Genomic DNA, 144179 nt, shown 5'->3' on the forward strand with positions numbered 1-144179 from the left:
ATACCGGTATTAAAAATTTCAATACCGTGATCACGTGATCACGGTATTGTCGGTCATGCTAATATTGCAATATTCCAGATAGCTCCTTTATGCGTCTTCGAAGTGCTTTTGCAAGATTTTGACTTAAGTCATTGCTTGCAAGCTTGACCATCTAACTTCGTGAACATAAATTTTAGCGCAATATCCGCTTTTAGTAAATTGGCATCCCGTTTTCAAATTTTTAATACAGTTACTTTGACTACAGAAAAGCTGTTGTAAATATTTTTTAATATTGTCAAATCGAATTCGTCTAATTTGAAATCGGGGTTTAATTTTAGATCGAATAAAACTTTTAAAACACAATCCTTTAGTTTAAAAAGCGTCCAATCATAGCCCCGACACTATGACTAAAAATGAGATTGACTTCATCATGACGAACAAGAAGCACATAGTCAGAGACGTCTCCTTGATCAATAGGTTTAATACCGGTAGCGATCACCGACTTGTCCGAGGCTCTCTGAATATCAACTTCAAGGCCGAACGTTTTCGTCTGATGAAGGCTAGGCTCCGACCAACACTGCTCCAAACCATTTCAGGATCTGAAACTTTCCAGTCAAATTTGCCGCCGTGGAAACCACAACAGACGTTGGAAACGACACCAAAACCACGAATATGTGGTTCAGATCCTCAGGGAGGAAGGGTCGATATTCTGTAACAAGCAGCGTAAGGGCAAGAAATCAAAGCTTTCGGAAGAGACATTAGGGCTTATTAAGAAACGACGTGAAAACCCGCCTGTCACTTCGTCAGCTAAGCGGGCTCTAAACCAAGAGATCAACAAGCACGACCTACGGTGCTCCAATACTCTTGACATTGAAAGAGCAATTGAGCTGAATCGGGGGTCAAAGGTGTTCGTACAATCTCTTGGAAGAAGCCACTTGACGAAGCTGACCACAACAAGTGGAGAAGTCATTTCTTCGGTGCCGGCAGTCCTTTCGGAAGTGGAAAATTTCTATGGCCGATTATACGCATCGCATGCATCTCGACCTGATCCCGGAAATGAGGATTCTAGAGCTACTGGGGGAGCTCCAGAAGCTTTTTAACGCCGTCCTGTTTGAAGGGAGAACTCTAGAGGCGTGGAGTAGGAGTGTTGTCGTCCTGTTCTTCAAAAGGGAGACAAAACCCTGCTGAAGAACTATCGACTCATTTCCTCTAAGCCACGTATATAAGCTGTTCTCAAGAGTGATCACGAACCGACTTGCGCGAATACTCGACGAATTCCAACCACCGGAGCAGGCTGGGTTTCGAAGCGGATACGGCACCATATACCACATCCACACAGTGCGGCAGATTATACAGAAGACCGAAGAGTATAATCAGCCCCTGTGTCTAGCATTTGTGGACTATGAGAAGGCCTTTGACTCGATTGATATATGGTCTGTTCTGTCTGGAGTCCCTGCAGCGTTGCCAAGTAGATTGGCGGAAAAAGGCTCGGAGGATGATGATGACATCTTACGAGTACGTAGTTATTTATCTTATTTAATACAACTTCCTGCTACTTATTACAACAAACCACAATAATTAAAATTATAAAAAGATTGTAATACCGTAATCACGGTATTGGCTCGTCAATACCGGTATTGAAAAAAGACCAAAATATATCCGTGATCACGGTATTACGGGATCCCGTAATACCGGTATTGAAAGCCCTATGTGGAACCCAGTAATTAATAGGGTCTGTGATGAAAACGGACTTGGGGACAACAGAGATGTGAGCTGTACTTCCGGGTTTGGACATTGCTGTGCTTTACTTGACTATTAATTGACCAAGCCGATTGATAAGCTTGTCACCAAATTCTCAAAATTCCTAGAATCAGTAGGCAGGTACACAATACCTTTCCTCCAAGATCCTGATCCTTCGATATACATTCTTGGTTAAAGACTACTTTAAATAAAACATCATGTACAGCAGAAAACACCGTTTATTTTATAATTATGAGAGAATTTCAGATTGATAACCTACATACAGAATATAATATGACTATAAAACCAATCTAACTTGAATTTTACATTGTGTCCAGAATCTGACTGTTAATATTCGTAATACAAGATTTGTTAGTTGTAACATGTAACAACGAGTTTAGGTATTCAGTGTTCCTTTACAAGAAGATTACGAGACAATTTTGTCATATGGAATACAACTTTAATATAAATTCTGAAATACTTATATAGGTACAAGAAACATCCGTAAAACGGTACTAAACTATTTTAACATTTTTGTCTAAACTAAATTATGAAAAATAACATGATTTAAAATAAATAATAAACTCTAATACAATATTATAATAATGTTTCACATCATTCAACGCCAAGCAACATCAAAGAGTCAGAAAGAATAAAGCACAATTGTGGAAATTTGATAATTACGAACATTTAACTACAAATTGAAGTCTAGCGACTCTACTGATAAACAATATAACTTGTAGAATATAAGTTTGAGTGAGTGCCCCCCGTGTCGGAGGCGTGGCGTGACCGCGTCGTGTTCGTGAGGGCGCCTCTCTCTACCGGCAGCAGCAAATCATACTGGCGCTACGACAATAGCTGTTCCCTCGTGCAAGTGAACACTCTTACTGCTGCTCGCATCATTAAGCCGATCATGATTGTCATGTCTCATCAACATTGACTATGTAATGTCAGTGAAAATATGTACTTATCAATTAGTTTAGCCGAACCGATATTAAGTTACTAACTCGTTATCTACTTTGCTTGGCTAGGACTTGCCGGTAGACATTTGCTTCTCAAGGCACCCTATAATTTATTTGAATACCTACTGAATTTTCAGGAAGAATATTCACATGACACAGACGATATACAATTCTGTTATTAAACAAGTAACATTAGTAACTATTAAGGAAAAACGTTGAAGACTTGAGGCGATAGAAATTGTTTTTCAAAGTTGCATTCGTCATTGGGATCTTAAAATTACATTTCAAAATGTTCGTTGTTTCACAAATTCTTATCGTGCATTACTTTGACTCGTGAAGTGATTTATGTTAATATGGGTTTCCTATGAATTACATTCAAGATTGATCTATTGCTTAAATGTTGTTAATTTTCATTAACTCTGATAATAGTTACATAATTATACATTCAAGATCGAAGGATACAAGATTAATCAAACATCATTCATTTAAAACAACATAAAAAGTTTGAATAAGCTTAATAAACAGCACTGCAATCATTTTGGATTACGTTTAACACTTACTAGCTATCGTCTGTTATGTAATAAAACGCTATGAGAATTGACACATAAGTATATAAACTATACTAATTGTGTACGTACTTATACAAAATTAGCAATCCAATCAACAATATGCATACTATTGATTATGAAAATATCTATGCTTTACGATAATATTGAGTTTGTCAGATCGTACACGCGGACGCGGCGCGACGTGCGGCCGGCCCGTACTTGAACACGAGAACATCACTTATATGTACACTAGTAACAGAAGATACAATTGCAATATTACGATTGATATTATTAGAATAATAGAGATTATTAAAAGCTGACTAGAAGTTCGGTTATACCTACTCTAACGATTTATTTTATACAAATTAGGATAGGACGCGACGTGGTGGGAACGCCTCGCGCTCCGCGTCCCTTGTGCGAACTGTTCCCGGTGCGGACTGCGGCGCACTTGTCTACCATTAACGTTAGATTGGTGTCAGGTACGCGGCCTCGCTTCGAGACCTTAATATTATACTTATACTAGAGATACGATGAGATTAGATGCAACTAGCTGGTGTCAGCGCGATGTCGGGAAGACAAGCGACACAATTGACTGGCTAGTGGAGAAACGCGGCTGACCTCCGTGACTTTATTATGAAGCTACTCAGAGAAAAGGTATCACCTAATTTCTCTACTGTTACGAAGGCAACTAGATGAAATCCTACTCTTAAGGATAAAAATCTAATTATGCTATAAATGTTAAAATTAACATTGCTTCATGTTCTTAAATATTGAACTGCAGACAGGACAGCAGGCGCGCGCGAGCCTGCGCACTGGGCACTGGGGACCGAGCTCTGAGCTCCGGCACTGGGCACTGGGCACTGGGCAGAGCCCCGGGCACTGGGCACTGGGCAGGGCACACTCACACTCGCACACTGGGTGGGTTACTTAGTGCCGTTATCCACTCGCGCGCCTCTCCTCGACACGTCATAACAATATGCCATAATATTTTACGACTACATAATAATCCTTCGCGATAATCGTTTAATAATAACTTTATTTTCTTATAGGAAAATGCTAATACATGTTGGTGCTTAAATTTTCGAGTGACACTCTACAATTTATTATTACAAACCGAAAATACTGCTCAATAACTATTCTTATATTGCTGAAGACTGTACTTCAAATTTATTAAAAAAGTTACCCTAGCTAAAACGGCTACATTATGTTTAACTGTACAACGAAGAGCTTAAAGGTATCAAATTAAAATTATAATTCACTCAACTATAAATCTGATCGAAAAGCGCCAAAAATTTCAATGAGTCGTTTATACTATGTAATTATTTGAAAAGTTCAAAGTACTCTTACTGTTTATTAAAAGTTACATTCACAATAACAATTCATTATTATTATAAAGTTAACTAAACAACAACTGCATCTACTATCACACATTCGAAAGTTTTAAACAATTTTACAATTGTAATCGAACTTTATTATTGCTACGGCGACGGCGCCGGCGCGATATGCAGCGAGCGCGAGACGCGGCGCGAGCTAGTCTATGTGAGGTAGAACTAACGAACCGCCGCACTGCCGGGGCGCGGACACCATTCCTCTAACCTATCAACCAGGTTCAACTATTCACGATTAAACAGAAATCATTTACTGACACTTAACGTTTACATGAGAGAGGGTATCTGTCAAATCTTTGTATCACTTTACTTATACATACAAACTATATTCACACTATGTCGTCTAAACGACCATATTGTGAATATTATTTAAAAAATGCCCAATTTTCACTGGCTAAATATACTTTAAAATATAGATAGTAAGGATATTATAGTGGAAACCGAGATTATTAAGATTCTAAATACTGTTATGCGTGTAGATACTAGTTTATAATGTACGTATAACTAACATATGTATATTCATTGATTATTATTGCGCACTAAATAATTATTTAGTTTATTTCATAAATAAATATTTTGGTTTTTGTGTGATCGCTATAAAACCGATTTTAGAGCCAGCGGTAATGGAGTGGTTACGGCCAATAAATTGTAACTAACGACGATTATATCAAACATTTGTTCCTATGACGTATCTCAGATGATAAGTAATTGAATATAGTTTGAATCTTACAGACGAACTTCTAACAACAAATAAGAGGTGTTTATACGTGTTGATGATTCGCTCTGTTGCTGAATGTTGATTGTTGCCAGGCGGGATGCAGGCACCGATATATGCGCGACGATTTTTCTTTGCATGACGGTCCTGACAATTCAAAATGGTACGCTTAATTCAACATAAAGATTACACTACAAAATACAAATAAGTAAATTAAAATTACATAGATCTAAAAACAGCACGTAATAGGCCGGGAGCAACTATGAAAATATTGAAGACTTTTTTGTCAGCTCCTGGCTCCTCGCTGTAACTCCTGGTCTATCACGCCCTGTTTTTTACACTAAATACCTAAATTCTTGCTACATAAAGATTTTTACATAAAAATATGCGTGATTTTCTGTGTAAATGTAAGTAATGTATATAATGATATTTAATTTTGACCGAAAATATGTTACAAGATGGTAATTTTCCTGATTCGATATGAAGTATGTAACTGTTAAAGAATAATTTGTGGGCGAAATTTTGAACAATCGTCGCTTTGGAATAATGGCTATAAAAATTATGAATAAGATTTTTAAGTTAATATATATTTTTTTTATTTGGAAGGAATTAGGAAGAAGGAGGTGAAGATGTAACCAGTCCTTTAATAAATTGTCGCGATGTGTAGCGACAGTTGCCTCAATTTTGAAACGGACTGACATTAAGAAATACATATTTAATCATCCAATAAAATGTATGGGTTATGACACTGGAATGTTTTGCAATTATAATGATACTAAAATAAAATAAAATGAAGTGAATGAACCTATTGACAGAATAGAAAGAGAAACCTAAGTAGGAGTAAAAACATCGAAACGATACAAGGTGCAAAAATATAAAGAAGTGCTTGGATTATAAAATAGAATACAAATAGATAGAGTATTTACTTTTTTAAGTTAACAAATTAAGCGGTCAGGCAACTGAGAAAGGCAGGATATATTTTCTTTTTTATTTATATAAATATTTTTGGTCATGCATAAATTGGAAAAGTAGCGGTGTCATATTTTTATAAGTAGTGTAGTATTTTGTATCCTAATTGCAGTATTTTCTAAGGCGTCGTTATATCCTGGACTAGTAGCAAATACTTAACTTACAGCAATATCAATGCTCAATGTTCCGAGTAGCAAAATATAAATAATTAATATTCTATAGTATATGAGTACAATGGTTATCCTATAGCCAAATATTTATTATGCAACTGACTCATGCAAATTTAAAACCCCAATTCCATTAGATATACTTTGGTTTTGTTTCGAATATGAGATCGTTCTGATCGGCGTCTAAGTAATAAAGCATGGCTTTATCGAATGATAAATCTACTCAAGTCTCGTTCTAACTAGGGATGCGGTCTATAAAACCCATTGAAAGTTACGCATCAAACCTGCCCCCGTTCACCCGTTTAGAAGAATGTGTTATACACGTAGCCAGTCGCAATGAGGCCGAGCACGAGCAGACACAGCATTATCATTATCTTCTTCTGCACAGTGGACAAACACAACACACATTAGTGGGAGGCGGCGACGGCGAGCGGCCGCGGCAGCCGGCGCTGCCCCGCCCACTCGCCCGCTCGCGACTGTTACCTTTGAGCATTTGGCGATCGAAGTAAGTGTGGCCGCTCAAACCAAATAGCTGGACACGTAGCCCACGATGACGATGCCCAGTATGAGCAGGCACACTAGGATCATGATCTTCTTCTGTAGCGGCGAATGTCGAGTGTGGTGAGCATGCAACAGTACGCTTTACACGTGTCGACAGCGGCCGGCCGGGCCAGCCGACACAACGCTTAACATATCATTATTACCATGGCACGACAATATATACTGGAAATCATGTACTCATAGGCTTCTCCGATACAATACGGTGGGTGCGTCATTTGCCTTGCACATACACACAAATAAGGTGTAAAAATAAAATAAAAATATCGAAATAATAAATATAAATGTAATTTTTGAAATTATAAACATATTTACAACGTGAGTAGTTTTACGATTAAAGAATTAATAAACAACTTTGTAACACGCCTTTTCTGGGTTGGCGAAAAATTCTAGTACTAAAGATATTTTATAAGAAACAAAATATAACTTCTATTAAGGTCTCAACATAATTAAGTAATTAATCATCAATAATTATGAAAATGGCATTAAATTATATTTCACAGTCTTTTGATTAAATAAATAAGTGCGCAAGCTAAGTCGAAGTGAAGTATATCGGTGAACTTGAGCTAACGTTACATACTCAACTATACCAACATTACAATGTCATCACAGTAATCGTATTGTGCTAATCAGTATAACACACATAAGTGCTATCAAGTATTTAAGTATGCTATTTGATAATTTGTGAAAATATCATCGAAATGCTAGTATTAAATGCAATAAATGTACAAGTAAAATGATAATCAGGTGCCATATTCATTGTTTTAATTAACAGGACTTTCAAACCAAACCGAACATTTAAAAATCAAATAATAATTAACTAAAGGAAAATAATATTTGATTGTAACAATCCAATGAGAGCATTCTGCATCACAAACTGATCACAACAATGAACAGATCAACTAAATAAACAATTCAAAAGTATTAGAAACATATCGAGGAATATTCACAAACTGTTATTTAATAAGGCAGTGAAGCCTGCGAAAAATACTAGGATGTAAAAGTAAAGGAACTTATTCTAAGTAAAATACTGGTCACTATTTATCTTTCATATATATCGTTTATGGACTCAATAGACGTTGTTCTTGTACCATTATAAATTGTCAAAATCTTTGCGCATACAATTTTAATAACTGAGATATAAATATTAATTTGAAGATTATATTTGACTGCTAGCAAAGAGCTTCTAGTTATAATAAAGAGCAAGCAATATTATATTTCATCAACGGCATTAAATAAACTTTAATAAAGTAGTTAACAAACCGCGTAAAGCTATTAAATATATTATTTAGAAATATAAAAGGGCAGAATAATGGTCCAGTGAAACTTCCTGCCCTGTATAATGATTGTGATGTTTTGACTAAGTTTAAGAGATGAGTTGTATAATTATATACAGCCATTAACATTAAATATGTGTATATGATATAAGACAGCCTGGTAATACCAGTAAAGCTAGTATTAATATTAAATAACTTATAATTCTAAAGCACAATCTATCTTATTGCACTTTACACATATTGTCTTCGAACTTCTACCGTTACGGTAAAACAATTATTATTTAATCTGTTTGGTTATATTATTTTACAATGTTGCTTATTCTCAATAAAGGCTGTATTACAAAACATAATACATTTTAAGAAGCTTGCTATAGATGGCGCTGCATATGATTGGCCCAATAGATTTCCGTTTTTAGTTTGTTGCAAGTTAAAATTACAAACTTCTGGTTTTTGAGCATCATACAAATCCTGTTATGTCTACCAGATGCATAACAGGCAACTCCTTACATTTATAAGACAGCACGTGCCATCAGATTTTTAGAAGAACCAGTATTTTAAACTACTACTTACAACAATAATAATATCATAATACAGCCTTTTTGAAAAACTCAAAACACAATGCACTTGCTACATCCATGCATGTCCGTTGTGACATTTACAATAACAATGTTTGCTGTAATTAAATAATCAAGCAACAACATTCAGATATATCGGGTAAATGTAGCTACCGTCTACATTTAGTTCAACGGTATACAGACGAATATCAGTGTTGGATGTTTGTGGTCACAAACCAACTGAATTCATTCACATAGTCCTTAGGTGGCCGACGGTTGTGACGTCACTGGCCGGTTGTCTTCGCACGAAGGTTTAACTCAGCACAATCGCGAGCACTATTGCTAATATAATCAGCGTTACAGTCAGGCATATTATGATGAAGATTTTTTTCTGTAATGATAAAGGAAAAACAAAAAGAAAATAAATCGCTGCTATGAATATAATTGAGTATGATCGACAATATGCCAGTTATTTCTATAGTAAAATTTGATACATAAACAATATTAATTGATTGAAATAATAAAAGCTTGTCGATCATACTTTCTGATGAATATTGTTCCGATACAAGGTATTGTTTTAAATCATGCTAATATTTGATTAAAACTACATAGGTGACGATAATCACTAATGTGTAATAACTTTATGTCATTATTAAGCAAGCTATAATATTTTTGAATTGCTCGATGATTTTCAGACTATATTCTATATTTTTATAAAGCCCACAAATGCGGCCCATACCTCAACTAGGTAATCAGAAAAAACAAAAAGTATTTAACATTAGTAAAAGTATGGGCCGAATTGCTACCGACACCAGCACCTAAAGCATAATGAAAACTATACACAATGATCACCAACACCTAAAAGGCCGAATACAAGGCTTCTAAATTTAAAAACCATGGAGTTTTTTTTTAATGTTGCCAGTATGCGACTTTTTCACAACACCAGCCAGACCATAACCACAAAATACATAGGTACAGAAGTCAATCTACATATAAAGCGCGTTCGAGTCACGCAGACATAGGTGTCTATGTGTGCGTGTTCACAGACGCGCTGTCTCAAAACAACTCAAAACAGTGCGAGCGGGGCTGCCGTTTTCTTGAGATACGCGCGTCACACACAAGGTAGATAAATGTGCACGCGTTTTGATACCTACCTGACTGTAATTTGACTGTAATATTTTTAATTTTAATAACAAAAGAAAAAGTAATAATGGAGTAACAAAAAAAGTCGTATTATATGTAATTGTTCAGTGGACGGTTGTTTTAATACAACAATAAACAGTGAACTGTCGTTTTTTAGCCTGCCGTATTACCTATAGTATGGACCTACTTATTTTCTCATATTTCGATGGTTCTTTTAATAAACGCAGTAGGTAGGTACAGTTAGGTGGGTAGGTAAGCGCCCTGGCGGCCTCTGGCCCAATGCCGTAATAAGTTTTGCTAGTGTCGGCCCAGGCGAACCGCCCAACCTACCCTCAAAGATTATTACTAAGTAGTAGGAGTTGATAATTCATGGCGAGAGTATGTTGTAAGGTAGACGAAATAAAACTCGCAAATCAAGGTTTCTGTAGGTAGAAGCAAGCTTAGATCAGGGACTGTACCAACCCATTACATACAAAAATATTTTTTTCGCAAGTAAAGAGTAATAAGTAAGTACCTATAAGTATATGTATGAATAACAAAATTATAAATTGCGGTTTCTGAAAAAGTTCGGTATCTCGTTCAAACGAATTTCCGTTGAAAGTGTTTATTAACCTCATGTATGCCACATTAAATATTTTATTATTATTGGTTTATATTTCATTTTTCCTGTTTTATTCTCAACAATAAATCAAATAATTAGATACGAGTACCACTACCACGTTAGTTTTATGCGCATAAAAAGTTGACGACCCTAGCGCGACCGCCGAGTTTAGGCATGAAAAGTGAAGTACATACATGAGATTGACTTCTGTACCTATGTATTTTGTGCCATAACAGTAAGCTGCGAGCTAGATTTATGCAATGCAAGCCTCCTTCGTTCCATTATATAACGTTTCATGCGGCCTAAATGCATGTTAATGGAATGCATGTTTTTACACAACAAAACGTACACGACATTTTATGATTTCATGTCAACAGGTTGTAAAACACTTTCTAGGCAGTGTAATGATAGATTTGCCTTCATTTTTTTGCTTTTTATGATTTAATGTGAAAAAGGCAGGCAGAGTGCAGTTTTTTGAACGAAGAAAACTATTAAACAAAACATACTGAAAATTTTCAGCACATTTTGTCAATACAATTATTTATTTTGAAATTAGTCACAATTAAAGCTTTATGTTTGTATTTAAAATCTAAATATGTAGTTCTATATTTAACTGTGCAGTGACTTTTGCAAATATTTCTCAGTGCTGTTATGACTGACATGCTTGTTCAGATATACAAATATGTACAATACATTTTCCACAAGAAGCATAGGAAAAAATAACTGCAAGAAATGTTTGACAGTTTTGTAAGTGTGTCAAAAGTTCAGTTTAACAATTGCTGAAGATTTCAAGTTTTGCAATTTTGGATTTTTGGTTCCTGTTCATTTGCCCCTTTGTCTGAATCATATAATTTCCTCCCTATAATCGAGTTGACTTGATTGCAATATATTCCATGCTCAAGACATGCTCTTAATATTTTATTGAAGATCATCATCATCGTCATCTCTCATCATCATGCAGCGTGCTTTTACAAAAGATGCAACTTTGATAGCATCCTGTTTCGTGCGTTATCTATGCTAATTTTGACTGAAGATGGAAATGAAAATAAATGATAAAAGAAGATACTGTGGTTGATAGTCGATCCAACGTTAATGTGTCGAAGAATGTTTATTTGAGAAGGTCCTCTGTTAAGTTGCGCCTCGGCCCAGGGATAGATCGTAGTTAAGTAAGAGGCGGCGGTATAATGTGATGCGTTACCTTCCGCGCCTTGGCGGCGTACTCGCCGGCCTTCCTGAGCTCGACGCGGCCGTAGTCGACGTAGTCGGTGGCTTGCGTCACATGGTACTCGATGCGATCTATCAGCTCGCCCTGCAGCGCTAAGGGGACGGCGCGGGAGGGGAGGGACGCGACACGAGCCGCTTACACCGACAGACGATTGGTTCATACGATTTTATAAGTCCCCAAAGACAATATCGTGTTACAGCACCCGATCGAATCGGAACTGCAGTGAAACGTTAATAGATAGTCAGAGAGTATTATTATTATTAATTATATATTAAACCCGTTTAGTAGCCACAGTAAAAAAACCTATGGAGGAAGTTAAAATTAAATGTTTTAAACTATAAGCGAAACAGACACATGTGTTACAATGTATATGAAATTCAGTGTTAACCTAGTTATAAGACGACATGTTATACAGTAAGTTTATGAAAATAATTATTTTACGATACACCAAACATTTGTTACATAATAACGTGTTTAAGATATTAGTAATGTAGTAATGCATGTTTACAGTTATTATATAACAATGACCACCATATACAAAAGGCAAATTACGCACACACCAATGAGTTAGATATAAGTGATACACAGAGTCAAGTACAAGGTTAGATTAGAAGCCCATTTCAACCGTATTTTAGTTGAGCCGTATGATCACAACAGTCAAAGCATAAGTGTAAGACACATGAATGGAAGGAATGAAAACAAACAACACAAGTGTGAACCAATCACCGTATCATCATAAACAAAATGCAGGGTTCAACGAATCAAATCATCCACAATGAAACAAAACGGGGTAACGTAGGATAAGGGATGAAGGTGGGACGGACGGACAAGGAAAAACAAAACAAAACAAAATTAGTTGAGAATGAATCGTCATTGAAATGATCACTCACCCGTCGAGCTTTGCTCTGATATTTTAGGGCCTTCTTAGTGTCTTGTGTGGCAGTTTGGACATAGTCCACAGCGTGTTCTACATGATACTCAATGCGGTCGATCATCTCTCCCTGTATCCATACGAACAAGTTTAGTTTTCTACTGGAAATACTACGGTTCTACTCGCTACGTGTTCGTCATTTGTTCAGTGTTGCGTGAGTTGCAACAATCACGTTAGATTAGTATTTCTGAAGATGTCTCAAGCACCTGTATATTTTAGTACTACAACCGCATTTAAATCCCTCGAAGGATTCAACAGTCTGATGACCCTCACAAAATATACCGCGGCTCTATCAACTGGAACCATAGAGTTGAGCAAAATGAGTAATGATAGGTGTTATCATGTGACCTGGCTCTCGACGAGCATCGCCATGTCCATGAACATGTCGTGCAGTTCACGGATGAAGGTTTGAAGTTCTGAAGATGTCTCAAGGAACCTGTGTGTAGTCTTGTCATACTAAAACCGCATTTAAATCCTTCGAAGGATTCAACAGTCTGATGCCATTCACCGAATACATCGCGGCAAAAAGTTTGTGCTACAATGAGTAAGGATAGGTGTTATCATGTGACCTGGCTCTCGACGAGCATCGCCATGTCCATGAACATGTCATGCAGCTCGCGGATGGAGGTCTCCAACTTGATGATGTCGGCGTGCCGCGCCTCGATGTCGGCCAGCGTCTGCTTCGCCTGCTGGGTCTCCATTATTATCTGGAACATTCCGGATAGTATGCTTTAAATAAGGTTCGATTTTTTTTTTCAAGTTTCTATGTCGGGGAGCGCATATGTCATGCGTTAAGATGGATAGAGAATGATGTGGACAAAGACAAATAACCTGATGTAATGAATTCGTTCTGACAATGAGAGTTAAAAAAGTATCAAATTAATTTAGCATAGAAAGTATGCATAATCAGTAGTGCAGCTTATGAAAGTGTATAATGATGTTAGTCATATTTCATAATCTAACTCTCAAACAGGAAAATTCTAACAAAACCATTACTATAAATAGGGCTATTTATATAATTATCAGCCGCATAGCTGAACACACGAGTATCCACCGTTTTTCAGTTAACATTACATTATACTGCAATGCACGCTATCGATTGTATAATTACGTTCGGAGGACACCACTTATCACTATGCAGTTACGGTTAAATGTTAGCAAAATATAGCTGAAATGCATAATAAAATATCATTTGAACATGAAAAAAAACCCTAAGGTTTAACTTCCATGAACCCGATAGACAGTTCAAAGAAATACGAAGCGATTTATAGAGTAGTGCTTAGTTAGTTTTATTTATTAATTTATCGATTGTGAAATATAAATAGAATCTCATAAACATGGTCGTACGTTAAAGTGACGTGACAATACTGCCAGTAACGCCCCTTAATACCGAGGATGACTATTGCCGTAAGTTATTGAACTGCTATACAATATCCGGAACAGAAGTACTAGACTGAAATGTATTACTATTGTATTCAGAAACGATGATCTTGCAAATAGCAAGTTAAATAAATTGTTACTGTTCAAATACATTGTATATTCTTGTTTCAAGAATACATTTTGCTTCTATATTGTTGGCTGGAATAGGTACGTATAACTTTGCTCATTCTAAGTTTGTTATGGAACATGGTGACGACCATTTGTGCTGAACAATGTCGCTTAATGGCTCACTCAGCCTATGGAGATATACACCTGCATGGTACTTATGATTTTCTGAACTCAATATCGTTGTTCAAGTGTGGCGCAGGCTTGGCAGCGTGTCGCGTATCTCCCGCAGCCAATTTGTCAAGTTTTGATTTAGTGCTGCAACTTGGCACCAGTTACAATGGTAATCCGTAAGGGGTTAGTAGCGCTCAAAGTTTCGAACATGGCGCGAGAGTTATAGCGCTTTTTTACTACAAAATATGGGCTAACCGATATTGGTTTGCTTGAAACTGGAACACCGAAGTTGGAGATTTTTTGAAGCAGACAAGTATGCCAGTCTTGTGAGACAGAGAAAAAAAGCCTAGGCATGTGTGTAGAGAAATGAGGTGAGAAAACAAGATCATCCCTAAAATTGAAGCGACATTAGTCGTACCGTACCCATTAAGAAAAGACCATAATAAAGTGTGGTACTGACCCCCTGTGTGAATACTGCGGAGTTGCCTTGCTCGAGCATCTCCTCGAGCTCGTCATCGGTGGTGGCGCGGCCGGTGATCTCGAGCTGGCGCTGTATCCTGCTCTTGCAGCGGTCCCGGTAGTCCGTCTGCGTGCGGTTGTACTCCGTCATCACCTCGACGAACTTGCGCGACAGCGTCGAGTGCTGCGTCTTTCTTATCCTCAAATCCGCTGACGATTTATTCGAGTGCTCCTCCTGCTCGATGTTCTGCTCTATATCTGTAGATTTGTTCAACTACTATGTACAGCTGATCTCAGATACTGCAGCGACTTAAATGCAAGACAAAGAAAAGCACTAACGCTTAGCTACAAAGTTCACTTACGTTTTAACTTTCCTCTGACTTTGTTGGCAGTTTTCTTAACGTCAGCCATGAGATCTTCCAGTTCATGCTTTGTTTCTGTAACATTAAATAGGATTCATTCAGTAAATGTTAACAAAAGATGTTCTAAATGTCAGTTATCACGAAAATAAATCATCTCTCTCAGAAATCGTATAATAATAATTTGGTGTGTGAATGAGAACGTGCCGCGTGGGCGCTCTAATTGTCTGACCAGTAATCGAATTCGCCATAACGATCGATAGTTTTATAAAGCAGAAACTGGTTTTGCACGGCTAGAAAAATATTTAATACAATCTATCTGTGTAGTGTGCAATATGTGGGTATGATTTCCAGTTACACATAACTATCTATTGCTTTCACATTCACATATGATTTCATGTATCTAGGTTTTTACCGAAGATGAGGTGTTCAAAGTCGTCTATTTATAAGGCATGTGGATTAAGAAATCAATTAAATAATTAGTACGAGAACAATTCGTGTTCCCTTTTATTTCAGTAACGATTAGGAATTAAGTCTACCGTTTTATTTAATTGGATCTAAGGAATCCCAAGAGTCAACCGAACACAAAGGTGTACTAAAAATAAACAATCAATAAAGACCGCGACCCGAAAATCTTGTACGAGCAGTTATTTGGATATCAATCACAGTCAATGTTCCTACGTGATATTTCTACGTGAGCACGTTTCTTCAAGAGGTTAATCGACTTAATACCCGACGATCCCGTCTAATAGCTGCTTAGAGGGGAGCAATACAATTAGCAGTTTAGTTCATGGGATAAGTAAACGGTCGGTACTGTATTGGAAACATAATAAAGACAAGAGATAACGACAGAGGATTGTCATCTTCCAATGGCTGCGAAAATTATCTTGCTGTTTTATTAGTTTAGGACGTGCTTCTTTTATCTATCATAATGACATACATTTTTCTTGATGAATGCCATTTGTAAAACTATTTTGAAATGTCATTCGCTCTTTCCAAATAGCTTATGCTAAACCATATCTCAAACATATATCATGTTCGTTTCATACGAAGTCTCTCAGTATCGGGAACCGGAACGATTTCCTCAGGCATCACCATAACGACTTTTCCTGTGTATCACGTCCCGGAAATTGCACTTCCTCGAACGAGTGGGGGATCTGAATATTTACCCAAACTGTAGCTAATGGATAACTGGAAAAATTGTAGTAAAAAGGCGCTGATAATTGGGCACGCTTTCATATGCTGCGGCAAATCCCTGGTGCACTGGATTTGGCTTAATTCGCAGCCTATTTGCATAATCTATTTAGCGTTCGCGTTCGAAAACGCGCAAATACATTGTACGTAGCTGTGTAAACTGAATATTCAGTTAGCTTTTAGTTGAATCCCGAATTTCGAGGGGATAGCTGAATAAACATATGGCGCAATATACAAATTGTCGCGTGGAAGGCACTTCCCGACAATGTTGTTTTAGAGCGGAGTCCCTCGTGGGGTATTATCACCTGCCGGTGCCTAGTATTATGTTCAGATAGTTAACGCCTCAGCTCGCATCTCTTTCAAGCTCAAAATCCGGGTCATTTTTGCAGCATTTAGCCGCTTCTTTGTGAATTTTTGAGTTCATGGGTTATATTCTAGTTGAATAACTTTGGCTTATAAAAATTATGTGAACTTAGTGATAGAAGAACAAGCGCATTATATTTTACTTTTTATTTTTGTGGGAAGATCCTACTGCCTCAAATAACTGATATTGAAATGTGCAACTAGTCACTTTGAGTAAAATGCGAATATGCTACTACGACAATATCAGTGAAGTTGAAAAATCCATCAGCAAAATATTCACTATTTTGCATTAGGTACACCTAAGTATTGATTTTCAAAAAGGTAGCCAAAGTTCTAGAAAATATGAAATAATAAGGGCATACACCTTACAGTTTTAAAATTATAAAATGGTGTGTTTTTGTAATATCCTAGCTATTAAAGTTAAAACTACACTTACGCTGCTAGCTAGATAGCGAAACAATTTCATGCAGGGCGCAAAAAATATCTCTTAAATTCTTTTTCATTGAAGAAAGAATTCCATTGAAATAATTTACCTGGCCCGTTCCGTGTAGACAACGCAAAAAATGTTCCTAAAAGAAAATCCAATTTTTCCTATCGTCGATTCTTTCAAGTTGATCCTTCTATTCAGTAGCTTTTGGGAAATATTAAATAGGTTCTCTTACCTAGACGTCGGCAAGTTTATAGAAAGTAATAATTCAACCTATTTTCGGTAGCCAGTCTAGGTCCTTATTTCGCATATTTAATGAATAGGTTACTTCGTCTAGGTAACACGAAACTGAATTTGCTTTCTGTATAGGTTTAACTTAGTGGAATCTTAAGTGGATGGAATACTTAATTGTTTCAGTACTGTACGGGAAGGTTGTTTAGTGTAAACACAATATAATTACTGTTTTACATACCTACGTATTATAAACCGCTTTTTATTCTGAGTGTGTAATTACTTTGGCTAGATTACTTTTTGTAACTAACGACACTGCGACAAGGTTTTAAGCGTATGTCGTAATTAAAAGTGTCGGGAAATGTAAAGGTTCGTTAACGCGATAAAGCACGGAGGGTGACGTCCATGTATCACCTGCAGTTAAGCGTGTCTCGTTCACAGATCGATTTCATTCACTGAGCACACAACTCATTCATAGCCACACCATCAATCATGACTTATTTGGTTCTTACACACGCCGACAAGTTCATTTTCCCCCAACTTTCATATAAAATGTTCGCAATATTTTAGCAAGTTTATACGAATATTTATGGCGACATTAGCATATTAACTTTGTTATGAATTTGATATTGTAGAAATATTTTAATATTTCCAAATGTATGCAGATAACAGGGCATACAACTCACAGAGGTTGCCGCCCGCGCAATGCGCGCATGATGCGAAATAAATGGAGCAACATACGTTCCCACGGGTATCTCGGGAATATTAAAACAAGGCGTTCTTTGAGATTTTCCTTCCACTCCATGTTGCCTTGATTTGTTTAAACGTAGCATTAGATATAAAACAAACACATTAAATAGAAAAAGCCAATCGTATTAAACGCTCACTGATTAACGCATGAATAAGTTTGGAGTGAAAAGGTCTCGTTATAAAGTTTCAAAGGTTACAAATTGGATCGTTTTATAACAATAAACATATAAACTGTTATCGTGTGCTTGTTCGATATTAACGACAACACCGGTGGCTTATTCGGGACTATTTAGGTCGGGTCAATGGCTAATCGTGGCTATTCGTGACGATCCTGGTGAGGGTCCCTTGTTGTCAGGTCGACTTCCATAAAGCTGATATTATAACACTTTAACACCCTTAAATATTATAGCCACATACTTTTATGAAATCAGGATATATACTCCTAAAGGGTAAGAGTTTCGATTTTCCAAGATCTTCGTGTATTTTTTACAATCCAGTAAACCTCTCACGCTCCAGCGAAAGGCACGGAGGAATTCTAAGTAATTAAAACAAAATATGAAGAGGGTAAAGCGAGTAAGGTATTTGAAGTCGAGCCAACGTCACCTGAATAAATTCGAAGTAATCTTTCAACAAAATCAACAGAGCTATCGCCAGTAATTCACTGGACTACCATAAATAGAAGGAAAACATTTTAGTTTCAGAATTATAACTATTTCCAACGGTATTCGTTAGTATGAAAAATGAAATACATAACATTACAAAGTTATATTATACTACAAACACGTTTGATTAAAGTAATTACAATACATTGAAACGATAGCATTGATCGTTTAACAGGAAACAGGATAACAAAATGTTAAAATGTGTGCTAAAGTTTTTGACGTTAGTGCTTTTATTGAATGACGTCAACAATAACTGAAAGAGAAATGTCACGATTCTAGAATAATAGCAGCTTCAGTTAATCTGAAGTACCCCCATGAACGCAGACAGGCAGACCGCCCCCTCGTCTACGTAAATGCCACCAACTTCGCCCTTTCAATTAGTGTGTGGGTATTCTGCGAGCTAACTTGATTCCTGCCCACGCATAGCTACAGACACCAATACCGATAACCATGGCGTAGTTTATGGAGAAACATATTTATTTTTAGATGATAAACTTTCAGATACGTGGGTTTTTCGCATATTCTATAAATAAAATGAGATTGATTTAATAAGCGGGTGTATTTGCGGAGGCTGATAGCACTAACCGAGTACTAAATGAATGCTAAGATGATCGCTGTATTGTTTATAGTCATAATGTGACATAAAATACAGCCTAACGACATAAACGCATGTATTTACGCTCTTCTGAATACGATCACAATGGCTCGCCTGGCAGCCCGTCATGACTTAATGAGAGTTAATAAGACCCTTAAGAGCTGTCATTACGACCACTCATTACTTCATTCATTCCAGCTGGGTAATCTCTCAGCTTGGATAAGTACAACAGCGAATGCATTACAACCTACCTCAAGTTTTGTTACTGGGCAAAAATATATGACAGCAATTTCCCCCGAGGTAGTTTATACTTACATTTTTATATACGTACATTTTGAGCATTGGAGAAACTAAACAGTCAAAGAAGTTTTTCATTTTTTGGTGAAACTTACTTTCATCTGATTGCGGTGCTGATAGGATGGCACTGTGCTTCTTCTTCACTTCCTCGACGTTCGCCTGAATCTTGTCTATCATCTCTCGTATCTCTTCAACCTGAGGAGGCAATAAAAACATGTTTACTATCTGCGCAAATCCTAGCAAGCGAAAAATTGCCCACGCCTATGAAGGTTGTTTTTGCTTCAAGCAAGCATATTGGCGTGGGAATGCGTAGATGTTTTTGAAGTACCTTAACAGTGGGAGTAGATCATTTAAATCATATTCTTAGAACCTAGCGTAGGTTGTTTTTTATAAAAGTGTAAACAGAAAGATTTGTTTATTTGTACTTCTCAAGAGTGTTTATGACAAGATATCATATCAGGCTGATAACTTATCAACACAATGATATAAAGCTTTCTTTACCGCAGCGCTGATTGTTGGAATACGTGAGAAATAAAACCTCATTTCGAATTATGTAAATTGATATTTTGTTTCTACTTTGATAAAACCGCACGTGTTTATCAAGACATGAGTCAAAATCTTTATCCACATACCTTCAGTGGTATTTGTGATAGAGGCAAGCATCTCTGTTTGAAGAACATTATAATTCATGAGCTGTGACCAACCTTATCGTTCAAAATTTATGGCGTAAGGCAGAAAAAGAATGAAAAATTATAAGAAAAATGCGCTCACGAAATTTCATTTGAGTATAATAATTTTCCAAGCTTTTACAAAGCATTTTGTCTCAGGTCATTAATTCTTTAACGTCGCCTGACTAGCCATCTTTCAGCGCGAAGTTAATTACCTACTCATCAGGTTGGGGCGATGGGGCTATTTTTTCTGTAGCAGTGCAGTTCGCCGTTTATCTCTGTATCAGACTTGAACGTCTAGAAGTCTAGCCGTGGCGGCGCGACGTTGGTTTGTTGGCAACGAGCCAGCTGATACACCCTGACCTAAGCTACTGGGGCTAGTATTCGCGCAAGATAGGTATGTTATATTATCACAAAACTTACAGCAAGAACTTTTAACAGTTATGATAAAAACGGGTTCTATGCTATAATATAAATTCTATTCCTGTATATACTACCCATTTACGATGAAGGCTGCAAGCGCAAACATCTGATTCAAAAATATGCTCACTTGACAAGTTTTATGTAGACATGGTGTAAGTCAAACGACCTTGTCCCTCAAAAAGCTTCTGTATATATTTTTTTGTTTGAGGAAAATGCCACTTTAATTAAGGAAATCATTTTTGTTGGCGAACATTAAATATACAAACCCTGCTTAATTAGCTGACTGACATTTCTTCGCGCCTCTTTCCCCTGTCATTAATTAAGAGTAAGCGGAGGGCAATGAAAAATAAAAACAAACAATGCTATTTTCATTTTACTATTTGAGACAATGGGCGACAAAAACGCTCGGAGAAAAATACTGGGTTAAAAGTTGAAAACAATTAACACCGGCTTAAAGCTTGTTTAAGCCATTTGGTTAAGATAGCTAGTCCAGGCCATGTTCAGAGTTAAATTTGCCTTAGGGAGATTACTGGCTATGGTCCAACCACAGAACAAATGCTCTCGCTAGTTAAACTAAGTGCACGGAAGAGAAATGTTAGAGAAATTTATTTGCTACAAGTGCAGTAAAAACGATAATTTGAAGTGAATAGGGCGATTCATCGTGAAAACATTTTATCAGGATTCAATCGGTAAACACAATAAGCAGTATTGAATCACCGGAAAGTCTGATAAGTTATTCAAAAGAATAAATTATTAACCGAGAACTGAACCAAGAGTAAATTGTTAAACGTGATATCATCATCAGGCTCGTATTTGCCTTGCGAAATTCAGGCAAGTTAATTTTTTTATCGTTCATGTTTTTGTTGTGCTGAATTTGCTATTTTCCTTCCCTTCGCCCATATTAAAAAAATAACGCAGCAACACGCTTTCGGATGGAAAATTCTTATCAGTTTTTATTCGAAATAATGTATTTTATGCTAATAACATTTTGTAACGGGGCCATATTCAAAAAAATTGTATATTAAAACGTCCAACAGAGTTATTCTTTTTTAAAGAATAGCTACTAGCTAATTACTCTTAAAACAGAATAAACATTTATTTCAGCATTATGAAAAACAAAAATAACGCCCCATAATCCTCAATGAATGATTAATTTTAAAAGAAAACTACAACGTAGAACATTTGTTTTCATATAAGCAATGCGTGTCCACATTCTTAGCGCGACATTTAGAAAACATTTTATTATTCAATATTAGTATTTTAACTGACAAATAATTGATTTCTTAGCAGAGCATTGTGGAACCTGAAGGAATTTGCTAAAATTATCATGAAATATAACACGCAGAATTCAGGAATAATTAATTAAAGCAAGTCTTGATTTCACTTCATTTCTGTTATTCCTGTCTGTTACATTAGTAATTTTTAATATTTTTGTAGTAGTTATCAAAATTATTTTACCTAAAACATTAGCAACTGAACTGTCAAAAGAATCGACGAATCAAAAATGTTCGGTAATTTTGTTAAGCGCAACAAGCACGAAATATTGTGGTGCAGTGATTATTCGACAATTAAAAGTTACTTATTACTGTGAGACTTAAAGTATCGGTAAGTACTTTTACTGTTTTATAACTCAGCTTAGAATAAATGTATATTGACACTATCACTGTACTATACAAGTTTCGTATAAAGTAAGAATTAGCATTGAAAAAGAGATTTTTTTTAGATTAGACACAAGCAATTTATTCATATCGGTTATCATATCGATTACTTTTTTCTGTGACGTAACAGATATGAACGGTTAAGGTTTGTTCACAGTGTACGTACCGAGATAAAAACGTATTTAATCAAACCTACCACTTTTATTTAAATTTTATAATTTTATAAAGGTATCTTTACGAAAAGTCGACATGAACAGAGTAAATAAAAATCAATCCACTAATAAAATATAAAACTTGAAAATGTTTTCTATCGATATACATTTTTACAATCGATATTTGCAGGTAACATCATGTTTTATAATGGGATAAGTTTGGGATAGTTACCTACCTACGAATGGCTTTAGTTCGGGTATAAGAATTGCTGTGGGGTTTGTTTTAGAATATTTAATATTTATGTATTAAGGTTTTCTTTTCTTCACAGGCAATATGCCACTAACACCAGGTGGACGACAGCGAAATTATAGAGAACAATTCGAATACTACTATCTACTTATTTTCTTTTAAAAGTGCGTCGTTATATACTGACCCTAATAATTCGTCTCTGTTACTTTTCCGTTATAACAATATAGCTTTCCTATCTGTTTCATATCTGTTTTTTACAATTTTTTTGAAAACGACCCAACGACGTATCGGTTGCCGAATCGGGCACATTGATAACTCAAAGTACGGTTCAGGGTCGGGAATGCGGTTGTGGCGATAGGAGGACGTCCGTGCCTGGGTCGAGCCACACTTCACATCATGACTCACCAATTAATCAGATTAGCCTGATAACCGATATCGTCCGACCAGCCGATAATACACTTGACGTCTACGATACCATTGTGTTGTTTAATAAACGTTACTCGTATTCTAACGACACCCGTCTAGACTACAAGCTACAACCATTAAATCTGTTGTCACTGTAAATCGAGAACAAATCTCACACAGTTTTTATTAGAACGACGGTCTGAGTAAGGCATTACATGAAAATTCTATTATAAAGACAAGCTCAAAAGAAAGGCTAGCTTGAACAGTTAAAACAAACAGGAGCACAAATATGCAAATAAGGATTTTAAAGACATGATCTATGTCATTAGTTTAATCCGTTTCGTTATTCTGGCTCCACTTTCTACTTTCGATTCGATTCGTAGAGTAAAAAGGTCGCCGCCCGCCGCCACCAAAGTAAAAACGTGATCCATTAATTCTGCGAGAGTCGCAACTGCTAGAAATAGGTACCTATACGTAAACTGAAATGGAGTTGCAAATGGGGCCAACTACGTAGGCTTCAGCTAGCTTCAGTACTAATATGAGGTATATAAGTCATTAGGCTGCTTCTCTACGTATGTTATGTATCAAAACTACGAACTGTTTCGGGTGAAAATTACACAAACCTAAGTAGCTACACAGGATTACCAGAACGATTTAGGAAATACGGCTTAAATGGAGGCAATATCAATTTGGGTTTACTTAACGTGACTGCAATACCATGACAATACCAAATTCAAAGTTACGCTTCACAGTACATTACCCTCCTTTCTCAACACAATCAATGAATTTTATCGAAGCTATTCCTGAGGAAACGCAATGGAACGTGAACGGAAACTCGATGCTTTGTGTTCTTACATAAAATCTTTGTTTGATGTATTGGCTAAAATCAAGAAGGAACGAAGTTTCTTGTCATGATCAGGCAGCACTTCGTAATCAATAGATGTCCTCAAACTTTTTACATAAACAACTTAAGAGCGCTTTACAAGATAAAGATAATTTGTTATGACAAAGATAGCGAAAATTTTAGAGATAACAAACAACAAGTGCATAATGAATCAGTCAATTCGATTAAAAGTGGGCTGTGCATAGTGATAAATACGTCATAGATGAATAACCGTGGACGTCGGCAATAAGAAATGTATGTGAATGTGGTAATGACGTAATTACCCTAAGTGCACGAGCCCGGTCGTCCACCACGAGCGACATGTTGGCACATCTCTCATCCACACATAATAACATGTAAATGAATCGCACGATTATGATGAATACCAAGCACAGCCTGAATATTTATGCCACAGTTGTGTGTTGTGTTGTGAATTAAATGGGAACGCGTGAAGAATTCACGTCACGAATGAAAACTGGCGACGACTCGTATTTTTATTGTGTTCTGTATCAGGGAGAAAAGTTAAGGACGGGAAGGAAAATTAGATATCTCCCTGGGGCTGCGGACTGCTTCATTGAGGACGACGCCCCGGTTTAGAATAAAGCATTAGCATTTTATTTTTCCTCTAGGTGCTAGAATATTTTCAATTGATTATATTTTCTTTCGCTGGAAGTATTTGCTTTATAAAATGAGTACATGCACCTATAAAATACATAATTAACCCAACAGCACTTAAAATATTATTCTACGTTTAATGTCTTAAACAAAACGTACAGGAATTCCACAACATGTCTGTTCCCACAATTTAAAGTAGGTATACTTGCGATAATATCGATTGCAGTAATGGTTCACCCTTTGTTAAGCTTAAATGTGGGAGTTTGCGGAAAATTACCTGACTGCTTAAGTGCTTAGCGATTACCAATTAGCTGCAGGCACGATCTATTACGACTATCAAGCCCTAGTATTTTAGTGGCCGTAATTAGTACTGTAGAAGCCTGCAGATCACACATTTTATTTTTTATTAAGTCCGCGTGTATTTCTTACATAATATGTTAGTAGACACTGACTCATAAGTTTGAGAAATGACCTTCCATTGTTAACTGACATAAGCATTTTTCTGTTAGCTGATAATTTATGCAGTCAGTCGGTACGAATCGAATGTATGAATTCTGTTGCTACTGCCGATTTATGGAAATAAACTTGAAAACATGCCTCTTCTAGAAAACAGAGAAAGAGGATAATAACTTTAGAAAAAATAACTTTAGAAGTACTACATAGAAATACTTAATTTTCATAGCACAATGTATGAGCGAGTGCTTTTGTTAACGTTATGATTAAATTATGTCTGCGTTAGTGGAAACAACGAACCGCTTAACAACGTGTGTAAAAGTTACGAGAGCCAATAAAATTATAATATGTATGACCATAAACTGACTTTTTTATATTATTTTCATTGTGTTAATAAAGTTATGTATTAATAACACATAATAATTTATTTACTTACTAAAATATTTAAAAAAGGATCAGTTTCATATAAATCGGAAATGGGAATAAATCGATCTTGGCCATTTAAGCTGAGGGTGACTGGGGTTTTCCGGGAAGTCGCTTCATGACAGTTATGAAATGAATGGGGTGCAAATTAAGTTCAATTCTATTCCGTTTATCGCCATTTGACGGACATTGACCTCTCCCACAGGGAGTTAATGTCCATAGCCACACGCTGGGCAAACGGGCTCACCAACAATACACGACCCTGTATAATATTCGCATTAATACAAAATATAAACCCTACAGACATAATAAACTATGGATATTTTATTTTTGAAGGCAAATTGTGCTCCGAAGCGGGTCATATTTGCGGGTACCGGATTAGCGAGGATTATGTAAGCGACGTCGGAACATTCACAGTTCATCAACGGAGGTACACGAATTAAAACCCGACCAACCCTTACAAAATACTTCAAAGAAAAAGTTTTTTCTGCGTAGCAACGTAATAACAAGACAAAAGCTCTGGTTCTTAAAGTAACCAAGTTTTACGAGTATGAGTGTGCTGTAACTAGGTACTAACTTTATTGTAACTTTCCCAAGTTTCGCCACTTGTATATTCTGGGAGATAACTACAACAAGATTGTTATTATGTAAGTAAGAAGTACCTAAAATGTACATTTTACATGGTATAATTCAATGTGCGTAGTTGCTACGCAGATTTGTAGCGCTACGGCTACGACTGCTACGCTACGCCAAGTGGTAAATTACACAATGAAAATTAATAAATAAGGGTGTCATTTCCAATCTCTTCGTTATTGTTATTAGGTTGTTATTTCTATGACAACGTCGCGGGGTTTTCTATTGATTGTAAGGATGTCTGTAGCGTCACCTAGCCTTGTGCTCAATGTCTATAATGTGTCCTTATTGGCGCCACTTGGTAACAGCTTTACGTGCCTCCCTAAGGCCCAATAAGATCAATCCTCAATCGTACGATAGACGGTGTAACTTACAAATATTGTTTTGTCACTTGAAAGCTTTCTAACTTGCAATATAAGTAGCTATAAATACTGAACTCGAATAGCTTTTACAGTTTTACCGCTTTCATGTTAAAGTATAAAATATGTATAGAAAGTAGGTCACGCATTATAACTAAATTATTAATCAGAGTGTTATGACCACGATTCCATTTACTCGAGAGCAGCTCTGCAAGCTAATTGAAGCTTTAAGTGTACATAAATGTAATTTATTTATATTGTTTTCGATAAAGAGTACCTACATTCCTTGTTTGTATGTTAAAAATCTTTAATGAAAAAAAAACTTATTAAGTTTTGCTACCATACATAGATTGGTGATAAATACATAGTCAGTGTAAAATTATATGCATAAAAATAATTAATTCAATAAAAGTGAACTTTTACGCTATACAAAGAATGTCGCGTTGCGATGGCTCCATAATACTACCTAAAAAGAGAAATAAAAAAGGTAGCCGTAATGCCGGATTTCATTCCAAAAGATTAATCACAAAAATGCTGACACTAGGCCAATGCACCATTTGGCTCGTCGTGGAATTGTGTCATTTATACTATGACATAACAACAGTCTCGCTACGTGTAAGAACGGAACTAAATTGATAAGGGCATTATATCTCCGGAGAGCTTGTCGGAATCAGCTTATTGGGGGGAATTACATTATTTGACAAAGGTCCTGCTTATTATGTTGATATTTGACATCGGCGGAAAGTAATATTTCACTTTATAGTGATCCAGATTCCATTGCGAAAGGATGGCACTATTTGTTCCGTATAAACAAAACTCATATCCATTTCATATCAATTCCATATAGCCCTATAGGGTTACGAAAGGAACTCAAATAATGCATGTTTACTGTAATTGTGTATCACTATAACCCTGGTCTCCTACTGTTCTTTTATCCAGTTTAATTTTAGTCGATTTCAAGTTAAATGTCCGACAGATTTAAAACTGGGTAAGGAAATAATTTTATATTTAGTCGGGTGAAATAGCGATCGAAGTATGAGAGTGAAGCAAATGAAATACGCAGAAAAGTTTGGAATTTTATAGTTTGAGGTCAAACGCAGGTCACAGTAAAGTTATATCCAGGTTGGTGTCGTTATTTAAAGGAATTGTACGATGGAACTTGCCAAATAAAGCAGTCAGATCTACTCGAGGGTTCGCTTATTCTACGGTATTCATCTGAACCATTCATTATTATGTGTCACCCAGCATAGTTTTTATGGAAATAATTCCATGAATCATCTTGGTGTAATTGCAATATGGTAATGATTCATATAAGTACTTGTTTAGATTTTTTTCGATTACTCATTTCATGATTACAGAGATTATAATCTCTGTTATATCCTCATTTATATTTATATCTCTACCAGAGTTTCAAGTACTGAACGTTCAAATGAATACCCACTCGCTGAATATTCTGAGAAGAACCCTTATCGAATGAAAAAGACAGTGGGTAGCAACTGAAATACACTTTCGGGGAAATATTTCATCCTAGCTACCATCGATCGATAAAAACTGGATTTGAAATTCACCGTGCGATAGCTCCAATTAAACAGTCGACTGGGCATTAGGCAACCGTGTAAGTACGCCTTTTGCATGTACCCCAGTATTTTAGTACTAGGCAACAACAAACAGTAAACAAAAACGCCAAGTAAATTAACAAAAGCTTTAATTTGCAGACTATTTAAACGTTGAAATTGGTTCAAGTAATGAGCGTTGCGAATTGATAATGCAAATAGGTTTAGAACATAGTACGGAACATAAATCCGATAATGTCGTTGTAGGGTACCATAAACCCGGTTTATGGACGTTTTACAGTGCACGTACATGCCATAGGCCATGCTACGGACACGCGAATGCGTTTATCTCACACGCCCATGGATTTGATTTCATACTGATTCCACTACCACTACTACAAGTTCATTATTTTTTGTTTAATAATTTGTCTGCATAAGAATTAAGTATTGTTTTCAGTTTCCATATTAACCAGTCAGATGACTTACTTAATAGCTATTATACATTTTCATTCATTTCAGATAGCATGATAATTAACGTTTCTTGATTCTAGATCAAGGCGCGATAAGAACGGAATGAAGGATACTTGAGTAATTAAGTATATTGTCTCACTGACATCACCTACACAAAGACTACAGTCAAAGTGCGAAATTCGGAGCATCTAAAAGCATGGGACATTATGATGTCCGGAATACCTTTGAGGGTGGACGTGGACTTAATTACATACCTATGTCGACACGCAATAACGTTACACACACTAGTAAAACAAACAGAACAGCGCTTATGTGCACGACGCGAAAACAATAGGGCAGAACACGCTCAAACTTTTGTACAACTATGCTGATTGGAAAACTCGAGCAGACAGAATAGCCGCGTGTCAGTGGAGCTTGCAAAATGGAATTGCTATTTTTTCTGTGAAAGCATCACAGGTTTGATGTAATGTTACGATCTTTCGCTATTCATGTGAAAAATTCTTTTCATAGAAGAATATTTAATCCAGTTCGCTAAAACCAAATCCAGCTATAAATATGCGAGCGCAGAAAGATACAAGACCTTCTTTCGAGAATTTAAAAGATATGGAATTCCCTTTGCCGTCAAAGGGAAAAATTCTGCAACATTGACGTTATAATTTCCAAGTCTAAAGAAAGGGAACATAGCAGCAGATGCTGTGGGAGTGCGTCATACTATCACGAGTTCATTCCGCGTTAATTACCTGAGCTAAGGAAGCGACAAGACTGATGCAGCCGTATCTTTGTCATAATGAAGTCACGTATGATTCATATTTTGTTAACTTTAAAGACATAATATTGCTAACAACATACATAACGACGAGTATCTTGTTCATAGTCGTGACATGGCCGATATTGAATACTAAAAATTATAATATCACTAGTTTTCTAAGACTTGCGTCGATGACATCATGGTGTCATTGACCAACTCGAAACAAGTTTTATGTTGTTCTTTATCAGATTATGTATTTAAAGGAACCATAATACTAAACGTACATAAACTTCAAGGACTATACATAATTGTTTGTGTACTTATGTTGAGTATAATAACGTATATCATGTTTAGTCTGTCTAAACTATTAAACAAAAAGAGCTGAGTAACCGAGTTAGCTCTAGAATTTACACTACGGCTGTAATTAACAAAGCCTTCAGAATATGATGGTCGTACTAAACAGCCAGTTATAGAGCAGCAGCTCGAGGTTAATTAAAGACTATTAAGTGGATTACGCGTCGACGATGGTGTGAAAACAAAAAGGTCTTACCTCACTGAAGAATTCATCCATAAAGCCTCCTTCGACGGCGACGTTGACGTCATCGGGCCCGACATCGTCATCGTCGCTTTGCGCCTGCACACAACAAAACAAAAATATTAATCAAAAGGCACACAATTTAGGGAACTTTACCAAATTAATTAAAATGATAGATCTCACAATAAACTTAAACGAGAAATTATCGTCCATTTGCGCTTACATACGACATTCAGTATTAAACTAATTAATTACGAGTGAAGCCGCAGGCGGGCTCATAACACAATTAATCGTTATTATATTAAGACGTTAGTTAATTGTAATTACAGTTTAGCAGTTGTGGAGTAAGAAGAAGTAATGAATCGCTCGGTGTCGCGGAAGGTCGACACTCCATTTATCCACGTTGCACTTGTAACTCAAGCTGACGTGAGGAGTGGCGACTGGCGCAACATGTTGACTTCTCAGGACTTTTACATTTTAAGACTCACATTCTTTAGTTTTCTTTTTCGAAGAAAATGTATAAAATTCTAACATTTGTTTCATTCGGATTTATGGAATTTATGGGTCGGACGTTGAAGTTTAGTTAACCAATGCAATCTTTAATTAATTACACCATGTGGAGACCAAAAATTAACAAAAATTACAATGAAGCAGGATACAATATTTTTTTTCCTCCATGTCACATGAGAGCACGCCTGATTTATCCTTATATGACTGAATCCGTAGATGACACATACGTATTCACCTCTGTTTCTTGCAAACGGGAAGTGCCTTTCCTATTAATTCATAATGATATCAACTCAACTCGACAAAAGACTACGCATTACACATAGCTAATGAATTTGTGTAAATGTGTACGAAACGCAGAAATACACAAAACCAAAGGAATAATAAATGAACCTGGGGGCCAAAAACGTGGTTGTTTTAGTAACTCGTGACGTAAGCAGGGGTCGACATCGGGCGTACACGAAAAGCAAAATAGAATCCACTTAGTTGCGGCGAGCTAGCCATTATTCAATTTATACGGACAGTCCGTGTAACAAAGGCCTACAGTTGCGCGGTGGGACTTCGCGGAGACGGTGCAACCACAAAATACATAGGTACAGAAGTCAATCTACATACAAAGCGCGTTCGAGTCACGCAGACAAAGGTGTCTATGTGTGCGTGTTCACAGACGCGCTGTCTCAAAACAACTCAAAACAGTGCGAGCGCGGCTGCCGCTTTCTTGAGATAAGCGCGTCACACAAAGGTAGATAAATGTGCACGCGTTGTGATACCTACCTAACTGTAATTTGACTGTAATATTTTTAATTTTAATAACAAAAGAAAAAGTAATAATGGAGCAACAAAATTCGTATTATAATTGAACAAGTTGACGGTTGTTTTATACAACAATAAACAGTGAATTGTCGTTTTTTTAGCCTGCCGTATTACCTTTAGTATGTACCTACTTATTTTCTCATATTTCGATGGTTCGTTTAATAAACGCAGTAGGTAGGTACAGTTAGGTGGGTAGGTAAGCGCCCCGGCGGCGGCCTCTGGCCCAATGCCGTAATAAGTTTTGCTAGTGTCGACCCAGGCGAACCTGCCTACCTACCCTCAAAGATTATTGCTAGTAGGAGTTGATAATTTTTGTGATCATGGCGAGACTATGTTGTAAGGTAGACGAAATAAAACTCGCACATCAAGTTTTCTGTAGGTAGAAGCAAGCTTAGATCAGGGACTGTACCAACCCATTACATACAAAAATATTTTTTTCACAAGTAAAGAGTAGGGTAAGTATATATGTATGAATAACAAAATTATAAATTGCGGTTTCTGAAAAACGGTACCTATCTCGTTCAAACAAATTTCCGTTGAAAGTGTTTATTAACCTCTTGTATGCCACATTAAATATTTTATTATTATTGGTTTATATTTCATTTTTCCTGTTTTATTCTCAACAATACATCAAAAATTAGATACGAGTACCACTACCACGTTAGTTTTATGCGCATAAAACAGTTGACAACCCTAGCGCGACCGCCGAGTTTAGGCATGAAAAGTGAAGTACATACATGAGATTGACTGTACCTATGTATTTTGTGGTGCAACTAGATAGGCCATCACTCACTTTCTATTACATTATACAGATCTGTGGAGCTAATGTAATAGCATGTTTATTTCGAGAAAAGAGGGTAGTCTTATCAATTGACGGAAATCACTTGTGCTACGTTCCAACAATGTGAGATTACAACCATTTCATTCACGGAGGCCTTTGTTATGTTATTATCTTCTGACATCGCCAAAACATAATTTTCCCGTTGTATGACAACAAAGAGCGGATGGAGGTGGCACATTGGCGGTCAGAGTCAGGGGCCAGGTCGTGCTGTGTCGATATAGGTCACTGTGACACTAATGCGGACCAAAACGTGTCAACGTTGAAACATTTTATATTGAAATAAGCTTAAAAACCATTACTTTTATTAATATGAAACATAAAAGATTTAAAAAACTAGGTATATTATACGTAAAACAAACAGGCAAAAGTGCACACAATACCTAAATGTCAGGGATGTATTCGAGTTCAAGTTAGTGATAGTAAAGTGAGTGTTAGCAAAACATAAACATAATTTCGTTAATCAAAAGTATTAGGAATGGGGAAGTGGAACTGTAACAATATACGATTATTGCAGTGTCAACCTGGAAGTAACTTAGAAGTAGGATCCAAATCACTTGGATAGCAAGTCAAAGTCAATCAGGCATCGCTTCAGTAGAACTGAGTTTGCTACATCTAAAAATAAAAGGCCTTAACATTCAAGCCTTTATCTGAAGAAGCGTTTACAGAAATTATTATAAGTTTGACCTTTTGACATCGGCACGGGATACCCAGCGCGCACGTGTGCAGTGTAACTCGGCGTAATAATTGACACCTCGTCTCGCAACGCGCACAAATAACCCGCGCTCACTTCGCAGCTTCGCACGCATACGAGCATAAAAGAGGATTTATATTTACGATACAAAACGTAATTGTACACGTTTGTACCGTTCGTCGCTCGTGCACTTATCCTGATTTAATAGCGCAGGAAACGACCAATTGTTTACAATCATTATGAACCCTCCGTACGGATTACGCTGCTAAATCACATTTACAAATTGTCTCATTATTATTTTATCATCACTCAAATTAAATAATAAACAAGTTTGAAAGTTAGGCCGCGTTAACACAATAATATTTGTCGTCATATCATTTGCATTTTATCTACTTGACAACTCAATAACTTTGTGAATTATCATCATGCTCTTGTTCGTAAGATAAGATACAGAATTCAAGGTTTTACGATTCTTTTTATGTTCTCTTGGATAGGAATACGTTACCTTTATTATAATACAAATTTACTTCAGGTACAATTTCAAATCTTGTCAAGATCATGTTGACTCGAGCTGACTGAGGAAAATTATATTAAAGGTGATGTCATTGAAAAACAGAATAATTTTACCACCGAATTTACTTCTTGTTTTCTTTACGGTGACAACTCGCGGAAACCGCAGTGCCAATAAAACGTAAACCATTTTTAACAAAAAAAAGGCGTCAAATAGTAGGTTGCTTCTAATGCCTTGTAATGTGTTTGATCCTAAAGAAAAGCGAAAATCGTAACATAAAGAAAATGGAATAGAGCTGAAGTTTAGGAGCGACCTGATTCACAATTTATTGAAGGTCCTATCCCAGTCGCGTAGTAACAGTAAACAGGCGGCGAGTTAATTTCGAGCCGACGCGGTCATGGTCACCACCGGCTCAGACAAAGGGCTCCGGACGACCGCTTTAAGTAGCTACAAAGTACTTATAGCAAACCTAACAAAAAATATTCCCTATCGCTTGGTCGATACCTCTGTGACCTTTCAACGTCTTAAAAAATGTGGGTGGTAAGCTCTTACACTTTTATAGACGTACAAACAACTCAAACGGCTTTTATAATGACCAGCTTCCAAGGTGCCCACTCTTTTTCTTCTTACTTATAATAAATGGGCTGAAGTATTATTAATCAACGCCTTATTAACAAAACCTAATGATACCAATAATATGTATCCACTTGACTGCCCAAAAAATAACGAAGCAAGCTAACAAGTTGACAGCCCGAAAAAAAATGAAGCAAGCTAACTAGAAGTTTCAAATAGAACAATGTTCATACTGAAAACTGTGTAACATTTCGCAGAATTTAAATGAAAACCACAATATAAAATGTTCCGTTAAATGGGCGCACACAAGGCTTGTACTATTTTCGTGGCGTGGAGTGTGAGGCAGCGAATTGGGAGTCACGTCACGTATTTCAATCGAACCAGATCTGATAACGTTAGCTGTATTGGCTTCCTAGCATAGGTCGGTCTGGTACCGATTTTATTATGTAGGCTACATATGATTTTTTTCACTCACTGTTAGTTTTCCTGTTGCTTTGATTAGTGAAAATCTTGTTTTTCCTTTTCCAAATTGTTTTCTTTCTATAATTTTCTTTCGAGGCGTTTTTTGCTCAATTTTAGTTTCTGAATATCCTCAAATCCACAAACCGTTCAATTGTTAGCATGGTGAACGATGGTATTTGATTGAAGTATTTGTTATATGATTGTACAATCGTGTTACGTATCAATCCTCTATCATAACTAATGCATCCTACATCATTAGCATAAAAGTTGTACGTTTATGCACAGATTCGACCTGCGTTCGAATAAAATACATTTAATTAAATATCCAGCAAAAGCACCGCTCGCAGAGTCGAGAAACCAGAGCAAATTCTGCCCCTACATCACGTTTGGTTAAAATATTTAAAAGTTTAATCAGTTAATTGTGGCTGTTCGCGTTTAAATTTTAACAAAGTTTAATTAAACAGCGTCAAGCCGCGTACGTACCAAAATCCGGGTATAACCCGAACCGAAACGTATTTCAATTTAATTGCAGGGGCTACGCGGCGATTTTCGGAAACCTTGTGTATGTTAAATTGGATCAAGCGTCCTAATTGGTTATAACAGTTTCGTGAACCTACGCTGAATACAGATTGATATGATTTAATTTTAAATGCATCATTGCGCATTCTATTTGCGTGTCCAACCGAAAGTTTCGCTGACTCACATAACGAAAATCTTGGCCTTCACCCCGCCGCCTAGACTATTTATTCTGGCGTCTTCTCGTCTAGACCTCAAGGATAATCCATTTTTTTTTAAATTTGATGATTAAAGAATTTCATCAAACAGAACAAGATATGCTTTTCATTTTTTTTTTTAATGGATATTTACAGAAGTTGTATACTATCCAAGAAGGATACTAATTACTATTACTATCGGTAGGTTTTATTACTCGATATCAATCATCCAATTAAAGATAAGTCGACCACTAAATGTAATGATACTTATGAAATGATTTGAAAATAAATTACAACAGAGAGGTTTTTGTAACGGAATCAATATTTTCATGGCCTTCTCAAGAGAGAGCTCTTGAGCGCACAACCGAATTGCAATGAACACTTCGCTCAGCTGATTTTCACTGCAGTGATATCTACCTATAGACAGAGATACATTTACTTTTGTTTATTTCAAGGAGCAAAACATGAGTCACGTTTCGGGCAGAGAAAAAAAGAATCCCTTTGGTACAAGTCGTCAAGGGGATTATTTAGATCTGGGTCAATTCGAAGCGGCATCCCTAAATCTCGGCACATAATTACGAGCGTGGGACGCGTGGCGTGGCATCTAGATCGCTCTTCTCCTCTCACAACTTTTTGACCCGACCTATTAGTGCGTACTTGACAATCTCGGCGATGCAATTAATTTTTACTCATATTATATTTCACAAGGCATGACTCATGAAATGCTACCACACAATTAATGAAACTCTACGCTTGGTTATTATTTACGTGCTCTATCAAGGTATTGTGACAGAAGTATGTTTAATTGAAAACTGCTTTATCCGCAAATACTTCCAACAGAGAATTCACAAACCAACCCGTAGCGTTATCTTAAATTGACTTACTAGTGAAAAACAAGTGATTGAGTTGTTTTGTTTCCTAAACCGTAATATCCCCAGCTTTTGTTTTCAGTAAAATCTTACTATATTCACCAAAATATAATCAGCAAACTCTTATTTTTAACAGGTTTTAGAAAGGCCTTTATTATAAGAGGACCAAAAAAATAAACAAAATACAGATTTCCATCTTTTACAAAGTACGGTTAAAGATTATTATTACCGACGAGAGCGTAACTCCGACAGCCCGAGAGGATAGGCTTACCCTCAGGCTACTCAGAATTGCGGCATTAACAAGTTTTTCCACTTCAAACAGTCTCGGAACATGACGCTGCATCCCCAACCACTCAGTTCACTTCAGTCGGACACACTTAAATCTTCTTTGAACACTAATTTTACTTTACTTGACATAGTTTTACTGACTTAATTTTTTGCCAGTATTTATTTTGTGGTGTACTAAAAAATAGGATCTGTTTATTCTACGTGCTCGCTCTTTAGAACGTCCTCGTTTGTACAACGATACTATGTACATGGCTAAATCGAATAGTGTATCAATCACACGCTAATTACACGCTATATACCCAGCAGGATCCACTGACCCTCTATTTATTATCCATGTTTCAATTAAGTTAAAGTAAACGCTTGGAAGAATATTTCAGGAATAGCTTAATTTCGAGCAAGATATCCGAGGCCGCTCAGTGAGCTGTAAAATTCTAAATTAAGCCCCATACCTAGTCCGTACCACAGACTGTAGGGTCGCCATAAAATAAAACTTACCTAAGTGCATATAACTACGTTATACAGGCATCAGCTACCTTTACCTGGTTTTATAACATCAAGTTCAACATAAAATGATTACCTCGGCTTTATTACTTTGTAAACTGTTCGACATTTGTCGTTGAGTAGAAAGCAATTTATAGAATCGGAAAGTTATCTATTAAACTCTTGATTATTTCCCTTAACGACTTTGGAATACGTTGTCCTGATTTGTCAAGAGGAAGTACCTAGCTACTATAATAATTTGCTAGAACATAACATACTTCGTTAACTGTATTCTGGGTCTTATTTTAATTACGTTCTCAAACAGCACTCCCAATATTAATTAAATGTTTATTGGCCAGATTGAGCGCTGTGGCTTATTTGTGCAAGGCCACGAATCAAAAAACGCGGCTCACGACTTTACAGGCGGTTGGTCATAAAGCCCGCCGAGGGGTGCCCCTGTACCCCTCCGCTGATGCCGCCTTACGCTTATTTACGACCTCCGAGCCATATCTGGGATAATTCCCGAAGCTCTTCTTCTGCGTATAAATATTTAAAGACAAAACGACGGAGATATTTTTCTTATCGTCATATTCGTATGATAAAATCATAAAGTTAATGCTTGCTATTAAGTTAATGTTTGTAGCAACTAGGTATTTTTATTGCTTTATTTAAATATGAACAATTGATCTGAGTGTGAGAAATAATTTGCATATCAGTGCATCAGTAAAAAGTCCAAGTATTGTGTATGCAGTAAGCAACACATCAAATATTGTTAGTCCCGCGCAAGCCGGTGTAATAAAGACTTCATTGCGATGACGAACAAGCGGGACGTCGTCGTCGCCAATAAAAATGCTGAGCTGAAATGCAAGCAAGCGTATGAGCGACAACAATAGGCACCACGGCGTGCATTGACGGTAGCGAGAGACGGCGAGGAGCGTTGCGGACTTGCGGCAGACCTTACGTAACCACCCCCTTTCGCCCCTGCCGCACCCTGCCTTGACACTTCCGAGAGCGCTCGTCACTTGCTCGCATGTGTTTCGTTTTCAACTGACATCGAAGTGTATTTTCAGAAATATGGTGCGGTGTAAAATGTTGAATGTCCCTAGAATATTTGTCTAGTTTTATCAAGGCAATTTTATTTTGCGTCTGTTCTCTCAGTTTTATCTCGAAGAAAATCGTACATACGACTCGAGCGAGACCGGCGTTGTTCGGCTTTTCTTTCCATTATTTTGTTTAACCCAGGCAGATAAGCCAGAACATGTTTGTATTTTACGCAAAAATAACCAGCCAAGTGAAAACAAGCCGCGCATGATTTGTAGACCTATATTTTTTCTGAAAACCAAGATCACTGGAAAATATGCACGAATGCAGCCCAACATATCTTACGCTGAGTAAAGAAACAGTGTGGGATTACTTCTGGAAAAGATATCAGATAATGGAAACTGAATAATAAAAACGGCCGTCAGAAATGATGTAAGTCAACTGGAAACAGTCTCCGAGCTGCGTATCTCGCGACAAATGAGCCGGGAAGGGCTCTCGGTCGTAGCACGTCTTATGTATCCTCAAAACTTACTCGACCCACATATTGAACAGCCTTTGTCGGAAAATGCTGCGTCACTGACCGCTGTTCCGAACAACGCCAACTATTCGAAACATTTATGAAATATTAACCACAGCATTAAACTAATGAACTTCTCAGATGTGGATGTAGCATTAGCGTAGCTCATTTTGTATGTGGTCGGTCGTGTTGCTCTGTATTATTGCCCTTATGATTAAATATAACCACATAGCTATGTTTATCAATTCATTCTTTGCAAAGTATTATTTTTAGATACCACTCCAGTTACAGTTAATAGGATAACAGTATTAAGTACCTTTTAAATCTATTCAATGAACTGGAATTTAATTCAAATTGACAACAAAAACTGACCAAATGGAACAAAAAACCCGTAGTAATCCAAGAGGACAACTGTATTCCTCGTATTTCATAGTCCAACGTAATCGCAGGATATTAGTCACGGGTTTAGCCGTGAGATAATTTGAACGATAACAGCGGAACAGACGGGTCTTGTTTCAGTATTCAACCCGTGTTACAATGTCACGATCCCCAAGATCCCCCAGGCGAGGTCGCAGTGTTTACACTAAATTAACGGAGAAACCCCGTCATATCGGTTATCGGAATGTGCTGAATTGTTCCGCACCGCATAGAGCAAATGTTGTTACAGGAACAAGGATCTAAGATTCCCGTGACCGAATTTCAATCAAGGATGTTATAATGAAACAGCGAGCAATGAAATCGAGGTATTTGGTTACAAAAGTTATTGTTTTTTGCAATAATGACTCTATTGTCTCAATTGTCAAGGTAGTTGTTTCATAGAAATGATAGGAAGCATTTGGTATTGTTTCTCGTTTTACATCGTAATGGATTTTATTGATAGAAGCTTATTTACTTTTGTAATATTCCTACTAGATAGCCAAAATATGTTGCAATAAGTTTATTCAACGTTTTTTAAAGGCAAAAACAATATACGCAATACCCAATCGCTGTGAGAGTTCTAGTGAAATTTCTGCAAAGCTCTCTGCGACCCGTTTATTGTTGAGAATTTGTCGTTTAAAAAGCTCTTCATGCACGCATGCACTTTCAGCGATTACTAAACAAATGTGTCGATTTAAATAGCTTTTACCTAGTTTTGGGAGAAAGGTAAGCGAATAACATGCTCTCACAGCAATACTAACATTCCCACATTATCTGTCAGCAAAAAGATTTTTAACCGGATTCCCAAAAAGGAGTTTCCCAATTTATATTTTTGTATTTGTTTGGATATAATTTCACAAAAAGTTATCGAGTAGAGTACTACCACTCGTAACTTTTGTCCCGCAAATTCCATTGGACCATGACGTTTTGGGTCGAAGTGTTTATTGGTATGCAGCGGTTGAGTTATGTTTCGACTGCGGAACGAGCCGTTCCAAAACCGGAGCACAGGAAATGCATAACGTAGCGCCAGACGTATTATAGGCACTCGCAGCTGCACGCTAGTTTGGTTTCCGATGTATCGAGGCGGTTGCGATATATGCCAAATTCAATTTGCTGAACACTGCATTGTAGGATGTTCGGTCTGTTTCTTTATCTTTAACTCGCATTGATCTTTGAAGTCTTGAATGGAGGACAAGTGTCTTATTTCATTACTTTAATGTGCCTTTTATGTAGGCCATTGTACATACAATGAACTACACAAATGCTAAATTTTCGTCAGAATCTGATTAGAAATCGAAATCAGAGTTGCGAATTATTCAAATACCTCACGACGGGCATCGATGGTCTGTGAGTATCAATAAATCTGAATAGGATAATTTGGCATAACGTCCCAGCGACCTCAAACAGCTCGCTCGAGTAGAGGCTTTATTTGGAAAGTCGCCAGGAACATTAACACAAATAATATCTCGTAGACTAGGCTCTGGCGAAGCCCAAATTTTATGGCAGAGCTACGCAGAACAACATCGTATATGCATCGATTTAAAAAACCGCTACAAACCTTAAATTGAATATAAAATTTTTCGATCAAGGTTTACTACGAGCAAACCTGTGTGTTTACCCGAGTGGTGTATACCCAATACATTGTAGTTTTATCGGACTTAGTTCATTTTTCTACGAATAAGGCCGACGTTTCGTGCAAGTCGTTGTTTGTGCAAACCTGATAATGTCTTCTTACTTTGCGTTTGAAAAGGTTGTTTTTCAAAAAGAGGACTCGTCCATTCAGACACTGTCTGAGACGGATTCTAAAAATAGAAGCGACGCATAACGTGAGTCAGCTGTTGCAAGTGCGTCTGACGTGAATGCCTTGTCTAGATGAAATAGAACCTTACTCTACGTAAACGGGGTTGATCAATTCTGCTGCAGATAAATAATTATCGTAACAATATCAGTTTATTAACAGTCCCAGCAACTGCTAACTGTTGTTGACCTATAATGAGCTGTAATTCTAAAAAGCACTTTAATGTACTAAGCCATATTATTTAGCAAAATAGCAGGCGATTTCACATTAGCTAAGTAAGAGGCGATAAGGCTGATTAGAGAAAAATCTGACGGGCTGATAGGCTTTTTAACGAACGTACAGTACAATAAGAAGATCTTACTGACAAAGCTGAAACCAATTTAAACAACGGAATAAGTGGAAACCTATAGATAACTTTAGAATTCTTCCATTCTGGTTTCTCATTTAACTTTTCCTTTTAAAAATAACGACTAATTGGATTTCCCTCTTAATGACTACGAAAACGAAACACACAAGCAATCTTATTGGATTACGGCAGCATTAGGTGTAGCGTTCGCAGCCTTGAGAAATCAGACTTACAAGATTTTATTCACATTTCTTTTCCAAGGACTCTGATTAGAACGTTAACCAAGTAGGTTAACGTTAATTAGTAGGTTACAACTGTGTTTTGTGTACAACCACAGATGCAAATTCCATGATTGATGATGAAATCTGACGGCTGTTGTGTTGGTATGAGTCAGGGTTTTGAAGGCCACATGCCGGATACCGCCTTCGTCAGCTGATAACGGCGCCAACTAACGTATTCCACTGCTCTGTGATATGAACTTAAATCTACGAATTTGGAAAAATCTGCTATTTATGACCGCTCTTTAATAAAGTAAAATGGGGTACCCCGCCGTCCCTTAACCTTTCGTTGCACGCGACTTGGACGTCACGTCATAAACAAGCAGTAGGGCGATTGCTGCAAAAAAATCCCATTACTTTGATATCCATCTTTCTTGCGTTGCCACTTATTTTCCCGAATTACAGAGGAAAAAAGGCTTTTACCGAAGTTTTTTGTTGCTAATACGCAATCAGAAAAACTTTCAGTAAAATATAAAATGTAGTTAACAAAACAACGATATCAGTTTGGAATATAAATAAAGTGTGATAAAACGGTGACGACACTGGTTAGCAACACCGTTGTGAATACAATTTGAATATCGAATGGTCGTGTGAATATTTTTCTAAAACGGGACGCGGGACGTGTATTCTTTAGCGGGAAGAAAGGTTTTACTTGTCGGCTTTGTGGAAGTGCATTGGCCGTATGTATGTACTTAAAAGCAAGAGCTTTGCAGTACATTTGTGTGTTGACACTGTAGAACAAATATTTGTTAGTCATTTTCTATTTACGATAATGATAGACGCGTCCTCATCTTCTCTATTTACGCGAACGTAATCTAAAAGTGCAATTGAGCGTCTATTGTGCGGTTACGATTTGTAATAATTTAACTTTTAGGGGCAGCAAGCCTTTGCACGTGAATTTGACACAATTTTAAAGCATATTATCTCATGGGAATTATTTCAAACAGCCTTATAAAAAGTAGACAATAGCCTACTTTGATAAATGGGCTATCTAATACAGTAGGTATATTTTTTCAAATTGGCCCAGTAGAGACTTCAATAAGAGTGCTGAAAGTAAAAAACTCTTCAGCTTTATAATATTAAGTATACATAGATACATACACACAGGTACAGACTTAGGTTTTATTAACAAAAACTATAATTAGTAACAACCTTAAGCCGACTCTGTAGTGAAAACTTAAACTGTGATAACTATCAGAATCCAATTAGACTGTTATACAGGACCATTAAAATTACTTATTACTTTTAGGTAATTGAAAGAGATGATGTCATAGTAGTTTGAAGCAATAGATAAATAATGGGTTTTTCACATGCAACATCTTTAACATAATTGAATGCTTGAGTTGGTTTACTCAGTGCATTATGAGGAAAACCGATGCCTAATTTTGTGTTACAACAAGCACTTTGAATTTGATCATAGCGCAAAATAAATTAAAGCAAAGTTATACAGAATAATTTAATAGCCGACTCTAAGATAGGGGACTTAGTCATCTGCCAAATTAAATTAGACTTTTAGATAGTGAAAATTCACAGACTAGGGATTCATTGCCTATTGCACAGTTCATAGATGATGGTTCAATAGAGTGGATGGTTTCTCAAAAGTGACATGCCGGTCAGAATGTCTTTATGTGCTACCAATTCTGATTCTCGGTGGTTGCTTTAGAACCAATTAAGCAAGAGTATAGAATAGAATATAGCTATTACCAACCATCCATTATATCAAGTTCTGTTTCTTACAGCTCTGATTTAAGAAAATTAAACTTGGCTGGTCAATAATATCTAATCAGTAAAAGTAAGCATTCGAATAGTAATTAATTAAAATAGTGCCAAATCAGTGGTATTAACCTAGTTAATACGTTTTCTAAAATTGAGTGGGCAGATAGCCTATGCAAGAGGTTATCCAATTATAAAGTTGATAGCATTAGCTTATTATTGATCAAAAAACAATGGAATATACAGATAAAGTAGGTAGTTGGTAAAACTGCGGAACGCAACAAATTGTCTCGCTTCAATGACAGCTATCATTCAGCGGTGTCGGGTCCGGGGTGGGGCGACAAGAATAAAGAACACCATCGGAAGTAGATTCCTGGAAAGTGATACCTTGGACCTCTCAGAACCAAGACCAAGGTCTTGATTACGCTTGACTGATATGACACACGATTTCAGTGCTATTTCGTTATGAATTCGAGGTCATCACGAAAGCCTTTGGTTATAGTAGCGCTGAGAAACTAAGGAAAACTAACTTACCGCTTGGAGCGCCGCTAACCTATCCTTCGTCATCCTTTATAGAGAATCACACACCAAGTAAACGTTTTATCTCGTTACACAATCCCATTCACAGATATTTTTCTAACAAACGTCACTAAACTAAAGGACACGAACACTACGTTCACTTCACTCAAAAAATCGATACACACCTGTGATACACACGAAACGAACAAAACTTCACTACCTGTCTCATGTACTGTGGGAAATTCTGCAAAGTTGTAGATGGCGCAACTGCTCGATACAGTGTGTGACGTCAAGAGAAGTGTCGGTAAAGCAGTGAAGGCGCTAGTTTTCAGTTTCATATATTTTATTTTCTTATTTAAAAAGTATGTTAGTAACGAGCTTATTAACTACTCACAAAAATATATTATTTTAAAATTAAATAGTATGTTTTATTAAAAGTCTAAATTCATCAATTTTATAAGATTTTACACTTTTAAATAAACTCTCAACTGACTACAAGAGTCAGTGCGCCTGTGGTTGTCAAAGAAATCTTCCGTTTAGTCAAGTGACGCCATTGTGAGCCGTAACGACTTTAAGCTGCAAGGAGTTTAATCTCGATTTTCTTATACAATCTTGGTAATAAGTGCATTTATTTTGTGTAATTTAATTCTATACTTCATCCGCTTGTCATTTTTAATAATATTTACGCCGCTGCTTGTGTAGTTTTAGTGTAATATGTGTTAATGTTCGGTACTATCGAGCTAAATTCCTGTGAGCGTAGTTGAGCGCCATTCGGTGAAAAGTTATACAAATTTAACTTGTCAGTTTCATAGGGTCAGTAATTTTATTTAATTCCTCGCCAAGTGTACTTCTGCATTCCAAAGTGTTATATCAAAACTGTCCAGGAACAATCAAGGAACCGAATCGTTTGCGCCAAACGTCGATACTCCTAACGTCACTGAGTCAGCGAGTTTTTTTCTAATCTAGAACTTTTCCCTTACTTTTCAGGACTAGAAGTATAAAAAACTATTAAAATGGCTGATGATATGCCCACATTCAAATGCGTGCTGGTAGGCGATGGTGGTACCGGCAAAACTACGTTTGTCAAACGACACTTGACTGGAGAGTTCGAGAAAAAATACGTTGCCACACTCGGTGTAGAAGTGCACCCCTTGGTATTCCACACAAACCGTGGTCCCATCAGATTTAACGTATGGGACACAGCTGGCCAAGAAAAGTTTGGTGGATTAAGAGATGGTTATTATATCCAAGGTCAATGTGCCATCATCATGTTCGACGTAACCTCTCGTGTCACCTACAAAAACGTACCGAACTGGCATAGAGATTTAGTTCGAGTTTGTGAAGGCATTCCTATTGTTTTGTGTGGCAACAAAGTAGACATCAAGGATAGAAAAGTTAAAGCAAAAACAATTGTCTTCCACAGGAAAAAGAACCTACAGGTAAGCTTTTCGTCTCATTGATAATACCTACTTCCTAGAAAAGTAAGCCACTTGATTAGCTGTATGTATGTGTTGCATGTATGTATCTAATTTGTTTTATTTCTTTTTCAGTACTATGACATCTCTGCTAAGTCAAACTACAACTTTGAAAAGCCTTTCTTGTGGTTAGCTAGGAAATTGATTGGTGATGGCAACCTGGAGTTTGTTGCTATGCCTGCTCTCCTGCCACCGGAAGTTACAATGGACCCACAATGGCAGAACCAAATCGAGAAAGATCTCAAAGAAGCCCAAGACACTGCGCTGCCAGAGGAGGATGAAGACTTGTAAATAAAGCAACAGCTAAAGCGAAATTTCAGTGCTACTGCATTGATTGTGCAATGTGTACACAATGTATCAATTTAAAATTTCATTCCATAAGTTCAAGTGATTGAGAAGTTTGTATAAAATTTGAAACTAACTTATAAAATGTCATAGTTTCTGTATTTGCTTTAATTAATAGTTAAAAGGAATTTTAGAATTATTTGTTTTATAAGCACTGTACTGGAGTAATTAGAATATCTTTTTTTGTACTTCATGATCTGTATTGGTATCCATAAGAGGCATCTTTACCCAAAGAGATGGACACATTATTTATTGTATGTGTAGGATGCACACAGTAATCCTATGCATACCCTGATGCTGTGTAATGTAAATTCCTGATGGTACATTTACTTTATTAATTGCATTACTGTATTATCAGTGGCATGTACATAACCAGTGAGTATTGTATTTTGATTTGTACACATGACTGACAATATTACACTGTAAAATTGCGGTGATAATTTTTGAAATAAAGTTGAAAAATAAACTTGTATTTTTTTATGAGCAACCTTTTAATAATTTATTTCACTCATCTTACTATATTTTCCACAGATTTAGGATCCCACTTCACTTCTGATCTTATTTTATAACATCTATGTATACAAATTGTTTCAAGCGCGTTTTCAAACCGTAGAGGCAGAATAATATAAAGAACGATCGTGGGATCTTATGTCTATGACCATTTCACACATTGCGCCCATGATGTCATCACTGAAATTAGATCTGATCAAAAATGTAAAAATTGGTGTACCTACCTATGTAGGTAATAAATTAATATCTACGCCACTGTAGCAGCAGACACTACTTGGTATCTATTCTTACTACGAATTGGTGACGCCGCAGTTCTAACTAATGTAGGAAGATGGGATTGAAAAGACGTTGATGCGGCGTAATATTTAAATGCCCTTTTACATATAAAGAAATTGTGGCGAGGTTACACACTGGATTGCACCGCATTTAGTAAGTAAAACACGAGGAAAGGAGGGGTGAGGCTAACACCGTGAAGGAATCGTGTGAACTCACATTCTACTATGTAAAGGAAAAATTGTCTGTTCACTTCCATTGGTTACCGTCATTTGATGATTTCTCACCAGAAAAAGATGTATGTAATGTTGAAATAATTATTAGGAACTGTAGATTTTAACAGTTTATTGAACTTTACATTGGTAAATGCATACAATAATAATTTGAACTACAGTCCTAAGCTTAATATTTTAAATCTAACGAAATTTACTTCTTGGAAGCAGCCTTTTCTCGTGCCTTCTTGCCTTCCAAAAGCTTCAGCCTGTCTTCCTCAGACAAGTTGCTGTTGATTTTGGTAATAACACCAGTTCCAAGGGTTATGTCTCCCAAACGCAGAGTAAATCTTTGACCAGTTTCACAAACCATGGGCTTCAAAAGTCGCAAGCGCAACCTGTAAATTAAAGAAAATATATTGTTACAGACAGTTGCAAAAAACCATACAAGTGTACTGATGGGCCCATAATATTCTAAATACTTACGTAGCATCTTCACCAGGCATCACCATTTCTTTCTCAGGAATAACAACTTGTGTGGCACAGTCCCAAGTCATAGAGAACATTTGCAATTGGATGAATGATGTAAATGGCTTTGAGCGACCTCCCTCTTCCTTGCTCAAGATGTACACAGCAGCTTCAACATTGTCGTGTGCTTTAACAGTACCAGGCTTAGCCATGACCATACCACGCTTGATCTGTTCCCTTTTGACTGAACGAACCAGAGCCCCTAACTGGTCACCAGCTTGAGCCTCATCTAAGGTCTTGTGGAACATTTCTACACCTGTGACGGTTGTCTTCATGACCTTGCCGTGTCCAACAATTTCACATTCAGTTCCCTTCTTTAGAACACCTGTAAGAAAATAACTCAATGTTTTCCTTAACTGTAAACATAATTTGATTTACACTACCTTTAATGGAATTAATACAAACCTCTGTGCAAACGGCCAGTAACCACAGTACCACGTCCAGGGATAGAGTGTACAGACTCCACAGGCAAGAGGAATGGCTTGTCCAATTCACGGACAGGTGTTGGGATGAAAGCATCGACTTCCTTCAGAAGCTGCGAGATGGCTTCAGAGCCAATTTCAGGGCTCTTACCCTCTAGGGCACACAATGCTGATCCTGTAAAATTAAAAAGAATGTGCTGTAAAGTCCAAACACAATTTCTAATGAGAAAAAACCGGCCAAGTGCGAGTCGGACTCGTGCACGAAGGGTTCCGTAAATTACAGTTAAATCAACCTATCTCAAAAACTATAAGAGATACTTTGATCAAACCAAAAATCGTTGAAAGAGTTAATTAGCATGCATCACCTCTATTTTTTTTAGAATTTTATACCCCGTAGTTATAAAAATAGAGGGGGGGGGACATACTTTTTACGACTTTGAGAGCTGATATCTCAAAAACCGTTCACTTTAAGAAAAATGTTTTTTAGAAAACTTTATATCATTTTAAAAGACCTTTCCATTGATACCCCACACGGGTATGTACATCGAAAAAAAAAATTTCATCCCTCAGTTACATGTATGGGGGGCCCCACCCCCAATTCTTTTTTTTACTATTTAGTGTCATATTTTTGTAGCGGTTCATACAACACATATTCCCATCAAATTTCATCACTGTAGTACTTATAGTTTCCGAGTAAATCGGCTGTGACAGACGGACAGACGGACAGACGGACAGACGGACAGACGGACATGACGAAACTATAAGGGTTCCGTTTTTGCCATTTTGGCTACGGAACCCTAAAAAGACATATTTTATTAAAAAAACATAGAATTACCTTTAATGACAGGTATTTTATCACCATCATAACCCATCTCAGACATAAGCTCTCTGATTTCCATTTCTACAAGCTCCACCATTTCCTGATCAGCAGCATCTACCTTGTTGATGAACACCACTACATGTTGGATGCCAATCTGTTTGGCGAGCAGCAAGTGCTCTCTGGTCTGGGGCATCACACCATCTGTGGCGGCCACTACAAGGATGGCACCATCCATTTGGGCTGTGCCTGTGATCATGTTCTGAAAATTAATAGCATTTCTTTGAGTAACCTCATATTGATCCATGGTTCTGATCATATTTATTTCATAGGTAAGTATTAAAATTAGAGTTGCATTAGTGAAGTGCATATCCAATTTTATAGTTAATTTCGCTTAACGTTCAGAGAGTAATTACCTTGATATAATCAGCATGTCCTGGGCAGTCTGTGTGGCCATAATGCCTAGATTCTGTTTGATACTCAACATGAGCAACATTGATAGTAATACCACGGGCTTTCTCTTCTGGCGCATTGTCAATATCAGCATAACCTTTCTTTTGGGCCAAATTGACATCGGCTAATACTGTAAAAATAAGTTTTAAACTAAAAATTACTGTTTTAAATTAAATTACTAATTAGTACTGTAAAATTATGTAAATGGATAAATAAGTTTTGAATTGGAGTAGATTTAAAGTTAGTATGTAGAATGATCAACAAAGAGGCTTGTCTCAGTTTCACAGGATTGTTGTGAACTAAGTAATTTAATTAGAACCAAAAATATTTTTAATATTGTGAACTGGGTTCACTAACTTAATTATGGTCATGAATGTCAAAGAAAACCCAGACAAATGCATGAAGGAATACCTTTAGTGATAGCTGCTGTAAGTGTGGTCTTTCCATGGTCAACATGTCCAATAGTACCAACATTGCAGTGAGGTTTTGTTCGCTCAAATACTTGTTTCTCTGCATAGTTCCTCCTAAGCACAATACTCAATGGTGTTAAACCAGATACTGTGTTGCTTCTAACATGTGAACAGTTGTTCTGCTTAAGCAGCAGTTTAACAGCTGAAACAAACATCATTACACATACAGTTAGTATGTTAGGTTTTTCATCTGCTAATCAATAACTTAACCTCAAAACTTTATGAGTTATTAAAAGAACCCAAATAGACACAGATGATCGACAATAGAAATTAAATGTGCCATTGGAGTTTGGTAAAACACCTGCGATCGACATATCTGTAAATCGGTTCTCACGCAACCTACTTTTACATAATCTTGATAACTGAAGTGTGATTTTACTTAAATAATATGCCGACTTACAGTAAACAAAAATTAACGTATTCGGTTAAAATTTCATTTATACAAGGGGTGAAAGAGTATCAATTTGGTCATTTTAATTAAGTACTAGTTTTATTGAGATCTGCCGTACCTGGGTTAACCAAACTTTTAGCGAATGATATGGTGGCCATTCTTATTTTTGATCTACAGCAAATGCTGCAGCTATCGTGAAACACAAGTCACTCGATTTACTATTTAGAGTTTTAACAAATATATACGACGTCTAGGCACCAGCGAAAATTCTTTTTCCAACTTGATGGATAATTTTCAGATTTTCCTTGCCTTTGCCTTGCCTCTACATCCACAGATGATAAAAGTAATCAATCAGAGACTTTAAAAATATTACCACAGAGTATATATTATTGCATTACAATATTTTGAATTTTTAGGGTAGCTCGTAGGGTAGCCTTTATTAACCTTGAGTAACAGTAGTGAAAAGAGTCGTAATGGATTAATTACGAGGTAAGTAGAGCTGTATTTACACCATTTTTATATGCATCGAATATAGGTACCTACCCCTATTTACCACGCCACTTTACCAGCATACACAGTATCTATATCTGACATGCTCAGGTTTATCCAGTCTTTTCCAAGTATTCTCAACACCACTGAAGAGGAAAACATAAACATGCTATGGTTTTCAACGACTTTTTTGTCAAGTTAAATAGGTCCCCACGACGCTCTAGTTGCTATCGATTTTACATCTTCTTTTTCACCAGCCTTCAACTCACCTCACGTCATTTTATGCTGTCTGTAGTTACTTACTGTAAAGTACACCACTCTCTCCGAGGATAAGGTAAAGTGTTTTAAGTTAAACATTATTGACCCTTCAGTCAAACCATTGCAACGGTTTTGCGGGGCTTATAATCATTATTTAGACTTACTTTCTTTTTAATAAATAAAACGAATTTAAATAAAAATCAAACATTTATTACATTCGTAAGAGCTAACACGTGAACTTAAATATAAATAGGTACTAATTATTACACGTAGGTAGGTAGGTACCACTTAAAAGTCAAAATCATCACTGTTCGGTGTATCCATCCTGATGGTAAGATTTAGCTGCTCGGTGGCGCTCTCCGGCACATACGTTGCAGAAGTATCTAAAGTAACATTAAGGGGGTTAAAAATGTCTTAAGATAGTGATTAAAAAATAATCTTATGTAATGTAAATAAATACTTTTTACCATTATCAATAGAGTCTGCCTCCGTACTTCCTATTTGAACTATCATAGAGTTTGATGGTTTATTCCCATTGCAAAAAGATTCAACATTCGTTGAATTTTGTGTCTCGGTAACATTTTGTTTTTGGATATTTATATCACCGGGCAAATTGTTTTCTTCTACATTTTGATCGTTTATTTTACTACATTTGTTTTCCTTCCTAGCCCTTTTTTTCGGGGTACCCAAAATAATTACGTTTTTATTATTTTTCTGCATCGCCTTAAAGCTCTCAACAGTGTCATCGTCTGAATCCGAAGACTCAATCGGAAAATCAACATTAAACTTCTTCTTTAATTGTTTCTGGTATTTCTTTAAATCTTTTTTCTCTGGCTTTTTAGGACTGATAACTTTTCCCTTGTGTCTAGCTATGAAGCTGAAACGAGCTAGGCGAATTTCTAACGGAACTTTTTCAGCCTCATTTGCCTGTGCTATGGCCGCTTTAAGACGATTGTAATATTTCTTATTTTTCAACAAAAGTTTTGTCATTTCTTTGTTAGAAGAATATGGTTTTAATTGTTCAGGAGCAATCCACGCTCGAGTAACTTCCATAGCATCAAAAAATACAACATTGTAATGAGTCTGAAAAGTTAAATAGGTCCTTTAAATCCTATTTATATTTTAAATGTGAAAGTTTACGAGAATGTTTATGAGAATGGATGTACGTTTGATATTCTTTCACGTAAAAACAGCTGGACCGATTTGGTTGAAATTTGGTATGTTGATAGGTGATACCTGGATTAACACATTTTTATCAACAAACCACGCGGGCGAAGCCACAAGCGGAAGCTAGTATTTTTATATTATCTAGTCCAGTGGTTCTTAACCGGTGGTCCGCGGACCACTGGTGGTCCCTGGAGGCATTCCAAGTGGTCCGCGAAGCTTAGCTTCGCGACGTTGCTATACGTTATCTAATTTAATTTTTATCGACTTATAATTGCGAGCGGGGGTTTTCGCATGGACGTATATCGGGTGTGTCGTACCTAGTCCCCCTATTCATGAAAATGTATGTTTGGGCTACATTTTACGTAATATTTGGTTTAAGTCCGATAAAAATTTCGCGCTCGCTTCGCTCGCGCATTTGGAAAGTACATAGGCGGCTTTTTCATTATTTGCATTTGCTTACCTACACAACTGCCGACATGCGTTTAGCTTTGAGTAGAACTGACCCAAAAATTCAGTTTTTTTTTTTTAATAAATAATAAAGAAATGAGTGCTAATTTAGGTAAACCGATGAGGTGGTCCCCGGCAAGACAAACTTTAGTTAAAGTGGTCCCTCATGTCAAAAAGGTTAAGAACCACTGATCTAGTCAAATCAGAATAGCTGGCCCCAACTGATAATTAAATGAAAATTCAAAGGAAAAAGTTTACGGGTATATCAGAGAAGCCATCAAGCCAGTAGTATTGCTCAGTGTCGGGACAGTCATCCACCATGGCAGGCCACCATGGCCAACCACCTAGGCGGGCCCACACCAGCGACCCGGCTGCATACTCGCTATGGATCAAGTCTTCCTCATCATGGAGACGCAGTGGAGCTTCGGGTACAGAACAACTGGCGAATTCAGGATCTGAAATTTGATGAAAAAAATAATGATTATTTAAAAAAGAAAAAACTTCGTTGGGACACTGCCGGCGTGGGCGGCCTGATACTCAGAAAGTACAAGGTTGTTATTTTATTTTTAAAGGACTATAGTGAAATTCCTTTTAGGGGGACGTCAGATACGGGAGTTAACCCATTCTCGTTAAGGAGTCGATGAGAAATTTTATTTATTTTGTAAATAAAATAGGCATAGGTAAATCAGCCTACGGCTTAGACGATACTAAATATAATGAAATAGTTAAAATATACAAAATATTGTATAAACTGCCAACCTGTATTCATCCGACAATACCATTTCTTAGGCAATTCGTGTCTGTCGAGGACATTAGGCAGATACCGCCAGCGGTCACATTCGTCGCATTGTACCCACAGGCCAGCCGTACGGCGCTTCTGCAGCCAGATCAGTCTCTCGCTATGAGAGAGCTCAAGTGGAGGCTGGCTCAACACAACCTTGTATGAGCTGACAATGCAATGGTTATTATTGGTTTGAAAATTACTACTTAAACAGCAATATATCATATAAATACGACTCCTCCAGGAATGATGGCAATGATATTCAAAAGATGTATGTATGTTCGTTAATTGTGAATATTTTGCCTTTAGAAAGCCTGCCCTTTAATAAACAGTAACAATACTGGTACTACTAAACTTAAGGCAAAAAACTGCATATAAAGTATAAAGATTATACCTGCTTGTCTGCGAAGATGGTTTTTCAGTCAAATCAACGCTTTTAGCAAACGTCAGTTTCTTTGGCTGATTACAAAGCATTTTGGTTTCAACCTGTAAAGTTTTTTAAGTTTTAATGCACGAATTGATTTTACCGTGATTAAATAGAGTGCGCGTATTGGCAAACATTGTAAAGCGTACTCACAAGCCAATAAAATGAACTGATTACATTGGTAAGGTAGGAGGCAGTTGTAAAAAATGCGAGCACGACCTACCTTCTTTCAAAAAATAAAAATGATATAATTTTTTTCATAGCCAGCGACGATGCGGATAAAAACACTTACAGACGGTTGACGAGCTTCTTCCTCGGGCTCTGAAGCCTTTTCTTTGGGTAAAGCGGCACTATTCATGGTCTGCGTCAAAATTTTCTGGTAATGAAAATTGAAACACGTCCGTCAATCAACGCAAAAATTTGTGTTTCGCGCCAATTTAATTTTTTTTTACTGTATAATTTGGATACACATCTTTTTAGCAACGAGACAATGTTTTTTTCCCAAATAAATTAGTTCTGCATTGAAATATATCTTAAATAAATAGTTAAATTATTTGTTTACTGATTTTATGTCTACTAAATTTAAAACGTATAATAATTTAGTGGAAAAAAATATTATTAAAATTAAATTACGTCAACTGAAAATAAACTGATGAGTCATGTCAATTACTTTATAATAAAAATCATTTGTTTATCGAATTTTAAATACTTAAAAATAAAAATATTTATAAAAAGCATATTGAGTTAAGTTTATTTCTAATTTTATTTGAACCATTAGTGAGATTCTGTGAAATAATATAAATCAGCGGAAGTGCGCATCCGATTCATCGGCTGGCTGCCGGTCGGTCGCCATATTTGTGGCGAGCTAAAAAGGGTTTCGTTCTCTAAAGTTTTCGTCGTTATCGACGAAAGGGAGTAGTTATACTCCCTTTTTTGTGTTTAAAGTTTCGTACTTGTCTATTTACCGCGTGGTAAAAGTAATTTGTATAGAGAAATCTATTTTTCTTTGTTTTGTATTATAAACATGGCTTTCTAAAATGTCGGCCTTGCACGTAATATCGTTATCTCCTTGCGGAGTCCCCCGCTCAGCTGTTTCTGTGGATGTTGGAGGAATCCAGAATGGACAAGAAATCTTTGAACCGATCTTCTCAGCCACAGTCGAGGGCATCAGCCATCGACTGTAAGAAAAATACTGGTGAGTTTTTTTTCTTGTCTTGTGTAGGTGGTAGGTATCTACTTCATTTCATAGTCACGGATTGTCAAGGTGCGTAATAATTCTACCTAAAATCAGCGTTGATACGCATAATGCTTGTTTATTATTACATATTTATTGGCTCGTTAATATCCTGGTGATCATGATAGGCACTGATAGGTATTGTGTTGATGATATCACGTCACTACCGCTTAAAATATTTTGTAACATGACAAGGAGGTATTATGAAATTATGATAACCTTTCTTCCAGATTTGACACAGAGGCCTTGGCCGCGTAATAATAAGAAACGTGAAGGACCTGGAAGTGCGCCTAAAAATGAACCTAGTAGGAAGAATGTGCCGGCTCAGCGTGGTAGGGGACAGGTTGACAGGAGACCCCGCGCTCGTGGTCCCGCCGGTTACCCTATGGGTGGAACGTCGAACACCAGGTAGGTTGAACACATAGTAAAAGTACAAAATATTGCAATATTGTGTAAGAATACACTAGTATCAAAACATTATTATCTTAAATATTGAATTGCACTATTTGCATGAAAATTTTTAGTCCAAAAACTAGATAATAGATATCATTACATAGTTCTCACCAATAATTTACTTAAATTACAGGGTAGAAGAGGATGATGAGCCTGAAATAGGCTCGGTGTTTGTGCCCGGAAGCAAAAAGCAAAACTTGAACCATTTGCTGAACTTCATGTATCCCTCTCGTGGGGTGCCGGAGCGTCGCGGTGTCCAGCAGCGTCGGCCAGGCCAACAGTATCGTGCTTCAAACCGGCATGATCATGATCTCTATCTGAGGGCATAGTAAGTATTCAAACAACAATAAAGGCCAATTGAGCACAGTTAAAAGTTATACACAGTTTATTCAGAAATTGTTAATTCTTGAATTAATTAAGATATCTGTTTCTATATTTTGAAAAAAATTTAGATAACCTTCAGAATAAAGATTTGTACTTTAGGTTTCAGATTTATGAAAATCTGAAAATCTTGATTGCTACTATATCGGCTAAAACTTTTCTTTTTTATCAGTTGCCAATTTGTGGTGAAAGAAGATGGAGATTATAAGCCAAACCTCTTGGACCCTGATATACCCATTAAGTGGGAACATATTGAAGAAATTGTAAGTATCAAATACTTTTTTTATGTGTTGATTTAAAAGCTTAACTAATTGACTCATTAATTAGAATGACTTGTTCATACTTATCAGTATAACAGTTATTTAAATTACAATCATTAGCACATTAAACAGTGTAAAGTAAAAAAGCTTAAATAAATTGTAGAATTTAACAAAACTTTTTGTCTTTTATGTATGTATGTATTAACAGTAAACAAACTTGCTCTATAGGTGGTTAGAGGCACAGGTCGTTCCGAGTGTCCAATATGCCTGGGCCCTCCGGCGGCGGGTCGCGTCGGCCTTTGCGGTCATGTGTACTGCTGGGCCTGCGTCCTGCACTATGCTGCAGCTCACGAGAAGCAGCCACCGCCCTGCCCTGTGTGTGCTACACCACTACATGTCAAAGATATGAAACCCACAAGGATTGTACAATGGGGTTCTCCTGCTGAAGAGGTAGGTAGTAATACCAAAGCTAGAATCTTATATATACTGTATTTTTTATGCTAATTATTTTCTGTCATAACTTTAGGTGACGATGCGCCTTGTACGTCGTCTACGAGGTTCAACCACAGTTGAAGTGGCGCCTCCACGCGGACAAGTGACCGAAGCGGCATTACCCATCTTGCCTTTAGAAAACATCAATAACGCACCATACTGCAAGATGTTTTCTGCTAATAAGCAACAGGTAAATTTTAATAGAAAGATTCATTGCATACCCATTCATACGTTCTTTGCAAACTGTCGCATTTATAATATTAGTAGGACAAATTAAACAATTGATGAGCACTTATATGAAATCGACAATATGCCTGTATTTTATGGGATTTTGGTTCTTATCTTTAATCTGCTGTCAAATTCCAGGTCCATGAAATTTTGAAACGGGAGAGGGAAGAAATAGAAAGACAAATATTGGCAGAAATTGATACAACTGAAATAGTTTTCTTGGAACAAGCATTAGAAATGCTCAAGTTGAAAGAAGAAAACATTGATACTAAGTTTTACGAACCAAAGGTTAATGAAGAGAACGAAAATGATAGTACAGTTACTACTGTATATGAAAAACAAGAAGTAAATCAAAACAAATTGGACTGGTTCGACGTGAATGAAGAAGGAGGAGCTGCATGCATTGATATAATTCATAATAACATGGAGGACCTAAATCTTAACGCCGTTGATTCCAACTTAAATCCTGACGCACCATCCTTTGAAATGGATGATGCACAGACAGAAGAATTTCCACTAATTGAATGTGCACCTGAAGAAACTGAACCAATTGAAGACAATGCTGTAACAGACATTGATAAACTCAATCAAGCTAAATACTTTTATTTCTATCAAGCTGATGACGGACAGCAAGTATTTCTCAACAGTTTGAATGTGCGCATTCTCAATGCATCTTGGGGTGCATTAGCTGCTGCGCCGCAAGTTATAACTGGCCGCGTATTGCATCGAGAAACATTTTCTCTCAGTGAACAAGTGAGTCAACATTTTTTAGAAATTTATACTTTTTTAATTATTTAAATCAACCATTACTAACTTACATTATTATTTTTTCAGACTAGAAAACATATGCCTTGCACCGCACATTTGCCTCTCTATTGTGCGTATGATATTGTGGAGCTGGAATTACAGCCACCTTATGTAACTCCATCAGCTTTGCAAAGCTTCACTGGTAATTATATACTTATAAAATTAATATTTTTTATAAAACAAATTGCAAGTTATTAAAAAATCTCACTGTTTAGATGAATTGGACCGTCGTGCCCGGATGCGCGCGCGTCATGAGCGTGAGGAGAGACGACGCGAGCGCGCTTACCGTCGCGCTATAGAGGGGCCGCCGAAGCCAGACGTTTTCTCTGAAGTACTTTTCCCACCGGCTCCGCCCTCATTCTCCAGCCCACCTTTAGACCCTGGGCCATTGACAACATTTGAACAATCTAGCCCATCTACTAGTTTCGGATCCCCGCCCCCGGGTCCATCCTTTGCCAAGGTAATTTAGTAATTAAATACCTACATCAATCATGAAATGATAAATACATTATGTTGAGATAATAATAAATCCATATTTTTGTTTTTTCACAGATGGCGAGCACTTGCGGCACTTGGCGTGTGCGTAAAGTCGCGGAAGCTCCGCCGCCGCCCCCCGCTGCTGACGACGAGGTGTCGGCTCCGCGCTCGCTGGTGCTGAGTGACGCTATCGAAGCTGCGCTCCACGCCGCCTCCTCGCCCTCTGGCAAAAAGAACAAAAAGTCTAAGCAAAAGGTCCTCTTTGCGACTGGGATGCAGCGCTCCGCTTAATATTCAATGTGATTTACGTTATAGTTACTATTTGTTAATAATTTAATTTTGGTTACTGGATTTGGTTTCTTAGTTTGCAAATTATAAAATATTATTTTTTACTTGTGAATCATACATTAAGTCATATATGTAACCTAGCTGTTCTGCTATTACGTAGATAAAGCAACTTTTTGTTGAAATAAAAAATATATTCTTTAATAGCTATATTAGAAACTAATTAATGACTTTGGTCTCCATTTAATGGCAAGATATTAAGCTCTTCATTGTGTTACAAGATTTGTGGTGAAATAAAATATGATTATATTACATTAGCGTCTTTTATTGTACCTATAACAATAACTATTTCGCACGAGTTTACTCGCGTCCAGTGGTAACTTCCTCCCGTGACCGTTTTAAATATAACCTATGTCACACGGGAACTGAAACTTCTTCAGTTTGTCGGTGTTGGCCTATATCTAGGATTCCATACACTGAGGGTAAAATGGGACTTTCCGTTTTTGGTTTTTGTCTAAAGAACCGTGATAGCTAGAGTTAGACAGTTAAATTTTCACAGATGACGTATTATTGTTGCTGCTGTAACGACAAATACTGAAAATATTTAAGGGGATATTTATCAACAAACTGGATTTATAAAATAATGAATTCCTTCTCTTTTACCGCCCTACACTCAGTGCTCAAAATAGAAAACTGCACTTGCTAAACGGCTTTTGAATATAGAATGCATTTGTGTTTACGCAAATTCTTTTGCGCTACAAGTCCTGCGTTGGTGGCTATCTCCTTACAACAGCCACTGTGGCCGACCAACTGGGCCTACTAGGATTCCAGTACTACGTTTTCCGCGTATTCGTAACCTTTTTTGAGGGAGCTAATTAAATATTTGATATTTAACGATAAAGTCATGTCTTTTCTCTGTCTACCGGTTTTCTTCATCAGAGGTCTGGAAGTGGCCGGATAGTTCGGGAAGCTTTAACTGACAGATCTATATCTGATAAATGACATCTGACAGAAGTAAGAAAATTACAAATGTCATCATTGTTTCACACTATCGCACGCTGAATGAATCAAATCAAGGGATATAATTACTATTGCATATTTTAAATGGGATTTGCTTAAAGAAACGGAATAAATTGCAATTCTATTGACTTTATGAGTCAATTTGGGTAGAAAAATTATGACGTCTAGAAGAAATGATTACATTTTCGAGCCGTATAAGGTTACCGAAGTGCAATGTCGGGGTTTTGAAAGTCCCAGACCTCGTAGTGGACACAGGATAGCTTGTGATGATGCTAATATTTATTGTTTTGGTGGCTACAATCCTTCGCTACCGCTGACTAACATTCAAAGAGACAATCCAACTTGGACGCCGGCGCGACCCCTTTTCAAAGAACTTTGGAGTTTCTCTATAGCTAGTCGAAAATGGAAACAACATAAAGTAATTGAAAACATGCCGGAAGAGCTAGCGTCAAACGCAATGTGTATGAATGGGAGATACTTAATGGTTTGTACTTATTAACAATAACTTGATTAATTTGGTTGTTATGAAAAGTCTGCTTAAGTTGCATCTTGTTTTAGATATTCGGCGGCACAGGTGCACCATTTGGCAACAAATGCAGTAATGATGTGATTGTGTGGCGAACATGCAATGAGGATGCAAGACTGCAAATCTTAGAAGTCACTGGAACTAGACCTCCTGGACAGTATGGGCAAGCCATATTGTGCCACGATGGATGTTTTTATACAGTGGGAGGCACTAATGGATTTGCATATAACTGTGATATTTATAGGTACTTTATTTCGCATGGCTTATGTAATATCTTATGAGGCTCATTTTTTAAAAAGAGAATTGTTCATTTTGTAATATAATTGGTTTGTTCATTTTACAGGTTAGATCTGCGGACACTAGTATGGGAGCCAGTGTTTGTAGGCACAGGTCAAGAAGGTGAGCCATTAGGCAGATACAGACATGAAATTGCCCGTGTCGGCAATAAGCTCTACATAATTGGTGGAGGCACCGGGGATTGGGCGTTCGAACTTATGGAAATACCTATGTTTGATTTTGATAATAATACCTGGAGAATATTAACTCCAAAGGCTGATGATAGTTCCAAAGATACTATTGCTCCCTTACCTAGAAAGTGCCACAGTGCAGTACAGATTGAGTCGCCCACTGGTGCACAGGTGTTTGTAGCGGGTGGCTCTGATGGACAGTCAGTGTTTGAGGATATTTGGAGGTTAAACATCTCTGATTTACAATGGACTCTAATGCAGAAGACAGTGTTACCACATCCTCTATATTTTCATTCTTCAGCAGTTACATCTTCGGGTTGTATGTATGTGTTTGGTGGTATTGAGCCAAAAGAAGATGCAGCTAGTAGGAATAATATACTTTATAAGGTCTGGCTATGTGTACCAAAATTGAGTGAAATTTGCTGGGAAGCATTACTGCATTTCCATCCAAACTTAGATCAAGTAGACGGTAGATCATTGTTAAATATTGGAATTCCAAGTGAGTTTGTACAGAGATTACATATGCAGTAACAAAGTTTATTTTTTTTTGCTGTAAGCAATATTGTGTTCTATAATTATATTTATGTATTTGTCCATTAATGATTTTATGTTTATAAGCTAAACATTTACTGACAAATATAACTTAACTTAATCATTTGTATTATAATATTACAATTTGTTTTATTTGCCTGACTTTTCATAATAATCTTGTTGAGAGTTTTCTTAGGGTCATTAGAATAAATGTGGCCATTACATTATACTTCTTTCTTTAGCTAAAATGTTGTTTTGATGTCTGCAATTCAGAATATGGGTAATGTTTGAGCATGATTATATTGCATTTTATTTTATTACATAACTAGCTGATCCCGCGAACTTTGTCCTCCTTCGGACCTCTACAAACATTTTAAAACCAAAATCAGCTCAATCGGCCCAGCCGTTCTCGAGTTTTAATCAGACTAACGAACAACAATTCATTTTTATTTATATAGATGTTTGTTTGGTTTTATAACATTCTAATTTTTGCGATGGTAAATTCTCAATCGAAAATATTACTGTGTAGGAAAACATTGAACATTGCTCAATCAGTAGGGTCAGACCATTCAGATGTAATTTATTTCAATTCAAAAAGTATGCTAAAAAGCCAACAGCAGAAACTACGAATTAAAACGTATCTGGGATTTTAAGGTCAGCCGTCAGGTTTGGGAATAAAACCATAACTAAACCCTTTCTGCGTTCTAGACGCCGATTTTTTTTCTAAGTCTCTAAATGTATAATATAATGAAAATTTCGATTGCGATTGAATGCGTAGGAAAATATGTCTAACCAATCTTTACAAATTAAGGCGCTGACAACACCAAAATTGACTTGTCTCAAATAATTTTTTTGCCAAATCTATACTTACAGTTTTTGACGAGAACACTTTCTCGAGAAGTTTTCTCGATACAAAAAAAAAAAAACTTTCCCCTTAACGATGTGAATGATCTTCCAACAAAAATATGTTTGTATTACTTATCCATGTACCTACCTACATTGATAAAATGCATGACATTAACTTATCCATATGTAAATACAAAACTTAATTGATTTTTATTTTTGACTAGCTTCTGCCAGCGGCTCCGCCCGTGTGGTGTGTTGATAAAAGTAGCCTATGTGTTAATCCAGGGTATCACCTATCTACATACCAAATTTCAATCAAATCGGTCCAGCTGTTTTTGTGTCATTGAATAACAAACATACATCCATACATTCTCACAAACTTTCACATTTATAATATAAGTAGGATTTATAATATAAGTAGGATATAATATAAGTAGGATATAATATAAGTAGGATATAATATAAGTAGGATTAGTCAACTCATTTTAAAGCGATTCTCTTTCGTACGTATTTTGTTTTGGGTACTGTCAGCCCCTTAAGCAGACTTCAAATTAGTTCAAATCCAGCGCAAACAGGCACGCGGAATTGTTTTTTTACCGAAACTGGTAATGATATTAACAGTTCATAATTAGTTAAGGGTATTACGTGAAACGCTCTTAGGTTGAGCTACATCTCTTTTAGAGAGATTTTAGAGCTTTATCTAAGTTTAGTGTAGTAAGTATACACATAGTTAATTAAATTAAATGAGCAATAACATTATTCTCGGTGTAGCGTGGGCAACGTGAACCTGACTCCTATTTCAAGGGCAGGTGGTGGCGGTCGCAAGTCGCAACAAGTGCTAGGCGCAGGGCGTAGGGCGGGATCCGTCGTCGCCACAGTTTCGCGCCAATTCGCGCCTGCAGTGATGGGAAGTACGCCTCACGGGCGGGACACGCGTGGCTCGGCCGCGGACGTTCGTAATCTGATTTCGGACAACTGTTAAGTGTTCAAACTAAAAAAAAATTATCTCTACATTCGACCCTTCGGCCAACAATTATGATTATTTTTGGTTTTCAATTAGAGGAAATAGCATCAATCATGCTATTTCCGGATGCATTTCCCAAAAGTGACAAACTTGTAAAGAATATAGAAATTGTGCAGTCATACGGAATCGGAAGTGGTAGCGAAAGTTATTGCCGAGGAGACCACTAGACAACTATGACGGACACCACTGAGGAGATGGTGTCGGAGGCGACGACAGTAGCCTCCGCACCTCACCGAACACCTACTCCTGAACTTCACGCTACGTACACGACTTTCGAAATCCTAGTGGCATTGGTGGCAGTAGTCGGGAACGCTATGGTGATCTATGTGTTCCGACGTGAGCGTAGACTGCGACGACGCACAAACTATTACATAGTGTCTTTGGCAGTGGCAGACTTGCTGGTCGGTCTACTAGGAATACCGTTTGCAATACTGGCATCAGTAGGGCAGCCACGAAACCTCCATGCTTGTCTATTCACTGTGTCGTTGTTAGTGATGCTGTGCACTATAAGTATCTTTTGTTTGGTGGGTGTTTCCGTCGACCGCTACTGGGCAATCTTGCATCCGATGTGCTACTCTAGAAACGTGCGCACGAGAACAGCTATCTGTGAGTACCACTATGACTATTCTTTTTTTATTCCTCGGTATTCAAGTACCTACGTTTAAAAAGCAAAATAAAATTGGATTAGATAAGTTCGTTCCATAATCGGGATCTAATCATCATCTCAACCTCGTGCTACCCAGCATTGGAGGTCCCATTATTAGTTTGTTATTATTCACTATTTATTATCATCGCTATAATACAATGGGTATCAAGACCATACAAGAGCAGAGGACGTAATACTGGTTTAATGTAGGTACCAATATCAATTAAGTGTATGATCGCTAATAAAAATTAGTCTTCAAAGATTTTTCCGATAGTTTAATCGATTACTTACCTTATGGCTTTCCAATACATATTTTGGTAGGTACTTACATATTTGCGGCTCTTACTAAACTAAATAGTAGAGATTTGAATGCATGAATGAATATTTATTTATACGCCGGGTTGAATATTTTCTTATTTACCTACGCACCAGAGCAGGAAAGGTTTTTGTATCTTTAGGTTTTCTAAACACTATAATAGAATTGTTTACAAGATTAAAATTGATTAATGAACGAGCGTAGTTGCAGGATTAAATAGGTACCTTTAATTGATACATATGAATTCTAATAGTAACCGATGGAATTAAAGAAGTTAAGAAGAGGAGCAGGAATCGTTGCCAAGTGGTCTACCAATCCTAAGGCAAAAATATTTCGGTAGGGAGGGGTTATTTGAACATCTCTAGCAGTCTTTACGACAAGTCAAGGTCAAAAAGTCTGACAAGCACCTATGCTAAGAAAGAGGTATCATCAGTTCACTCAACTGCATCGGGTTAAACTGGAAGCCGAACCCAAAACTGTTGGGAAAGGCTGGACAGAAGGATAATTTAAAGTAGTTTATTAACGTAGCACACCACTAAACTACATGCCTATTGTAGATACAAGATTTAACCAACAGGACTCACGTTAGTGAGTAGGTGGTCGTAAATCACACTTGGGTCATACGAAGAAACTTCCTGGTTATGATATAATTTCTCGTATTCAGGTCGTTTGTAACTGAAGTGGCAAACCGAGGTCAAAAGAAGCTGCTACAAATATTTGTGCGAAATCATGGTAAACATACCTTACTTAGGTATATAAGCTTTTATCTTTTTGGTAGCTGTGAATTTATTTTTTCTTGCAAGGAACAAACAACACTGTTTATGACACGCATTGACCTGACTACACCAGATAATAAATTCCTAAACAAAGGGCTTCATTCTTATGACGATATCACTATCGTTTTTATGTATTTCAGTCATATTCATTCGTGACATAGCATATTAAACAGGCTATATATTTGTAAAAAAAATTAGCACTACCTATAGCAATGCAATCCTCATGACAACTAAAAAGAGAAAAAAGATGATGGACCTAATATTGGACCTTGAGGAACGCCCATAAACGTATTTAAGAAAGCTTGAGCTTATTGTCAGTCAGGTGCCTACGAAACGATTGAACGATTACCTACCATTTGAAAACGGTCACATCTCACGGTCACACTTCAATTTTAAGTAGGAAATCATAAGATGATTCCTCCTGCTGCAACTACAAAGGTCTGACCGGTCTTGAACGACTTTTACTGACTAAAACCCATCTCTGTTCTTTCTGGAGCCTTTTGAGTACCAGGATCACGGTAACTGTTTCTAACGATCCCGCAGTCCCGGAGGAAGATTATCCTGATTTAAATGATTGGCAGTCTTCGAGGGATCAGTCAACTAATAGTTTTCTGATTTCACAGCTTATAACGTTTAATTTACCTGACACTACAACTGGGAAAAACTGTAGGTAGTGCAAGGTTCTAATTAATTGTTAGAAAGTAATCTCTTTGGGGAAGGGAAGCAAATATTTTCACATCTGACGTCCACAGATTTTTTATGAAAGATCCTAAAGATCAATTGTAATTTAGGTTTAATTGTAGATTCACAACCTACCGACATGTTTTTGCTTTCTTGATAGATCTTCTTACTTAAAAAAAGGGCGGGATATCTTTGTTACTTATGCCTTTGTTTTTATCAAATGATAACTTTTTATCTCAGCGATGCAGTGAATACATATCTATATATGCAAAAACCTATCTTATACGTGTAATATACCTACCTACCAATACCTACTTATATTTCGTTATCTTATCGGTACCAATGTCCGTACTTGTATGTACATTTTACGAAACTGAAATAATCGATCCTTCCAAACTTATGGGTACAATTTAAACAGTGACGTCTATAATCATATGGAATCATACCTACCTACTATCTATAGATTCGCTGCATTGAACCATAGAGTGCAATTTCGTTTTCCCTGTACTTTGTTTATGCACTCAGAACGTCTGTCTGGGATTGCCCGCCATTGCCCGCCCTGCGACCTTAGTCATGCTTTCGTATTTTTAGTCCTTACGGAAAGTCTACGTTAAATTGTGTTCATTACGGAAGAAACCTTCGACGATCACACTTGGCCCTACATGTACGTATCTTAAAAATAATAGAATTATTGCAACTTGCAATTATCTGTTTGATATTTGTTTGTTATTGTGCTGCCAAAAATGTGCAATGTTTGTGATGGGCGTGTGCAATGTGGCATTTTGTGTTATGATTGGATTTTGGAGATATTTACAATATTATATAAATAGGTAAATGTGAATAGTATCTGCTTTATAACAACGCAGTATACAATGTAAACAAGCTTTTAGTGAAAGTTTTGTGTCATTGAAGTTGACCTTGAGTAAAAATAGTGAGGTAAATGACCTGTGACTATTATCTAATAGAAAAACTAATATTAGAAGTGCATGTTTTCTTATTTTTTTGAATGTGAAATAAATAAATATTCTTATAAACAAGTAGGACTTCACATGTAACTGGAGAGGCAGCCTTCAATTATCTAGTTTAAAAGGTTGTTGTAATATATAATCTTTACATTTATTACAACTGCATGTACTAACTTCTGTAATTGCACAATTTATTTTAAAATTTTGGTGTATCCGATATGGCAATTTCTTTTGTTGTTGTTTAGACTTTTAGTAAATTGTACTATTAACCACAACTGAGAAATCTATAAATTCTTCCTGAAGTATACAAGTTAATACCTATGCAAAGCTTTCTTTTTATTTTTTATACCAAAGCTTTAATGGTAAAAGGTTTCAAGAACAGGTGGACAGCGCACAAAATTTTATATTTTTAACCCTCAATATTGTATGTCACTAAGTTTATCAGGCAACAGCTTTCTGGTCTGTACCTTTTTAAGACTTCTTGATTGGTCTTGAACCACCTACTTAATATTAAACACTATGTACTTAATATTTAATAATTAATTTCTTGTAAGTTAGGTATGTGTTACTTTCAGAGATTGCTCACAGGACTGTGTTAAGATTGTAGTTTTTAATCGCCAGTGGGTGTTTGAATTGTGACTTTTCCTTGATATAGGTACATTTTGTATATGGGAGGGTAAAATACTGATGTTGATTATTTAATTAGTTAAGGATAACTAAAATAATCAAGTGTTATTTGAGTGAAAGTTTATAACACCAATTAATTAGTTATTTACTTGCATTTAATTGTTTACACGAATATCAATAAAAAAAATATTGTTGTCATTCCTGCTTTAAAAATCATAAAAAATATCATTAAATAAATGTGTCAAAAGTACTTTTTCTCAAGTGCATTGAATGAAACCTTAGATGCCTATTTTTGCAAAATTTGCTGTTTTTCTTAATGTGGAGGTAGCAAGCCCCAGTATAGTAGGTACAATTAATTAGTTAAATATTGTAATTATCCAAATTCCAAAACATTATGAATAAAATAACTAAACTGCTCTGCTTCACTTGTTTTTGTTTATTTGACACTTTGACAAGAATTAGGAAATTAGTTAGGGTTGCCAACATTGATACTAGATAATTTTACCATTATTTAAAAAATATGTAAAAAATAACAACGGTATTTTACTTGAGCTTTGTTAAATTCATACTTTTCTTTAAATATAATATGTTTTCGGCATTTAAAAGTTTACTTACATCAAAAATTACTTTGAGGTAACTTATAACCTTGTATTTTTAAGGAGCTTGGTTATAAAAAAAAAATATAATAATTAAATATCATTTGAAGCTTATCACGATTTCAAATGTCTGGAATGGCCTTAAATATTTCATTATCATCTATCATACAGCCTTCGTCGCAATGGTTTGTGGTTAGTATCAAGTTTTATTTAAAGTCGTTGGTCGGGCGATCTTTGCGGTTTCTTGCTTCTCTTTTCCTCATTTTCTAAACATTTGATGGATTACACAATAAGCTTTTGTAAAATCCACCATAATCTTCGTAATAGAACTATAAGGTGTGTCGAAGGGCGAATAGACGATGTTCTATATATTTTATTACGAAAGACAGACACCGATATCTTGTCGCACTTCGAAGAATTCAAATGTAATCAACATTTTGAATTCTTCGAAGTAACGTTGTAACCCAGGTTTTAGCAATAAAATATGATCAACCGCCACTGGGTCATAATAGTTTCTTCTAACATTATTTGCAAATATCTCTCTATGATGGTTACAGAAACATTCGATTATAAGGGCGATAATACAAAATAAAATATTTACCGATTTTATTGAGTAATTGATTTCAAGTAGTAATTAAGCTACTGTTCATGAAAATGAAGGGATTTTTACTATGTGGGTATAAAAGGCACGTTTTTAGTTTCAACCGACTTCCTAATCAGGAGGTTTTTACTTCAGTTGTTATTTTTTAACGGGATGAGTTTGCGTTTTAGTCACATATTTGTATGCTTATCAAGTTATGCAACTAACAGAATCTTTCAGATTTGCTTGTCATCAACAACAGTTTTCTCTCAAACATACCTATACCTATATAATGTGTCTACCACTCGTTAATTTTGATGTATTCATAAAACGGTTCAATGATTTCTGAGAACTGCCATAAGTTTACAATTCATATGGAATTTAATACCCTTAATAGACAATATACCTACTACCTACTTGGTCTATATTAAGAGACACAGTGGATACCTAATAAAAGTAAAAGGAATTGTTGCAACAAAATTTTTACCAGATGCTTCCCGAGTATTTTACTACATAGTAGTACAGTATTATTTTACCTTATAAACTTCGGCATGCAGGGAAATAAATCAATGATTGTAACCGAACATGACAACCGCCATACTTTTGAAGAAAAAATATCTTGTATTTGTTGATGGGCGCCAAAACTCCTGCCATACTGTGCCAGTAGATCGATGGGAAACCATCAATGCTTTGTTTGCGTTACCGTTTATTATACCAGCCATAAATTAGAGTGGCTCATAGTTCATAGTGCCGAAGCAGTATGTTATTAAAACGTGCTTTATAGTCGGAAGCCAGTAAGTCTAACAATCAGTCTTACTTAGGGGTATTGGATTGCCCGGGTAACTGGGTTAAAGAGATCAGATAAGCAGTCCTTGTAAAACACTGGTACTCAGTGGAAGCCGAGCCCAACATAGTTAGTCAGACCAGGGCAAGGAGTAAGAGAGAAGCCAAAACCACAAATTAAGTAGGTACTAAACGGTGCCAAAACATCATAAATTCCGATCCGAACGTCATTATTTTCACGTAATAACGGTGATCATGCAGTGTCATATTAGGCAAAATGACCTTGACTAGAATTTTCCTCCCGTTCATTGTCATGAGAATGAGAAGTGTATCCTTGAAGCAACTTGATACTTTAACAGGGCTGTTGACTGTACTTATCTAATAACTATCAAACCTAATAGGGATTACCATTGTGATGATCATGACCTTCATAGTGCGACAGTAACGAGATATTTAATATGATTGCATGATCCATATTTCATACCTACCTGCGATGGCATTAATTATGGTCATGAGTATTTTTCAACCATTTAAATTAATACTCTTGTAAATACTGAAGGAAAAGTATATAACGTATCTTAATACCCGATACAAAAGTTTGTTTGTTAAAAATAACTCACGCATTGATCGTTTCACTAAACGTAGTTTCAATGTGTCAGTGTCAGACTGTCTGTGCATGGTAAGTGCTTAGAACATAACTGGGTGCACATTCGGCATTCCTACATATTGTCCCACCGCCCGGGGTCACGCTGAACATACTTACCTACTTACCACAATTGCTTCCTCTAACATAAAAAAATATTTATTGCAATAATTATGTACATTAATTTTCGAGCTACTTCTTAACCAGAGCCGGTCCTACCAGAGTAAGGAGGTGCAAGATGCCAAATTGACGTTAAAAAAATGCGCGCCAAGTCAAAATTACCTACTGCAAATACATGTTCGCTGTTCTATTCTATGTATTTCATTTGGTGTTTCTTCGGCTCATTTCGGGACCCCCTCATACATGGCCGCTGGTGCTATCGTACCTAGGGCCGGCCCTGTTCTGTTATCATCATGAGACTAATATTTAAGTAAGTGGATTTTATTTCCTAAATCAGTTGTCATTCTATTCATATAGGATTTTTCATTTCATAGATTCATTTCCGGAATTTCCCTTGCACCGTGCCTACGTGGTGATCAAGCAATGTTTTTTCCTGAGCTGCGTCGGTCGCGCGCCAGATCCTCTTCCTTACGCTCTATGAACATAGTCCACTGGATACTAGTTTATATGTTCATAATCAATGTTGTTGTATTTGCGGGAGGATCACGTGGGGGTGGTGGAGGAGGGTCGCGAGGTGGCGGAGGATCACATGGACTTGGTGGATCTCGTGGAAGTTCCCTGAGTGGATCTCGCAGCAGCCTTAGTTCAGGATCGCGCGTGCTTCTGTATGGAAAATCTTTTGGAGGATCATTTAGAACATACGATCAAGGACATCAAGAATCACATGAAGAATCGCATGCTCATGAACCCCCTTCTTACTCTCACTCGACTAAGCGCCTCACTCACTTTGATTACCATCCACCCGACATCATAAGCTTTACATGTCGTAACTGCAGTTCCTCCGAACTGTATCCAGTATACAACGACAAGCTACCGAGTTATGTATTCGCTTGCAAAGAATCATTTTGTAAATACAGGGAGCTACTCGCCGGCCTCTCTCTGTATAATTTAGCACGTACGACTGTGTTTATTGGGGAATACTCGCGTCTCTATATGCCTCGATCGAATGAAAGGTGTTCTCTTCAAATCGTCGAACTGGTCGAACCTTCACACGTTGAAGAGACTGAGTTTCCGTGCTTTATGATCTCAACATTTTTAAAACCAGAAACAATGAGCCAAATTGACAACTCGGATTCGATTGACGTAACTTCGTTACAGATTGATGTGTCACCATTTTTAGAGGACTTCTATTATTTTGCTTTAGAAGTGACTGATCAGGAGTGCGTGGTATCGCATGATAATAATGAGTTATTTCATGTTCCTTGTAAACTGTTGATGAAGTATGCGAATACTGTGACAGAATACGGCGTCCCTGCATACTTTTGGTTTCCTGCATTGGTGGCTTGTATTATAGGTGCGTGTGTTGCCTATTGTCGTTATGCCGAATGTAAAGCTAAAAAGAATAAGAAGAAGGAAGTTGTCCAGGAAGATGTTCCTCTGAATGGCCTGGTTGCGCCAGAATAACGTTTGCCAATTAAAGTGAAAACCATTTACATACTTTTTTTTTTAATCAGCTGTTATACATGATGTATTACAATTATAGGTATTATCTGAATCAAGCTGTATAAAATCGATAACCATAAATTGGATGCATTATGATGACATGTTGTGGAACTTATATTTTTATAATTTTGTTCGCATTATGTTCTTGTAGTCTATGGCTATATTTTAAATAATGGTAGTTGGCTACATTCGGATAAACTGTCCACTATCGTTGTCCACCCTGTCCTTCGAACACTCTTACCATAAATTACTGCAATTGTTTCCCACTAAAATCTTATCTTCGCGACCTGGCCTTTTAGGATATTTTCTTGCTGCTTCACGCTAGAACATCAGGAAGCTAGAATTTGATGTTGGTAATTTTTAAGCTTCACTCGCCTTTAATTTCATACGTAACTTGTCATTTCATAGATTCTACTTCAACCATTCCTGGGCTTTCACTTGCACCAACAAGTCGACGTGGTCAAGCAATCTCTTCTCTGCTCTCGGTCCGGTTTCGGAGTAACCCGCCGCGACCTGTCCCTTGCACTCCATGAACAGGATCCACTGGATAATAGTTTACATGTTCATAATCAATGTTTGTGTAACTGCAAAAGGTGGACGCGGTGGTGGTGGAGGAGGGTCACGAGGTGGCGGGCGGGCACGTGGAGGAGGAGGACGCTTTCGTGCCCATTCACCTGGAGGGTCTCTTAGCGGATCTCGAAGCAGATTACGTGCAGGATCGCGTGTGCTTATTTTTGGAAGACCTATTGCAGGGTCACATGGAGAAGATTATTATGAGTCGCATGAAGAATCGCATACTCATGAGCCCCCTTCCTATTCTCATCTGACTAAAAGCCTCACCCATTTCACGTACCACCCACCCGAGTACATAAACTTCACATGTCACAACTGCTCTTCCTCTGTACTTTATCCAGTATACAAGCCGATGCTACCGAGTTATGTGTTTGCTTGCAAAGAATCTCGCAGTAGATACAGGGACGTACTCGCGGGCCTCTGTCTGTACAACCTAGCTCGTACCACTTTAACTGTCGGGAACTATTCGCGTCACTACATGCCTCGATCCAGTGAAAGTTGTTCTCTTCAAATCATCGAATTTTCACACTTTGAAGAAATTGAATTTCCATGTTTTATGATCTCAACATTTATTGAACCAGCACCAACGACGAATGTGAACGATTCTAGTCTGATTGACATATCGTTGTTACAAATTGATGTGTCGCCTTTTCTAATGGATAATAATTCTGCTATAGAGGTGACTAATGAGCAAGAGTGCTTGATATGGTATAACTTAACAATTATTAAAGAGGCACGAGTATATCACTTTCCTTGCGCGTTGTTGAAGGAGTATGCGAATAGTTTGACAGAATCTGGCATACCTGCTTACATATGGCTACCCGTACTAGTGCTTAGTGTTATGGTATCGTGTATAGGTTGTGTGTGGTACCGCGAGAAAAAGGTCAAAGAAGATAATAAGGAGTACGAATCTGTCCAGGAAAACGGTCTTCCAAAATATAATTCTAAAGAAAGTGATACATGAATCTTTTGACGTGTTGGAAATTAAAAATAGCCAGTAAATAAACGGTTGTAGAAAATCTACCAGATTACATTTAAACGTTATGTATGTTTTCTTAAGAAACCTTCAGGATTTACAATACTCTTCCGCCAGCGGTATATTCTAGTCACTAAAACTTTTTGTAACCAATTTTCTGGTAGTTTATATAAAACACTATGTTATACCTAAGCGTACCTAATATTCAAAATCAAAATCAAAATCAATCAAAATCAAAAATCGTTTATTCAAACTTGGCTGCAAGACAGCACTTTTTGAACGTCAGGAATTAACAATAGACAGCCCCCAAAACGCCCACCCTTCACCACTTCCTATGTGTTCCTATTCCTATTCCTTATATATTCCTATTTGAGGCTTTTATGTTATAAGTCTGAATAATGTGTAAGAACAACCTAATTATTTTGTTTTATCGTAAATCAATAGTAAAATAATATGGCGGCTGTTGGTATGGCTATGAAAAGTATCTAAAATGAATTTATAATTTTCCCCTTCTGCCACTCCAGACTGATAAAAATATTTTCTTAATGTAATAAAAATATACTTAAGACTATTACTTATATAATAAATTACTTAATTAATGACTTATATTTACAAAATATAATTATAGATTTTAGTGTTTAATTACTAACTATGTGTCTACTGGTCTATGTGTGGTTATTTAGATTAAGAGAGCTATATCCATGTTTAAATCGTGATCTACGCTTATTTCTTTTTATTAGACATGTTACAGTTTATATTTAAAAATGTGTTACTTATTAGAGTCTCAATATGTTACCTATATAAAAACTTTGTAATTTAGTAAATAAAATATTAAATAAAATCATCGTTTTAGACTTTCATAATGACCTTGATACCGCAGTCATTTAGGTAGGTACATTTTTTTTATATTGATCCTAACCCTTTTTTTAAACAATGTAGGCCCACTACTTTCCATACACTTATTTAAATAATCCTCAATCGTCCTGCACAATAATTGGAACACACACTAACATTAGTTTTTTTTTGCTGATTCCCGTTAGATCATCATCATTACAAGACATCTAGACCTGGTAGTTAGTGACTTATCTGCACATTAGTTGCCATTCATTTTACACGTAACCTTTCATTTCTTAGATTCATACACGGGCTTTCACCCCTATGTTATGTCGAGGGGCGACAGACTGGCGCCAGCAAGTCTACGTGGCCGCCAAGCCATCTCGTCTCCCGAGCGGCGGCAGTCGCGCGCCGGGATCCGATCCTTACGTACTATGAACATAATCCACGGGATATTTGTTTACATGTACGTGATCAATGTCTGTGTACATGCAAGAGGAGGCCACGGAGGAGGACATGGAGGCTCACACGGCCACGGCGGCCACGGTGGCCATGGAGGATATCACAGTCATGGATCCTCTCATCATTACGTGACTAAGAGCCACACCCACTACACGTACCATCCACCTAACCACATAATGTTCACGTGTCGCACCTGCTCGTCCACGGAACTGTATCCTGTGTACAGGCCTCTACCACCGACTTATGTGTACACCTATAAAGATTCAGACAGCAGGTTCAGGGACGTGCTCACCGGGCTCTCTCTTTACAACCTAGGACGTTCGTCTGCCACTGGATCGAGCTACGCGCATCACTACACGCCTCGATCTGAAGAAAAGTGTTCTCTACAAATTATTGAACGGTCACACTTCGAAGAAACAGAGTTCCCGTGTTTTATGATTTCAACATTTATTGAAACTGAACCAGAAGCTACGAATACATTGAACGATCCCGGTCAGGTTGATATATCCTCGTCAAAGATAGATGTGGAGCCATTTGTAAAGGATCAAGGGCCTGCACTACAGGTGACGAATGACCAAGAGTGTGTGTTATGGCATAACTTAACGATGCATAAAGAGAGGAATCATGTTCCTTGTGCGCTGTTGAAGGAATACGCGGACACAGTGAGACAGGCTGGCGTGCCTGCTTACATTTGGGTACCAATATTATTGACCATTATTATCTCTGTTTACTTCTGTTGTTTGTGTTATTGTAAGAAAAAGGAAAAGGACAAGGAGAAAGAAGCCGTCAATGAGGTAATTCCTCTTAATGGGTTGTATGTGCCAGAATATCGTTCTAATTAAAGTGAATAATATCTGCTTTATACATTAACCATATTCTTTGCAACAGCTTTTAAATGTTAACTCTAATTTGTTGCCTAACTGCGGATTTCAATAACCAATTATAGATTTAACTTATATGCAGCTAATGGCAAATTCGGATAGCCTGGTTATTGCAATACACAGTAGGTAAGTACCTCATTCCATAATTGATACATCCATAATAATATTATTCAATGTACCTACTTATCTGTAACTTACGCACAATTTACACGTGTATATAAAACTATTGTAGTATGTATAGTGCCCATACTCCTTACCTTACTTACCTACTTTAATGTTTGTACTGAAAATGAAATATAGACTGAATAATAAGAACAATAACATAATGTAAGATTAATTTATTATTTATTTTTGCCTCATGGAATTGCATTTAGATAATTTTGTGTCATGGCTATTTGTAATCAGCCCGCCAAGTTTTTGTCTTATGAAAAAGCCACATTTTAAAATGTATTAAACAATTTTAAAGAAGTCTGCCGTTTGTTTTAATATTAATGATCATACAAACCTATGTAGGTAAGAGCATAGCATGTGTCTATTCAGCAATATTCTGTCAGTTTATTTCACAGATCATTTTATTTTATTTTATTTCAATTAAATGTAAAAGTGGTCTTAAATCGCTAAACATACGACAGGTTTGTAGCAATCAATTGCCTACTAGGATCTGATTCCATGAAAGTAACACGAGATAAAATGATCAATGTAGTTGGGGACTCCGATATTGATCGCCAGATGAAAAACTGTTTTTTATATAGGAAATTAAAGCGAGGGCTAGCCCGGGCATCAAATATTCAAGTAGTACAATATCTTTGGTGTCAACGGCCGTTTTACTAACGTTACATTTTGTAATAATCGGATGTAATAAATTACCATAGATGTAGATAATCCATATCGTATGATAGACACTTTTCCTATTGCGTCATTTTAGCTGTTTGTGTTACTACAAATTCACTTATGTACCTATGTGCGATGCTCGTTTCATAGACATGATCTCAATGTCTCGGCGACAACGCTCAGGAAATCATTCATCGTGATATCTAGCAGTTAGCAGGAAGAGCGCGCTTTGTAGGAGTCGCGCATTGTCCGAGCGGGAACTCCGTGCGGCCACGCATGTATGCTGTCCACGAACACTCATGACATAACCTGTGATTGGTTTCGAACAATATAATGACGATATTCCGACACGCATTAGTCTTTATTAATATTGGTTTTGAAGCGAAATTGTTATAAAGGACGTGTTTGCGTTGGTGTTAGAGTTAATTGGTTGTCGAACATGGAAATCCGAACCATGTTGGTAAATGTTCATTATTGTTTTTGGAATGTGTAATTTGAAGTCTGGAATTAGCCTAATTTTTTTCGTCATTTTCACTTTTTCTCTCTTGCCAGTAACCAAATTATTCAAAAATAAATTGAGTAGGTACCTACATAAATATTTATACATGTAAATCTATTTAAATAGGTACCGTACCTATTAAAAATGTATGGGGTAACATTTGAGATATTACAATTACTGTATAGGCAAATAAACAGCCTTAGTGCCTATCTTCTATTTCATGTTGTGGAGACTACAATGTTTATTGAAAGAAAATAATGAATAGATCTTACCGCGTTTACACAAGCATTTTGCACACCGTTCCGTCGGAAGCCATTCTGTAACCCTGTGAATTGATTTACTTTGAATCAAGAATTTCGAAGGAATTCCGATGTCTACAATATATTGTTTTAATGCAAATATGATCAGATTTATGGCTTACAGCTTTGTGTTAAGTGATTTTTGAGAAAAGTTGTGCATTTTCCCAATAACACTTGGGTAACTGCGTCGTGGAATTTTTCTTAGGTCTTGAATTACAAACCCTAAATGTTCTCTTGTATATATATAAGTACATAGCTTTTGCGTTGTAATTAACTGTAATGAATAGAATTTGTATAGGTATAATAAAATATGGGTGTAGATAGGTTACTTTATCGCACGTGGCTCAATATTTATTAGTTAATGCTATTTGCCAAAACATGCTAGTAAAATATTTGGAGTTTAGGCACATGATATACGTTTATACATACCGATACTATATACAAGATGTCGGTATAGTTATTATGAAGCGAAACCAAATAATCTGTCGAAAATGTTTAGTTTTTTGTGTTCGATATACATACTATATGATGATATACTTACATCAACAAATACGTATATATGTAGGTAAATAAATGTCATTTTATACCATCCAGCTGCAGCCGCAAAAAAACAATGACAAATCCTTAATTTCCTCGTTGTTGCCAAATATGACCTACATATAACTGAAAAAATAAAGATAATGATAGAGGCACATGTTGGCATCAAATATAACGCCGATCTTATTACATAAAAATAACAAGTAACGCGAGTCACGGTGATTTAGCGACCGAAATTGATTCCTCGCTCAAAAACATATTTTTAACAGATTAACCAACAATAGAAGGGGCAATTTTGGAGCAACTGCGCCAATATCCAGAAAGTATTATCTATACATAGTTGGGAAAAGGGTGGACAGATGAATTTGCATTTTGATTTCATTGGCATTTTAGGTTTCAGACATGACACACAAATAGGTATGGAACCCAACTTAATAGTGAACGGAGTCATCCTCCCATGTAAGAGTAGGTTCCGCAGAGTAGGTATAGCAGACTGCACCAAAGAACCAGACGAGACCAGATATCATCTGCCCAGATATCATATTGGGAAAGGTTTTCAGTCTTACCGGATGCAGCGTTTTGGTGACTGGCTTTTTCTGGTTTCACCATTTGACTAACGCCCATCAGTTTTGTATTACAAGAAAAGCATTCTCTGATAAAATGGGAAAAATCAATAAATAATGGATTGTGGAATATTTTGACCGATGCAATATTCTAAACACAATGTAGTGTAAATAATCTTCAATAATATATCAGTGCTTCCTTGATACAATGCATTCATTGTTTAGTATCTCTGTATTTCTGAACGTGATGCGGATCTTTCAATCCGTCATGTCATGTTTGACTTATAAAATTAAAATAGTAAGAGCTGAATTTATTCTATACTTTAATTTACATCGTTTTTTTTTATTTTGTTTCATAAATTTTCCCCCTGTGTCGTCACTCTCATTCTCACGGCAGATATTGCCGTTAATTGTGACAGATTACCATAAAAAAGGATTTACCTACCTAAACCTAGCATTTGCAAATGAGCATAATTGTCATCTTTAAAGCAATAGTAATCCAATAGCACAGTGACAAACAATATTTTTATGAATGAAACTCAGAAAAAAAACATATTGAAGATAATTTACAGTATTCCGAAATAAACTCAAGATTTTATAAATACAATTTATCGCCGTCTGTCCTTTAGGCAATAAAATGCTACAAAATGACCCAGTGGCACATTCTTAAATTAATTCACAAGGTGACATTGCTGGCACTTATTTAGGTAAGAAGGCACTTATTTAAGTAGCTTAAAAACTTTTTTACAACAGAAATAAAATCTAAAAAGGTACTTACTTGAATGGTGACAAGTTGGTTTGTTTGGACGCGCTAATATCAGGCACTTGTGGATCGGTTTGAAGCATTCCTTCAGTGTACTTTTTTCTGTACTTGTACTAAAATGCCTAATGAGTGTTCTAAGCCTAACTACCTCTATTCAAGGAACTTCATCTCATCGTATCCGTCTCTATTCATATTGTAGGCGTGTAACTTGAAAGCGTTATTTTAGTTGAATTAATATAACACTCGATTTTCCATTTATTTCTATTCACTTTGTAGAACGTCATCGCCTACAGATTTCTAAGAACATTCAGTGGATTTATTGTTCCGAAGAAACATCCGTTTCATGCTCGATTTATCTAAAATTAGTTTTTAATCCAACAATACGTTTCTTCCTACTTTGTGTCGGATTTGTAGATTGATACGCAACGATTTTTAAAAAGCAAAACTCTCTGGTGTTTGATTTTGAAGCTTTAGATAATTCAATTTTAATAATTAAGTGTAAGCATGTTTAACATGCAGAATATTATGTTCCTTATACCGTAACATCTTACACACTTGGTTTAATTCATCTTATGTTGATCACCGAAATAACGAATCAAAGCTTTATTAATTATTCAGACAAATCAATCCTTCGAAATCTCATATTCATCAAGTACTCTATTACAGGAAAAAAGATTATCTATTTTCGAGTATGTTGTGTACAATGATTATGTATTTTGTGTCTGACTCAACTCACACTACAAATACGTGGACAATTGGTATCAATGTATGGATTACCCACGGGGAAGTTGCCCAGCAGTGATTAACATTGCGTGTATGTGACGTCACTTATCATTGTAATATAGTAAACCATATTGTTTGGCAGACACTGGTAATGATCCACTATCAACGTATCAGTCCGCTACCGTAATCCGTGGGCAAATTGATAAAGCCTTTGATTTTAATATAGACTCAAACAGTCGGATTGCGGGTGTGACGTAATTTTGGATATGACTAATCGTCGTTGATAACCTAAATCTGAGCTTTTTATTATAGGTTTATTTTGTCACGCACGACAGAGCATTAGTAGTATTTTATGAACAATAAAATCTGTTACTATTTATAAGCCTGAACTATAAACATTATCTATCTACTTCACTAATCGGATAACTGTATAACTTCGTCCTGTAGTGAACAGTGGAACTTATAAAAATAACTGTATTTTCAGGATAAGAAAAAGAATAACTGTCTTGGATTTGTCTTTTTCCTATTCTCTAATAGTTACATTCTGTTGTTTATATGGCACTTCAATTTGAATGTAATCTGAATGGTTTCTTTGGTGATTTAGATTATCTCTCACTGAAGGTGTAAAGTTTCTCTATTTTGTTTTAAGAGCATTTTCTATTGCCAGTCAGCTTTGTAAATAAACGGATCCCTTCACAGATACTCCAAGGAGGTTGAGAGCTTTTTCTTCGTCCTAATTATGTGAAAAACAAAACCTCTTTTTTAACAACTGCAGTATCCTGTGTTAAAAAGAAACCTGTTCTTATTTATCTCAGCTGTGTTGTTTATGTAAAAGAACCTGAAGAAAACAGGTGTATACAACTGACAGTAATAGCTAAATTGTCCTCGTGTTTCTTAATTAGCTCCATCTAATTAGCGTAAATCTGCTACACGATGTTTCTTCATTGCGCTTGACTAACTACTCCAAATTGGTATAACCATTTCGAAACAATTTTAGAATTGACTCGGAATATTTCGAATATGATAATGATGTTTCTATAAGATCTTCGAAATGAAGGCGTATTTATTGAGTAGGGTCATTTCGCCTGTTGGCGACCATTTAGTGCAGTTGGCAAGTTTGACGGCGATAATAAAAATGCTCCAGCACTCATTTCCATGTCAAATTTGTGTAATGTATTCCTTATATACTCTATTTTAAGATTAACTTTCAGTTGTAGTAGAAATATCTTACGTTTTCTATTTAAATCGATAAACCTCAAAATTAGGCGTTTTACCCAGTTTGCGTCCACAAAATCCAATTCGCGTCCACCCATGGTCCAGTTCGCGTCCAGTAGCTTAGAAAAGGAATATAGGGGTGATTTTTTTAAGAATTAATAAAGAAAGATTGTATTAGATCAATTTCTTTATTTAACAATAAACTTAATTATTAAAAGTCAACATTATCATCATTTAAAATTCACTTAAAAAAAAAAAATTCTTCTCAACATTGGTTTAAGTAACTTAAAATAAGATTAAACAGTAAATTTTTTTATTAAGATATATACGTGGTTATAATTAAATTATAATTTAAATATTTAATTATAATTTAATTATAACCACGTATCTATATATATATATATCTTAATAAAAAAATAGAAAAATTATAATTTAATTAGAACCACGTATATATCTTCATAAAAAAAATATAATTTAATTATAACCACGTATATATCTTAATAAAAAAAATGTACTGTTTAATCTTAATATATATTAAGTAATTTCATTTAAGATAAGTTCTTCGGATACAGGAAAAAAGAAGGAAAAGACAACATACACAGAAGAAGACTTAAAGAAAGCATTAAATGATATTCGAGAGAAGAATAAATCGATAAAAAAAATATTCAAAGAATATGCCTTGTCTGATAATTTATTGACTCAACAATTCTTTTAGTTGTATGTTTAGACAAAATTGTTATATTGTTTTGTTAATTTAATATGGCCAAAAACTTACTATAATCAACGCGGGTCTTTCCCTGTGATTTTAGGGTAAAATTAACAGAACTGATTACTGTTTATTTTTCAAGTTGCAAAATTAATTGCCTAATTTTAAGTTACTTAAACCAATGTTGAGAAAAATTATTTTTATTTTTTTAAAGTGAATTTTAAATGATGATAATGTTGATTTTTAATTTTAAATAACAAAAAAAATTAAAAAATTTACTGTTTAATCTTAATATATTAAACAGTACCCATGTTTTAATTATTTTTTATAAGCAAGTATTTATTGAAAACAGTGGACGCAATTTGGTTTATTAGTATAGAGGATAGTTTTAGTTCGCGTCCATTGTGGACGCAAAGTGGAAGTTTTGTAAAATTCGATGTAGTAATTCGCGTCCACCTTATTTTATTCGTTAAATATAAAAAACATTATCAAATTCATAAAAAACATTATACCTTTATTCATCATTAAACTGTAGAGATAGCTATCTATCCTAAAATTCACATAAAACAATATAAAACTTACCATCAAACACGCCGCTGCACACTAATTTTTATCTAAAATTCAACGTGTTTGCGCTTTCTTGTTGAAGAGCCTAGACTAATTATTTTTTCTAAAAGGATTGGTTGGACGCACAGAACTTTTGTCTATCTGTGCATGCCTCTTATACATTAACGTATTAGCGGTAATGATCTTTCGTTTGATTGGTGTGTTAATTATCTTGTTTTCGAAGTTTTTTTAAAGGAGATCGGCAAAATGGACGCGAACTGGGCGATGGTCGCGAACAGGCGAAATGACCCTAATTTCAACGAAAATATCAACTGAGATTTACGTTTAGAACAAGCTTATTGGAATTTTCCAGTTTTGGTGTTCCCGTTGACGTTTTACACATTAAAAAATATTATGTTATCCTCATCATTAACACGATAAATTGGGTTATAAATTATAATTTAGAAATGAAAATAAGGAAAATTTACTTTAGTCAAAGTGGGTTAAATGACCACTATGTTAAATACAAAATTCATTAATTTCCTTACCATTTAAGTATTTAAAGTAAAAAAAAATCCGCGTGTCAAGTTTAAGCAAAGTGTACAAAACACTTGTACCTCAATTTTACTTATTTAATGCCTAAAAACGATTTATTTATTCAATAGTGCTGGAAGTATTGCAGTATACACTAAAGAAATAAACAGTACTGGAAACATGCCAAATGCATTCATGTTTTTTCCCAGAATCGAAATGTGTTCTCATATGACATGTCCCTAATTTAATTTATAGTGGAGCAAGCGATCATTTGATTACGAAAAGTTATATTTAAAGAACATGTTGAAATTATATTCCTTGGATTCATATGTAACATATTTTAAAATAAATGAGGCGAAAAGACGATGCCAGACAAAATAATTGTTATGTAGGTAAGTGTTATATAATACATTTTTTTTATTCGAGTAGGTATTAGTAGGTAGGTAGGTAGATATTTTACCATATTATCATGTATAAAAAAAAACAAAGAGCATTCCATTTTAAAGAATCTGAGCTTCAAGTACCTATCTACTATGATGTTAACCGTGATGTAAATTGTAACAACGATGTTTCAGTAGACGTACTGACAAGTATCTAAAAGGCAGGATGAGTCTGCTGTCAGTAGCAGGGAAGCAAAAAGTAACAAATGGTGGTGATAAGCGCAAATGATATACAGCGCGGAGACGCTCTCGTCAATATTGCCCTTTTCATACCATCCATCGAGGTTAAGATTGCTTATATTGCGTCACAAGCTGACTTTGACATTGAATTTTCTGTTCCAGTTTTTGTGGGTCGGAATTTTTACACTATTTTGTCTCCTGATTATTGGCGATGCAAAGATTACGCGCACGCCTCTAGTGGCGACATTAAGAAGCTGTCTAATAAGAACATAGATATAATATTACTAAACAAGATTGCGCACGCTCAAAATATATATTTACGAAAATTAACTCTATTCTAACGCAATAAGGTACTAAATTGGTTGCATGATACACAGAGGCAAATCCGAGCCGAGAGGGATAGTTCGAACGGAGGCTGTTTGTCTCTTTCTAACACCTTGCCAGCATAAAAAAATGTTGTGATCAAAAGTTTTGTCTTCCCAAAAAACAATTGAATCAAATAAAATTTTTATCTTATTTTAACAATTGTAAGTCAACAAATTAATAACATACGCATTAATTTATTCGTATTTATTATTAAAACATAAACAACATAAATTTTTATTTAGTTTTTTTATTTTTTTCTAGCGGTAACCCTGAACATTCTTGGCGCGTATTCAGCATTTAAAATGTTGTTTATATTTTTTGTATTAAATCAATTTAAACTATTTAAATCGTGAAAAAGTGTTGCGTTTATACTTGTAAAAGTGAATCCTATGGTGGTTGCAATATATCGTTCCACAGGTAAGCTAATAATAACATTTTCGTAAACCAAACAACTAGGGTGCCCATGAATTCTTGTAACGAGTCAAAACATGGGTGATGGATTTTAAAACTGTTGTACTATTGTTATAGCTTCCCAAAAAAAGAAAAAAGGCGACATAAATGGCTCAGCAGTCTATATATGAAGTAGAAATACAAAAAAAAACAGTCTTCACTTCGAATCTTCCTGCTTTTATACTGCTAATTCCCGCTAATTATTAAAAGCCTTTATTAGTATCTTAAGGTCACAAACTGCGTAAGTTAAAACTTCAATACCAATCTGTGTTTAATAATCTTAGCAAATTCGGATTTGTCTCACATAGCTTAATCTTATAGTCACCCTATTAGAAAGGGACAGACAGCCTCTGTACTAACTGTTTCACTCGGCTCGTTTTTTGGGTTTATATGCGCAGTCCTGTTTACTAATATTATGTCTATGAATAAGAACGACACTGACAGCATTTTCTATACAATTTATGTCACTGTCACTTTTTTCTTTTTAATTTGACGCGCGGTATTTTGACACAAAATGTACGGATATCTGTCAAAGTGTCGTTCTTAGACTGCTTCACAATTTTGACACTAGAGGCGCTAGTTAGAATCTTTGCATCGCCAATAGTTAAACTGACGTTCGACACGTTTTTGAGGTTTGTTTCCAAATCGTTTGAACAGCTGTGACGTCTGTTCTCTTTTGTAATCAGTTGTTTTGAAACTCTTATTACTGTAATTGGAAAAAAAAAATGATTTTAAAAAGCATTAGTGAGGTTATATATCAATCTAATAAAAGTAACTACATTAAATAGGTCTACCAGAATTATGTTTTCGTAAAAATGAAAAAAATATTTTGTCAAAACACAAAGCTGTTTATTGGGGTGACCAAATAGTCCTCGTAAAAATTATTACTGAAGGAAGCCAGAATAAGTGTTGATTAATTAATTACAGTATTCAACAACAAAGTGAAACATGAAACGAAATTTTTTTGGAAAGTAATAAAATCTTGCTTTATTTTTTTGGTTGAATACAATGTTATTTATTAAGTGCGACTGAAATGTGTTGTTTATGATTACTCTTTAGTACAAAGCAAGGTTAAATATTTTATTGTTTTTCGTTTAAACTTCTGTCATATTAGTGTTCATGAATGTTATAAGTTTCAGTGTGTGCATGCAATATGAAGTGTTTGTGTAGTAGACAACATACAAATACAGGTATAGGTATAGTATCAAGCGTTTAGTGATGGCTTCACATGCATCTTGAACGAATTGATTCAAGAGCATACAATTCCTGAGATAACGTATATAATCCAAAACAGTTGCCAACGCTTTTGCTGTTTCAGCGAGATACACAAATGATAATGCATTGGTATTTTTTAACCGACGTCCCAAGTTTTCAATTCTTCTGCACGTATGTTTTGTTTAAGATATTAATATTGTTAGCATTGACACCCGCATGTGACGACGGCAATGTTTGCATAGTAACTACTTCATTATAGAGGTACATTTAAAAACCTGAGTAGATAGTGTGTTCCTGTATGATAAAGATGATCTCATTGGTCTAGCTGGACGAGAGATTGCTCAGTAATAAATTAATGCTTCTGACTTAATTGGGAAAGAATATTAATTTAAAAAAAATGCTTGTTACTACGTTCCCCTGTTACAACTAGTCCTCGCTCCTTTACGTAAAAAACAGTCGTCTAAAAAGATTTTATAGTTATTTCAAAGATATATTTTCATACAAACGGGGCCATTGTTTTAAAATAACTTATTCCATGCTGCAGTGAATTTTGATGACATTTACGACTCCAAAAATGTTGAATGGCCGATTAGTTTTACGTCTTTTAAATTGACGCCACCCGAATCGCGAAGGCATGACGAGGAAATAAATGCAGATAGTTATAAGGTACGTCTAATACATAAATTATATTTGGCAACACGATTAATCAGAGGTAACATTGACCACTTATTTTTCCTCACGCAAAGGAATATTTTATTCTTCGACATATATTTGTTCTGCGTCTGTCTGTTTGTTCGTGTGAGATTTATGACCGCAAACGCACCCACGATAGAGAAAATATTACTAGTGTAAGTTGTTTGAAAAGAGAAAATCTATGGATCGGTTTCATGACGTTTTGAACGTATCACGTACTGTTAACATATATGCATACCGTTTATCGATATTTCATTTTCTATATAATCACAGCAATTATATGTACCTATAAATTAAATTCCCTATCATGAAAGTTGCATACTTTAGTATTTGCGGTGTCGTGTTATTTATTAAAGTTCTTAATTACATGTATTGAAATTCAGGGTTACTCCGAGAGAAGGGAAATGTAACTCTTTTAACCATGCAGTTTCTGGCCAAAATAGTGCATTTCATTTTATCTTTAACTTAACAAAAAAATAATGTACAAGAGGTTTTATTAGTTCGAAAAAGAGCTAGTGTGCTCCTAGTTTTGTGAAAAGCACGTCGAAAAGCCATTTATCACGTCAGTACTATATTGGTTTCTATCAAAATTTTAAATGTGATCCAACCTTTAGTTGGTTTCTTGACTTTCCTCCTGACCTTCATTCATCTTTCATTTATCACTTACATTGTAAAAGGAAACATTACTCTAGGGGCCCATTACGAGTAAGTAATAAAATCTTTTTAGTGTTCATATTTTGTTTTTGGATGATGTACACCTATTGTTAGCTTTCTATAGATAAGATGATTGATTTATTGTTTTCATTTAACAATTGTTCATGAACTTTCATTACTTATTTATTAAGTAGACATTTACAAAACAAACGATGTCAAGTTCATTCATTAGTGACCCAGTACTTAATATTATACAGCTGAAGAATCTGTTTGCCTGTATTAACGCGATATTATATCTTATTATATCTCAGAACCTTCTGGTGCGATTTGAATCCATTTTATCAGTGTTACATAGCTCCTTTATCGAGGAAGACTATAGTCTACTTTTTGTTCAGGTGCACGAAGTAGATCCATTCTAGTGGTCGGATACTAGCAGCAACAGCAATTATTAGTTATCTGAGTAACAAAAAATACAGTACGTTGAAGTGGTTGATGGCTCCCATATAAAATGGGTTCGACCCTTCTCCAGATATTGCGGATTCCAGGAGTCTGTAGATACCTACTCACGGTTGTTTATTTTCAGTGATACGTGGAAGTACCATACTCTATGTCTATAGCAAAAGCTATCATTGTTTTCAAAGAACCGCGATTTGTTTATTCGAAAACATTTTAGAGCTTATGATCGTTATTCGTTTTGCTATTTATTTGATGGACGGAAAATATTTTGGTGGCACGTTTTCGGTATTAACATTTTATTCATTAAACCTTTTACAAGGTATCCGTTTATCCCAAAAAGAGACGCAGAATTGTTTTACCTATTAAAACTTTGATCTTTAACTTTTTTAATCGTTTAGTTTAGACTCCATATCACATTGGTGCTAATCTAGTTTGAAAAACGCAACTGAAATTAGTACGTATGGATATATGTATGTAAAGTTACATCGAACAAATGTATTTACCCAAATGATAAATGATAGTCGGTTCGTCGGTCATGACACTAATTACCTACATTTCAGGAGCGCGTAATTTCATTAAAGAATGGGCTGTTTACACGAAAATATTTGGGCTTTCCGTACTTTTAATCAATTCCAAATTCCTAACGGTTTTCTTTTTATTTGTTTATTTTAGGGAGACATTCTTGGTTTATTATCTATTTATTTTTATATCTATGTTGTTTGCTGTATGAGGGCAACACAATGAATAATAAACTTGAAAGCTTGAAGCAATATAAACATGTTGCTACGTAGCAAACTTTATTTTTTTGGCCCATCTTTATTTTTCGTAGCATTGCTACGTTACTACGGAAATTGTAGAAAATACCGTAGAGTGGTTGTTATGTTAGAGAAGTTGCAAGCTCAGGTTCTCATGTCTTTTCTGCTTAGTCATTGTAATATCCTAACAACACGCGCTTGGTTTAATCCTATCTTGATACAGTTACAAGGAAAGCAAGCAATGCTTTGGAGTATTTCCGACGAAACTGTTTATTACGTTGTAGCTGAGATCAAAAGGTATCAACATTTTGCCCGCGGTTGCACACTATTTCAGTGGTAGCAACTGAGCAACCACTATTCCTTCCTTAACTAAATGTGAATGCTATTCTTGGAATACGTAAGACATATTTGAGTCGGTGACAATATAATTGTTTTGCTTATGTGTATTGAGACAATGTGTGTGGATTTTATTTCACTTATGAGTTTCGGGAGTTATCATAGAATTTGGAAGTGTCATGTGTCGTTGTTAAATTAAATCCATGACTCAATATATTTTGCCCATCCACCTATTACATATAAAAACCCATAGTACCTATTTAAAATACATATTTTACCCGAAAAAGGTTTTTACTACATAAAACAACCAGGTAGCAACGAATCAGTCGGCCAGAGACAACAGTAAACATTTTTATGGTAACACGTGCGGACACCGTATTTACACTTTGTTGAGCTATTTTGCTATCTGTGGTAAACTCAGAGAGGAATGATATTTATGGCCTAGCCTTATCTGACACTATAAATTGTAGTTTGTGGAGTTACAACTAAAATAAAAAGGGAGAATTAAAAAAGCTTTTTTTGCGAAAACAGAATTATGTAAAGTAGATTATTTGCCTAATTGTATAACAAGGTTTATGTGCCGAAATTTTCAACGAGAAATGATTCTTCATTATAAATGATTTTTTTTCGTTCCTAACTATACTTATCTGTAGCCCCGCGAAAGGCCCAGTACGTCTTTGTGTATACCTACCGAATATCTAAACAGATTATTTTTCAATTTAATTACATAACTTCAAAACAAAAGTTTCCCTAAATGAGTCACCTCATCTACACAAGCCAATATCATAGACCGTTTGTTGTTCTTCCCGATCTCCTAAACTTTGATCAGGAGTTGGAAGTAAAGTAATGACCCAGTTCTTAAGGGTGTCATTCCGTTAATGGTGAAAACAATGGGGGACGTGACCTGCCTATCGCGGTCTGCAAGTAATGCCAAGCGCGAAATGCTAATTAATTTCCGTCTTTTAGTAACTTTGAATTGAAATTGATGTTGCGGAAATTGTTTATAAGTACCTAGCTATTCATTTCTTTCTTGCCTATTTTCTGATTTAGATAGAGAAATATTTAAGACTTTGGGAGAGGCCTATGCTCAGCACTAGGGCAACATGGGCTAAAGAAAAAAGCTTCTATATTTAAAATTCAGAATCTATTTGACCATAGAGGCTGAAGAAAAAAATGGCATCCAATTGTTTATCAGCGTATTTTGTAAAGGTTTTAAGTTTTCCTGATTAGGTTTAAAGTTTTAACATTTTGTTATTTCCTGAAATAGCGACACGTGGATAGCTTATATAAATGAAAAACGTGTATGACGAAGTTTGTGGATACGATAGAACCTATTCGCTATTCCTTTGGGTAAACAGGCGTCATATTGTATCGCGTTATTAAAGTTCAAGGTTAAATGTTATTAATTGTTGAAAACCATAATTACTTACACATGAGTGTCTATTTTTTTTCACTATCAATCATTCGGGGTAATTTGACAAAATGTCGATTTTATCTATCTAGATGTAGTTCCGTTTATATAGATGACTTAATTATTGTTCAATAGATTAGCATCATACATGAGTGGCTAAGATAAACTTTGATCAGTTTGATCAAACCAGGTTTCAAAGAATATCGTTTCTATCTGATATCGTTTAGAACTAAGTATCTGATAAAATATACGATTAAGCTTAAGCATAAAGGGCGACCTTGAAGATTTTATGCCTTGCTGAAATACCTATGTAGATTATTAACATATTTTTATATTAAGGGGAATAATGTCGAAATTACCTAGTAATAAGTAGTTACTATTCGTACAAAAAGGCGTTGAACACTTACGATTTGAAGATTTGATTTCTTTTTGTTTAAATTAACAGATGCACGGAGGATTTGGTAGATCCATTAAATGAATTAATTACTGTACCAAAAATAACCAACATATCTACATGTATACATATATATTTGTATGAGTGATCTGCAATGATTCCACGGTTTAATGAAACTTTCCCCCTTCACAAACACCATTATGTTTGTGCCTAGACATTATAAAGAAAACATTTAAGAAGAAACACGTAAGTGCACTCTAAAATGCATTTACTTGGTCCTGTCGCAACGCCTTCATAACAACTATGATGGTAAACAAACGAACGAAGCTGTAGGTTTTTCATTAGTTATTGACAAACTCGAAAATTTTTCATAGACAAAAAATAAGGTACATAAAAACAGTTTTTGTAAAAAAAAATAAAAAAATCGAAAGCCGGCTAACATGTTGACGTGGTATGGTTGTGATGCCAATTTTCCCTATCAATTTTATAATGTGGCGAAGTTTCTAATCTTTGTCTTTTTTTAAGTAAAATACAATTTATTCTTCCATTCATTAGTTAGAGACAAATGAAAAAAAAAAACACGAAATTGAACATGTATTTAAATCGATATAACAATATTTACTTTTAGCACATACACGTGTTTTTAAAGGTCAGTAGATTGCGCAAAGCTTTGTTTACATTACCATATGTTTTCGATCCCGTTACCTATGATACACGAATAGGAATGCGTATGGGTTTGCCTACAAATGATCTGATTGCGATATTTTTACGCAAACCGCGTCTTCATAACAGTTAGAGTACCGACACACTGCAGACTAAATAATCGGCCGACAGTTGGCCCGATATAATATTTTTTAAGTAAATGGTAAATTTAATTCGTTTTAAGTCGTTATGTTACTGGCCAAGTGCTTGATATGCGCTTACTGCCCTTCATTTCTAGGTTTATTGATTTATGAGTCGGTGCAAACTTTCGTCGGCCGACTAAAAGTTTCTAGTGTGAGTACTCTTAATCTTTATTTAAGTAGGACATTTGCACGTTTAAACTCTTTTTACTGCTTTTTAGTGTTCGCCGTAATAATATTGGCACATTTAAGTAATATTCGTTAGATGTGACGGCAAAGAATTTAGAAAGAACCGTTTTCACTCGAGTCACGTTTCCTTTGGAGTAAATATAGGCAATTTTGTGCCTGTAATGACCGTGTATGTGGTTATTTTCTGTTTCTCCATTTATTTTGTTAAATGATATAAGTAGAGGGCATGTCATTTGGGTTTTAATGTAATTAAAGGACACAACCAATGGATAAAATATATTTTTCATCCCACCATCTCGGAAAGAGTAGTTTTACCCTATGTTATCTGAGCGCAAAAGCCGTTTTTATCCTCTAGAGCGGCAAAGTGATTTGAATTTAGAACATCGTGTGCAATACTCCATTTGTGACAATCTTGATAAGACGATTCATACAAATACATATTAAACAAATAAAATACTGCCTAAAATAATTATTCAATTAATTAAGTAATTTTTATTATTGTTTTTACATAGATTTTTAACCTTGTTTCATTTTTAAACTGAGTTTTCAAATAAATGAACTTTAATAGGTACATCTTTTTAATTTGACACTCATATGTGCGCGCCATTTTGTTTTAGTAATTTCCTCGATGAGGTGGGATGAAAAGTTACGTGTTGCACTCGAGTGCAAAGATTTTTCACCTTGTGCTCTTTTGATTCCCTCGCTATCGCTCAGGATTCTAATTATTGAAACACTCGCTACGCTCGTGTTTCAATTTTAGAATCCTTCGCTTGCTCGGTCATCAAAATTGAGCCCGCGGTTAAAAATCAACTTTGCACTCTTGTATAACAAATAACTATTTAACGAGTAGGTATCACTTTTTCTCCTACATTTCTTTAACAAAGTGTGTCACACATGTTCACACATTTCCATCCTTTGTTTCGCCTCTACTCTCTCTCAAGTTAATGTTAATTCAATTATTGTTAAAACGCTTCCCCAATGAAATTATTAAATTTTGTCTTGCCATCTCTAAGAATATGGGCTAAAATTACAGTAATAAATTCTGTATATAAGAATACATAAATTCAAATATAAAAATATTGCACAAATGATCATAAAAAACTTAGAGCGTATGCAAAATTTCATCCTTATCAAATACCAGGAAGTGGGTCAAATTAAGATTAAAAGATTTTCTTACATACATAGTAAGTAACAAGTAAAGCTAATATAAGCGTATTAAAAAAATGAAAAACATAAACAACGTATTTTTTTTTATATTGAGTACCAATTCTAACATCTGTGACTGTCATACTAGGTTTTATCAGAAAACTTGTACGGCTGCCAGCATCGAAGTTTGGAACATGCCGCGCAAGCCGTGCCGGGCTTATTGCTAGTATTGTCTGAACAGTTCCGATATTAAATATTTCATTACATCTTGTACTACACAAAAACATAAAGCGTACTTACCTATATTAAATTCATTATTGTGTGTGTTTAGGCCGCAAAAGATTAGCAAAGTTGTCATCATCTTCCTCGTGCCCTTACCCCAATTTTATTTAGGGTCTGCGCCGCATGTTTTCTTCAAATTGGAAAATCTAAGTATTGTGTTGTACATATGTATTTTTAAAACACATGCGAAACTCGATGCTAGTAAAATGGTAGTATCACACACAATTTGAAAAAAATTTAATCAGAAAAAGTATTTATCAAATATGTATAAAGATTCCCAAAACCCATCAAATGCCAATCGTTGTCTTACTGAACGAAGCAACAGTAATTTCTTACAATCCAGGGATGCTCTTATTATTTTAAACAAGTCCAGCTCCAACAACCTCGACAGTCAAATCGAGCTATTAACAATACCAGTAATCTCATCTACACATTTAATAATGATTTCAGCACTTTCATTACCATTACTACCTACATTGGTGGACCCACCATTTAATTTTCTCTTGTGGTCCTCTTAGGGGTACAGGGTAATGTTACGTCATTCCGATCAATTACCCTAGAACCCCACTGTTACCCTTTTGGGGTAAACGTACCGATAATTGCAGTACTGTTGTTGAATGAGCTTGTTTCTTAAAGGTTTTGGGTCTGATTGTTTCTGTTTATTTGGTAAACGGTCAAGTACCTGATATTGTTTATTTTGCCCAATAAGTCTTTGGGCAGTTTGCCCCCAATTCACCGACAACATAAACGTAAGATTTTCTTAAAGCAACTGTCTACTTTAGAAATTCCGAACAAAAAGTTACTATAATTGCATCGAAAATCCATAAAAAAAAATATTGTATTTTTTTAGTCGTCCAAAACAAGTTAGTCCTCAAAAAAGGACTTCAACTTTCCTTTTATTCAAATTGTATATTTTCAGTAACTTACATGAAACTAGACCAAAGCACTCTAAGCTAACCGTACTTTTCTTATTGTAGAAATAGTATGTCTTCATTCCTCGTCCTTGCACCGACAGCACTTTAGAACGATGTAAGCCATCTGAATTCCATGATAGATGACGGTCTACTACTCTATATTTATCTTTACTTTCGTCGAATAGGCAAATCAATCACCACGCACGCGTCAGAGGGAAATTCTAACGTTTTGTTAGAGAAATAATTTAAATGTCAAGGTTAAAAAACACAAAGAATATAAATTATTTGATAATTATAAAGTTACCAGCTGTGTCCATATCTTTCACCCTCGTCCTGGGGGAACTTCTTCTCGTACCTGAATAAAGTATAGCTTATACTCTTTAAGAATTTTTTAAAACAGTTCATGAGTTTCGGGGCCTTTAGAGTATAAACTAGCAAAAAAATATGTTTTTCTTTAATATTTATAGAGTATAGAGCATAGATAATTTTGTTAGTCCAGTAGTAACACATAATGCCACTGTACTAAAAATTACTGCAATTGCTTCGGCCCAAATTAACTTCATTAACATAAATACGTCTGGAATATGAAATACGTAAAGCCTTAATGAATATTCGTGGTACTAATGGTTACGATATTTTCGTAGCAACTCGATACGGTGATTCGTAGCGCTACGAATTGTAGCCAACCTTGATTTATTTGAATTTGGTATTTTTATGTAAATACTACGTCCTCCGAGCCTTTTTCCCAATCATGTTGGGGTCGGCTTCCAGTCTAACCGGATTCAGCTGAGTACCAGTATTTTATTTTTATGTAAATACTAGTAGAAATAAATTGAAAGCAGACCTCAAAGTCATATGCCTAGCCTTTTCCCAACCATGTTGGGGTCGGTTTCCAGTCTAATCGGATGCAGCTGAGTGCCAGTATTTTACAAGGAGTGACTATTATCTGACCTCTTCAACCCAGTTACCCGGGCACCCCAATACCCCTTGATAAGACTGGTTGTCAGACTATCTGGCTCCTGACTACCCATAATGATTGCCAAAGATGTTCAAATGACATATAATAATTGGCCCTAACATAGTTGCGTAAAGGTGAAGTTCAATAGTTTGTAGTAGTAACACATTTTAATCAAGAACAATGTATTTTACATCCATTATTCATTGTTCAGTTCTATTTGCTGGTTCAGATATGTCGATACAAAGTTCGAATAGGTCACGATTTTGTTGTTTCATTGTATCAGCTACAAAATTAATGGTTTGTTCGATTTATCGGTAGCAACTTTATCTTGCATAGCATCTAATTTTGTTCGCCGAATAGCAACTTGCTTAAATATCCTATTCATAAAACAAATGTAATAGGTTGTGATGTAAAAAAATTGGCAGTACCAGTTCAAAACATTAACAGAGAACAGTGAAATTAATTTTACATTTAAAACTTTTACTAACAAATTATTTTATAACAGACAGTTTTTTAAAACAAATCCAATCATTTTGATCTACTATTAAAACTGTGGTTCTCAATCAAACACTTCAAATTATCAATATGAATATTCATAAGCCATAACTATCACAGTTTATGTTATTTGAATATGTCTGTAGGCGCCGTATCTCTAACGATCAAAACAAATGGAATTGTCACTTTGACCCAATTTCCCTGCAAATAGTGTAATTGGTGCCTGAAGTCTTATAAACTTAGGCAATTGACGCGAGAGCTATTTGCTGTGAAACTCTCACGCTATAAATGTAGCAAGCAATATATGAAAATGAAATATTTGCTTTAGCCTACGAAGCTGGACAATGGATGCTCAAATCTGTACTGGTACTATAAAGCTTTAGAATTCACTGTAGCTTAGAATTGGTTTGTTTTGTGCTTGAACGCCATATTCTCAGGGACTACTGAACCGATTTGAAAAATGTTTCAGTTAGCACATTTATCGAGAACGGTATTTATTTGGTTGGATGGAGTAGTTTCCACGGAATACTGTTGAAACTACTAGTTCCAGCTACTCAATTGAATATGCTATTCAATGGTCCATTCATACAGTTAATATGATCAGAAAATATCTACCTATTTTATCAGACCCAAACATTGATCAAAAGCTTTCAACCACTTACCTTTTATCTATACTGTAGGAATCGAAAAGTGGTTATTTCAGGAACTTATCATTAAAAGCAGTTTGTCACATATACCAACTAGTTACGAGTATATCTGAGGGTATCTGAGGAAAGGTGAACGTCGCCAATCGCCCTTTAAATCCGAAGTTTTATGACTTTTACTTGGAACTTCCAAGTTAAACTTATATGACGTTGATCTAAAGTTATTTGACGTTGCTGAAAATAGACTTCGTTTATTTTTATATTACTTTGCAGAAAAATCCAAGACATTCTGTCTGTTATTTGACGCAATGATATATTAAAAAGTCTTATTTTTGTATTATAAATAATACGGGCGTATTAAGGCATGGTACAGAATGTCATAAATTGGTACGGTTTTCAGACTGCAAGTGAATTAACAGTGTGGAAAGAAAAAATCAATAATTCATATGTTTGCCATGGAGCTAAATTAACAATGAGACAAATAAACAGTATGTATGTAGTACAAAGGAATGCGAATATGTATCTACATACTTGTTATGCTTTTACAGATAAATAACTCAAGTTATTTCGAAGACTTATACAAATATAGATGTAGTTTTATTTCATCTGCCTAATTAAGAACACACTAGTTTTGGAGGTCCAGGATCGGGAAACCAGTATATTTAGATCTTTTCAGAAGTGCGTGTGCTATATTTCCATAAATCACAGAAGGATTATTAGAAACTTCATGTTTGTGGTAATGCAAAATCCGTGTATCGAAATGAACGTTAGGAACCTACATGTTTTATTACCTGTGTAAGCTGTTTCAAGGTCAAATGGATTTAAGCAGAATTTAGTACAGAGGTCATATGTATCCGGGATTAACACGTAGTGGACGTTACACATCGTAAACCAAGTTGTAATTCATGTAAGTAGAACACTTAAGGTCGCGGGAATAGGTGACTGAAGTTAAGCTTCAGGTTCATTTTTACAATTAAATAATATCTGGATTAGTTTTATGTTACTTGCAACATTTAATGTACTTATTAAGCTAATTAATTTGGAGACATTCAGAGACTTCCCTTAAAAGACAGAAGGTACGTAAGTAGGTATAGAAAACTGAAACCCGCTTCAAGACATTACTGCAAAGATTCAAGTGTAGCAATGCCCGTAAGCTTCCCTATCGATTTTTAAGTTTAACGATGTATTTTCACGTAAAAATCACCTACGCATCGCCTTGCACAAAATCATTTAAATAAGTAGACACCTATAAATAATTTCAACAACGCCACAGAATACAAATATTCGACACCCTCGATACTATGTCGCATAGCAGACCCTTAGATGTGGTAGCAATAAATAACTAGGCTGTGACAGCTTCCCTTATTGCCCTTATCTTGTCCAACAGATATTGCGTCTTCTTGTTTTTTTAGCGAATCGTGGAGTCAAGTGCGATCCCTTATCGTAGTTTATTTTACGGAAGAAGTCGTTTATTAGGTTCCCGTTTTAGCTATAGATGTTTTACTTCATGAAAGCGGGTGAACCGTGCTTGAGTGAGTAAATGAAGATGCTTATTGCCTTTAATTATATGAGTAAGATCAGAAGCGCAGTACTGATGAGCAGTTTTACGTGGTATTACACACGGCTCACCCGCTTTAGTGAAATAAAACATAGTGTCGTGAATGACCATCTTGCACGAGTTTATTGAAATTTATTACTTTTTATATTGATCTGTCCCACTGAACCAGGTTAAAGTTCGAATAAACGTTCTGATTCTTATATATTTCTGTTTATTTATCATGTTTTGGTAGCTTAGTAGATAGGTACTTTTAAGGGTCAAGTCCCACTGAAAGAGCAGCGGCCGGCAGCGGCCGGCAGCGGCCGTAATTGCAAAGGATTGAGCGCGAGCGCGGCGGGCCGCGCGGCGCCGCGCGGCGCCGCACCGCGCCGCGCTCTTACATTTTCCGTGCTCTTACGGCCGCTGCCGGCCGCTGCTCTTTCAGTGGGAATTGACCCTTAGTCTCAAAATAATGTTAAAAATGTTTGACACAGTTTTCTACCAAAAGCTAAAGTTAATTAAGATTTTTAACTAACTAAATCGAATGCTTTCTTTTCATTTTCCTCGTTATATCCTCATCTCGGTCAACTGTGTGCTAATTTAGATTACGAAGTCACCTAATATTCTGTGTGAAACTTTATCTCGTCGGCCATTTTTACGAATTCCCTGACCTTTCCACCCGCGTTTGATCGCAGAGGTCAAACAAATCACAATGTACTGCGTCTTTGCCGTATGCTTCTCATATTTTTTTCTTAGACCCTAAGAGAGCGTAAAGTAGTGATTTCTATTACTCCTTTGGGTCACACTACTTAGAATTTGCTCACGTAGATGCCGAATTTATGTTGAAATCTTCAGTTGATTTGGACTTTTGTTTCGGTGTGAATTTTATTGATGATGGCCAAAGTAGGTACTTTTTATAACATACCTTTGTCCTTTAAAGGTTATTTGAATAAATCCAGTACCTAGGTAACCTTTAAATAATGAGTCCAAAAAATACCTTGTTTGTTAATGTAAATACATTATGTAAAACAGTTCTAATTTTACAAACAACAAGCAGAAATATAAACCAAAAAGATAATGGCGTAATTATAATGAGCTTGTTTCTGTGAATCCGGTGTGTTGCTAATTTTAAGGAAAATCCACTTCACAGCTTTAATTTGACTTGAAACATTTCTCTGTTAGGTTTAATTGTATCTACCAACGCATTCGCAAGTGAACTAATGGTATGAGGTATTTCCCAGATGACTGGAGTACGTGATTCCATTTGGAAAAAGACTTGTGTCTTCTAGATTTTGTCATAAAAGATTTGAATAGTTGTGTAGGTAGACGAATTCCCCGACCATAGCCAGTAAGAAATGTTTCTTCTGTTATTTATAGGACAGGACGCGCAAGCGGACTTAAAAACTGACAACATTTAAAATAAGCCGAATTTAATTATCAAAACTGTGAGTCACGTAACTAATTTTAGTATTTCTACTTTTGGTCACAACTATTTCAATATAGCACAATGGTACGTCAGACACACATGCTTTACAAGGCTATCTAGCTATGCTATCTATTATCTTGGTTTGACAGTGAGTGACGTGAAGTTTAATCAGTTGGTGGGTTAACCCCGACCACGGGAGGGTAACATTAATTACAAATTGAGAGAAGAAATTACTGGTAACCTCTGTGAAATTACTTGGGAAATAGTTGCGGAATTGCTATAGCAAAGATTTGTTCGAGAGTCTTGCTATGAAAATTAACGTAGGCACTTCACCCGGTTCGAAGCAGAAGTATCGATGAAAGGATTCAACTTGCTAGATTCTTGATTAGTGGAGTGATCTCTAGGTGCTGTATTTATGTACGTAAAAATAAGAAAGCAATACATATTTCAAAATCTATAAAATGATTGCTTCAGCTAATATGTAATTATACTTATAACAAAATTAGGAACTCTAGAAACTCAATTTACAAAATCATAAGTCATCATCTTTCTGCCATAATTTTGAAATTTGATGCTTTCAACAGCTTCTATTTTTAGGATAACCACTACCTCCTACAGGCTCAAGGTAACGCCTGATGTCCAAACGTTACAAATCTATTTATCAAGCAAAGCAACTAACTTGTCATAGATTAGGATCACGACATTTGCGACTGAAAGTGTTTTCAAATGGCTACAAACAACTAATGCTTTTTTAATGACTACTACTAAGTCAATAGGTAGTGTTTTTGTGCACGTTTTTGGGCTCCAAGTTTATACAAGGTTCGAGGTTAAGAGCTTTTCTTATCAACACACTATGTACTATTTACGACGCATATTCGATACTAGTCGTTTCACCACGGTTTCACAATTGTCCACGTCCGGATAAAATATAGCCTTCTTCATCATCATCATCTCAGCCATAGGACGTCCACTGCTGAACATAGGCCTCCCCCTTAGATCTCCACAGATACCTGTTGGAGGCGACCTGCATCCAGAGTCTTTCGGCGACCTTTATAAGTCGTCTGTCCACCTCGTTGGTGGACGTCCTACGCTACGCTTGCTAGCCTTCTTACTCGGTGAAAATATAGATTCCCAACTATGACTTTTTCAAATCAGTTCATCAGTTTCGGTGCCTTTAGGGTGCAAAGAAAAAAGATGATTTTTCTTTATTATATTAGGATAGATTGATTCCTTCAACTGAAGATGAAAGAAAATTACGCAGATCATTTTCAGCTTAACTTCCATCTGCGTTATTATGGGCACAGAAATCATCAAATATTGATCGTACAAAAAAATTTTTTTTTTGGTATATAACATCAAAACCAGAAAATTCAATATCATTTTATCTATCAGTTATCTAGAACCCTAGAACAGTAACAATGAGAAATGCAATGTTTGTGTAGCCAGTGGCACAAGCAATCTGTGATTGTTTGCACTACGTCAGTACACACACTGCCCCTACACGTGACGCGGAAACGGAAATAAATGTAGATCACGTCGTTACTCATAGTTAATCTTGTCAGAAAGCTTAAGGAAATAATTTTAGAAATTTCTAGAGTATTCTAGATGAATTTAAAAGGATTTTGATGGATTTGGGTAGGTTACGTAGGAATGACTGGCTGTCTTAAAGGATCTATCACATTGAGGAAGATCGTTGAAATGTAGACAGCTGGGATTTAGGCATAGGAAACCTTTTGAAAGGTTGTAGGATTATGTAATAGAATTGGTATTATTAGGTAAAGTGTTCTGTGATGTAGCAGATTTAGCTCTAGGAAGAAGCTTTCAAAATGTTGCTCGCATATTCATCAATTAATTTTAGATTAATCTAGGCGTTTCAGTGTATTCAGTTGTTTTCTCAAAAGTTGCATGCGTATCTTAATCGTGTAAGTTGCGTGAGTAGGAAGAGAACGGGAATTCGGGAAATGAACCTAATCAATTAGAGTAGGGCGAGTAAGTACAGCATTTTTTGGTTGTTTCATCTTAGTACGATTTTTTGAGCCTACACTCAAGTCTCATCTTATTGTCAATAAACTCTTGTAGTATAAAACAATCTATACTGGCCCAGCCGAAAAACAGGTGATTTTTCAAACGCCTGTATTACTTATCAGGCAAATTCCATAATCTTCTATTTTTACATCACGTGTCTACAATGTGTTCAAATAAGCCGAGCGACATACAAATTGGTGTAATATATTTTATAGCGGACAATGAAGGCGATTAGCATCACCATGACCTTTTGAGTTTAATCCATTAATTCATAGCATATGAGAAGTGTAGTACATTATCTATGTATATGTATAAGGGTGTTTTATTATCTACCGATATCCGCCATGTCAGTTTATCTGAAAAGCGAATTATTTTTTTGAATAAGAAAGATTAATGTTAATTAATTAAACGTAATGGTTACGTGAAACATGAATCTACTGTTCAATTATTTGTTTCAATTTTGTCGGTGGAAATTGTGTGTCTATTATTTGTTATGTGTTATTATGAAAGATAGGAGTAGGCACGATATACGATGACGATATACGATATGTACGACGGGGGCTGTCTTTTGTTGGGGGCTGTCTTTTGTTTTGACGTTCGAAAAGTGCTGATTTTCAGCCTACTTTGAATAAATGACTTTTGATTTTGATAGGCATATTTATTTTTGAGAAAAAAATGTTTGAAATCCGTGAGAAACATCGAAATGAACATACTCCGTTTAATGAGAGAAAAACAAACAAAATTTTCTGATTGGATACTGGCATTATTTATTTGAAGAAAAAAAAACTTTTAAGAAGAAATTCGAGGAAATCCCCAGGTTTTACGATTGTTAGCGACCAAACTTTATGTTTACGTTGATTTTCTTCGCGGCCCGGAATGACTGATAAAAAGGCTCTTTCTTATTATGTACGTTCTTAGACTACTAACAAGAAAAGTTTCATGAAGATTGTAGATACCTATGCTTAGATAACGAAACTGCAGCAATTATAAAACTATCAACTTAAGGCATAAAGTTCGCTGTAAACTAATCGTTTCTCGGTGTCTTTTCCGAGTTTCATCCGTTTGCCATAATGTGGTAGTTTCAAACTTATTTCTTTATCGTACAATCAATAAATGAATAACAAGCCATCTTTTCCCTACCCTTTTAATCCTGAGGGTTCTATAAAAATCACCAATATCCCTTCTTCTTTTAAAGAGGTGGACAAATGCAAAACGTTTAGCCACACATCTGTACATACATTGTACTGACAATAAAGTACACCTCGTCTATTCCAGGAACGTGGCGCAAATGATACTTTATAGACATAAATTACATGGTATCTGACATAAGATTGTCGGTTGGCAGTGTCCTCGGCTGCTGATTAATTGCTGGCCGTCTCCAGCAGAGGCTTGGGGCCCCCTGATGCGATGCCAACAGAACTAATTATATGAATTGTGGCTTTCGTAATCTATATTTTGGTATGCATGTTTTAGGACTTATGTAGAATGTTTAGGCTAGACTCAAAGTTCAGATCTATTAACATTTATAGATTTTTACAAGGCATAGACATTTGGTGCACCATGTGTCTATGGCCTGAAAAAACTTGACTATAACCTAATTGTTTAGTTATAAAATTGCTGATTTGATGTAACCCGTACGCTTACGGTAAACGGTATACGGGTAGTTATAGTTTTGTTATATTTAAATGGTGCAATTCAGATGAATTTCCTAAAATTATTTGAAGCAAAATATGTCGACTGAAACCTTTAATTAAGAAACATATATATGATCAATTAGACTGATCCATCCGACTGTTCTGACGATGCAATTGAAAATGCATGTTATGTAACATATGTAAATACCTAGTATTACATAGAGGTACATATATTACATACAATGGCGATTAGACTGCAAAACGTCCAACTAGTATCAGTAGAAGCTAGGTGTGTATTTAATACTTTCAAATTGAAAGCCGCATTCGTTCAATCAACGTCACTTGTTCTGCGTTTCAACCTACACTGGTGTTCCCTTAACAAGAAGGTTTTATTACATTTTTATTGTAGACAGACCTTTTTTCTGACAAGGAGATTTTGGATGGACTGTTGTTGTCTATGGTTGTTTCAGTTTTCGGATATTATTCTAAACGTAATCTGCTTTTTGTGCGTAGATTTTAGATAGGTACTTTTTGATAACAATATGGTGTACTTAACAAATTATCTCAAGACTACAATTAGTTTAGTTACCTACAGGAATAATGTGTCAATGTTTCATAGTAATTATGACCTACGTTATAAAAGAGTAAGAACCTTATAATAGTAATCGATAAACATAGAAAATACAATAAAACGTAAATGTCTGAAACGTGATGAGCGATAGAGCAAGAATTACAAACCCAGTTTTCAGCACCCTCTTTATATGGAATAGCATTGTTGTGTTTGCCACAATGTTGCTTTAAATTTCTTTAAAGGCAATCTACATTTTTTGTATTACCTGATATCCTATTTGAAGCCATATTGCATATCATATAAAGGAAATATAAAGAACATTTTAACTTATTAATTTATAGAAATCATGTGTTACATGAATTTAAGAATACCTAAAGATTACTCGTTTCTTATATGCTATATTAAAATGGGTTTCCAAATTGAGTCCAATTTTATCCAAGTTCTACAAATAGAGCCCAAAAGACCTTATTTTCGTTGAATACTTTTGGAAATATTAACGAGCTCTGTAATCTGTCTGCGCCGCGGTTTTGGGCAAAGGTTAGGTCGGTCGGGTTAACAAATTGATAACTCCGTACAAAGTTAGATAGTTGTTAGTGTAAAGCTTATAATCTAAAACGTGATTATTTTGGAACGTGAGGACGCTTCGAATTATTATCAAAATATTTGGGAGCATTGAGAATAATATGGTTTGAATCACGTGTTTAATTTTTTTAGCACATTTATTGTGTAACGTTTAAGTATGTGCTAGATCATCCTAAAACTACTGCACGTTAAAGAACGCTTATCTACGATAGTCCTAAAGCGATACCTGCGTTATTTCGGACACATAGCGCGGAAACCCCCTGACAATATTGAAAAATTAATATTATTAGGCAAAAGACAGGGGAAGAGACCACGGGGCCGCAGACCAACCCGATGGACGGATTTGCTCAGTAAGACCCTGCAGAAACCATTCCAGGAGGCATACAGGCTGGCACAGGACAGAGAACGCTGGCGACAGCTAATAGTCGGCGTAGGAGATGGGGTCACGATCCTCAACGAGTGAGGGACCGACTAAAGAAGAAGAAGAAGATCATTAGGTATATTTTTAAAACTGACAACCGAATAATATTTATTAATTTTACATTCCTACCAACTCACATTGAGCAAACCAGGTGATTAACGTCCAATCCTTCTTTGTATGAGAGCCCAGCCCAGTGGGAAAGTAAAAAAAAGGCAGATGGAGATGATGATATATTCATCATTCTTATTCGGATCACACTCATTCCTCGGAAACAGCGTTCGATTCCTGAGCCGGTACAGAAAGCCAGTTGATATTTATTTTCTCTGATCTATTTCAGCAATCTCAGATTACTCGTTTTTCATCTGAAATATTCAATATCTCAAGTAACAAATTAATTGGATGTCATTTTGTATGAAAATTATAAATGCGAAAGTAACTTTGTCTGTCTGTCTGTCTGAACTGATTTTAATAAAATTTGGTACAGAGATAGAGTTGACCTTGAGAAAGAACATAGGATAGTTTTTATCCCGGACTTTTGAAGAGTTCTCTTGGAAACGCGATATAACCGAACTTGACGCGGGCGAAGCCGCGGGGCGGAATCTAACTGTTTATAACTGTCAATAAGTAAACAAGTAATGCCTGCCTGCATAATATTACTTGCTAGTGTAACTTAGACCTCTCGATGTTTGTAATCATGGCCTAATCTTACGGAGTCAAAGGTCGATTCGCGAAACATTACAATATTTCTTACGAAAGCTACGATGAGAATAACTTGACAAGACTTCCTTGTATTGTAGCATCATCATCATCCTAGCGTTGTCCCGGTTGCCCTTCCGGGCCCGGGGTCCGCTTTCCTGCTTCTTCTCCTCCACTTCGCTCGGTCTTCGGCATCCCTGGTGGTTAGTCCATTGGCACGCATGTCATCCCTTACGACGTCAAGCCAGCATTTCCTGGGTCTACCCAGTCTGCCCCGGCCGGGCGGAGGCGCCATGGCTAGACATTTGTTCCCCACGTAAGTGGCCGGTTTCCGTAAAACGTGTCCGTACCAGCGTAAGCGACACTCTTGCAGTTTGTCTGCAATGTCACGGACATGAAGGCTGCCGCGGATGCGCGAGTTCCTAACGCGGTCTTTCCGCGTAACTCCACACATCCAGCGCAGCATTTTCATCTCCGTGACCCGCAGCTCCTGCTTGTGCCGCTCAAGCACAGGCCACGCTTCACTGCCATACAAAAGGACAGGCCTAATGATGGATTTATATACCTGTCCCTTCAGCTTAACCGGCATTTTAGGGTCACAAATGACACCAGACACCTCACGCCACTTGGCCCATGCCGCCGAAATTCGTGCCCTGACGTCGCAATCGATGCCACCAGACGCGTGAAGGACAGATCCCAAGTACCTGACCTGGTCCGTCTGCTCAACTATATTACCGTCTATGCAGACGGAGGTGGGATCTGTCGAGTTCCTTGTATTGTAGCCTCAAGTATAAATATATTTTTCTGCGTATAAAATGATTCATAGGATATCTTAAGGATAAGCAAGGCTTGGCTCGGTCGGTCCGTGGACTGGTGACTAGTTTGTCGTGGAAAGTTCTTCCGCTTTTCGGAAGTCACGATAAACTCTCTTAATAATGTACTCTGTGGATAAACTGGTGGGCCTCGGCCGATGGCCCGGGCTGTCATCTTTGGCAGTCGTTACGGGTAGTCAGAATCCAGAAAGTCTGATAACCAGTCTTACCAAGGAGTATCGGGTTGCCCTGGTAACTGGGTTGCAGAAGTTAGATAGGCAGTCTCTCCAGGTACTCCGGTTAGACTGGAAGCCGACCCTAACATGGTTGGGAAAAGGCTAAGCAAATGATAAGTAATGAGAAGTAATTACTGTTATCTCCAAACAAGAATGAGAAAATACTTGATCTGTTATTTACTTTCCTATAAATATAAGGATCGACAAATATTGATGATATATACGTGCTTCAAGAGAATAGGAACCGATTATTTTGTTTGGGTTCTGTGGCTGAAATCTATTGGTATAAGTCGATGTTGGAAATTATGTGATAAATCTTAATTAATTGCGGGTTTGTTCTGTTATTTGTTATTATACACACACAATATGATACGCGACTATTCTAAGAAGAGGTTGGGCAGAGGTTGATAACATGGATGCAGTTTATCAGTTATGTTTCAATCACTTTCAGCTATCAACTAACTAAACAGATAAATATCTAATAAGGAAATCCCAATCATTACCTGCATCGAGGAAAACCAATCCATAAATATTTTCGTTCATCACATGTGACCCGGTCAGTGTTAAACAGTAGGTCTCAGTTCATTTCACCGAGTATCAGCCAGAAATGTGATTAACCAATCACAATTCATCACTAAATGTAAAATATGAAATATTGCTAACTATAGCTTACTAGTAGTGGTCACTAATGCCAAAACTCTTTTATAAATAAATAATAATATATTACATCCTGGAAATTATTTAGAAAATCAGTCAAATATTGCAATATTTTAAATTAACTGTAATTCTGTCGTAAACAAATATGATTCATCGTTTTAATTCGTCATGTAAACAAGTAGATCGGGCAATCCCGAAACATATAAATCAATCTGATGAAAGACGTAAACACATTAGCTTGTAACTCAATAAATAAAATCAGAAGTAATTAAACAAATTCTGAGTAATTTCTTTTACTTTTATACTTAATCAAATTCTCAAAATACCTTGGCTTATCTACATATTAGTCATAGCACAATAAAAGTCATTTAAATAATATTAGTTGGAATCATCATTGAGTATACAAGAAACAATCAATTTCCTAGAATACCGATAATTTTCCGGATTTTCACAGTGGCTAAAGGTAATTAAGGTTATCAATAGGGGTGAGAATATGAGTAATGAGGGTTGCTATGTACAATAACAATCTTGTCTGCAATATGATAAGTATTTAATAAAGATATCCACATAAATCAAGATAAGTTCCCTATCAATAAAATGCCTCTGAATTTCTACCAAGAATACATTTTAATTGGCAGCTCTTTGCATTTGAAAACCAATCTTATGTCCGGCCATTTTATCCAGTTATATAAATAGCTATTTATGTAAAAAAGAAAGAAAAGAAAAGCCGAAAACATTTTGTAAATTCCGACCCACTTAATAAACTATTTCAAAAGAATATCAGACTATATGTATAGAAACAGTTCACGGCTGGTCAGCTCAACCACAATAAGGGAGTATGGTAATATTGGAGCCGAAACTTCATCGCTCCATCGACCTCATTGTCTCCTTTGTCATGCACTAACGTATGTGCCTTTGTGCTGAATATCAGACTGGTTATATCCAGATTTATGTGGATCCTGAATTTTATACAAGCATTTTTATGATTAATATTTTATGTAAAGTTTTCTACCATACACTAATATTTTACAGCGGTTTTGCAGTCGTAAAAGGGGTATATTTTCGTATTTCTTACACTTTGTCTATATTGATATGCTTAAAGGTTTTATTTTGTTCAAATCTCGTAATCAGGAATCACGACATTAGTCTCTCCTAGGGCGCTTTTATTGAATACGATAGGTTTGCAATGAGATCGAGGAAAACTCAAGAAAACACATTCATTCATGATTTATCATCATTCATGTGGAAACCGGTCGGACCTGAATTACTTACCTATACCCACACAAACAGGTATCTGTGATTTCTCATGATAAGACATTACGTATTATCAGCACCTGTAAATAGTAATCCAGATATTACCAAGTAAGTTAATTTTGTTAACAAATCATAAATATTAAAAAAAAACTAATACATTTTCCGCTTCTCAGCACACGACTATAAGTTGAAATCTTGATATTTAGTTTGTAAAATTGAATTTCGTTTGTAAAAATGTCTTGCCATTTTGGTGTCGAAACTTTTCAATTAATATTTATAATAATTTCACGGCATACCTAATAATGTTTACGGGTCAAACTAACCGTGATTAGTCCTTTCTTATTGAACACAATGTAAAACAAGCGTGTAAACTCAATAGACTCGCGAAGGTAATTTCCTCTTTTCAATTGTATTTCATTGCTCACGGCTACTCCACTTAACTTCAATGTCAGTGGTTTTAAGCCTAGTTTCTTTAATTAATTAATGATTTTATTACAATTGCTGGAAAACAATGCATTTTTTAAAGAAGTTTCGACATAGCGGATGAATCATTGCTTATAACTTTACAAAAATACCTGTAACTTTTTTATGGGAAAAAATATTCCCACTTATGGGTTGAAAAAATTATCGATATTCTCAACCTACCCATTTGAGTTCCAAATCTTCGAACGTTTCGTAACATTTGAGTTCATCCTCTCAATCCTTCGAACGTTACCGCCAATCAAGATTGTAAGCGTCCCGACATCTCATTTGGGGCCTACCCCGGCAGCTGTGGCTGTCTTGTGTTATTGGGTGACAATATTGGCCCATCACCTCTTCTATATGCATTCGGCATTAAAAATGTTATGCAAAATAAATTTTACACGATTGATACGAAGTATTTTGTGAAAGAAATAAGCTATTATCTTTGAATGTTCTTAAAAAATCTAAGAGCACGTGTTAGCGAAGATATTTACATACAGAAGAGGTAAATTAAATCGAGAAACTCGTGACTGCTGTATATTTAAACCGGTATATTATAGCTCTGTTTAGAGTTTATAATTACTGCGATGACTAGTTTATTTATACATCTCCATGTATTGGTACTTAAAATGACTTATTGTATTTTTAATTTATCGGTTAAATAGTTACTTGTTAGTTAGTTAGTTTATGGGGATAACTTCGATGTTTGTTATCTAAGATACTTTTTAACAGGCTAATCTAGGTTCCGCCAGCGGGTTTCTCCCCGATCGCATTGGAAGTACTCTGCACATTCGGATAAGTCTAGATTATTTAGCCTTTCTCGATTATTGGACTACTTAACACTGAAAGAATTTTTCACATGAATCCAGAAGTTAGTTCAGCCATATAATATTTGGGATGCAAAGATTACAACCGTGTTGACCTTCATTTCAGTTCAAAAGTCCTCTTTCTGAACTGAAATGAAGGTTACCCAGTTCCAACGTTTTTCATATTTTCTCCCTGAAAAGCCTAATGTAACAAATAGCGTTCGTAAGATGAAGTTTGTTAAATAACACATTTTCCGAGATATGCTTAATTTCGTAGTACTATGCGACGTGATATCTGTAAAAAAACATTTGCCCGCATTACATCGTCATCCTTGTAAATCCTGCGTTATTTTTCTATGCGCTTGACATACAACTGGATATAATAAAATAATGATACCATCTACTCGCATTATGTTAGTGATCTGACGGCATTTTTTTCAAAACAATAGTGCAGCTGTATTAATACAAACAAGGAGAGGACACGGTTCGGTGGCTCTCAGAACATCTGACCGTCTGACAGCTAGTTAAACATCAAGCAAAAAGTATAAATAATGAGCTAATCCGCAGTTGCTTATTTAAAATACGCATTAACCTACGTTTTGCAAAATTTTATGCCTGTTTTCAGCTAAATTGTGGACGTAAATGGTTGTTTAAACGGACCTATTATGGTTTTTCTTTTCGGGAAAATTGCATTGGATTTTGTTAAGTGCATCCATCCATATTTTTGCACGTGACTACGTCATGTGAACGAACTAAGTACATTTATCTACAAAAGTGTATTTATGTAAATGAACATAATTCTATCGCTGTCTGTTGTTGGATAAACCTAGAAATTCAAACATATTGAATTGAGAATCTCCTCCTGTTTCGGAAGTCGGATTAAGAGAAAATGATGAGATGGATTTTGATACAATTTCGTGTTTTTTTACTTGAAGGTTATTTACTACATATTTTTAATGCTTGAAGAGCACTGTCCTTGTCCATCAAAATGGTGACACGTGGAGTAGATTTATTAACTTAGCAAGAATAGTACATCAGTGATCAATACAATATTTATGATTATTGTCTTCGAATGTGCTATTAGTACTTATAACAATAGTATAATTTTATACCAAAGGTTAATAGGCCATTGTTCATCATTAGTAAAAAGTTATTCTTGGGTTTTGATCATCATCTATCGCATAAGTACTTATAATGTATCATCCACGGGGAAAATTTTCAAATTTTTAATACAGGAAAACTACAACAATAAAACTTGAGATAAATAATAAACGTGGGTAATAAACTTTTTTGCTTGTCTTTTGAACCAATTGCAAACAATGTTTTAAACAAATTGTATGCATACGACTACTGTGAGCAAATAGATTCGTAATAATTTTTGTAAATCTGAATTTCATGCAATTCCATTGTTCGTCTTTCAGTTATATAAAGTAAATAAATCGATTAAATATAACTTGATATTCGTTAGGCTCACTTATGCATGAAGAACGATACTTCTTTAATTATTGTCTTTCCGACCTTCACGAACCAAATAACACGGTCTTTTCGTTCATATTCGAAGTTTTTTGTTTACGTCAATGAAAATTGTCACACCTATGGAAAACAACATTTAATTTAAATTATTCATTAACTACAATATCACTGTAACCTAGCTATAAATACAAATACTGATAACAACACTACACAAATAAATATACCAGGAAAACACTTGCGAGTAAAAGTCTTAAGTTTTGTTCTTGGGAAACCACAGAGCCACTCATACGCACATTGAAATAATAAAGGATACGTTCACATTCCACTTGATAGTTCGTCATCCCTTCCCTACTGTACATCACTAGTCTACAGGTCGCGTTCTTTGAAACATATAACCGCATGCGCGTCGTGGGGTCTAAAATTGTCGTCACCCGCCAGTCTTTGATCTCCTGACCCGAGCTGTCAGGAGGCAAGATGTCCTGCTCAGGACTCCTCGGCTTCTCAATCCACAAGCTCACGTCCACCGCATCCTCAGTCATCTTCCTCGAGTTATAATCATGAATATAGTTCGCAAGAAACGCATGAGCGATGGTACAGTACACGGTCACCGTTTCCACCAACTCGATGTCTTCAATTCTGAGCCAGCATTGGTCGGCGCGATCGTTGCGGTTCGGCAATTCGAAAGGTATAGGGAACACGTAGGGTTTCACATCTTTCGCGGTTATTTCGGCACTCAGCACTAGTGCATTTAATAAAGTAACTGCGAAGATTTGCAATAACATTTTAAATGTGCTGCTGCGGCAACGTCATGATTGTAACTAAACGAGTGTCGTGACGGCTTTGTGTCGCTGTAAAGTGTTGCAGAATGGCTGCCTTCACAAACGTGATTACAGGTTAAAAAAGATTATTAGATAGCTATTTACAACTCATTGTTGTGGGAACAGAATCCACGTGATTGAATGATCGCCTTAAATGAAAACAATTCAATATAATATTTGTAATTGATTCTATCAATAACATTCCATGTCTGTGTATGGGGTATCCGCTCGCGAAGTTCCTTTGCTACATAATAAAGTGTTTTTTTATAGCGACATAAATATTGTCTACAGACAGAAACCACTTGTAACCTCAATCGAACATGCATATAGGTGGAAATACATATGTTTTTGTTGAATTGCCAAAGATTATAGAATCGGCAAAAACGATGACACTCGAAGTTCATATACCTACATACCTACCCTTCAAATTGCTACTGTAAGAAATAAACAGCTGTTAATCAGATGCTCTAATTGTATACAGTTATTACATTAAGTATTTGGTTCCCAAATCCTATTTTACACACATGAGTAATACCAGAAATTCGTACATGAACCAATTTGATATCATCAACAAAATCTGCAGTAAGATTGGTGTGAGTAACGCAGGATGACGTTATTGATATAGCACAGATCAATGCACTGTTGATTGGTTAATAGTGAACGCGTAACAGGCCTTGTTGCTTTGTTGTCGATGTGAACTAAACCAAACAAAAACATTTAATATAATAGCTGTCCTCCTCTACTTTGTTCCATATACATAATATAGTTTGTCATATTGGGAACCTTTTAGAAAAAATATTTGATCAAGTCAATTGATATGATGATTATCGGCAAATAGATACAAAAACTGAACCAATATGTAGGTAGTAGGATTTTATTTGTTTATTATATTTTGCAGAAACTACAGCCCCAAAATAGCAGTTAAGCAATTTACTGTAAAATATACCAAACAAGCGTGTATTGTCAATATGCGTTAAATGCATTCATATATGTAAATATATATACCAACCACTGGAATTGAGCAACTGCTAGGCTTCTGGACTTTAGCAGTGACGCAGGAAAACTAATTAAAGTAGTTCAATACATCGGAATTCCGGATACCTACCTATGTTCTTAATATTATTATATTCTGTTGTATTTAAATTAGGTATATTTAACAATGACGCAATCAGATTGTGCATAAATTACAAATAATATATAGATATAATAATATTATAATAAATACAATAATAAGGAATGTACTGCTTTCAGGCATAATTGAGGATAATATTCCTAACATTAATTAATTTAATATTGTTATGAAGGAGAACCTAAACGTATATTCTAGTAGATTTACATCTGGAGTGGCAAGCCATTACAAAAATAAATAGAAAATATAAATGAATACGCTATAAAGTGACAATAAACTTTGTGTAACAGTTTTGTTTACCACACTATTCGTAAATATACAAAAAGTTTTTTCTCGAATGCTTTTCATTGCCTAGTTTAATCAGCAGCAGAAAACTATTTACAGTAAGAATATGTTAAGTCAAATGACTTTGTTGATGCAACAATCGCAAAACTTTTTATTATATATCAGTATTTTTACACATATAAATATATTTATAATACCTATTACAACGACAATAAAAGTGTACTTTAGCATATTATTAGCTGACAGCTAAAAATTACTAATTAGAAGTTCTCTTAATAATCTGCAATGCACGAGTATGGAACGGCAATTAAACCCAAATAATTATAAAAAATAAAAATATAAAGCACTGATTGGTGTTATCTACCAAGCAAACTGAAGGTTTGAAGTTTTTTGCACTAAGCGTACTTTGATATTCGCTGTATATCCCGGATTTATTTGCTTACTGCAGTATAACATGTTCTTGAAGTAGGAAATCAATCGCGTCTATAAAAACCAATAGCCAAAAAAGTATGAATCTTTATTATTTGCTGCAACAGACAAACGAACAGACATTCAGGAATTCATTTGCACATGCTTCATCATTGGAGATTATTAGTATTACACGATTATTTTATTAACTTCATTCTAACGCTATTTCATTTCTATGCTGTTTTTACTGTTATGAAAGTACATAGTGAAAGTTTTAATTTTGCATAGATAGGTAGTAAAATGTAAGACGGTCAATGTGCAGTTGATCATTATAAGTAGTTCGTACAGACAAACACTTTTATGTTACGTCAAGAAAGTCAAGCCTGGGTAAATAATGCTATATCATGGTTTTTGAGCACTCTCCGTAGTCGTCATCGTCACAACTGATAGATATCCACTGCTGGACATTAGCCTCCTTAAAGTTGAGAGTTTACTCATTGTCACCGCACTGGGCATGCATGTTGGCAAGCTGATCCCGCGAACTTCGTATGGTTTAAGCCTTCCCTGGACCTCTACAAACATTTACAAACCGAAATAAGCTAAATCAGTCCAGCCAAATAAGCTAAATTAGTCAGACTAACGAACAGCAATTCTTTTTTTTATAAAAGAAGATATAAGATTAGAAATAAAAAAATAAACCGTCCACAAATGTGCCCCAGAACTCGGATATTATCAGTTCAGATATAAATTCCAAATTCTAGGCTTCCTAAAATACCACTGATGTCTATTACATCATTTGATTAGAACAAACTTATGAGATGTGATAATCATAGCTTCGATTAGGAACGTTCTTACCACATACCAGACTACCTGGTTCATTTGCAGTGTCTCCCTGAGTCATAGCTGACGTATAAAACTAACCAGTTTCGTGGAAGCACTGGTTTCTCGCAGACGTCATTCAAAATTGGGTTCATCGTAAAAAATGACTGTGTGTGTGTAGAATGCAATAGTCGAAAGAGTTCGTCATTTAGCTGCCGTCTGGGCTTGAGACGGCTTGATTCATTTTATTTACAACTTCGTTATTGATATGTGCACATTTTGCCTATGTTCGAAGAACTGTTATTTAGCTATATTGTTTTCTAAGCCGATTGATTTATGTACCGTATTATTTTGTGTCTACCTATTATTCACCTTGTTGTTGTATACGTAGGTAATTTTATTAATAAAGCATCCCGGGAACAATGAATTTATCCTGGAGTTTCCATTACGTAGATTAGTTGTTGTGCACAATATATCAAATTAAACCGGTCCAAAACGAAACAAAATTCTGCTTAATTGCCTGTTGTGCTACACTTATCTGACCAATGTAAGAATTAGTTTGATGTTTACTTCACCTCTAGCCTTCTCTTATCTGTAGTCTGCGTGAGTGAGGGAGATAGGAACAAAGTTCCCTGAATAGTTGTTGACGTCATGCACACACACTGGTATACGAACTTGTTTTAAATAAAACCAATCAGCGGGCATAGGATCAAACGCGTCTCAGTACTCGCGTGTTCGCGTCGTGAAAAATGGCCAACAGACTAATTCTGTTGTGCCTTTTAGTGTCGTGTCTGACTGTCAGTTACATAGAATGTGGAAGAAGTAGTGGAAGAAGCAGCAGCAGGGGTAGCAGCAGCAGGGGCAGTTCGTCATGGGGAAAAAGTTGGGGGTCATCGAGCCATAGCTCCAAACCCAGCTGGAGTAGTTCAAGCAGCTCGAGCTATAGCAAACCTATTTCGTCATGGGGAGGCTCGTCATCTTGGGGAAGCTCGTCGTCATCGTCACACAGCTACCCTTCATCATCGTCTGGACTATCTGGATCTAGTTCACACAGCTACCCCTCTTCATCATCAGGATTATCAGGATCAAGTTCGAGTTCCCACAAATACCCTTCGTCATCATCCGGTTCAAGCTGGGGTTCCAGTTCGTCTTACCCCTCCTCATCATCAGGTTCAAGCTGGAGTTCCGGTTCGTCTTACCCCTCGTCATCATCAGGACTTTCAGGATCTGGCTCAAGTAAATATCCATCGTCATCATCGGGTTCAAGCTGGAGTTCTGGTTCGTCTTATCCCTCATCATCATCAGGATTATCTGGATCTGGGTCAAGCTCAAGTAAATATCCGTCATCGTCATCCTCTTTTGGATCATCGAGCTGGAATTCTGGTTCTTCCTATCCCTCGTCATCATCAGGACTGTCTGGATCTGGATCAAGTAAATATCCTTCATCTTCTTCAGGCTCATCTATCTGGAATACTGGATCGTCAAGTTACCCCTCATCATCAACAGGATTGTCTGGATCTGGGTCAAGCAAATACCCTTCGTCTTCTTCAAATTGGAACTTTGGATCATCTGGAGGATCGTCTGGTACTCACAAGTACCCATCATCTTCAACGGGTCTATCGGGATCAGGTTCAACTGGCTACAGGCCAACAAGCTCGGGAACCCATTCTTATCCATCAACCTCTACCGGACTATCGGGATCCCAATCGAACTACAACAAAAATAACTATAGGCCAACTCATACGTACAATACGAACAGTGGAACTACAGTTCATCATACAACACATCACTATCACCATAATGTGCCTTATTACACACCTTCGTACTACGCGGCACCGCAGTACGTGTACATGCATGAATACAGAAATTCCAACAGTCGCTACGGAGATTTACTGACGGGCCTGACTTTATACAATATGGGCCGTTCAAACAGTCATTATCATGACCACTACTACTATGACGATTACTATAGGCGCAGGTACGATACCCCATCAAGCAGTTCGTACAGATCCGACTACAGACCTCAGGAAAGACCACAGGATCAAGCCAATTGCATATTGAAAGTGAGAGAGAATGGAAGAGTGGAAGAGTTGAAAATACCGTGCGAAATTGTGTCAACTTTCACTGAAGGAAGTAAAAAGGAGACTCCTAAACCTCAAACCATGGTGAACCAAACAGTATGTACTACCACCACTACGATGATCAATAACACTGTGTCATCTGTGCCGGCGACCGCTGATATAGCATCGGGTGCGGCTGCGGCGGCTGCAGCGGCAAACGCAGCAGCGGCCAACGCTGGAGCAACCTTACCAGCATTTGGTGGAATGTTCAACTCCACAATGAACACTGTGAGAAGTGAAACTTCAGGTGCACTTGACAGCATGCCAATGCCAGACATTCCTTCTCTGGACTCGATATTTAAAAACGCTTTACCTGCTGGTTCCTCTCTAGACGTCACGAAGGCTACTTTGGGCATAACACCAGAAAACAACAACAATGTGAACATTATGAATCCTACTATGTTGAGCAATGGTACCTTAGTGAACAAGCCTGCTTACACTACTCAGATGCTGAGCAATGGAACTTTAATAAACGTTCCTTTACCAGTTAATAGTTCAATCGCTAACACAACATTATCGACTGTGACGTCAGTAGTCAACGGTACAATGACCAATGTTACGAAGACTGTGACTACAAACTCGACTATGGTGAATGTGACAGTGTGTACTACTAACTCTTCTTACGTTGATCCATTGACAGTGAAGGGACCACCTGCAAACCCTAATGACATGGAGTGTATTGTCGAGATTCAGACGAAGGACGCGTTCTTCAGTAACGTTATTGATTGTAAGACTTTAGTCCAATATTCTAAAATGCCCGAACCTAAGAAAGACACGGGTATGTTACCACCGAGACAGAAATTAAAGTCGTGGTTAGCTAACCCGCCTTGGTGGATGTCCTTATTTATAGCAGTGTAAGGTTCAAAATGTATGTTGTTATTTTATAAATAATGTTAATAATTAGATATACTGTATGTTTATATTGTGTTACGTAAGAAACGTGGTACTTAGTTTTTCTGTTACTGAGTCGATAAATAAGTAAATGTATTGTACTTATAAAATACATATTTGTCTGTTGTATACAAATCAAAAGTTATTTACATAAGTCTTTTAGAAGATGTGCCATTCGCTGCATTTATTTTGTATGATATTATTGTAAAGAAATGTTCTTTACGTTATTAAATGTTTTCTAATAAACTTGTACGTTTTACTTAAATACTTGCATGAATTCATTTGGAACGATATTTGTGTTCTCTGTTAGTTTTGCTTATTTCCAGACGTCCACTAATCAATTAAAACACAAGTTTCAATATATTTCTATCGACAACAACGAAATATAGGTAATATTATGGACCGTCGTTATTAATAACCATAGTTTTTCCTGTTTTAATAACATATCGCAGTAATAAAAACACCTTCGTCTCACACAAACATACAACCATTAAATAAACCATACACATTGGCAGTTCAAGAAACGCATATTTTTGCAAGGAATTGAACTTAGAACAGGAGCTGGCTAATCACCGAGCCATTGGTGCTAGTTATCTCAATAAAAATACACTAACAATACATTATCATGATGTAGTCGCCACTTCTTAATTGACTTAATTTGAGTGTCCTACACAAAAACATTAATTAACAATTCGGTTATGGCACAGATAAAAATGTTTTGAATATACACGTATCATATCGGCCGAGTTTTTTTTATTGCTGAGAATGTAAACATTAGATAACGTTACTAATAAAGACATAATATTATAAATATTATTTTGCTGTTATACAGTTAGTTACAATAATATAACTTTAGTTAATATTGTAAATGCGAAATAACACGCGTTTCATCGTCTGTCGCGATGATTTAAATGATTTAGATAACTTTTAGTGCAAGTGCGGGTGCAAGCATATGTATGCGTAATACGAGCTTAGTTTGCAGTCTATAAATTTTGGGATAAAAGTAAGGCAATAATAATATGATGAATGGTTTTAAATTATAATAAAAAATGACCTTTATTCACCTCTGAAAGATTTTGATGCAATGTAAAAGTGCGAACTCATGTTGCGATAGTTCCATCAGTTTCACACTAGCGGCCATACCGCGCCTACCAAAACAGTTGTATACCCGCGACAAAATTACGAACAAAAAAATCTGACACTTGGTTCCAGACGTCATCTCTACCCGTAGTTAGTGGTTTGCTGTTCTTTATCTGCCTAGCCTTTTCCCAACTAGGTTAGCAACTGCATATACAGCTAAGAACCAGTGTTTTACATGGAGTGACTGCACATCTGACCTCCTCAAGCCAGTTACCTGGGCAACCCTTCCCTCTTGATAAGACTGATTGTTGCACTTTCTGGCTTCAGATTACCCGTAACGAATGTCAAATGACAGCTGGGACCAACCAGGTTATCGTGGCATCCAAAATACGGAAAAACTCGACACTACAAGATAGTCATCCATCCACGAACTATAAGCATCAGGCGTTGCTTAGCCTTATGATCGATCGATTCACGCAGCTTCGACTGAGCCACAAGCGCGTCATTTCTTTGCTGAAAATCAGCTAGTGTGAAACATCTGAGAGTTCACCTTGAAGCAAGAGCTAGTTTTGGACATTAGTCTCGATACGTCTTCGATTAAATAGTTTAATTGGATGTGAATGTACGATGACCGCTCTGTCCTTCAGCAGATAATTGTTTTGGTTAGCTTGTCACGTGTATGTAGGGTTGTCAAAGTTTTTTCAGCCAATTTAGTATTGGTTCAAAAAAGTACCTAGATTTTCAACGGAAATCTCTTATTTAATTCTTGAAATATACCTACTTAAGTAAAGTCTTTGTATTAGGTGCATTAGTTTTACCCGTTCATAATTTTGTATTATGTTGGTTTATTTCCTTCTAAGTCTACGGTAAGTACGACAAAAATTGTATAACAGCACTACTGATAGCCATTATTAGCCGAACCTTTAATATGAAGTGTGTAACTTGATGCAATTAAGACCCATTGGAGGCAGTAGCCCTTACAATAGAATAGCATAGTCATACGTCATAATGACGTAGGGAGATACCATAATATTATTGTATCATCATTCAGTCTTCAATCAAACCAGTAATATTTATAAACCCAAGTATATATCTAACCTATTCTTAGTCTCTGAGTGAAACAGGGACTTTTCAAAAAGAACTTTCGGGCGCTTAAGGCATGGAATTTACTACACGTACTAAGACAAAAAAGTGATGCTGTTAACTAAAATAAGAAAGTATTTTGCAAAGGAACAATGGTCAATTAAAAATCATATAAGCGCCTAGCGATTTTGTGATGCTCCATCGTATGACACGTAACCATTGCTCAGTGTTTTATATCAGTCACTCTAATTTTTTTAATGAGATTAAAAACAGTGAGGCTACTTTGTACTCCAAAAAGTGATTCGTTAAAAATTTATTATAATAATATTATAATTATTCTAAGCGTAAGGAATTTTAAAACAGTTGGATTCTTACCAGATAGGTATCATTTAAAATCGGCCGAGAGGCTTAATGAGTATCATTTTATACCAAGGATCCAATTTCTTTGTACCAGTATTTTGATTAATATCTATAGTCACACAGTCACTGAATTATATACGAAAATACTAATACACATATTGAGATGAAAAGTAGCACGAATTCTATTCAATAAAACACCTAAACGCTGAGCAATACCATTATTGACGAACGATCACTCACATTTATCTGACAGGCCTTTTTCACGAAACTTATCATCCGATGATTCTAACAAATATTCCGAGATGGACAATTTCGATCTATTGAGAAGATTTACTGCTATCCTAAGGAGCCCTTTCACTTCATTAACTCGGTCTGTTACCGAAAGAAACATGCTGAGTAAACAAAAAAAGGTGCTAGTCACAGCTTATCGGAGTTACCAGAAACGAGTTCGTTTTTGGTTCGTTATGAGCGAGTATTTTATTTTTGTTTCTTAGGAAAATATGTCGCATTTAAATCAAGTTAATTAGTATTGATTTCTTGACATACGAAATCATCATCATCATTCATTTTGGTTCCTTTCTGTGTTATACCCTCTATGTTAGCCTCGTACCAACGTATAGACCCGATTTTGATTTCACGCATTCAATTTCTATCACGGCAAATTACAAGTCATTTTTGATTCTAACCAAGTTTTACAACATCTATTTTCCTTTTCCAGGTATAATCTCCGTGTGCTGGGTATCAGGAGCCGGCGTGGGACTGCTCCCACTGTTCGGCTGGCACGCCGGCAACAACATGCCAGGCTGCTACTTCGTCGAAGTCATGGACTACAACTATCTTCTGTTCCTCTACTTCGCGACCATTGTGACGCCCAGCGTACTCCTCACTGGGTTCTACGCGCACATCTACAGAGTTGTTGTTAAACAGGTAATTGTTATGTTGTTAAACTATAGAAACCTGCGTCTTTAAAACAAGCTTTTTTTCTACTACAAAAACTGAACTTGCCAGAATCTTTGGATATCCTTTCTTCTTATCTAAATAAGTGTAACAATACAGTGCTACAAAGTAATGACAGCTTTAAAAAAACTTCGTACAGAATTTATTTTGGAACGCAAAACATAGCTGGCGCCTATACATAATTTGTATTGCTATGTATTTATATTGCAATAGCTGGCGCCTATATAAATATTTTTGTGAGAGCTAATTTTGAAACATAAACCATCTGTTGGATTCTATAGCACTGACCTTTATTCGTTCCACGTGTAAGTTTTTTTGTATTGTGCGAAATCTAAGCTGACCTTCAGATCATGGATATTGGCATATTGCCGACTTACTTTAAATTTCATGCGTATTCTTAGAAATCGAAAAAGTTTTCTTTTAATTCCAGCTCAGCGAAGTGATGACAGTCGATGGTTGCCGGGGGCGCGTTCCTGGCGGCGGGACCATGCTCCGGGTGCTGGGAGCTGCTCAGAAGCGAGAAGTCAAAGCTACGCAGAACCTCGCCATCATAGTATTCTTCTTCATCATTTGCTGGATACCACTCTACACTGTCAACGCGATCAAGGCCTTCATGCCTGAACTAGACATTCCAAACCCTCTCACTTACGTATGCATCATTGTCTCTCACTTAAATTCTGCTATCAATCCCTTCTTATACGCTTACCATCTAAAAGACTTCAGAGCGGCGTTGAAAGGTCTCCTCTGCTCCATCGCAGGCAGAGGAGTGACCATACAAGCGGCGTATAGGCCTCCAATACCCGTCAGAAGTCACGCGTTAGAAAGATGCAATGCTTTGCGAGAGAGACCGAAGGTGTACGTGAACTCCCCTGTGTGGCTGCGGCAGAAGGAAGCCGAAGTCAGCACGACGGAGGAGAGCAGAGCTGTGGCGGTGGCAACTCCTGTAGTTCCTGATGTGGAACCGTTCTTAAACAGAGCTGCTGAGGGCTCCAGTGGGTGTCATACTCCTGAGGGAAGGGACAGCGAGGCTGGGCCATATCTCATAGAAACTGCCGAGGAGAGATGCCAAAGTCCGTACAGAAGGGTGGAAGAGCTGATACGACGCGTGCGCAGCGCTAGTACGGATCACAGCTGACAGGAGCCCTGCCGGGGCATCCCGGCGTATAGTGTCACATGAGGCGTCAAACAAACATTCCTAAACAGTAGAAAAGTCGTAGAATATAAATTAAAGCTGCTTGTAGTGATTTCTGCTAATACTAGTATGTCAAGATGTCGTGAAGTAGTTTTTTTAATGTTATTAAAAATATTGAATGTTTATCATATTTTTAAGAAGATGTTGAATGGATGCTTATGTTATTAAAGTTATAAATATTTATGTAAATGTGCTGAAGCGAAGGTATACTTTTCCTTGTATGATTGTTAAAAGTGTTGCTTTAATGGAAATATAAATTAAAATTGGATCTCTGTTCTTATTCATTTTGGAAGCACGTTTAACTAAATCCTTTTAGGCTTTGGCTTGACTCAAAACCGATAAGGGACATAAATGAAACTAAATCAAAACCACAACAGCAACGTAACGAAAAAAAGAACCCATTTCTTAATTTTCGGACTGCAAGAACAACTTGGTCATTAGGTCATCTTAGAACAACTTATTTTAATAGCCAATATCGCTGAGTATTCTTGTTCATCTATGATATTTTTTCTTCAGATTTTTTTTACAAACCGTACAGTTCATCTGGTTGCCAAGACTCGTCTAAATCCGTTTCTCTGGTTTTTATTTGACAGTTAAAAATTATTACCTGCATACCTACCAAACTACCAACAACGAAGTAATTTTCATGATAAGCAACTTGATAATAAGCATGTACTTATATACTTCAAGTAGCGCCCTCTACTCGTCTATAAAAATACTAAAGCTAAGTTATAAATCCTCAATTACTTATCAACGCTAAACGGTAAGTTTCACGCTAATCATTCATTACGTAACTATGAGCAAAAATACCACGCTTTAGACCGAGAAAGGCATTTGCTATTAGAATATTCTAGATTTTACACTAACAGAAACATTAGTACTTCTAGCTTTGGCCGCTAGATGTCGCCCTAAAGTACTCAAACTACCAACACCTGTTGTTAGTAAACAGTGAAACACTACATAAACAGAGCCTTGTAATCAGATTATGATCATGGAAGAAGGAAAGATGAGCGGAGATGCCATAAGGAAGGTAGGTCATCTTCTAGGTCAAATTACGTACTGTAGAGGTTACCAAAACACTCAGTTATTATTAAACCAACGGGGTGGTCGAGTTTCTTAAGACATCTGTCAAAAATTGGTCTCGGTTTTTAAAAATGGGCGGGTTCCAAAGAAAGTAAATGTTCCTCTTCGGTACCACTGGGTAGGACTGCTACTTTCTAAGGAGTTTTTGCATTATGTCATCTCCGCCAGCTTTTTCGTTGTCCAGAATTATGACTAACATTAAACGTCACTATAAAGGGAGAGTGGAACAAGGAACAAGTCTATCTCCGTTCTCTTCACACACCGGCAGCTGCCAATGACGTGGTCGCATTTGAGCATGACGAAATATGACGTCACAAGGCGTAAAGGGCTTTCCTATCGTAGAATTTTGTCCGTAGTCCACCTGCCTTGTGTTTACCTGGTTTGGTTGCCAAAGCGTTTTTTAGTGTTGCTTCAGGTAAGATTCGATTTTTCCCACAAGTCAGGGTAACCTAATAAAGTTTTACAGACGAGGGTTTTGATTTTTTTGTGATTTGGAATAAAAATTGAATGATTGCAACACTATACACTTACCTACATATATTAAAAAATCCATTTTTTTTTGTATGGATGTTCGTGTCCATTTCAAGCAAACCTACCGAATGAATTTGGATAAAACTTGGCAGTTATATAGTACATAGGTAGATATATCCAGAATAATATAAAGGCATGCGTGGGAAGAAGTTCCTTCAAAACACGCGTAAAATCGCGGGAAGCTAGTGGACAAGTTTATTTCATTTTTATTTTAATACTTTCTCTTCGTGACCTTTGGAATGGTCTCAAATCAGAACATAGTTTAGACTTTAATATTTTTTAACAAGCTTTAATTATTTTTTATTAACTAAGTTTGTCATTATATTAATTAAGTTTGTCAAAAAGTTAATTTAAAATTCTAGTAATAAATAATCTATAATATAAAAATGAATCGCAAAATGTGTTGGTAAGCGCATAACTCAACAACGCCTGGACCAATTTGGCTAATTCTTTTTTTGTTGTGTTTGTTATAGTCAGGAGAAGGTTCTTATGAAAAAAAAAAATAGGGTAAAGTAGAGAAGTCAGTTGACGGGAGCGAAGCCGCGGGCAAAAGCTAGTTGAAAATAAAAACGCATGTATTCAGAAAAAAACATAATACATTTTTGATTCTACCTTGCCTCTTTTGCACCAAAATAAAGAACGTAATAAAAAAAAATACGATTGTCAATGTCAGCAACGCTGACGGGTGTCAGCGTAACTGTGTTTACATTTCATAAGAGCGGGACTTTGTTGTAAAGACTGATATAAAAACTGACAACTGATGATAGAAATAATTATCTTAGAATGTTTTGGGTAGTTTTGTTTACGACTGTGGTAACACTAATTGCAAATAAGACGAGAATCTACCGTGTCGACGGGCAGGCGGAACGCGGCGCGCGCTCACCGCTCACTTCAGTTGACTGCGCAAGAGTGTCGATGTCGGACGCGTATGTGAATTAATAACAAAATGATTAACTCTAAAAGTGTGTTGTGGTTCGCTATTTTACTAGCAGTGCTATTAGAATCGACCGCAGGACGGAAAGGTTTAAGTAGTGGACATAGTTATCCTAAATCACACGGTTTATCTGGAGGAGGGCATCGTCCTAGTGGGCTGTCTGGTGGGGGCCACGGATACCCTTCGTCTGGAGGTAGCCACAGTTACCCATCGTCTGGAGGCAGTCACAGTTATCCATCATCAGGAGGTAGTCACGGGTACCCATCGTCAGGTGGCAGTCACGGTTATCCTTCAAGTGGCGGTTTATCTGGCAGCGGTACTGGTAGCCACGGCTATCCATCTTCGGGCGGTAGCCACAGCTATCCATCTTCTGGCGGTAGTCACAGCTATCCATCTTCTGGCGGCAGCCACGGATATCCATCATCTGGCAGTGGCTTATCTGGCAACAACCGTTACCCATCACAAAACAAGCCCACCGTGCATCATACGACGAATGTTTACAACTACCACTACAGCCCGCCACAGCGCATAACCTACAGTCCAGTGCGGGGAAGTCCGCCGGTATCTTACCCTGTTTACCATGGTACTCCTCCGACTTACATTTACCAATACAAAAACTCGGGCAGCAAATACGGCACGTTGTTGGCCGGCTTGGCGCTACTTAACCTTGGCACTCTCGCCGGCGCTGCTTATGCACACAGCCACAACTCCAACCCACAGACGCATTATAAGCCACAACCCGGCGAAGTGTGCAAGTTTGCAGTGAAAAGAGACAACGGTGATTATGAGGAGACGAAAATAGACTGCCAGATTATAAGTAGCTTTATCTTGCAAGATCAAGGCCAACTACCCAATACAGGCACGAATTCTACTGTAACAGTTGTCACTGTGACAAATACTACAGTTATGAATACGAGTAATATGACTAATACACCAGCGCCTAGTAACCCTCTGTACCAAATGCTCCCTAATGGAACATTAGTACCTGTTAATGCGACAGTTCCTGTGGTTCCACCGATGCCTACGCCTATGCCCGTAAATCCCATGAGTATGTCACCAAACCTTTCGCCAAACGGTACCGTAATGACATCTTCTGTAGTTACGACGACCACGACTAATACGACTCTAGTGAACGCCTTGGACGTGAAAGGAAGGCCCGTAGAGGTGACACCAGGCATGCAGTGCTTTGTGATCCGTAACACTCCGACGACCAACATGAGGAAGCACGTGCCATGTGGACTCTTACAGACATACGCGGAAAAGTCGCTGCGTAGAAATTCAGCCACTCGTAATGTGCCTATGTTTACTATAGTGGCTGCTATCGTTGCAGTTTTTGTAGCTTTTTAAGTAAAACCATATGCCACAGTGTCTAAAACACTTATTGTTTTTATTTTGTAGACAGCTTAAATGTCTCTGTATTGTACTTGAAAAGAACTTGTTTACCTAATTGCATTTTGTCATGTTACTTAGGTTTTTATTAATAGTGTGATTGTTTATAGCCAGCTATGAAAATAGAGGTCTTTGACATGAACGGCGACTTCAATTGTTTCAAGTAAAGTCTAGTGTCGTGAAAATTGGGGATCTCAATTGCAATATGTTTATTGTATAACTAAGGCCAGGAATAGATCTGTTAGTTTAGCATTTTATGTACCAGAATTTAATTTATATGTAGCAGTATATTGTATTGATTGAATCGTAAGGTCATTGAACATTTCTGCCAGAAATCGCTCAATCGATTGGTACTTATTACAGACAAATATTTCGAAACTTTTTGATGCACTTAGAAACGTGTGACTTTGACTTTTAATAGTCTTTTATGGATAAACAGTACGCTGATTTGTTATTATAAGATTTAATGAGTAAGTTACGAAAGAAAGTTTGTAATTTTTTACTTAGGAATGATGGATTTTAAGTATTCTCTGTTATGGATTGCAGACTATCATCTTCGCAATTAAAGTATTGTATTCGCGAAGGCGACTGTTGAATTGTCATTTTTTCTAATTAAAGTCATGTTTTTGTATTAATTTGTTGTTATTTAATTGACGTTGAACTTGCTAGGGATTTCCCGATTTACAGAATTGGAATTATTGAAAAGAAAAACTCAATTTTATGGAGATGCTTCTCTGCACTTTAATGCCAAAATTATTTTACCGTAATGTATCGATGTTTGTTATTTTAAAAGTGATTCCTGTAAAAACATTTATGTGATATTTATGTTTTTAATAAAAATATTTTAGTAATTCTTTCTTTTTCCACTTTTTTATCTAAATTCATGAAACCATCTATGTATCGATTTCGTAGATACAACAGTAGTTGAGAACATATCTACTATCTGTTAATGGGTAACAACCCATTAACATATTACTTTATCACCACTTTAACAGTTATAAATACCCCTAATATTATTAAGTTATTTATGAAACTAATCATTATTTCAATAATAGGAAGATAAATTAAAAGTTAATTAAAAAGATTCATTAAAGATTCTGACGATTAATGCATATCACCGTTAGTCTTTTATGAAGTGAATTTTAAAGTCCCTATCAAAATGATAAGCCATTTTAAACAACTGGCTATCTAGTTTTTACCTCAGTTGAAATCTGCCTGTGTTGCTACAAAGTAACCTTATATTAATCCCCAGGGTCCTTTATGTCAATACCAAAATGTACCTTAATCTCTTAAGGCATCTTGACGTAAATGCATTAGAGCCTTTTTTTTGGTGGGAAATCATCAAATGACCTCTCCCGCTGTGGTTGCAGCTTGGGAATGTCAAACTCTTACTGACTGGAACCCACCATGTTGGAACAGACAGACCCTCGATTAACATGATGCCAAGTAGAATTATCGCTGTAAAAAAGCATTGCAGGTTTTGCAGTTATTTGTAGCAGCTTATCAAACTGCGCAGGAAATAAAAACCAACGGACTGTAACGTGATTTTATAATCAAAGTTACGTCGTTCCAGGATTGCAATTGTTTATTTTACTAAGTTTTTAACATAGTGAAATGTCCTGAGAGTACAAATTCAGGCACCATTGTAAGCAGTAGCTCGTGTAGTACCCTCAGAGTTGTTATAGTCCTACTAATTTATCTTCATCCATGCTCCTATTATAAATGCGCAACTTATTCTATATTACGTTTTTAAGCTTGTACGGATGAAAAGCTCAAATATACACATGGTATTCTGGCCCTGGTGACGAACCTATGGTGGATACTTTTTATCTGAGTAATTGGCCGTCTCCTGGACAGCCCTAAATGACCACGAGCGGAAGCTACTACTTCTAGTACCTAGTAGTTTTTTAGAATCTCGTATCATATCTACACTATTTTATTTTCGGCGATCCAGTCCTAGCTGCCGAGATCCGGATCTAGCCGGATTTAGCTCTGTATACAGTTTTTGTCATAACATAACTTACGTATTTTTTGTAGTTAGTTTTAAAGATTAGCAAACGTTTTGTCGTAGTTTTTTCGACTATTCAAGTTATGTCAAAACATATAGGGAAAATGCTCAGGCTATTTCATAGTTACATACATATATGTACATAGTTATTTAACGCTTCAGCTGCTCACGCATTCGCATCGACCTATTTATCATCCCACTGCTGGGCACAGGCCTCCTCTCACACAGAGAAGGATTGAGCGTTAATCACCACGCTTGCTCAATGTGAGTTGGTGATATCAGACTTTATATTCCAGGTTTCCGCGAAATTTAGAAATTTAATTCACAACTTAGAAATTTTGCTCTGATTTAAATTAAACTATAGTCTGTTTTTTAATCTCGTAGACTAAATTGACACTTGCAAAATGTCAAACTTTCTAATAATTTTGCTAGCTCTGTGGTGCAGTGTTGTACTTACGATACCGGTTCGTTGAATCGTAACTTTTTATCTATAATAGACGAATTTAATATTCATTCAAAGTTTTATATTTAAAATTCACGTACGTACACATGGCTGTACGACGTGCTACAAACTGCCAGGGATATCTGACCACGCAAAGCCATGCGTAATCATCAAGGATAAGCCCATTATTTCAGGATGACTTATTGTAAAAAGTTACGATTCAACGAACCGGTATCGTAAGTACAACACTGCACCACAGAGCTAGCAAAATTATTAGAAAGTTTGACATTTTGCAAGTGTCAATTTAGTCTACGAGATTAAAAAACAGACTATAGGTATGGCTAGTTTTCTCAACAAACCCCGACAGCAGCTGACCAGGTCTATGAGGAAAATATGAATTCTGGTGCAATATATTTTCATCTTTCATCCACCTGTAATCCTTTCAGTAGTATCCACACAGGAGTTATGTATTTTACTGCCCGATAACATATGATAGCCGCTATGCAAATGTATAAACTACATTCATTAAATGTAAATAACTACATTCGAGGAATTGGGTATTTTATATTATGTTTTTGTAGGTATTATGCAAAATATTATCTCTTTAGATAATTAATATAAATTAATATTTTTTGTTTTGGTTCCGTTTTTATCAGTGTATTATGCAATATTCATGGTACCGACTGATAATTGTTTTTTTATTGCATGTTACCTAATAATAATGCATATTACTGATTTTAGGTATGGTGACTGTCCCCACGGCTGTATTGACGTAAATCGCTTTACTAAGGCTAAGGTTCATGACTCAAGGGTTATTCAACTTTTCGTCATATCTGATTTGCTTAATTTGTGCCAGTTTCCCTAAAGTTTGTGACTAAGGGTGAGGAACTTATATAGCTGTAAAAATAAATGAGGGATACTTTTGTAGGAGCAGCCAAGATTCTATCTTCTGTTAACATCAAATGTAATTTTCGTCATCATTTTGATTTATTTTAATTTATAGGTATTGCTGCAACCACTACTTTATCGCTTACCAGTATAAATATTTAGCTAGTAGGTACTAGTAAGATTGACTTTAATGCACTGAATATTGTTACTGGATGTTTCCCGCCTCCACGTCCCCACGGAACTACTTCCCGCGCCTGAATAAAAAGTAACCTATGACCTTTGTTAGACTCAAGTGCCTACTTACTAAACATTTTATTCGTTTCAGTAGTTTCATAGCGACTGGCTTTTGCATTTATATTAAATATTGATAAGGAATGTCTGTGCTAAATTCAAGGTCTATAATGTCAAAAACTGCTCATAGTAGTCGCTGTCTATCAAGATGTGGTGGGTGCAAAATCCACTTGGCCAGTTTTCCTACTATGTAGTACTATGCGTGTGAACTACTCATTGTGCTAAGCATATCGCGTTTAATCTAACACGAACGCAACACGAGTATTGACCCCAAAACGTTTCAAGACGTCTGGAAATGTTAATTCAAACAAGTCTAGTTTTTATTTTCCATTATCCATATTCCATTTAAGATATTATGGCAAAATAAAATTTGATGGAAAATTTTAACCATATTGAACTTTTCTTAATATACGTACAAATTCTAAAAATGGTCGTATTTCAATTCTGTGTCTAAAGTGTTCAGACTGTTTGTTGCCATTGGTATCTTCTTGATTTGGAAGCAAACCTCTCTTACTTGAGAGGCAGGTGCTTTAACCACTAGGACACTAAAACAAGGGATCGTTTAGACGTCATATCATACTATTTAATTGGCTGTTCATTCTCTCAGAAAGTATGACTAAAAGGAAGTCCAATAACTGTCCCCTGTGTGACTCGTAACTAAACATGCGAACGGGTCACAGATACGTAGGGGAAAGTTTTTTGCACTCACTGCTGACGTAGGACAACGCTCGCATTCACACCCATTCAATTAGTTACGATGAACCAATACTGGAGATCCCCTTGTGGTGCGTCTGCGCACATTGCTGTTATTAATTTCAGTTGCGTAATTGAGGATGATGCAGATATTATGAGTATGAGGTTAATCACTGTGCTAAAGGATTTTTTTAAATTAGATACCTAGATGAAATACATTTTGCCCAATTTTGTTTTTGATTAAAAGAATATTGTTACTTCATGACATTACGTGGATTTGCTTAAAATTGTATTTTAAGTTTAATGTAAGACTAGAAAAGAGGCTTAACCTATTTGCTTACGTTTTTAGGTATGCAATAGTAAGAGACAAACTGAGTTGTTTAGAAATCGATTACAATCGTATGGATAACTATATTATTACTGATAAAATATTTTAATATACATATTGTGACAAACAGGAATGAAATGAATCGTTGCAACAAAACTGAATGCGTAAATGGCTGGCGTTGAAGCGTTTCACAAAAGATGTGTAAAGTGACAAAGTAAATAGTGAAACGGCTGTTTTCATTACAATATGATAATAAAACAAAATGGCCCAGTGAATGAGTCACCAGAATAATAGAAATATGTGCTACTCAATGGTCTGTGTGAACAGTTGTCAGTATATTATGTACTTACATTGTTCTTACCCGACTGTGACGCTCACAAAGAGGATAGTTGTAAGAAATTAGTCAGTTATAAGTCGATTAATGAATGGAACATAAAAAAATATATACATGTATGTGTTAAACATCTATTTGAAATAACCTATTTTTCACATTTAATTTCAGTAAAACTGATTAAAACAGTATCAATGTTTCATGGCTATTTTGGGCTCATTAATCAGTATGAAGATAAATGGTATGCACATTACAAAGATTTTAGCCAGTATCAGACTAACTGAAAACATTAATTGGAATCAAGTTTTTTTTGTTGGTCAACTGTTATCGGTTTACTGTTTAGTCTGTAGAGTGCGGGTACTCTTCTATAATTACTGGTATAAAAAAAATCTTAAAATTAAATTTATTTGTTTCTAAAAGTAAGTTTAATAGTAGTGAGTCATTCGCGATCTAAATGTTTCGGTTCACTGGTGTTTCATGACACATCGGCCAGACGGCTGGTTTCAAGGATCGATTACAGTAATTTACTTATCAACAACAAATAACCCGTATTTGTTGTTAAATTATGGTACTTTTGTTGTTTATTTTGAATATCCTATCTCGCAGGTTTCTCCCAAAAGGATGGCTGATAGGATTGCAAACAAATGGGAATGGGAATGTGCAAAGAGGCGTAGATGTCATATCTATGTCGTTATAGTACACTAGCACTGTTGTAAATACCTATAGTCATCATCGTCGATAAAGGTATCTAAACAAACATCTATCTTTGACATATAGGATTTATCTCCTTGTATCTGCTTTACTTCAACTGTATTGGTACCTGACTATAACCACCATTCTATATACCAATGTAGGTTAGGTTGAATATATCTTAAAATGACGAAGCCCTGAAAAACGATTTTTGATTATTTCATTAGGTATGTAATAAGTACGTCACTATTATTTACAAGTTTAAATATTTCTGATTTGTACGTTAATAGAATATTTGGAACTGACCCAAATGAATTGCTCCCAAGTGTAAATTCTGTTGATATACTGTATGGGAGTATTGCAATCAGTTCCCAGATAGCCTAGTTTGTAAACCTCCAAATAAACGTCGTGGAATTTATTTACGTTAACTGTACCAATTTAGAACTCAAGAATTTTATCTCGACTCACCTAAAATGTTTGCTGATAAGAGTAGTCAATATTTACGTTCTGCTTGTGTTTAGATATCGATAACTTTGAACAATAAGTGGTGAGTACTTTCGCTGGAATTCTCGTCGAAAAATGAGCGATTTTACTGCATTTTCTGCGCAAGACGGCTGGCAGGAGCTGGATGCGAGAAGCCGAAAATCGATCTCAGTGGCGTGCACTTGGAGAGGCCAGATGTCCAGCAGTGGACTGCGATAGGCTGATGATGATGATGATGATGACGGCATTTTCTGCGGATTCATAAAATTACTGTTACTGTTACAGCCTTTTTTATCGTCTCACTGCTGGGCACAGGCCTCCTCTCACACGGAGAATGATTATAAAATTGTGTTCATATAAATCTAAGCGGTTCGGTTGTGTTGTTTTTATAATCTGTTTCTGATAAAGACGACAAAAAGTTTTTCGTTTATTTGGTTGTTTGTCCCATCAAGCTCCGAAACTACTGAACGAGTTTGAAAAAAAAATTCACTGTTTCGAAGCCAGAATATCCTTGGGATATTTTGGTCGGGTACGGTAAGAAGTTCCCCGGAACGCGGGTGACACCACGGGAAAACTGCTAGTGTCTTATAATTTGACTTACAGCTTCCATACTAATCCATACCTACAATTATTTGTGTAGAACTGCATGAATAGGTACTTTTAAGGAAAATCAAGTTCATATTCTTTTTATTGTTCAGAAAAATAACAAGCGATCATGATGGATTTCTGAGAATATAATAAATATCGATAAAAAATAACGGTAAGAGTCTACTTGAGAACTTGTATTACAGGTTTTCATATATTTAGTAGGTATTTAAATAAATCAGCCATTATATTTGAATGATTTTGACTTTTACATAAAAATAGAAATACTAAAACGCATTTTTTTTAAAAAACCTAAGATCTTTTAAATCTGACAAATACTAGGTATGCCGGAAACCGCACCAAAATCAGCGAAGCGAAATATGAGATAACTCCTTTTTTTAGGTCGGCTAAAAATGGTCCTTTTCATCAATCGTGCAAGCCAGACTTGGTCAATCTGGCAATTTGACTGTCAAAGATCAACAAAAGACAGATCGGAACAATGGCTTACGTGTTTTGTTTTTTTTAATCAATTTGAATGTTTTCAGTAGTTTTCTGATACACGCTGCCAATCTTTTAGCTTTGACTTTTCTATTTATGACCGCGATTTGTGACGACAGAATAGGCGTAATGACAGGGTTAAAAAATAGTGATTTTAATTAATTAATCCGCATAAAATTGGCAAACAATAATGGATAGCAATTTTTTTATTTTTTAACAAAACATTAAATATTTACTAAGAATTAACGCAACAAAGATTGAGCTCGTGACGTCATTTTTATGTAAAACGCTAGCTTTTGCCCGCGGCTTCGCTCCCGTCAACTGACTTCTCTACTTTACCCTATTTTTTTACCCTATTCATAAGAACCTTCTCCTGACAATAACAAACACAACAAAAAAAGAATTAGCCAAATTGGTCCAGGCGTTGTTGAGTTATGCGCTTACCAACACATTTTGCGATTCATTTTTATATTATAGAGATGAATACTCAAAAGTGACGTAACACAAAATTCAATCGTGTTGTGTTCGTTGTTATTTGTTTGTGAGAGAGAAGAAAAACTACCTGTCTATTGTTTTAGGGTTATCAAAAATCGGACTATATTTTTTTTATTCACCATGCATTTTGTATTATGGTGTAGGTATTATCTATAAAGTATTTGAGCTAGATACTTAGTTATATGTTTATGCCCAGTAATTATCGGTGCATGCGTATAATTATCAGTATTCATTGCAACAGTAGCATTTGGTTTGTTTGCGAGTGAATTCATGGTAAGTTAGTAAGTTTCGAAATTAATCAGTAAGTACAAATCATTGAGTTAGAATTTTATGGTATGGTTTGGGATAGTGTCATGTTTTTTTGTTAGAAAATATTTGTTGATATTATTAATAACCCATTGGGGACTCCCACTGGAGTATCAATTGTAATATTTGAATTATTGTTATAGTAATAGATACCTGTTAACTGAAGATAACTGTTAAGCCACAGTTGACTTTTATATAATATATTTTTAGCTGAAAATATAATTTTAAAATAAATTCGATTATGACTTTTTTAATAATTTTGACATTGTTTGACCTAAATATAATCTTAGTACGTAGCATAATTAGCATAATTAGTGGACGTGGTGGCCTAGTGGGTAAAAGACCAACCTCTCAAGTATGAGGGCGCGGGTTCGATCCCAGGTCAGGCAAGTACCAATGCAACTTTTCTAAGTTTGTATGTACTTTCTAAGTATATCTTAGACACCATGGACTGTGTTTCGGATGGCACGTTAAACTGTAGGTCCCGGCTGTCATTGAACATCCTTGGCAGTCGTTACGGGTAATCAGAAGCCAGTAAGTCTGACACCAGTCTAACCAAGGGGTATCGGGTTGCCCGGGTAACTGGGTTGAGGAGGTCAGATAGGCAGTCGCTTCTTGTAAAGCACTGGTACTCAGCTGAATCCGGTTGGACTGGAAGCCGACCCCAACATGATTGGGAAAAGGCTCGGAGGATGATGATGACGTAGCATAATTAATATGACTTTTTTAATCATTTTGACATTGTCCTATTTTTGTAGCAGGATAAGATTAATTGATTAAAAATCTATAGATAGACAAATTCCTAGTAAAACCACAGATTATCTTGACAGTTACGGCCCTTTCACACGGCAGTCCAGTTTTTTGCAGGATACCGTTTTTTGCAGAATCCTGTTTGATCGCAAAAGATATTATATGCTAGTGTTCACACGAGCAAACCGCATGCAGGATCCTGCAAAATGCTGTTCCCGTCGATTTGAAACTGGAACGTTCGTCCAGTGAAAAGCGGGAATCCCGCAAAAACGGACGCTGTGTTCACACGTAGTTCAGTTTTGCAGGATACAGTAAAATGCCGGTCCCGCAAAACTGGACTGCCGTGTGAAAGGGCTGTTATTGTAAAACCATGTTTGTATTTAAAACAAAATCTTAAAAATGTCATATCGTAACAGGAATCGTAGGAATCGTAGGAATCGAAGTATGTTTCTTTTTTTAATAATTTTGAAAAACCGGCTAAGTGCGAGTCGGATTCGCGCACGAAGGGTTCCGTACAGATTTATAAAACGGGCATAAAAATCACGTTTGTTGTGTGGGAGCCCCATAAAATATTTATTTCATTCTAGTTTTCAGTATTTGTTGTTATAGCGGCAACAATACATCATCAGTGAAAATGCTAGCTCTCTAACTATCATGGTTAATGAGATCCAGCCTGGTGACAGACTGACGGACAGAGGAGCGAAAACAATAGGGTCCCGTTTTACCCTTTGGGTAGGGGAGCCCTAAAAAGTACAAATGTGGCACAATATAACTACACAATAGTAGTTCTTTTAACTAAGACAATTCGTTGAATCAAGAAACAATTAACCAGAAAAATATAATAGGTATATAAAAAAAATAAGATAAATCAAATAGAATTCTATGAACGTGTGACTTCATAGCTTGATTATTATTTAAACAGGGTTTACTGGATCAATTAGAGTTTACATGAACAGCTCATAGATACAATAGCGAGGCCGTTGTAATTGAACACAGGATTAAACAATAAAACTCTATAGCAATAGACCGGCGACCATGATAAATGAACGCTTTCAATGAATGAACTATAAATAAATACGTTTATAGCACACTACAAACTTTTAGTCGGCTTACAGTTTGTTCGAGCTCATATATTTATTGGTATGGAAATGAATGGTACGCACATAAGAACGAACAGCCACCTTATTATAAAACGTGGTTTTAAGATGTACCCGCTTTAGTAACTAACAGCTTTAGTCCACTGATTTTGTTCGGGACGGTCGTTTAAAGGTGGTTCAAGCTGGTACTTTTTTAAAACCATGCTTTATAATTGAATTCACGATTTTGTAAAAAAATATTTTTTTCCAACCATCGGGTAAACTGTCGGCCGACTGTTTTGTCTGCAGTTTGCAGGTCTAAGAAATGGAGTCAGTGTTTTGTTAATTGCCGTATCAAGTCTACAGAGATCTGTGAAAGAACTTAGATAAAGGAAGATATCATTCACTTGTTTTCTCGCGGTTTCATCCGCGTCCCGGTGAACTTCTTCCCCGACCCGGGAAATATATATGTTACACTGGAATAGGGTAGTGTCCAGGGTCGAAATAATGAAATAATATTTAGTCCGCTTTTTAGATAATCAAAAAATATTGGATACGTATTTTTTCTTTTTTTAATTAAACATAAAATGACAAAGATAATACACTTCAAAAATTAGGAGTGGGGGCCTTTTACGTCACAGTGTCCTAAAAATTGTAGCAACTTGTGACGTCACACTCAACTTTAAGACGCTATATCTTAACAAGTTCTGATCCAATTTAAAAAAGAAAAATACGTATCGCTTAATTTTGGACAATCTACAAGACGGACTAATTATTATTTTTTAGGAAACTAGCCTATTATGTAGCTTTCCAAGAATAAAATAATTGTTCAATTTGCTTTAGTGGTTACGGAGTAGTAAGGGTACAAAAAAACATTTTTTTTTTTTTTAATAATAACTTATTCTTGAATACTTAGTAAGTGCTTGCTAATATTAGTATTCTTTCTAGGTGTACTATGGCAAAATCGTTCTGCTATGAATCTTTTTGCCAATACAATATTGATATGGAGACAAAAGAATTCCTTCTGTCACTGACTCACGAAATTCCCTGATTTCGATGGTATTTGTTGTATTATGTGTATGTCTAAAGCTACTAAGTACGCGGTTGCGTGAATTAGGTAGTTACTTCAGGGAAAAACCGTAGAAAATAATCAGGTGGTAATTATTTTTGTGCAGCCTTTCCTTTTAATTTGGCTGTCCGATTAAAATAATAACCGGTCTTAAGAGGACAATGCTTAGTTCTGAGAATAGGATTTTAAAGTTTCCTAAACGTGTTATTTATTTTCATCATCATAATCATCATCATCATCAGCCTATCGCAGTCCACTGCTGGACATAGGCCTCTCCAAGTGCACGCCACTGAGATCGATTTTCGGCTGCTCGCATCCAGCTCCTGCCAGCCGTCTTGCGCAAGTCATCACTCCACCGTGATAGGTACCTATCATAAATTGTCTTAAACAGACGAACGTGGAAATAGTATTATTTTTTGGGAATTAATATTTGTTTTTATTTTGACTAAAGAGTTTGTTTGGTACACAATTTTTAGACATAGCAAATAGGTATGTAACACTTACATCTTCAGCTACTTGAAATATGATAAATATCTCATTTTTCTTTCGTGAGAAAAATCTGAATAAACTTATAGGTGTTTATTTATAAAATATTTATAAAACGTCAGTATGATTTTTAATGTTTAATTAATTACACATTTATTGGTGTTTGCGGTTTCGATAAATGAAATCACATTTACCTTGTTGCAGTCATAAAAAGCAGGTAAATGCGATAGGGCTTTGGTCAGTTTTCCTCATAATATAGTGTAATATTCTACCTTGCATTTTGCCATCTAAGTTGCGGTCACATTCCAGTCTAACTAGATGCAGCTGAGCACCAGTGTTTTATGTGGAGCAACTGCCCATCTGACCTCCTTAACCAGGAGAACTGGATACCTTTTGATAAGACTGGTTGTCAAACTTTCTGGTTTCTGCCCTGTAACGAATGCCAAAGATGATCTATTGATTGACTGAGTATACGTAGTACCTACGTGTTTCTATAATACTAGCTTCCGCCCGCGGCTTCACCCACGTAGAGTTCGGTTATATCACGTTTCCAAGAGAATTCTTGAAAAGTTCGAGATAAAAACTGTCCTATGTTCTTTCCCAAGGTCAACTCTATCTCTGTACCAAATTTTATTAAAATCAGTTCAGTGGTTTAGACGTGAAAGCGTAACAGACAGACAGACAGAGTTACTTTCGCATTTATAATATTAGTAGGGATTCTTCATAATGTTTTCTCAAATATGTTGGGGTCAAATTCCAGTGTGACTGGATGCAGTTGTGTACCAGTTATTTTTCAAGGAGCGACTGCCTATCTGATTTCTTTAACCCACCGCACTGTGTTTTCATTAGAACAAGCTAGCTAGACAAAAGTCACTGTTGAATTTCCTGGAATTTATCACATGAGCCTAGAGCCACATAAATGCATGTCCCAATTCTAAGAATTGTTTTGCTCCAATGTCAACTACTGGTAAGATAATGAGGGCAGTATAAAAGAGAAGAGGTAAAAATATACTTATTACTTGCATTTTTGCGCTTATCGAAGTAACAACATATGACAGTGAGTTTAAGTTTTTTGAAAAGTGTTAGTGATGGATCTTCAAGTAAAAGGTATGTACTTTTCAATTCTAGTTAGAAAATAGATATACTTTCACCGCACTGTTTTTAAATACCTAGAGTTTTAAAGAGTATGTTATTTTTGGTCAATTTTCTGAATTAATTGGACTAGAAAGTACTTGTACCCTTATGTACCCGGGCTGAAAATGATATGTATTACAGCCATATCTGTTAGCTTTTATATTTTACTCATTTTGATCCGCGCATTTGAGTGCAACTTTGTCATTCTGTCTGTTGTTTCAGAAAACGAGTTCTCAGTCTCAAAAATGGAGTTTTTTGATGAATGACAGAAACATCCCAAAGAGAATCGTAATAGTAGACTATATGATTTTCTATCGATGAAACGTGATCTTGGGAATATCACGGAAGCATCTGCGCGGGAAATTAAAATGACAATTGGAAGATTGTCATCCAAATTTGTAGAGAAATGTTAAAGTTCTGGAAAGCGTCGCGATCGTTTTCTGACTAAGAATTCTGAGTGGTTATCTGGTGATTTTTCGTTCAGAGTATCCATCTACTACTCAGCACCATCATCATCAAGTAAGACTTCGGTTTCTGGGCGTCCATCGGTGGATTTTACTGAAGCTAGTGAAATAAACCGGCCAAGTGCGAGTCGGACTCGCGTACCGAGGGTTCCGTACAAATCCTGTATGGTATGTAATACAAATCATAGTTATGGTAATTTCGTGAGAGTCAAAATAGTTAATATTTTTTATTTTATAATATAACTAAAATAGTAGGCCAGTACCTTGTAAAAGTTATTTTATTAAAGTTATTTATATTTCATTCAGAAATCTGATTGAAAATAACTAATTATGTCTTAAAGGTCATTGGGCATATCTCACCCGTTTTGTAAAAAGTGGCGGACATGAATCAAAGTAGTTTTAAATCTTGGAGAATATTATGACGTTTCTTTGAATATAAATATTTTATTAAAACTCCATGGAGACGAATGTCCAGGATCGTTTGAAAAATATAAAAGACAAGCAGTTTCAGAGGATTGTACAGGTTGCAATGCTAGTTTTTATTGTTAAAGACTTTTCATAAAGCAAGAAGATGCCAATTCGGATGACCAGGATCTGATGAGGATCTGGAAACCCTGAGAAATCGAGGGCAACTCTTGAATATTGTAGGCACGCATCGAGTCAAAACCAGACATGTGAGTGTATTTTTGAGGGTACTTGTAAACAGTGAAGGTTTGGAGCTGATTTGATTATGGAGACCACAGAGAGTCGAGGGAACTCCTGAACGGTATGTTGCAACTACCACGTGTTTGGGCTTATTTAATTTGTATTGGCGAAGACTTTCCACATAGATAGGTTTAACTGCCATTGTGGGATCGATAGCAAAGATCAAATATAGTTATGGGAACTCCTTTACAATTTATAACGTAACCTTGTGTTGGAGCTTATTATATTTTAGGAGATGAGAATTCACTACTAATGGGATCTTTTATTTTTTTAAACATACATAGAGTTCTCTCAACTTTCTCACGTCTCCATCATCAGGTAAGCTCTAAACTTTCACTGTTTGATAGTATCACCAGACATACATCTGAGAATCAAGTTTTAATCCTATGCATGCCTACAATTTCTGATAGTTGCCCTCGATTTCTCAGGATTTCCATCATCAGATCCTGACCTGATGACAATGGAAATAAACAGCGAGTATACTCTTTCACTACAAAGAAATGATTTCTCAAATCCGTCAAACTTGGTCGTTTAAATTCCCCATTGAAATGAGGAAAATATTTGATGTTTACACCTGATTTTCTCTAGATTCCCATGGTTCACATAGATGCGACTAATGCCATAGTAAATCAGAACCTTTATCATTATACTGTGCTATATTTCGTTCGTATCCGCCGTGGGTATGGTTTCCATACTAAGGTGCCCAAAGACCTTTGAATGATTTAACAATTTTCACAGTTCAGAGGCAATTATATTTAAGAAGTGTTTGATATGAATTTCAACTTTAATATCTCTACGCGTTCATGTAAAAAAGGGTAGGTAGTAAGTTTATAATTATTAAAAAAATATTTTATGTCGTGTAAGCAAAATAATATTTTAATATTTTATGGAACTTCAAATTTATCATTTTCGCAATTTTTCCTTTATCTGTACTATATAACGCTGCTTCGTGCCGAATTTCAAGATTCTGAGTTCACGGGAAGTACCTTGTAGGTTTTGATTCCCTAGCGTGTGACGGAAATTCGTCTAAGGTGTCGGTATAACTACTGTATCTTTTGATCGCGTTAACTTAGAAGTTTGATTTTTTCACTGCCTAAAGGGACAATAGACATAGGTATTTGGTATAAATTTCAATTTGATACCTTTATTCGTTCGTGAGAAATAAGGTAGTAAGTTTCATTTTATTAAAATATTTTTTTTTATATTATATAACTAAAAAAATGAGATTTTCGCAATTTTTCCCATATTTGCATTATATGACAATGCTTCATGCCAAATTTCAAGACTCTGAGTTTACGGGAAGTATCCTGTAGGTTTTGATTCCTTTGCGAGTGTCGAAAATTTGTTGAAAATATCGACATAATTGGCTGTATCTTTTGATTGGCTTGGCTTAGAAGTTTGATATTTTCAGAGCTTAAAGGGACAATAGACTTGAGTATTTCATGTGAATTTCAGCTTGATACGTCCACGCGTTCTTGAGATAAAGGGTCTTGACAGACAGACAGACAGACAGACAGACAGACAGACAGACAGACAGACAGACAGACAGACAGACAGACAGACAGACAGACAGACAGACAGACAAACGGACAACAAAGTGATCCTATAAGGGTTCCGTTTTTTCCTTTTGAGGTTCGGAACCCTAAAAACGAAAAGGAGGCGCGTGGACGACCTTCTTCAAACACGGGATGTAAACCAGTTAATAGTGGCTGCTGAACTATCAGCGCGATTGTCTGGACATCGGAACTTCTGTGATTAAAGATGCAAGTCAAAGTCCTGAAAAGTGCCAAATAATGAAAGCAAGTGTGAGTGTACGCGAAGAATCGAGATGTTTGTCAAAGGAAGAGGCCTTGGCATATTACGTAGATGCAAAATCTTAAAAAATGCCAAATATTTAAAATCTGTAACTCCTGGTTCATCACTATCCCTTATAAGCAAATGGGGGTGCTATGGAAGTTCCAGTCATAATCAAAATCTAAACTCATTTATTCAAACTTGGTTGCAAAACAGCACTTTTCGAACGTCAAAAAAAATATAAAAGACAGCGCCCCCCCCCTCCCCTCCTTCTGTAAATGTAAGTTCTAGTGTAAGTCATAGTAGTTTTTATCAAAATATCAATAGAGCTCTAAATAATATTGTACTAATCAATTTATAAGAATGTGTACCTTATCTAACTTTATTATTAAAAGTACTAATAGTGTCCCATTGTGTAATTAGTAGCTTGGCTATTAGTAGTTGAGTATTTTATGAGAATTGTTAATTTTATTTATTGTTGTCTTTTAATTGTCCGTCATAAACGAAATATCTTTTGTCATTTTTTGTTTTTTTGGTGCACGTGACCCTCCCTACCTCTTTTTATTTGGGTGTTTGGTGCTAAAACCGCATTAGAATATCATAATAAACCCATACGAAGCAAAATACCCCAATAAATAATTTTGTCTAGCTAGCTTGTTCTAATGAAACCACTGTGCACCGGGCAACCCAATGCCCCTAGATATGACTATTTCAGACTTGCTAGCTTCTGACTAACTGTAACGACTGCCAAAGATTATGTTCAATGATAATAAATGTCTCAATTAGCCAGTACAATTCGGATATTACCGCGTCAAGAGGAACTAATTCCTCGCTCCGAAGTAATTAAAGTGTTACTCTTTCAATGAATCGACATCGTTGATTCCTTATTTTGTTCCAAGTACATGCTTATATAGACTTTATGTAGCAGATATTAGAGTCGATATTTCTTAAAACATCACCTCAGACTGAAGACCCACGCGACACTTCGTGAGTAATATGGGGTAATATTGTATTATCCTACACATTCAATGAATGAGTATTCATTTACCTATTTACCTGGTAACTGCAAGTTGCCATTGAATGAGGTCATGACCATAGAAACATGTAGGTAATAGGTTCATTAATGAGGTAATACCAACTATTCTTCAAGGTTCCAACCGTGTCCTGAAAGAACTGGATACAAAATTGCCTAATTACCTTTCTCAAGCCCTAGAGTAGAGTGTCTAGTACTAACTTCTATTGCTTTTGCGTGAAAGCATAACATACAGATAGACTGACCAGGTTACCTCGTAAAGGTAATATTAGTAACAACGCATTGTGTATTTTTATGACCTATCTTGTATTTGTTGAAGCCTAACGTGCCTACAGCATGACAGCTTCAAGTGCAATTTATCTGATAAGGCAAGAGAGAATTCTAGATGTTCTTTCTTTAAAATAAACAAAATACAGAACCATAAAAAACGGCTGATAAGCCTTGAGAAAAATCTAAATCGTTTCTTTGAAATATATTATTATACGTAGAAAAAAAAATATTTTCTGTGACCTTACCTATGTTGACTTGCTCTTAATTTGCAGGTAATATGACAATTAAACAATATACGTTGCACTATATGAGATAAGTACTGGGCAGTTCACACTTTCAAACATAATGCATTCTCTTTCATGTTACTAAAATGGTGTTCAAAAATATACTGACTAGAGTTTATACCACGTGCGCATAATATGACAATGACTTGGCACCATCTGGTTCAGATATAACGCTGGATTATGTTAACTTATTCCGTGGAAAAGTATATTAAGTCCCTCATAAGAATATGAAAGTGCAACATCGAATATATTTGAGGAAATAAAAAGGAATTTTTGGTTCAGTCGTCGATAAAGGATGCTGTTCTATCAATAACATTTGGCTGTTTATTTTATTTCTTTTTATTTTATTTGGTACTAAACAGATACAAGATAAAGAAATACTCAATATCATAGATTTCACTCATTATCATTATCTACAGTTACACATTAAGTATGTAAAATAGTTTCAATACTTAGACATAGTTGCAAGGATATGGTTATGGAATGTGCGTCTCGGTTCAAACGACACCCAAATCTTTAATCCTGAAGAATATTATTAATAACTACCTTTCACCCGCGGTTTCAACCGCGTCCCGTAGCCGGATGGTGACGAAAACTGCCCGAAAACCTTCTCCCGGGTCTAAGTTACCCTCCCTCTAATTTTCAGCCAAACCGGTCAAGCCGTTTTCATGTTATGTCGTGACAACGGAAAGCGGCTTTCATTTTTATATATATAGATACAAGGTTTGTTAGACATTAATATAATATTTACATCTGTCTGTAAATCATAAAACAAATCAAATGACACTGACAAGAGGCAGCGTACCGAATCGTTGATGATCCACTGCACCTCCGGGCCTGTAAAATTGTACAACTGTGTTTGAAATGTTGTTAAAATTAAACTGCGCGCAGGAAGCTGGTTGACCGTTGCTTAACCAAGCGCAGCAAAGCGGTCCGCTTTGTCGCGCTTTCCACCGTGACGTCACAATCAGTAGTCAGTAGATACATATAAAGGTCCTAACTTATTTATACCAATCCGCTCCGCGGGTGACGGTAGGAGTAGATGACGGGAATCGACGGAAACCCTTCCGTCACCTAGACAGCAGACACCCAGCCGCAGTACCTACTCTTTGCATCAGCCAGTATGCATGCAGGTATACACGTGAATTGCTTTGCTCGTCGATGCACATGCGTGAAGGAGTGACATTTTTACGAACGTTAGTAGGTAACCTTCACAACTGTTTACAAGAGAATATATCTAAACTCCGCATGTACACAGTAAATAACAAAAATAATGACACATGACGGGGAAGTACCTATGCGTCGCGAGCACGCAATACAGCTCCATAGATAACTAAAGCATCATTTCAAGCCTATGCATGAATTTATTGTGTTATTTTTCCCGGATGGAAGCAGAGTGTAAGTGTGCCATTACCTCAATGTAAGTACAATAAAAATCAAGGTTGGCATCCATATGTTTAGTAATCGGTCACACTATAATTAGATTTAATGACGTAGCTCTATTTGTTGTGTGGTCTAGCCGACTCGCTTCTATTTGTCTGTCACAATCTAAATACTGCATGCATGGTTCAGATTTTTTTCTATGAATAGACTCGTTTATGTTGGTACGGTATATGCTGCATTATTAAATCATAATGAGATTGAACTTCATTGTCATGTTGTTATAGTGTCATCGCGGGTAACTGCATCTATCAGGTACAGCTAGGTGCGAACTAAGGCTGTATCTAGCTGCCCAAAAATCTGTTACTTATTTTCTTCTGGAAAAACGTCTGGTTGGAACGTTTAAAAAACGGGCTGAATCGATTGGGATGTTTGGCGTGGAGATAAGAAACTGGTTTTGGTTAATTCGATTTTTTATTAGCTTCGGCAAAAAGTTGTCTATTTCAAAATTGAATAATAACATTTTCATGTGCATTTCTATCTTTCCACATTTTCGAAACTTAGAAGATGAAACATTATTCGCTTGTTGGTTAGGACCATACCACTGACCATACATGAAAATTCTTTCACTTTTGGGAAGCTGGGCCATCCCCGATACTATAGAGGTAATTTGTCTGGGTATGGGAAGAAGTTCCCCTGGGTAAACCGCTAGAAATTCGCTTCAACATAATGTTTGATTCAGTTTGCGTTGCCGTGTAGCGGAAGCGCATAGAATTTAGTTCGAAAACAATGCCATGTCAAACAAAATACCTCTACCTGGTGTCATTGGCTTATCCAAGGTCTTTTACTGCAGACTTACATTTATTAAATTCAACTAGGTAGTAGTGCTACCTGTTATTTTGCATATATTTGCTTAAAAATATAGATGGGTGCTTAAGGACTCCGCAGGTCATCATCATCCTAGCGTTGTCCCGGTTGCCCTTCCGGGCCCGGGGTCCGCTTTCCTGCTTCTTCTCCTCCACTTCGCTCGGTCTTCGGCATCCCTGGTGGTTAGTCCATTGGCACGCATGTCATCCCTTACGACGTCAAGCCAGCATTTCCTGGGTCTACCCAGTCTGCCCCGGCCGGGCGGAGGCGCCATGGCTAGACATTTGTTCCCCACGTAAGTGGCCGGTTTCCGTAAAACGTGTCCGTACCAGCGTAAGCGACACTCTTGCAGTTTGTCTGCAATGTCACGGACATGAAGGCTGCCGCGGATGCGCGAGTTCCTAACGCGGTCTTTCCGCGTAACTCCACACATCCAGCGCAGCATTTTCATCTCCGTGACCCGCAGCTCCTGCTTGTGCCGCTCAAGCACAGGCCACGCTTCACTGCCATACAAAAGGACAGGCCTAATGATGGATTTATAGACCTGTCCCTTCAGCTTAACCGGCATTTTAGGGTCACAAATGACACCAGACACCTCACGCCACTTGGCCCATGCCGCCGAAATTCGTGCCCTGACGTCGCAATCGATGCCACCAGACGCGTGAAGGACAGATCCCAAGTACCTGACCTGGTCCGTCTGCTCAACCATATTACCGTCTATGCAGACGGAGGTGGGATCTGTCGAGTTGCAGGCCACGTACTCAGTCTTCCCCACATGCAGCTGCAAACCGCCGTTCTCGAGTGACTCCTTCCACATGTTAACACGCTGCACCAACCGTCCCTTGTCCGCGTCTGCCAGCGCGATGTCGTCAGCATACATGAGCAACCACGGGGGCTGCTTATGCGCATCTCGGATGCTTTCGGACAATGAGTCCAGTATCACGCTGAACAGAAACGGGCTAAGGACGGAGCCCTGGTGTACTCCAACGGTAACAGGGAAGGGTGTAGTGTCACCAACAGCGGTCCGAACCACTGAATCGGAATCCCGGTACATGTCTCGGATAATGTCAACATAGACTTCTGGCACCCCTTGGACCGCAGCGCCCACGGGATCATCATGCGAGGAACACAGTCGAAGGCCTTCTGCATGTCCAGAAAAGGAAATGCAGAGGTGTGTTCTTCGCCCTGTATTTCTCCATCACGATCCTTAGGGCGAAAACAGGGTCCATGGTTCCATGACCAGGGCGGAAGCCATACTGACAATCCGAAACAATGCACTCCTGCCGGAGCCGAGAGTCAACGATCCGC

General features: G+C 36.4%; 10 protein-coding genes across 21 annotated transcripts; 7 read left to right on the plus strand and 3 right to left on the minus strand.

Moving 5' to 3' along the window:
• Positions 1–1940: 1940 nt before the first annotated feature.
• On the minus strand, positions 1941–43569 carry LOC110372597 (syntaxin-1A). Of its 8 annotated transcripts, none has more exons than XM_049839193.2 (9): positions 43375–43568; positions 29998–30081; positions 19849–19948; positions 15238–15312; positions 14877–15133; positions 13327–13464; positions 12717–12827; positions 6744–6848; positions 5339–5479 (listed from the first exon to the last, which is right to left on the minus strand). In XM_049839193.2, exons 1-8 carry the CDS (start codon positions 43405–43407, stop codon positions 6771–6773), a joined length of 876 nt encoding a protein of 291 aa, XP_049695150.1. In that variant the 5' UTR covers positions 43408–43568; the 3' UTR covers positions 5339–5479; positions 6744–6770. The 8 variants fall into 8 exon arrangements, with proteins under 8 accessions (XP_021185085.3, XP_049695150.1, XP_021185089.1 ...); XM_021329414.3 differs by having other exon boundaries at positions 5341–5479; positions 6753–6848; XM_021329415.3 differs by lacking the exon at positions 6744–6848 and adding an exon at positions 6952–7065 and having other exon boundaries at positions 5341–5479.
• Positions 43570–43814: 245 nt separating this feature from the next.
• LOC110372579 (GTP-binding nuclear protein Ran) lies at positions 43815–45645 on the plus strand. Of its 2 annotated transcripts, none has more exons than XM_021329383.3 (3): positions 43815–43974; positions 44347–44798; positions 44910–45645. In XM_021329383.3, exons 2-3 carry the CDS (start codon positions 44373–44375, stop codon positions 45123–45125), a joined length of 642 nt encoding a protein of 213 aa, XP_021185058.1. In that variant the 5' UTR covers positions 43815–43974; positions 44347–44372; the 3' UTR covers positions 45126–45645. The 2 variants fall into 2 exon arrangements, with proteins under 2 accessions (XP_021185058.1, XP_021185059.1); XM_021329384.3 differs by lacking the exon at positions 43815–43974 and adding an exon at positions 44031–44172.
• A 647-nt stretch (positions 45646–46292) lies between these two features.
• Positions 46293–49583, minus strand: LOC110372574 (elongation factor Tu). The gene is made up of 7 exons (XM_021329373.3): positions 49374–49583; positions 48806–49006; positions 48358–48524; positions 47960–48203; positions 47108–47299; positions 46661–47027; positions 46293–46572 (listed from the first exon to the last, which is right to left on the minus strand). The coding sequence occupies exons 1-7, from the start codon at positions 49411–49413 to the stop codon at positions 46389–46391; spliced, it is 1395 nt and encodes a 464-aa protein (XP_021185048.1). The 5' UTR covers positions 49414–49583; the 3' UTR covers positions 46293–46388.
• Positions 49426–53265, minus strand: LOC110372576 (zinc finger CW-type PWWP domain protein 1). The gene is made up of 6 exons (XM_021329377.3): positions 53114–53265; positions 52792–52883; positions 52376–52563; positions 51875–52071; positions 50470–51085; positions 49426–50385 (listed from the first exon to the last, which is right to left on the minus strand). Exons 1-6 carry the CDS (start codon positions 53177–53179, stop codon positions 50291–50293), a joined length of 1254 nt encoding a protein of 417 aa, XP_021185052.3. The 5' UTR covers positions 53180–53265; the 3' UTR covers positions 49426–50290.
• A 295-nt stretch (positions 53266–53560) lies between these two features.
• On the plus strand, positions 53561–57752 carry LOC110372573 (E3 ubiquitin-protein ligase RNF10). Its single transcript, XM_021329372.3, has 10 exons — positions 53561–54016; positions 54286–54463; positions 54642–54836; positions 55062–55152; positions 55378–55599; positions 55676–55831; positions 56008–56622; positions 56704–56818; positions 56892–57136; positions 57229–57752. Exons 1-10 carry the CDS (start codon positions 53923–53925, stop codon positions 57442–57444), a joined length of 2127 nt encoding a protein of 708 aa, XP_021185047.3. The 5' UTR covers positions 53561–53922; the 3' UTR covers positions 57445–57752.
• Positions 57753–58459: 707 nt separating this feature from the next.
• Positions 58460–60120, plus strand: Slim (scruin like at the midline). The gene is made up of 3 exons (XM_021329379.3): positions 58460–58942; positions 59017–59228; positions 59328–60120. Exons 1-3 carry the CDS (start codon positions 58616–58618, stop codon positions 59980–59982), a joined length of 1194 nt encoding a protein of 397 aa, XP_021185054.2. The 5' UTR covers positions 58460–58615; the 3' UTR covers positions 59983–60120.
• Positions 60121–61623: 1503 nt separating this feature from the next.
• Positions 61624–119852, plus strand: LOC110372575 (adenosine receptor A2b). The gene is made up of 3 exons (XM_021329374.3): positions 61624–62458; positions 118154–118362; positions 118823–119852. The coding sequence occupies exons 1-3, from the start codon at positions 62026–62028 to the stop codon at positions 119525–119527; spliced, it is 1347 nt and encodes a 448-aa protein (XP_021185049.1). The 5' UTR covers positions 61624–62025; the 3' UTR covers positions 119528–119852.
• LOC110372578 (uncharacterized) lies at positions 63942–74041 on the plus strand. 4 transcript variants are annotated; one of them, XR_010276783.1, is made up of 2 exons: positions 63942–64935; positions 70497–71636. XR_010276783.1 is itself a non-coding variant. In XM_021329380.3 (2 exons), exon 2 carries the CDS (start codon positions 69009–69011, stop codon positions 70047–70049), a length of 1041 nt encoding a protein of 346 aa, XP_021185055.3. In that variant the 5' UTR covers positions 64596–64935; positions 68960–69008; the 3' UTR covers positions 70050–70490. The 4 variants fall into 4 exon arrangements, 3 of the variants coding, with proteins under 3 accessions (XP_021185055.3, XP_021185057.3, XP_063892316.1); XM_021329380.3 differs by lacking the exon at positions 70497–71636 and adding an exon at positions 68960–70490 and having other exon boundaries at positions 64596–64935; XM_021329382.3 differs by lacking the exon at positions 70497–71636 and adding an exon at positions 72772–74040 and having other exon boundaries at positions 64642–64935.
• On the plus strand, positions 112589–115158 carry LOC110372572 (hornerin). Its single transcript, XM_021329371.3, has one exon. It carries the CDS (start codon positions 112651–112653, stop codon positions 114877–114879), a length of 2229 nt encoding a protein of 742 aa, XP_021185046.3. The 5' UTR covers positions 112589–112650; the 3' UTR covers positions 114880–115158.
• A 2195-nt stretch (positions 119853–122047) lies between the features above and the next one.
• On the plus strand, positions 122048–124372 carry LOC110372580 (uncharacterized). Its single transcript, XM_049839067.2, has one exon. The coding sequence runs from the start codon at positions 122145–122147 to the stop codon at positions 123477–123479; it is 1335 nt and encodes a 444-aa protein (XP_049695024.2). The 5' UTR covers positions 122048–122144; the 3' UTR covers positions 123480–124372.
• Positions 124373–144179: the final 19807 nt, after the last annotated feature.

Source organism: Helicoverpa armigera, chromosome 9, assembly GCF_030705265.1.
Source record: "Helicoverpa armigera isolate CAAS_96S chromosome 9, ASM3070526v1, whole genome shotgun sequence".
NCBI lineage: Eukaryota > Metazoa > Arthropoda > Insecta > Lepidoptera > Noctuidae > Helicoverpa > Helicoverpa armigera.

Excerpts from the sequence above, each read along its gene's own strand:
- LOC110372597 (XM_021329410.3), bottom strand. The coding sequence starts at position 43,407 with ATGACGAAGGATAGGTTAGCGGCGCTCCAAGCG. Across the intron at positions 13,465-14,876 it reads CCGCAGTATTCACACAGGGG|ATAATAATGGAGACCCAGCA; the intron begins GTCAGTACCACA and ends GGAATGTTCCAG. Across the intron at positions 5,480-12,716 it reads ATCAGAGCAAAGCTCGACGG|GACCGTCATGCAAAGAAAAA; the intron begins GTGAGTGATCAT and ends TTGAATTGTCAG.
- LOC110372579 (XM_021329383.3), top strand. The coding sequence starts at position 44,373 with ATGGCTGATGATATGCCCACATTCAAATGCGTGCTGGTAGGCGATGGT. Across the intron at positions 44,799-44,909 it reads ACAGGAAAAAGAACCTACAG|TACTATGACATCTCTGCTAA; the intron begins GTAAGCTTTTCG and ends TTTCTTTTTCAG.
- LOC110372574 (XM_021329373.3), bottom strand. The coding sequence starts at position 49,413 with ATGGCCACCATATCATTCGCTAAAAGTTTGGTTAACCCAG. Across the intron at positions 49,007-49,373 it reads TAAAAGTTTGGTTAACCCAG|CTGTTAAACTGCTGCTTAAG; the intron begins GTACGGCAGATC and ends TGTTTGTTTCAG. Across the intron at positions 46,573-46,660 it reads ATGCCTGGTGAAGATGCTAC|GTTGCGCTTGCGACTTTTGA; the intron begins GTAAGTATTTAG and ends TTTAATTTACAG.
- LOC110372576 (XM_021329377.3), bottom strand. The coding sequence starts at position 53,179 with ATGAATAGTGCCGCTTTACCCAAAGAAAAGGCTTCAGAGCCCGAGGAA. Across the intron at positions 52,564-52,791 it reads CCATCTTCGCAGACAAGCAG|CTCATACAAGGTTGTGTTGA; the intron begins GTATAATCTTTA and ends TTGCATTGTCAG. Across the intron at positions 51,086-51,874 it reads ATGGCTTCTCTGATATACCC|ACTCATTACAATGTTGTATT; the intron begins GTAAACTTTTTC and ends TTAACTTTTCAG.
- LOC110372573 (XM_021329372.3), top strand. The coding sequence starts at position 53,923 with ATGTTGGAGGAATCCAGAATGGACAAGAAATCTTTGAACCGATCTTCT. Across the intron at positions 56,623-56,703 it reads CATTTTCTCTCAGTGAACAA|ACTAGAAAACATATGCCTTG; the intron begins GTGAGTCAACAT and ends TTATTTTTTCAG. Across the intron at positions 56,819-56,891 it reads AGCTTTGCAAAGCTTCACTG|ATGAATTGGACCGTCGTGCC; the intron begins GTAATTATATAC and ends CTCACTGTTTAG.
- Slim (XM_021329379.3), top strand. The coding sequence starts at position 58,616 with ATGACGTCTAGAAGAAATGATTACATTTTCGAGCCGTATAAGGTTACC. Across the intron at positions 58,943-59,016 it reads TGAATGGGAGATACTTAATG|ATATTCGGCGGCACAGGTGC; the intron begins GTTTGTACTTAT and ends ATCTTGTTTTAG. Across the intron at positions 59,229-59,327 it reads TATAACTGTGATATTTATAG|GTTAGATCTGCGGACACTAG; the intron begins GTACTTTATTTC and ends TTCATTTTACAG.
- LOC110372575 (XM_021329374.3), top strand. The coding sequence starts at position 62,026 with ATGACGGACACCACTGAGGAGATGGTGTCGGAGGCGACGACAGTAGCC. Across the intron at positions 62,459-118,153 it reads GCGCACGAGAACAGCTATCT|GTATAATCTCCGTGTGCTGG; the intron begins GTGAGTACCACT and ends TTCCTTTTCCAG. Across the intron at positions 118,363-118,822 it reads ACAGAGTTGTTGTTAAACAG|CTCAGCGAAGTGATGACAGT; the intron begins GTAATTGTTATG and ends TTTTAATTCCAG.
- LOC110372578 (XM_021329380.3), top strand. The coding sequence starts at position 69,009 with ATGTTTTTTCCTGAGCTGCGTCGGTCGCGCGCCAGATCCTCTTCCTTA.
- LOC110372572 (XM_021329371.3), top strand. The coding sequence starts at position 112,651 with ATGGCCAACAGACTAATTCTGTTGTGCCTTTTAGTGTCGTGTCTGACT.
- LOC110372580 (XM_049839067.2), top strand. The coding sequence starts at position 122,145 with ATGATTAACTCTAAAAGTGTGTTGTGGTTCGCTATTTTACTAGCAGTG.